Source organism: Trifolium pratense, linkage group LG3 (assembly GCF_020283565.1).
Source record: "Trifolium pratense cultivar HEN17-A07 linkage group LG3, ARS_RC_1.1, whole genome shotgun sequence".
In the NCBI taxonomy this organism is placed as follows: Eukaryota; Viridiplantae; Streptophyta; class Magnoliopsida; order Fabales; family Fabaceae; genus Trifolium; species Trifolium pratense.
Genome location: NC_060061.1, coordinates 36589242 through 36730884, shown reverse-complemented (window position 1 = coordinate 36730884; position 141643 = coordinate 36589242). Strand labels below are relative to the sequence as shown.

General features: G+C 32.9%; 17 protein-coding genes, 1 long non-coding RNA gene and 2 other non-coding genes across 28 annotated transcripts in view; 6 read left to right on the top strand and 14 right to left on the bottom strand.

Annotated features, from left to right (window-relative positions):
- Positions 1-604, bottom strand: part of LOC123918033 — a 3344-nt gene extending 2740 nt beyond the window's left edge. The window contains exon 1 of the mRNA XM_045969966.1: positions 271-604. Coding sequence (XP_045825922.1) covers positions 271-507 — 237 coding nt within the window. The 5' untranslated portion in view covers positions 508-604. The remainder of the gene's footprint in view (positions 1-270) is intronic.
- Positions 605-9760: 9156 nt separating this feature from the next.
- Positions 9761-11449, bottom strand: LOC123918032 (F-box protein At5g50450-like). The gene is made up of 3 exons (XM_045969965.1): positions 11037-11449; positions 10787-10949; positions 9761-10667 (listed from the first exon to the last, which is right to left on the bottom strand). The coding sequence occupies exons 1-3, from the start codon at positions 11171-11173 to the stop codon at positions 9924-9926; spliced, it is 1044 nt and encodes a 347-aa protein (XP_045825921.1). The 5' UTR covers positions 11174-11449; the 3' UTR covers positions 9761-9923.
- Positions 11450-31451: 20002 nt separating this feature from the next.
- Positions 31452-36974, top strand: LOC123918031 (ubiquitin-like modifier-activating enzyme 5). The gene is made up of 14 exons (XM_045969964.1): positions 31452-31705; positions 31843-31911; positions 32036-32149; positions 33026-33154; positions 33660-33728; positions 33862-34014; positions 34112-34148; positions 34613-34695; positions 34927-35001; positions 35173-35247; positions 35387-35473; positions 35570-35685; positions 35867-35913; positions 36539-36974. The coding sequence occupies exons 1-14, from the start codon at positions 31616-31618 to the stop codon at positions 36676-36678; spliced, it is 1284 nt and encodes a 427-aa protein (XP_045825920.1). The 5' UTR covers positions 31452-31615; the 3' UTR covers positions 36679-36974.
- A 1584-nt stretch (positions 36975-38558) lies between these two features.
- LOC123918030 (TITAN-like protein) lies at positions 38559-42853 on the top strand. Of its 4 annotated transcripts, none has more exons than XM_045969960.1 (8): positions 38559-38819; positions 39523-39860; positions 39959-40085; positions 40220-40547; positions 40640-40713; positions 41058-41106; positions 41363-41784; positions 42441-42853. In XM_045969960.1, exons 2-8 carry the CDS (start codon positions 39550-39552, stop codon positions 42474-42476), a joined length of 1347 nt encoding a protein of 448 aa, XP_045825916.1. In that variant the 5' UTR covers positions 38559-38819; positions 39523-39549; the 3' UTR covers positions 42477-42853. The 4 variants fall into 4 exon arrangements, with proteins under 4 accessions (XP_045825916.1, XP_045825917.1, XP_045825919.1 ...); XM_045969961.1 differs by having other exon boundaries at positions 38559-38820; positions 41061-41106; XM_045969963.1 differs by having other exon boundaries at positions 38559-38820; positions 39955-40085; positions 41061-41106.
- An 870-nt stretch (positions 42854-43723) lies between these two features.
- On the top strand, positions 43724-45867 carry LOC123918029. Its single transcript, XM_045969959.1, has 3 exons — positions 43724-44319; positions 44442-44546; positions 44654-45867. Exons 1-3 carry the CDS (start codon positions 44272-44274, stop codon positions 45590-45592), a joined length of 1092 nt encoding a protein of 363 aa, XP_045825915.1. The 5' UTR covers positions 43724-44271; the 3' UTR covers positions 45593-45867.
- Positions 45868-46237: 370 nt separating this feature from the next.
- LOC123918028 (acetolactate synthase 3, chloroplastic-like) lies at positions 46238-48824 on the bottom strand. Its single transcript, XM_045969958.1, has one exon. It carries the CDS (start codon positions 48619-48621, stop codon positions 46519-46521), a length of 2103 nt encoding a protein of 700 aa, XP_045825914.1. The 5' UTR covers positions 48622-48824; the 3' UTR covers positions 46238-46518.
- Positions 48825-55433: 6609 nt separating this feature from the next.
- On the bottom strand, positions 55434-58374 carry LOC123918027 (nuclear transcription factor Y subunit C-1-like). 3 transcript variants are annotated; one of them, XM_045969956.1, is made up of 2 exons: positions 57628-58374; positions 55434-55712 (listed from the first exon to the last, which is right to left on the bottom strand). In XM_045969956.1, exons 1-2 carry the CDS (start codon positions 58275-58277, stop codon positions 55706-55708), a joined length of 657 nt encoding a protein of 218 aa, XP_045825912.1. In that variant the 5' UTR covers positions 58278-58374; the 3' UTR covers positions 55434-55705. The 3 variants fall into 3 exon arrangements, with proteins under 3 accessions (XP_045825912.1, XP_045825911.1, XP_045825913.1); XM_045969955.1 differs by having other exon boundaries at positions 55434-55769; positions 57628-58364; XM_045969957.1 differs by having other exon boundaries at positions 55434-55709; positions 57628-58363.
- A 2501-nt stretch (positions 58375-60875) lies between these two features.
- On the bottom strand, positions 60876-64790 carry LOC123918026. Its single transcript, XM_045969954.1, has 2 exons — positions 64618-64790; positions 60876-63664 (listed from the first exon to the last, which is right to left on the bottom strand). The coding sequence occupies exons 1-2, from the start codon at positions 64778-64780 to the stop codon at positions 61071-61073; spliced, it is 2757 nt and encodes a 918-aa protein (XP_045825910.1). The 5' UTR covers positions 64781-64790; the 3' UTR covers positions 60876-61070.
- Positions 64791-67803: 3013 nt separating this feature from the next.
- LOC123918025 (protein NUCLEAR FUSION DEFECTIVE 4-like) lies at positions 67804-71524 on the bottom strand. Its single transcript, XM_045969953.1, has 3 exons — positions 71037-71524; positions 68771-69684; positions 67804-68500 (listed from the first exon to the last, which is right to left on the bottom strand). Exons 1-3 carry the CDS (start codon positions 71370-71372, stop codon positions 68035-68037), a joined length of 1716 nt encoding a protein of 571 aa, XP_045825909.1. The 5' UTR covers positions 71373-71524; the 3' UTR covers positions 67804-68034.
- Positions 71525-76703: 5179 nt separating this feature from the next.
- On the bottom strand, positions 76704-78392 carry LOC123918024. The gene is made up of 4 exons (XR_006812673.1): positions 78170-78392; positions 77986-78021; positions 77600-77642; positions 76704-77315 (listed from the first exon to the last, which is right to left on the bottom strand). It is a non-coding gene; the product is annotated as an uncharacterized LOC123918024 (long non-coding RNA).
- Positions 78393-80914: 2522 nt separating this feature from the next.
- LOC123918023 (protein NUCLEAR FUSION DEFECTIVE 4-like) lies at positions 80915-83961 on the bottom strand. Its single transcript, XM_045969952.1, has 3 exons — positions 83436-83961; positions 81723-82630; positions 80915-81632 (listed from the first exon to the last, which is right to left on the bottom strand). Exons 1-3 carry the CDS (start codon positions 83769-83771, stop codon positions 81173-81175), a joined length of 1704 nt encoding a protein of 567 aa, XP_045825908.1. The 5' UTR covers positions 83772-83961; the 3' UTR covers positions 80915-81172.
- A 5645-nt stretch (positions 83962-89606) lies between these two features.
- Positions 89607-91538, bottom strand: LOC123918022 (thylakoid lumenal 17.9 kDa protein, chloroplastic). The gene is made up of 4 exons (XM_045969951.1): positions 91150-91538; positions 90951-91065; positions 90797-90866; positions 89607-90030 (listed from the first exon to the last, which is right to left on the bottom strand). The coding sequence occupies exons 1-4, from the start codon at positions 91407-91409 to the stop codon at positions 89810-89812; spliced, it is 666 nt and encodes a 221-aa protein (XP_045825907.1). The 5' UTR covers positions 91410-91538; the 3' UTR covers positions 89607-89809.
- A 1247-nt stretch (positions 91539-92785) lies between these two features.
- On the top strand, positions 92786-92866 carry TRNAS-UGA. Its single transcript has one exon. It is a non-coding gene; the product is annotated as a tRNA-Ser (tRNA).
- A 55-nt stretch (positions 92867-92921) lies between these two features.
- Positions 92922-96158, top strand: LOC123918021 (mediator of RNA polymerase II transcription subunit 30). The gene is made up of 3 exons (XM_045969950.1): positions 92922-93371; positions 95402-95491; positions 95777-96158. Exons 1-3 carry the CDS (start codon positions 93006-93008, stop codon positions 95873-95875), a joined length of 555 nt encoding a protein of 184 aa, XP_045825906.1. The 5' UTR covers positions 92922-93005; the 3' UTR covers positions 95876-96158.
- A 1166-nt stretch (positions 96159-97324) lies between these two features.
- LOC123918020 (non-specific phospholipase C6) lies at positions 97325-100135 on the bottom strand. Its single transcript, XM_045969949.1, has 3 exons — positions 98658-100135; positions 98206-98382; positions 97325-98074 (listed from the first exon to the last, which is right to left on the bottom strand). The coding sequence occupies exons 1-3, from the start codon at positions 99727-99729 to the stop codon at positions 97776-97778; spliced, it is 1548 nt and encodes a 515-aa protein (XP_045825905.1). The 5' UTR covers positions 99730-100135; the 3' UTR covers positions 97325-97775.
- Positions 100136-102286: 2151 nt separating this feature from the next.
- LOC123918019 (CBS domain-containing protein CBSCBSPB1) lies at positions 102287-109008 on the bottom strand. Its single transcript, XM_045969948.1, has 14 exons — positions 108516-109008; positions 107582-107750; positions 107335-107467; positions 107075-107245; positions 106858-106939; positions 106630-106743; positions 106421-106487; positions 105846-105951; positions 105689-105756; positions 104506-104600; positions 104297-104430; positions 103196-103281; positions 103011-103100; positions 102287-102765 (listed from the first exon to the last, which is right to left on the bottom strand). The coding sequence occupies exons 1-14, from the start codon at positions 108611-108613 to the stop codon at positions 102592-102594; spliced, it is 1587 nt and encodes a 528-aa protein (XP_045825904.1). The 5' UTR covers positions 108614-109008; the 3' UTR covers positions 102287-102591.
- Positions 109009-110157: 1149 nt separating this feature from the next.
- On the bottom strand, positions 110158-116876 carry LOC123918017 (F-box/LRR-repeat protein At5g63520). The gene is made up of 10 exons (XM_045969943.1): positions 116585-116876; positions 116309-116416; positions 116128-116220; positions 115911-116045; positions 115304-115405; positions 115162-115201; positions 114658-114810; positions 113958-114133; positions 112621-112739; positions 110158-110866 (listed from the first exon to the last, which is right to left on the bottom strand). The coding sequence occupies exons 1-10, from the start codon at positions 116822-116824 to the stop codon at positions 110425-110427; spliced, it is 1608 nt and encodes a 535-aa protein (XP_045825899.1). The 5' UTR covers positions 116825-116876; the 3' UTR covers positions 110158-110424.
- Positions 116877-118019: 1143 nt separating this feature from the next.
- Positions 118020-122373, bottom strand: LOC123918018 (squamosa promoter-binding-like protein 13A). Of its 4 annotated transcripts, XM_045969946.1 has the most exons (5): positions 122136-122373; positions 121831-121894; positions 121027-121551; positions 120165-120301; positions 118020-118717 (listed from the first exon to the last, which is right to left on the bottom strand). In XM_045969946.1, the coding sequence occupies exons 3-5, from the start codon at positions 121455-121457 to the stop codon at positions 118140-118142; spliced, it is 1146 nt and encodes a 381-aa protein (XP_045825902.1). In that variant the 5' UTR covers positions 121458-121551; positions 121831-121894; positions 122136-122373; the 3' UTR covers positions 118020-118139. The 4 variants fall into 4 exon arrangements, with proteins under 4 accessions (XP_045825902.1, XP_045825900.1, XP_045825901.1 ...); XM_045969944.1 differs by having other exon boundaries at positions 121027-121894; XM_045969945.1 differs by lacking the exon at positions 122136-122373 and having other exon boundaries at positions 121831-121916.
- Positions 122374-123982: 1609 nt separating this feature from the next.
- On the top strand, positions 123983-124932 carry LOC123915032 (protein MAIN-LIKE 1-like). The gene is made up of 2 exons (XM_045966190.1): positions 123983-124090; positions 124312-124932. Exons 1-2 carry the CDS (start codon positions 123983-123985, stop codon positions 124930-124932), a joined length of 729 nt encoding a protein of 242 aa, XP_045822146.1.
- A 7010-nt stretch (positions 124933-131942) lies between these two features.
- On the bottom strand, positions 131943-132045 carry LOC123919175. The gene has a single exon (XR_006813088.1). It is a non-coding gene; the product is annotated as a U6 spliceosomal RNA (small nuclear RNA).
- Between the last annotated feature and the right edge of the window lie 9598 nt (positions 132046-141643).

The window sequence follows — 141643 nt, the reverse complement described above, 5'->3', positions numbered from 1 at the left end:
ACTATCAATTAAGTCATAAGTTTATCCGCTTATTCTCAATTTAGTCCCTGACATATTCTTTGAATGACTAATCTGAGTAAAATTCAACAGAGTCGGAGACCTTTTTGAAATACTCAATGAAGTCTAATTTATTTATTTTTCTGGTTTTTCACTACCGGTTTAATCTGGTTTGGGAGTTAATTATGGCATCAAGTGGTTAAGGTCTCTCCGATTGCAGTTGTGAGGATTAATCTATTTGAATCAATTAGAATGAAACAGAAAAACTACTACCTGATTGGGGAGTCTCATGCAATTTTGAATGGAAATGAGTCTAAGGCAAAGATCGGAGCGAGGCATGGATTGGATGCCTTCGGGGAGAGAAGAGAGGTTAGAGTCGATCCAAGCTTCAACTTCCGCCATGCTTACTTCCTTGGGCTCGGGGAAGGATATAAGCCATGCTTGAGCCATTGTTGCCCATTCTTGCTCTTGTTCTTGTGATGTTGCATTTGCGTCACCGGAGTTTGACATGTTGGTGTGTTGCAGACGGCGTTTCCGTTAAGCAGTCAGGGTGGAGGAGGGTTTAGTTAAGTGTTCGGCAATATAAAAAATAAAATAAACAAAACAAAATTAGTTTGTGCCAGGTTTTTATTTATTTTAAATTGGTTTTTTATGACAAATTTATTTTAAATTGGTTGTTTATTTTATTTTTAGACTGATATTTTTTATTGAATTCCTTAACATGTGCTATAAATGACATTTTTTTTTTATGTCCTTACACGACACATATTAGCTTCCTCCTATTTTATTTATATCTTTTTAAAACAAATTATAAAGTTTTTTTTTGGTCTAAGACTCCCCGCTTGTCTGTGGAATTTGAAAAGCAAGCTCAAATCCCGTCGAATCTTTCCTTTGGTTGCTTGTCGACCTATTGCATTAAATATCGACAATTGAACATTTGCTTAGCTTGACGATCCTTTTCGAATCAGTTGAAAGTCTGACCTCTTCCCAATGTTTTCAAATTGAAAGGTAAAATCTCAGTCGGATAGTTGGTTCATGCATTAGGTCAATCATTCTCTAACATTCTGAAGTGAGAAGTCAAGTGAACGAGCCCTGTTTTTCGATAATGCAAGTTTCATTTGCAAAGTCCAAGTCAAAATCGATTTGTGTTACACCATGTTTGTATGATTAGTCTTTTTTAACAAATTTTATTTTACACAATCAACCGATCACAACTATATTTTCTGACCCGTTACCCCACTTAATTTCATTTTGTTGATATGACATGAAAATTAAGAAAATTTGCATATGCACCATTTTTATTTCTCACTTTACATAAGATTAATTTAGGCCGGGTTTGTTAACGGGCAATCCATTCTCGTTAAAAAGGCTCGGGATGGATTTAGAAGTCTTTGTGCGAGTCATATGCGGCCCTTGTAGGTTTATGTTTAGATAGAGTTTAGGTTTTTCCCCCATATATTTGGGTATTATAGTCCTTTCTGCACCCCGATTTATAAAAAGCAATAATAAATCTTAAATACATAAACAATGGTACTTAATTTTTTGTAGCATTGTCTTTATTCATGAGCAATGATTCAAATTTAGAAACGCTCCTGATATATACTCCCCCTGTCCAAATTATAAGAGAAAATAAAAATAAAAATATAATAATTTGGAGTATGTGTTTTTGTATTTAAATTGAAATAAGTTTCATGGGAAAGATGTATAAATAATTTTCATTGGTTATTGCTTGTTGATAAGTTGGTTCAATGGTTATTGTTTTTTCTCTTATAGTAGTTTGAAACAAATAAATTGAGTTTTTTCCCCTTATGATGTGGGACAGAGAGAGTATATTGGTATATGGAAAATAATCTAATAAACTTTTAAATGAAATTTTAAAAATTTCATTTAAAAGTTTATTTTAAATGATATTAGATTATTTTAAAAATAATCTAATATCTTTTAAAAATAACAAACTAATCCTAAAAATTTTTAAAAAAACTATCATGAAATTTTAAAACATAAATTCTAACATTACCTTATTTTAATTATAAACTAATGTATATCTAAATCTAAATTCTTCAAAAGATATTTAGGTATTATTTATTTATTTTTTACATTTTTTGTCTATAATTATGCAATAAAAATTGTCATCCGCATAGGCAAAAAATGTAAAAAAACAATAAAAATAAAAAATCGTTATTTACTCTTCCACTTCATCACGAGTCTTGAACAACTGGTCATGCCTTGATTCTAACGATTGTTTGTTTTTTTATTTGAAACGTTGGTCTCATTTTTATGCGCTTTTTTCCTTGTCACACATCAAAAAAATTTAAACCAATTTGACCAAAGTTTTAAGATCACATCAATGACATATACATGAAAAAAATCATGTCATTTACTCATAAAAAAATCTCACAGAACAGTGCAAACAAACTTAAATAAAAAACACGGCCTCCAAAAATATCAGTATTTATGTGGGATATGAATATTTCATAAGGTAAATTATAAAAAACATTTGATATTTAAATAATTGAACAAAATATGAAAGGCACATCAAAATACATATCTAACAACAAAGTTACACCATTTAACCATTCAAAAATCACAAAGAACAGTATAGAAAATTTTCATTAATTACATAAATAAACTATTGAAATGATGGTTCCAAAAACCAAGATCTCAACAACAATAGCATTTACTTTAGCAAATCAAGATCAATTCCTAAATATTATAAATGCATATTTCTTAGGCTCATATAAACATATTTGAACTGTCAAGAAACTCAAGACTACATATGTATGAACAATTTTGGCTCAGTATCTCGTGTTAAAAAGTCTGACAGAACAGAAGTACCAGTTGCAATTAATTCATGAAACTTCCATAATTAGTAACAGAAAATTATTTACATAATTCTAACATGTAATGAACTTCTACAAACTGCCAAAAATAGAAACCAATAAGCATGAAGTGTGTGTATAACAAGAAACAGTATGTTATCAGAAACTATACGGCCGAGAAACCATACATAAGGTTTCTGATAACACACTGTTTCTTCTTATACATACCATACCATTTTTACTAAAATTGTCTTGTTAATTTTCACGGTATTGCAGGATCCGAAATGTTTCGTTACACTCACTTGTCAGTGATTTTTAGATCTGATGGAGATATAGTAGCTAGATATAAAAAAAGGAACATACGATCGAATAGAAACAAATCAAGTAATCGTCTAATCGAAGTAGCTACTATATTTGCAGCGGATCCTGTTAATAAGGCAATTTAGGTAAAACATATTGAATATCAAATGTTATATGATTTTTTTTTGTGTTTTTCTCTTTCTCATTAATATTTATAGCTATATCATATATGATTATATATATAGAGTTACATGAAAATAAATCATATCTCTTTGACCAAAAAGAAATAGATCATATCTTTAAATAACAAACTAATCCTAAAAATTCTAAACAAATTCTAAATATTCCAAACTAAAATATAAATCTTAAATTCTAATATCATGTTATTTTAAATATAAAACTAAAATATATTTAAATATAAAATTTACAAAAAATACTTATGCATTATTCTCGATCTTGGTAAAAAATATACCTAACTTCTAATAAATATCATATTTGAAAGCAGTTACTACATGCCATCTTTATACTAAAAAAAATAAAATCACTAAACAATTACTTGCTCCGTACCAAATTATATGTAATTTTGAAGAAAAAAATTGTACTAAATTATAAGTCATTTTACATCACCAATGAATCATTTAATGCTATTTTTTCAATTATACCCTTAACTATTTATTACTCTATCTTCTTTCAATTTTTCAATTTATTTTTTCATACCCATAAATAAAGGACAATTTTGTAAATTAACTCATAATTTCTCTTTTCCATACAATATTAATTATTTCTTAATATGCGTAAAAGTGTCAAAGTGATATAGTATATTGTGGTATGGAGAAAGTACTCCCTCCGTTCCTTTTTAAGTGTCCAAAAACGTCGGATTTAGCGTTCTTATTTAACTGTCAATTTGGTGTTTTAAGGGTACGATTTGTCAATTATACTATTTGTCAATTACTCTTAATTAACGTTATATATTTGGAAAACTAGAGTTTTTTATTTGTACATACTATATTAAAAATTTCAAATGGGCCCGTATTTGTAAATATACTAAAGAACTACTCTATGTCTGTTTTTCCCAACAACCACACACAAAGAATTCTCTAACTCAACAGCTAAACACTAACATAAAGAGTGTTGCTAAATGGTACGAAGGAAAGTGGCAACGAAAGGCAAGAAATGTACATGTGGAGCATTGTAAAAGACTCAAAACTACAATCTCCTTGATTCATGGAAATCATGCGGTGGGTGGATTTGAAATCAACACACCAGAATCATTCTTGTCTTTCGTTACTTGCTAATTCGTTTCATCCAGCATTATTCCTAACATAAATCTAACAAATTAGGCGTAATAAATAAATAAATAAGATTAAACTTTGTTTTGATATTTAACATGATATTTTAGAGAATTTGACTATATATGACGTTATATTTCAATTGTAATTTTTTTTTTGACTGAATTTCAATTGTAGTTTATAATAATACATTGAGACATTGCAAACAGATCATTTTTGTCATTCTTTTTCAATTGTTGGAATCTCTGACAACTCATTCCTTCATGCCGTGGAACTTTGCACTGTGCACAAAAGTCTCTGTAACAAGAAGGACACTTAGACTGGTTGACAAATTCTCCTTTAAGGTCATTATCTTCCCTCAACAAAACAGAACAATTCTGAAAAGGGCAGTAAGTCTTTGGCTTGGAGGGTATAGAAAACTCAGAAATTAAATACTTCCATTTAGTAACAAGTTGTTTAGGCAAAATGTGTTGCAAATGTTTTGGCTTAAATTTCACACAACAACTTGGACTTGGACACATCAACTTATAACCATTATCGTTTATTTGAATGGCTACATACTTGCATATGCAGTCAATGCAAAAGATGTGCTTACATTTTCTTCTTTTGAAGACCTTGGATCTTAGTTCAAATATATCTGAATCTGTTTTGAGCTCAAAGCATATGCCACATGTTTTGTTTGCTGCATGAGTATGGGATGAGGGAAGTTCTTTTTTTCCAAAGAGTGAGAGCTTCATGATTCAATTCAATCCACTTTCAGTTTCTTTTGATCTGGTGGTTCTCTCTGCTATGACAGAGATTTTTGTTCATTGTAAGTATTAGTATTACTAGTATAGAATTTTAGCTAGATTGGTTTAGTTCTTAGTTTTTTTGGATGGGAGCAGGCATCTTATTTGATGCTTCTTTGTTACAGACCTGCTTATATTTGGCCTTAGCACATCTTGTGCTCTTTACCCCTTTAATATTGTTTTGCTTTTCCAAAAAAAAAATACTTATATGGGCAAGTCCAAATACCACACTCACAACATGTAAAAAATATTAAAGAAAATGGTTCGCTAACCAGTACTCCTTAGAATTAAAAAAAGTAATTAAAGAAAAGTTGTGCGTTACAAACACCAAAATTTAGACTTACTACGTTGTTTAGACACCATTTTCAAGAAAAAATTTCTAAATTTGAATATTATATAGATATGTACCGATACATTCGTTGAGGTTGATGATCCTGATTAATTTATAAATAGTATTTATTAATTTTTTTATATTAAATATTATTTATGAACCAATCACAATTATTCACCTAAGCCGTGTACTGGTAAATATCCACATACTATGTGTACCGGAGTGTTCACCTTAACAAATGCTCCTGGGACTAAAGAAATAAAGTAGTATTAATTGATGTGGCAATTTTTTTTTTTATTTAATATTTTTGATTTTTATGTGTGTTGATTTTTATGTGTGTTTAAATTGTGTGGCCAAATGTTTGTGCCTATGTGAGATCTCCTCTTATCCACAAGCCCAAATAAATTAGGCACACTTACATAAACAAAAAAAAAAAATTAAACAAAAAATGAACAAAATTATATCAATTGAGGTAACTATTTTATTTTTTATTTTTTTTAATTGATGTGTGTAACTAAATCTTGTGCCTATATACAAGAATGTAACCAAAAAAAAAAATCTTATGCCTATATTATTGTACCTTGTAAAAATCATATAGTAATATACAATAATTCAAGTAATTAAATAGATATATTTAATAGAAAATTGTTATTCCAACCCCCTTTTTATTTTCCACCTTTCCACTCACCTCCTCAATGTTAATGTTAATAAAATCTTGTTTGGTTGTTTCCAAGGAAAGAATGGAATATTTTTTCTTTTTTCTCCAAACAAGGAGAGTATAGTAGTTTTGAAATGCAAAGTGAATAGGAAAGGCTCCTTCTGCAGTGTGGTTGGTGACAATAACAATGACGTGACTTAGATGGAAGCTGCCTATCTGCACACACACTGCACTTGTGAGTTTTGATGATCTATTATAGAAAGAGATTTACTTTCGCTATCCTATCTATTTTTTCACGCCATATAAAAGTATAAAATTACTCCTGTCCGAGTAGCGGAACACTTAAATAGCGTTCAATATAAAAAAATTTGTTAAAAATATCGTTCATTACTTAAATAGCGGAAAAATAAAATAAGAAAGTCGTAGAGCGCGAGAAACTAAACTAAAGTAAATCTCTCTTGAAAGTGCATGCTATACTATACTGGGCTTTTCAACAAACAACACTGATAATTGTCCAAAGCCCGTTTCTGAAAAGTGTCATCAGCGTGATATACCCACGTCACCCACTAGTCGGCAGTCTGTAAGGTACTACTACTGCTGGTACTTACTTGTTAGAACCCTAGTTGGCACTATCTTATAGGACGCCACTCATCACCACATGCATTACATGATGCACCACACCAAATCCAAACCCACGCAATCTCCATGAGATGTTGAGAAAGATAACTTAAAAATTATTTAATTTAATGTTTAGTTGATTCCACTTTTAACCGAATTTTATTTTACGGTGAGTTTTACTCTATCTTTTGATGATTTAGGAGTTTTCATCCAATAATTTATGAGAACAGTTGAACAAGTTATATAAGTAAATTTACATGTGATACCTACAACTAATTTGTAATTAATTTTTATTTCACATGTATATGACTTATTTTTATTGGTTAATGAGTAAATACCCAGAAATTATCAATGAATAAATTAAAAAAAAAAAAGCATAATTATATGTTATCGATTGCTAAAAATAGAAAAAAATAGCTAAGTTATCGACTTATCTTTTTCTATAATAATATGTAATAAAAACTCTAAAAAAAATATTAACTAATTATTTCTTTTCAATGATAAACTTGTAAAACGAATTTCCAAAATAAAAAAATGATAAACTTGTAAAACAATAATATTAATTGTCAACTAATTTAATGTAAAACAAATTTTTAAATTTTTGTGTTTCATGCAATTGTCCTATGTTTAAGGACATACACGCCGTTGATTGTGAATTGCATGTAGCCAAGTATTATACATTGATGGTTGTTCAATAAAGATTGAATAGTTCAAATTTTAAATTTAATATTTTGGAGTTAAAAATAATCAAAATTTGTTTACTTTTGACACCTTTTAATTTGAATTCAACGACCATCAATATACTGACTATGTCGATGCATACAATTATGAAAACAAACCATCAAAATCTGATTAGTCATTTGTGATTAGACGACATATCACTCAAATCATTCGTGGTTAATTCACCCCTAACTATGCATAGATTGTTTTTCAAAAGAAAAAACTGGGCATAGTTTTCCTTTTAATAGAGCACAACTTTAACCAAAATAGTTCATGGATGTACTCATACTCCACTTAATAGATACCCAACAAAATAAGATCACACAAGAGTCAAAGACACAAGCACCATTTACCAATATGCTTTTGGATTTCCCACTTTATGCCGTTCCCTTCACTTCAATTCAATCCCTTGTGAATCTTTTTCCATCGCTACAAAACTATACACTATACATTTACCTTCCTTTTTCTTTTTCTCGAATACTCCTATTTTATTCTTCATGATAACGACACCAAAGTTCTGTTTAAATATTGCTTGCTTCGTCATAAGTACGACTATTTCCATGTCTTTCTTTAAGCTCGTTTAATATTACAAAGCCAATTGTGTAACTTTCAATTTTTAGCAAAAAGTTATAGTTAATCACCTCATGTAATAGTTATAAAAGTAAAATAAAATAGGAGAGACTAGTGTCTTTCACTCTCAAAAGATTTTAAAGAAAACTAAATGGTCAATTAATATATTTACGTTTAATAAAATAAAAAATTCAACTATTCAAATTGAGACTTAAACGGAACACCTTTATGTTAAGATGTTAATATATAAAAAAAACTTAAAACCAATTACCAGTGTAGGAAAACTTGATGTTACTGTAGAAAAAACAGAAAAAATTATGTTAAACGTTATTCCAAGATTCTATAAACCATGAATTCATAAAGACACCACCAACATATGTTTGGATATTAAGTGTGAATTACGTCTCACATTAGTTGTAAAAATTAATGTCGACCAACTTACAAGTGAGATGACTCAAACTCTATTAATAACTTATGGTTTTGGGTAGATAAGTGACATATTGGGTTGATCAAAACCAATAAGACTCCCTTTCTTGGCAGGGGAGCAATAAGAGTGAGATGTTGGTAAGTTAAGTCTCATATTAGTTGGAAGAATCAATGAAGAACAACATATAAGTGAAATGATCCATAAATATAATAACTTGAAATTTTGGGTAAAGATGCAACGTTTCTCTTTTATGGTCCCTGGAGCATTGATCAGTTGTTTGACTTGGTGAGAGGAACATGAGTGAATCGTATTGCTAGAAGAACGGAAGTGGATCTTGACATTGGATCAAGTATAGAATGTGAAAAGCCACACTTGTGAGAGGGGGGGGGGGGGGGTTCAACATTTCTTGGCCAATATTTATCATGTTTAATGATTTGAAGTCCATGCATTTGGAGATCAAAACTTTACCTCAAGCCATTTAATCAAAGATAGTGTTTTTTTTTTTTAATTTTTTTTTTCCTCATCGATATATATCAATACAAAAATAGACAATTTCTAATTTTTTTTCTATAAAAAAGTGCAACTATTTTCAATTAAAAATATACCATGTAATATAATAAAATATAATTTTTTTAATGATCAATTTTGTGCAAGTATTAGTTTAAACTTTAAAGTAAATAATTTACAATTTTAAGTTACTTGACACATGTCGTATATTATTTAGGTCATGACATTAATTTCTTATGATCAAATTTGTGTTTATTATAACTTAAATTTTTGTATGAAATATAATTTTTATATTTAATTTATATATTATATTTTTTTAGCGGCCCACCCGGATTTGATTTCCTGATTCCACGCATATGCATTAGGAATAGATTAGGAATAGATCGTCTTGTTGGGAGAGTAATCCTAAATCAACTATAAAATGAGTTTTGAATCAACTATATAACATGAGAATTCACAATTCTTGGAGAAGAATGTTGTGGAGAAGTTTTAGTGTGGTTGCCTCCATATGTTGATTCAACTCATAAATGTATCTTATCTTATATTAATAATTTTATGAATTAAACTACCAATGAAGACACATTTTTAGATCTGCCTGACAAAAAACTTATTGAGGATCAAATTCAATAAAAAGACCCATTAAAAAATTAAATTGATTGTTTTTATGCCTTATTTTAGTTCTAATTCTAAAACAGTTTTATAGCATAAAACAGAAATAATTTTGTTAGGTGCCAACTAACAAGTTTTGAATAGAGAACTCTGATTTTACTTGCATCTAACAAGTAACAACAATTTTCAAACTGCAAAACAAACAAAAAAATTTGCACCAGCACTACATACAAAAAGTTATATCACTAACATGTCAGTTTTTTCTAACACCTTTTTTTGTTTGTTTTACCTTAAACAGCTGCGTTATGGGCCACGACCATGTCATTTTCCATATTAACATCACCACCACCACCATTATTCTCATTAAACCACAATTCCGGTGAACACTCGGTCTTATGCCGCAATTTCCAATCGAGCGATTGACATCCCCTCGAACAATAATTCACCTTACCACACACGGAACACCGTCGAAACTCATGTGGCCGCGTCTCTGCCCGTCCGCATCCAATATGTGCACACAACCTTAACCCATCATCCAATGTGCCCCGACCCGATTCAAACCACTCTCTCAAAAACCCGTTCGCCGGATGCACATCCGGCACGGTCAAGTTCATGTTATACACATTAGCACTTATCAACGGTGGCACGGTAATGTTTCTGAGGCTAGTCAACCTCCCTTGACAGGAACTGGCGGCGCGTGAAGGTGAATCTAACATAAGAGCGCGTAAGACAAATACTAGCTCACGCATGTTAGCCTGTACCAACAACCGTCGTCCCTGCGTGACGTTCTGCTCGATTCCATAACCGTCTTGAAGACAATGACCCAACTCACGAAGCGCGTCGATATGACCGAGAAGTGACGCGCGTAAAGAAAGTGCCACTCCAGCGCGTAGATCTTTGTCTTGCTTAGTGCCACCGCTTCCGTTGAACTGAATCACAGCGAGTGAGTATAACGCCGGCGCGTGCATCTTCATTGCCGCCTTCGCTATCAGAGATAGTCCACTCCTTCGATTTTGAAGACAGTAAAATAGGATCTATTGCAACAACAAAATAAAATAAAAAATCAATAAATAAATAAAAAAAGTATTTTTATTTTCATTTGTGAATGTAAAACAAATATATACACAGAAAAGAGAAAAAAAAAGTGACGGACCATTCCAAGAGTGTAGTAGGCATCAACGTTACCGGCGTTAACACAGCGTTTGAGAAAACGGTGAGAGGTATCAGACCAATTTTGAGGCTTAACGGAGAGGACTTTGGGTCCAGCTTTTGATAAAACTATTGGATGAAGAGATAAGCGGTTCAATCTTTTGCATCTGTGTGTATTATTTAATTTATGGGTTAGAAAAAATGAATGAAAATATATATAATATATGAATGAAAGGGGAGAAGATGAAACTTACGTTAAGAGGATGTTGAGGAAATGGGAAGGAGAAGAAGAAGTTGAGCTGAGCTTGGTGAGAATGAGGAGGACGACATCATCGGGTAATTGTTGGAAAGGGTCTTGATTCTTGTTGTGGTGTTTCAATGGCCTTTTCATGTTGTTGTTAGCATTTGAGAGATATTGTTCCTTTCTCCTATGTTGTTGTGTTTGTGTATGTGTATTGTTGTAAAGAGATAGAGATGGTAGAAATATTATAGTATTGATGAGTGTGAAATTGAAAAATATGATGAAATGAAACGAAACTGTAAAGAGATGAAACGGAGGCGACAGGTGAGGTGAGAAACGTTTGATGTTCTTTATATTTGTATTTCAACACCGGCAAGCAAAAATTTATGGACCCACGTTTCCTAGGCGTCAGTTTTATCGTAGTATTCTTTTTATATTATTATCAATTTAATTTATATAGACAGTCGGCTTAAAGCTATATTGTTCATGTGTCCAATAACATACCGGTACATTGTATATGATAATTAAAAACACATGATGTGGAAATGCGTTATTGGATGTATGTGTAAAAAAAAATTGCACCGACGGGGCACAACAATTAAACTCTATTATTATTATTATTAAATTAACATTTTGCAATTCCGGTAAATTCTAAGGATTTAATTGATATGCGCTGACGGTGTAAAATAATTTTACAGTATCATCCAACATCAACAATGTTTTTCGCCACATCACCACACTTCACCCCACTTTCTTGATATGACATGACAAAATGATGGTTGTTTATTGAACGATCGTGTAAAACTATTTTACACTATCAATGCATATCAATTAAACTCAAATTCTAAATAGTAGATCACTTTTAATTTTTTATTTATTTTATGAAGTAACGTGATAGCTAAAAAATTCACTTTAAAGTGAATTAGTGCACAGTTCCGAGTTCAATGTCTCTATCAATTGAACTAAACTCATGAGGTTAATCACTTTTAATCTCTTACAAATCAATGATGATGTATATACAATTATGATGATTCCTAAATATATGTAATTTTGAACCCCGACTCCGTGCATTTAACGAGTTGACATCTTCTAATAAATATTTCTCCATACGCACTAAACGGGAATCGAATCTAAAACCAAATAGTTAAGGATATCTACCACTTGTTTCATGGAAAATTATAAGACTATTTTACATATAAAAAAAGTTTATTCTTAAATACTATCTTCTATAAATTTTTAAATGCATATAAAAAATCTCTTATTAATACTATTAATTTATCTTGAAATTTGAAAAATAATCAATAATAATTAATAAATATATTTATACACAAATGATAATTCGGTAATAATCTCACACTTTTAAGATAAATTTATTACTTTAACTACTTTTTTAAATATTTATGATTTTGGTCAAATGTTCCTATAATAAAATAGAGGAAGGGAGTAATAAATATTCCCTCCTTTAGCATTCTCCTTTTAAACAAAAAAAAAATTACTGTAAAATTAATTAATATATTTAGCAAAAACTAACATTTGTTCTTTTACTCACTTAGCATTCTCCTCTTGTTAATACATTAATTTTCTTTGACTCACTTTATTTTTAAGCAAAAACTAACATTTGCTCTAAAAAACACTTATTAATGTATTAAAGATAGCAATTTTATATTGGAAATTATACATTTTCTTTACTTAAAAGTTAAATATTATTTTTTTCAAAATATTTTTTTTTGAAGAAGATTTTTATTTTTTTTTTTTTTTACTATTGACCCTTAATTTTTTTTCAGACACTTAATTTTAATTTTTAATGTAATACTTCATCCGTCCCAAAATAATTGTCACATTTCACTATTGCATACTTGTCGATACACAATTTTGATCATTAATATTTTTAGTTGTGTATTATTAAAAATTATGAAAAATTGATATTTTGATAGTACTCATCAAGACAAATTTAACAAGATTTCATATGTTAATATTTATCTTTATACATTAGTAAAAAAATATGATCAAAGTAGCTTGTACGAATAGTGTACACGGTCAAATTGTGACAATAATTTTGAGACGAAAAGAGTAGATATTCGTCTAAATTGTGAGTCTTAGACCATCTCCAATGGTGGTACTTATATTTTTAAGTACTAGTACCTAATAGGTACTCCCATTGGAGCAAAAACAAAATTGTACTTAATAGGTACTAGTTCTACAATAAGACATAGTACCTAAATAATTTTTGTGGGACCCATTTAAAATGATGTTGAGTTATTGGATAGATATGCTACTAGTGAGACCAATTTAGAACTTTTGAAGAAGTTTTGGGTTGGAGGAAATGAGTACTTATTATGCACTATTATTAAAAAAATTATAAATTAATGATGTGTACATGTGGGGCCACTTAAGTACTCAAAAATGAGTAACTCCATTGTGAATGCTCTTAAAGCTTTCTTGAAGTTGTACCAAAAAAAATAATTCTTGAACTACAATAACGAGCTTCACCTATTACTAGTACTTTTTCTAAAAAAGTTTGTAATCAAGGGTAATGATGGCTCGATAAGGTTCAAATTCTGAACAGTAAATTCAATTTTGGGTCAAACGTGGGAGTGGAAATGTGGTAACGTTCCACATAGTGCGATGTTAATGGGACTGGGGAGGTCTGCTCACCACTACGTTTCGATTTAGGAAACTCTTCGATTTATTACTTCATTTTAAAATAAATTTAAATAAAATTTATTCAAATAGTACTCCTTATTCCTTTTGTTTTTGTTGGTACGAAGGACTTTAATTACTTTTTCAATTAATCTAAAAACTTTAATTATAAATTTAATATTTTTTGTCAGTTGAGTTAGGATTTACGGATTTCCTCATTCTTATTTTAAATAGATTTTAATGAAAAAAACACATACCGTGTAAAATAGTTTTACACGATCACTTAATAAAATAATACTATCATTTTGTCGCGTGATATAAAGAAAGTTAGGTGAAGTAGGATAATATGATGAAAACATAGTTGTTTTTTATTGATAGTGTACAATTGTACCGTGCATATTTCTTTTTTCTTTTAAATATAAACAAAAAAACAATTTTTCAAATTCATTAAGTAGTTAATGAATCTGATCTCCATGCAAATATTGTTTTTCGCTTATATTTATAATCGATAGACTATTGTATTATTCTTTGTGTCATAAAATAAATGACTCAATTGACTATTTTACGTATGTCAGTGTATAATTTTGACCAATAATATTTTAAATTTTTTATTAGTAAAAATTATAAATAGTTGATATTTTAAATATATTCATCAAAACGAATCCAATAACATTTTATATGCTAATATTTGTTGTTATATATTATTAGTAAAAAAATACGGTCAAAATAAAATATACGAATAGTGCACATTGTAGTAAAAATGTGTGACTTAAAATGAGCCGGATGGAATATTGAGCTAAAAGTCAACTCTCTAAAACGATGAATTAGTTTAATTGATAAAAAATTTGGACTTTATATAAATTGTTAAAAAAATTGAATTTTTATTTTTACTATGACAAAAATATCATTTACAAAAAATAGAATCACATTACATGTTCCACAAATATTTTAATTGAGATTAATCATTCTTAAACAACGGTTAAACTTTAACCCATAAATGTCCCCGTAAATTTATAATTGGCTCGGTTGGTTGATATATTGTATTATATATACAGTGGTTGAAATTCAAATTTTAACCACTAGACAACTTATTATTTATCATTGGGTTGTAATTTTTTTTGTTTTTTTATCTTTCTACAATATATAACTAAAAATGTTATTAATAAAACAATAATTAATATTGCATTAAACTTTGACACGACATGTACATACTTAGAATCCTTCGTAGAAAATCAAGATATTGAACTTAATGGTTAATAAGCTTCCCTAAAGATGAATCTTTTAAGAGAACCAGAGTTCAATTTTTGGTGGAACAATTTCTAATTAGACTTTACTTATTTTACGGTCGAACTCTAAATTATCGGAACCATTTCCTCTGAGAATCAGAGGGTTAAAAAATTATGCCAACGTGACAAGTAAAAAGGGAGGTAATAATAATTGTCAAAATTAGAATAAACTTTATGGTTCTTTTTAGCTTTTTATTTAATCACGTAAAATATTCGAATCCAAAAATATCCAAATTTTGTGTACGTGGTTGATATTTTATAATTTTCAATATTAATTTTATTATTTTAAACTATTTTTAATAATTTTTAGTTTTTAAAAATAATATATGTTTATGAAATTGCCCTAGTAAAAAAAATTACAAATATTTTTAGTACTTAAATTAACTCATGTGCTTTTAATATTTTTTTTCCAATTTTTTTTTTGAATATTTTTTAAGTATTTTTTTGTTAAAAAAAATTATTATTTTTAATTTTATTTTTAAACCATGTAAAATCATTAAATTAAAAATTACAAATAATTTAAGAAAAAATAATACTTGATATTTTTATAACTTTATTTTTTAATTTTGGGGGTTAGTGATGCTGTCTGTGTAAAGCTATTTATGCAACTACTATTGAGATGGTTGATAGGAGAGGTTGGAATCAACTTTGTCTCGAATAAAAAGTATGAATTTTGTTGTATCTCATATCTATAAGACTATAAGAAAGATAATCATGTTGCAGACAAACTTGTTAGTTCAAGTGTATGTTTGGTTTCAATTCTGGAGCATCCAGAATTGATTCTGGACGTGTAGAATTGATTCTGACTTGTTTGGTTTCTCAAAAGTAGAATTGATTCTGCCTCCAGAATTGATTCTACTTGAAGCTAGAAATCGTAGCTTCTGATTCTAGAATTGATTTTTACACTCAAATTTTTTGTTCAACTCAATTTTTCATGAATATATCCAAACATAAACCACTTCAGCTTAAAATCAATTTTGGCCAGAATCAATTTTACAGAATCAATTCTGCCAAAATCAATTCTCTCCGCCGCAGAACCAAACACACGCCAAGTCTTGTCATTAATGATAGTTTATAGTTGTCCTATTATATTTAAAAATGACTTGGTTAAATACATGTTTGATTTGCCTAATTTTCGTTTATGTTATTAGCTTTGGGGAATAGTTTGTTTGTTTCTCCCTCTTTACAAGTCCTTTTCATTTTATAATATGTTTATAGAGGTCTGCCACATTGGCTTTCCTCTTTTATTTTAAAAATATAAATTTGTGTTTTTGTTTTAAATAAAAATGTTTTATATTTTATTTCATTTTAAATTATTTTGTATCATGCATGGTGAATGCCAAAAGCCCCCCCAAAAAAAAAAACTTTTTAAGTGTATTCAACAAACCAAGTAAAATGGTGGACTGGTTGGCGAACTTAATTAAAGCAAAATACACATGATCTAATTAACTTTCACAGCTAAGAAAACAAAATTAATGGATTTAACATGGTAGGTGATCCATGACATGAAGATATATATGACTATGAGTATGAGACGAACAACCGTTGCCCCAAGTTAATTAATCTCTTTATAGTATTTGTTTATATATATGAACTTTCATATATCTCTAAGCATAATGCAAGTTGATGATGGAACAAAGCACAAGTTGGGATAAGGAAAGAATTTTGGAGATTTAAGTTAAAGTTACTATATAGATATTTTTATGTACATGAGTGGGGACATGACCAATAAAAGAATCGAAGTAAAGTAAATTAGTGATTCTCTTTTATTTTTTTGAACAATGATTCCTCTTCTATTTGTGATCTGGATAAGTTCTAAAGGTGTGAAGTTGGTGAAACACAAATCCTTAATTCCTATCCTACACATTCCCACTAGAAAAACATGAAAATGTTCGACCTACGGTTTGGTGGAAAACACGACTAGTACTTTGTTTGCTTCGCCCTTCATCTAAGTTTTCGACTCAACCAATCGTTAGTTGGTTCAGTGGTAATTGACACTGAATTTGGTAGGGAGGATCACGGTTCGATCCACGCAACTACGATCAGGAGGAGGCTGGAACCACTTGATGCCAGAACCGATCCCCGAACCAGATTAAACTGGTGGTGAAAGACGAAAAAAATAATTCCACTCAATATTATTATGTGATCCATGAATTAAATTCTAGCACATAGTATATCATTGATTATTAACCAATGAAAGAAAGGTTAGATCAATAAGCCAATGCCACCTAACCAAAGGAAAAATTGCATTGCTGCGTGATTGGTGCATGGGTTAGAAGGGAGTGATTGCACGTATATATATTTGTTTAAACAATATATATATATATATATATATATATATATATATATATATATATATATATATATATATATATATATATATATATATATATATATATATATATATATATGGGATTTGCTATAACACACCCACTCATTTTCATTCATATTAATATTATAAATACATGTTGGAATATCGATAAAATTATGGAAACTAACTAAAGATGTAGTCACCCGAGCAAGACTATAGGCAACTTCATTTGCTTAACTTCTAATGAACTTAACATTTGAATTTACAAGATTTAAGTGGTCACATGTCGATTCGATTAATCTGTGTATAGAGAAAATTTGATAAAAAAAAATAAAAAAATCAACTCACTTTATATCCAACATATTTTCTGATGAAAATTAATATCTAGTGAAAATTTTACACACCAAGATACTTTCTGCCAAAAAATTGACCATCCAAGAAACTATTGGTTGATGCATTATAGACCTCTAAACATATTGCTTGATGTTCACGGGAGTAATAGGAAATCGTTATTTGTGATTGATTTTGAATGCGATGCATTTGTACAAGAAATTAAAGAAGAGAATGATAATGATACTCATCTATATATAATAATTAATTAAGGGTCCACGTCTGACTTTGTGTTGCTAACTGAAAATTCTAGCACTTGGAACACGTAATGAAAAATAATTAAGGTTCAATGTTGTTTTCTTGGTCAGCCAAAACGAAGGTGCAAGACTGAGCAAAAGTTTGATCTGATGTACCCCTAATTAACTTCAAAAGTTTAGTCAAATGATACAATGACATATTTTAAATTTGAAAATTGTTATTGGAACACATAATGTTACACCTAATTAATACTACTTACATTTGAATAGTGTTTTCTTTTTTTCCAACAATTGAGTTGTGTCAATTAAATAATTTCACTACTTTCTTAATCACAAAAATAAATCACCTTTACCTATATTACGTGAAAATAATTTTTTTACTCTTCTTTTGATAAATTTATGTATATTTATTTTAGACAGAAAATTTTATGGATGTTGTATAACATGAACCCTCTCACGCTATCATTGTCGTCTTGCGTGTTACTTATTCATTCCTTCCAATTATTTTATAAATATTTTAATTGTGTCGTCGTCTTCAGCAGCAAGTTATGTGAACAAGCGTTGTATCGTAAGCATAGTAGCATACAACGTGAAGAACTTATGGGATTCCATATTCGGGGTATAAGACAATGCACATAAAAAAAATAATTAATTATTTTATATAAAAATAGTCAATACTTTATATAATAAGTATGTTGTGTCTTCCTACCAAAAAAAAAATGTTGTGTTAAGTGTTAACAAATATAAGCAAGTATGTATGTGCTTCCATATATACTACAAAATTGAATTGTCTGCTGGCTGCTGCTGTTGACCTTTACAAGGATTCAAAATATTTGTGACCATCTAATTTTTATTTTTGGTACATTGTGACCATCTGATTTTAATAACAGTATAGAGAAAAGCATAAATATTTTTAATTTTAAATTTGAATTTATCGTAATTTCGACGATGATGTATGAATACGTGAATGCATAGCATAATCGCTAAATGATGGGAATCATGATCCATGAGTTGTGATTTTTAAGAAGAGACTTATAGTATATTTGGTCGCGAAGGATCAAAGAGAGGATGCGTTGTTGCTGCTACTAGGTCAAGTTAATTTTGGTTTAAACTTGTTGGCGGCCCAGTCCGCCAACAAGTGTTCCGTATTTTTTAATTTTTTTTTAAATCATTTAACTTGTTCGCGCCCCAAGCTGTCAAGAAGTTTTGGTCGCTTGTTTTTTTCAAACGGGTACTATTTTTTGGAAGCCCCTAGCCACCAAGAAGTGTTTTTTAATTTAATTTTAGTTGTAATATATTTGTTGAGGGCTTTTGACTCCCAATAAATTTTATTAACAAATTGAGATTTTCTTGTAGTGTCATAACACAGATTTGTTGTTTTAATCAGGTGTGTACAACCATATGGGAAAAATGAAAATTCTTGTTGGGTTTTGGGCTCCCTTCCTATGTGGAGAAAAGTCCAATTTTATTAGCCCATTATGTGTCACTTATATAAGTGGAGAGTGGTCATACTAGGGTTATGATGTGAGTAAATTTTGTGAGAGAACAACCTTCAAAAAGAGAGAAAAGAAGAGAGAAAACAATTCCCGTTTTTCTCAAACCAGTCCCACTAAAACTTCGATTCCCGATTCGTTAACCGTTGGATATCTCTCAAATTTGGAGGGCAGGTTCGCAACTCCAGAGGCTATCTTTTGACCGTTCGGATCGTCGAAACAAGGTCTGGTTCGTGAGATATTCAGTCCGCAATACAGCAGGTGTTTTGGGTATTTTCATCTTCTTGTTCTTGTTTTGTAAGCTTTAGTGCTTTGTTGTGTAATCGGTTGTTAGCACTTATTTGTGCCTCACTTGGAGACTCTTTTGTACCCTTATTTGATTATAGTGGAGCTATTTCTTTGGTCTGGACGACCCGTGGTTTTTTACTCTCACATCGAGGGTTTTCCACGTTAAAATTCCGGTGTCTTTATTTTGCTTTATTGTCTGCCATATTATTTGTTGTTGATCCTCAAGGTTCTTACAAGTTTGGGGAATTTTATTTCCGCTGCGTATTGCTCGTTATTATTATTATTATTGTGCTAATTCCCCATCAGAGTGGTACCAGAGCTCTTGGTTAAGGGCAATTTTACTTGTTTGAAAGATGGAGTCAAATACAAATATGAAGATGGTATTGTTGAATGGGTCTAATTACCATTTGTGGAAGGGAAGATGAAAGACTTGTTATTTGTGAAGAAATTGCACTTACCGGTATTTAGTTCCGCAAAGCCGAATTCTAAGTCTGGTGAAGAATGGGAGTTTGAACATCAACATGTATGTGGTTTTATTCGGCAATATGTTGAAGATAATATTTATAATCATATTGCTAATGAGACACATGCAAAAACTTTGTGGGAGAAGTTAGAGTCCTTGTATGCCTCTAAATCAGGGAATAATAAATTGTTCTTGTTGAATAGCTTCATAAGTTTGAAGTATAAGGAGGGGACTTCTATTTCAGATCACTTGAGTGAATTTCAGGGGCTCCTTGATCAGATGTCAGGAATGGGTATTAAATTTGAAGATGAACTTTTGGGACTATTTCTATTGCTATCTTTACCAGAGTCTTGGGAGACGTTTCGGGTTTCTATTACAAGTTCTGCTCCTAAAGGTGTTGTTTCTTTGGAAACGGCTAAGGGTGGTATTCTTAATGAGGAGATGAGAAGGAAGGCACAAGGTACTTCATCTCAATCCGAGGTACTTGTCACTGAAAATAGGGGGAGAAGTCAGAAGAAAGAACCGAAGGGTGGTAGAGAGAATAGCAGAAGCAAGTCCAAAGGGCGATACAAGAATATGGAGTGTAATTATTGTCATAAATCAGGGCACATACAAAAGTATTGTTATCAGTGGAGAAAAGACAACAAAGGCAAGAAGGGTAAGCAGAAACAAAGAGATCATGAAAATCATGATGATGATCGTGTTACTACTGCTATCAATGATGATCTTGTTATTCTCCGTGATCATGAGTCCATTAATCTTGTATCAGATGAGAGCATGTGGATTGTTGACAGTGGTGCTACATTGCATGTTACACCGAGGAAGGAGTTCTTCACATCTTATACTTCCGGTGACTTTGGAGGGTTGAAGATGGGTAATGATGGTGTAGCTAAGGTAATTGGTGTTGGTGATATTTGCTTGCAAACCAACATGGGAATGCAATTGTTGCTTAGAGATGTCAAACATGCTCCGGATGTTCGTTTTAATTTGATCTCTGTGCATATGCTTGATGATTGTGGTTATGATAATCATTTTGGTTCTGGAAAGTGGAAACTCAGTAAAGGTAACTTGGTTGTGGCTAGAGGGGAGAAAACTTCTAAACTGTATTGGACAAAAGCTTTGGTTGCTAGAGACAGTGTGAATGTTATCGACATGAAAGCATCTTTGTGGCACCGAAGGCTTAGTCATATTAGTGAAAAGGGGCTGAATGTTTTAGCCAAAAAGGATGTGCTTCCAGGATTAAAGAATGCAGATTTGGAGAAGTGTTCTCATTGCATGACTGGTAAACAGACTAGAGTATCCTTCAAGAAGCATCCTCCCTCAAGAAAGTCAGAGTTGCTTCAATTGGTGCATTCTGATGTTTGTGGTCCATTAAAGGTAAAATCTTTTAGTGGTGCACTTTATTTTGTTACTTTTATTGATGACTGTTCCAGGAAACTATGGGTATATGCTATAAAGACAAAAGACCAAGTGTTGGAGAAATTCAAAGAATTTCATGCTTTGGTTGAGAGGCAATCAGGTAAGAAGCTGAAATGTGTTCGTTCTGATAATGGTGGTGAGTATTGTGGTCCCTTTGATGTCTATTGTAAGCAGCAGGGTATTGCACATGAAAAGACTCCTCCTAAAACTCCTCAGTTGAATGGTTTAGCAGAGAGGATGAATCGAACACTTGTTGAGAGAGTTAGATGTATGCTCTCTGAAGCTAAGTTGCCTCAACATTATTGGGGTGAAGCACTGTACACAGCGGTGCATGTTATTAATCTCACTCCTACTGTTGTTTTGAACAGTGAAGTTCCAGACAAAATTTGGTTTGGTAAGAATGTCAAATATGATCATTTGAGAGTCTTTGGTTGTAAGGCTTTTGTGCATGTTCCAAAGGATGAAAGATCCAAGTTGGATGCAAAGTCAAAACAATGTATCTTCATCGGCTATGGGCAGGATGAGTTTGGTTACAAGCTTTATGATCCTATAGGGAATAAACTTATCAGAAGCCGCGATGTTGTGTTCATGGAAGACCAAACTATTGAAGACATTGATAAGGTGGAGAAAACTACACCCGAGAAAGATGTTAGTGTGTCTAATATTGATCCAGTTCGGTTGCCTGTTCATAATCTGGATACTATTGGTGGTGATGTTCAAAATGGTGAGCCACATGATTATGTTGATGATCAACAACTTGGAGAAGAGGTATATATTCCAGCTGATAATGATGAGGAGAATGATATGTCACAGGATGAGAATCTTGGTGAAGCTCCAGAATCATCTCAAGTTCAACTTAGGAGGTCCAACAGACAGAGACAACCTTCTACAAGGTATAATTCTGACGAGTATGTGACTTTGACTGATGAGGGTGAACCTGAGTATTTTCAAGAAGCCATGGAAAGTGATGAAAATCAAAAGTGGTTGGATGCAATGAATGATGAGATGAAATCCTTGCATGATAATCACACTTATGATTTAGTGAAGTTGCCTAAAGGCAAAAGGGCTTTGGAAAATAGGTGGATATATAGAGTCAAACATGAGAGTAACTCTGAGTCTCCAAGGTATAAAGCCAGATTGGTAGTGAAAGGTTTTCGTCAAAGAAAGGGTGTTGATTTTAATGAGATTTTCTCACCTGTTGTGAAGATGTCATCAATTAGAACCGTGTTGGGTTTGGCTGCTACTCTTGATCTAGAGGTTGAGCAAATGGATGTGAAAACGGCTTTCCTTCATGGTGATTTGGAGGAAGAGATCTACATGAAGCAACCCGATGGTTTTCAAGTTAAAGGCAAAGAAGACTATGTGTGTAGATTGAGAAAGAGCCTATATGGGTTGAAGCAAGCTCCAAGGCAGTGGTACAAGAAGTTTGAGTCTGTTATGTCTGAACAAGGATACAAGAAGACTACTTCAGATCATTGCGTCTTTGTTAGAAAATTTTCTAACGATGACTTCATTATCCTGTTGTTATATGTTGATGATATGCTTATTGTAGGGAAAAATATTTCTAACATTGACAGGTTAAAGAAGCAGTTGGGCGAGTCATTTGCCATGAAAGACATGGGAGAAGCTAAACAGATTCTTGGCATAAGAATCACGCGTGACAGAAAGGAGAAGAAACTTTGGATGTCACAAGAACACTATATCAAAAGAGTGCTGCAGAGATTCCAGATGGAAAATTCTAAGGCGGTAAGCACTCCTCTTGCTACTCATTTCAAGCTGAGTTCGAAACAAAGTCCTTCAAATGAAGATGAAACATTTGATATGAAACGTGTTCCTTATGCGTCTGCTGTGGGTAGTTTGATGTATGCAATGGTGTGTACAAGACCAGATATAGCACATGCTGTTGGTACAGTCAGTAGATTTTTGTCAAATCCAGGTAGAGAGCATTGGAATGCTGTAAAATGGGTTTTAAGGTATCTTCGTGGTACTACTTGTATGAGACTTTGCTTTGGGGGAGATAAGCCTACTTTGGAAGGGTACTCTGACTCAGATATGGCTGGCGACATTGATTCTAGGAAGTCTACTTCGGGCTACATGATTAAGTTTGCAGGGGGAGCTGTAGCTTGGCAGTCCAGATTGCAAAAGTGTGTAGCATTGTCTACTACAGAGGCAGAGTTCATTGCCATTACCGAAGCATGCAAAGAGTTGCTATGGTTGAAGAAATTCTTGCAGGAGCTTGGTTTTGTTCAAGACAAATATGTGTTATTTGTTGATAGCCAAAGTGCTATTCATCTTGGTAAGAATCCGACTTTTCATAATAGGTCCAAACATATTGATGTAAGGTATCACTGGATACGTGATGTTTTGGATGCTAAGCTGTTGGAACTAGTTAAGGTTCATACGGATGATAATGGTTCAGATATGATGACCAAGACGTTACCAAGGGGAAAATTTGAAGCATGTTGTGATATCGCCGGTTTGGCGATTTCCTCCACATAGTTGTGAGGGGGAGATTTGTTGGGTTTTGGGCTCCCTTCCTATGTGGAGAAAAGTCCAATTTTATTAGCCCATTATGTGTCACTTATATAAGTGGAGAGTGGTCATACTAGGGTTATGATGTGAGTAAATTTTGTGAGAGAACAACCTTCAAAAAGAGAGAAAAGAAGAGAGAAAACAATTCCCGTTTTTCTCAAACCAGTCCCACTAAAACTTCGATTCCCGATTCGTTAACCGTTGGATATCTCTCAAATTTGGAGGGCAGGTTCGCAACTCCAGAGGCTATCTTTTGACCGTTCGGATCGTCGAAACAAGGTCTGGTTCGTGAGATATTCAGTCCGCAATACAGCAGGTGTTTTGGGTATTTTCATCTTCTTGTTCTTGTTTTGTAAGCTTTAGTGCTTTGTTGTGTAATCGGTTGTTAGCACTTATTTGTGCCTCACTTGGAGACTCTTTTGTACCCTTATTTGATTATAGTGGAGCTATTTCTTTGGTCTGGACGACCCGTGGTTTTTTACTCTCACATCGAGGGTTTTCCACGTTAAAATTCCGGTGTCTTTATTTTGCTTTATTGTCTGCCATATTATTTGTTGTTGATCCTCAAGGTTCTTACAAGTTTGGGGAATTTTATTTCCGCTGCGTATTGCTCGTTATTATTATTATTATTGTGCTAATTCCCCATCAATTCTAACAATTTTTTTAGTTGTGAATTTTTTTTGGGGGAATTTGGCCTGCAAATTTTAAGTGGTAGGTGGTTTTTTGTGTTTTGCCCAATAATATACTCTTCAATTTTGTGACTCTCATTTATTCGAAAAAGAGTTTCGATAGATTCCATTTAGTTTAAGTGACTAATGAGTTTAGGTGGTCTCATGTAATTAACTCTTGCTTGTGTGCTCTGATTTGTTTTTGATATATTTTAGTTTAATTAATAATGAATTGATCTAAATGGTGAAAGTAATTTAGTCTCTTTAAACAAGTGGTTAGAGATTAGGCACCATTATGACCAATAGCAAATAATTCGTATAAATACATGGTAGTAAAAAATAAAATAAAAAATATATTTTGGTCTTATTCAGAAAAACTATCTTGATATGATTTTTTCCCAATTCCTTCCATTATAGATTTAAATTGTGTATGGCTAAGGGCTAAGACAAAATCAATAATGAACATACATATGAGATAACAATTAGTTGGGGTTGTGCTAAAAATAGACTGATTAACAAACCCCACAGTTGTGTGCTTCCAGCACGCTTGAGACAAGGAGAGAAGGAACTTTGCCACCTTCCAAATGATGCCATAAAATATAAGTAAGATAAAATACTTGGAAGCATAATTACACCACTAATTGCTTCCACATGCATGCTTTGATGTGTGAGCTTCAAAAGAAGCAAAAGCAACTAAGAATGGTCTACTAAAGTAACTAAACCTATCCATCCTCTCAAATCATATTTTGGGAATTAATTTCATTTTTTTCACACTTAATAAACTGTTTTTTCTTATATATGTATGGTATGTATGGATATGGGTATACTCTTTTTCTTTTAATTAAAAAAAGCTTAATATGAAGATTAGTTAACAAAAGTAAAATATTTTAGTGTTTTGCATTATCATCCAATAAAAAGATATTGTATTATTAGACGTAAGTGTAAAATTATTTTACATGCACATATTGAAATTTATCAAATGTGAGTTAAATCTTCAGACCCCTTCATGATCGAACTGTGGTATCAGAGCTCTGTTAGGGGAGCAATATGTGAGTACGGTGATGGTCCGTGACAAGGAGAGATTCACACTTGAGATGAGATGTTGAAATATATCAAGTGTGAGTTAAGTGTCACATTGGTTAGTAGAGTTGATGTTGAATACTTTACAAGTGAGATGACTCATTAACCTAATTCCTTAATGTTTTGGGTGAAAATATAACATCAAAGTCCCTTGTAAAATTGCTCAATTCCAATGTGTCGATTCAATCTAGTGAGGCCCCCGCACGACCCAACAACGCATGTCTTATTTTCTATAAAAAGAATCATATACATTGATATCGAATATCAATATATACATATAAGAACAAACATAAAAAATATGGGAAAAAATGAAATTAACTCCCAAAATAATTTGAGAGGAAGCCTTCTTTCTAAGTATTTCCACCTTGAGCCAATCGACTTTTTTGTTATTAATGTTCATGATAGTAAAATAAACAAGGCAAGAAAACTATTCACACGCATGGGATACTTTAATTTTAGATTCCATTAGTACTAGTCCTTTAGCAGAGGGATCTATATCCTCTATAAAAAGGCATGAGATCATATAAAAGAATGGTCACTTAATTTGCTCCATACCCAAATAGTAACAAAATGGGTGTGACTGTGCCAAATGTTTCTCATATTGAAGCATTCAGCAAAGGTGTATTTGGTACTATATTTCAAAAGTAATATTGGATATGATCGATATACAGCTAGCTAAATTAGTGGTTATGGCACGGCAAGAAACTTTGTAGGAGTAGTTTGCAATTACCTTGGTTTCCACGCTAAACAAAGTTAAGAGAATTGTGAACAAACTTGATTGCTCATTCATGGTCAAGTCTACAAATGTGCCTTATAAAGACCATATAAATATGTAACCAAAAAAAAAAAAACCATATAAATATTGACGGTATTGGTCACCATGTACTCGTATGCTTGGATGTATCGTAATTCAAATAATTATTAATCAGATTTTATTTCATTTTTAGATCGAACTTTAAATTATTAAGAATCTATTTCCATAAAATGGTAGATATGTTACTTTAACCCATTCAAGAAGTAAGAAATATGAGATTCAAACTTTTTTCCGACAAACTTTAACCCCAGTGGCAGATACACATATATGCCTATGGGGGCTCAAGCCCCCACCAAATTATTTTTTTTCCTTTGATAGTAGTAGTCCCATTAAAACCGTCTCATGACTAATATATTTTATTTTTTTCCTTTGATAGTAGTAGTCCCATTAAAACCGTCTCATGACTAATATATTTTATTTAAGCCCCATGACTAGTCCCATTAACCACTCACCAAAAATTTATCTTTGGTTTATATTAATAGGGTGTTCAAAAATTTATTTTTGTATATCCAATGATATATTTACTTCTGAAGTTAGTTTTGATTTTGCCTATGGCTGTTGAAAGATTTTTCTCTGCCGTGAAATAGGTGAAGAATGGATTGCGCAATCGTATGAGAGATGAGTGATTGAATGATAGCCGCTTAGTTACATATATAGAGAATGACATATTTGATAATGTTGATATTGAAAAAATCATCGAACATTTTCAAAATATGAAGTCACGTAAAGGACAATTGTAATTTATTTAAGCTTTTATGTATTTTGAGTTTTTTTATCACTATAATTGTGTAGTTTTTTTTTGTCACTATACTTGTGAACGAGTTAAGATAGGTTCAAACATGACAAGTTGTTGGATGGAATGGTATTGAGTTTCATATTGATGATGTATAATACAAATTGTTTGTTATCGAAAAAAATATAGATACGATTTTCTAGCCCTCACCACCTAAAATTTCTAGATCCGCCACCGTTTAACCCATTCAAAAAGTGAGAAATATGAGATTCAAACTTTAATCATTCAATATCTCTAATAACTACCCTTATAAGATGTTTTTACTAATAATTTACAAGATATCATTACTTTAAAATGGTACGAATAACCTTTTCCATAAAACAATGAAGGGCGATAGTTGAAATTGTGCAAGTAATATATATATCTATAATAGGAGTTGTGCTTGCGTAAATATCACTTCCAATTTTATTCACAGAATCACAATCATCCGTAGCTCCAAATCCAAAAATCCAGAAATTTTCCAAAAATCCAATCCTTAACCTGATCGTTGTTCAATATCCCACTCATCCAATGTGGCCATATGCATGTTTCCAATATTAGATATGGCCAAAATAAATTAGTGTCCATCATCATAAATTTGAAAGTGATATACAAACATTCTTAATTTTACACTACGCTTCCTTAAAAGAAGTTTAGAGTACATACCTCTATTAATAATAGAGTAAAATAGTTTTTTTTAATCAGCATTAATAATTTTTCTAAGAATTTATAAGATAGAGAAAATAACTAAAAATTTCTTACATTTTATAAGACTGAAGTTTGGAAAATGTTTAAAACAATTTCAACATACAGTCACGGAGTCAAAAAAATTATAGAGCTTAAACAAAATTTCACATGTAACATAATATATAAATAGTAAAAAAAAGAAAACTCAATTTTTCCCCCTAAACTAACCTTTAAAATATAAGTTTAAAACAAAAATCTCATTTTACCCTAAACTAACTCCTTAAAATATAAGTTTTTTGACAAGAGTCCGGAGGTATTCTAAATATATTGTTGTTATAATCTAATCTAAACACACTCTTATTACAATTTTGTGCACGGTTTAAATGAAATTTCAACATCTTCATAATGAATACTACGAAAATTATAGTATTCAAGTGCCTAATTAACATAAAGAAATGGATAAATATTTCAGCGGGTGATGCAAGCCCCCACTAAAAATATGTGGTTATTGTGCAGATTGAATTGAATATAATACTATAATAATATAATAATAAAGATAAAGATACATAAACTTCTGAGATACTATTATAAGTAGAGTTGAATTTTAATACAAAAATTGACAAGAAAGAAAATGGAGGGAGATGGGTTGGGTAGCGTATGAATGATCAATTATTTTCTTTCCCTTGAAAATTGCTTCGTGGACCATATTCATGGTACAAATAATATTATTGATTGACACTTATTTTAGCCATCTTCCTGATTTCTCATGCGTTCCACGTATTTTCAATTTTACTTCTTTGTTATTTAATTAGCGGATGTTATAAAATTGTCGTTCATGTTTATTGGCGGTGTCCACCACCTAAATATCGGATGAAAATATTTTGATAAATTTGTAAGACACAAGAGATAATGAGTAACTAAGTCGTGTTCTTCTCTAGCAATTGGAATTCAACTTTTGAATCTTATAATAGAGCAAATTAATTAACCATCATTGATGTGGACTGCAATATATGTATGGGGGATAAGATTGAAAGTTGTCGAGTACATATCTATTTTTTTCTAAGAGGAAATTAAGATGGGGAAAAAGATATTATGTCATACCAACCAAATAAAAATGGTCGATACTTGTTCTTGTAAGATTTGGGTACGTTACATAAGATGGGGTATGGCTGGCTCCAATTCCTCACTTTGCTGTGCCCACCACCTACTCCTCATTCTGCGGTTCATTTCTGCTGTATTTTTATCTACACAGCCTATTGCATTTGTATGTACATTTACAATTATATATGTACCATACTATCATATGGAAGTACACACCCTTTTTTTTAATGTGATGGACTGATAGATTGACACCATAAATAAAAATTGTAAAATTTACTCTAAAGTTTGTTCTAGTAGTAAAACTACAACCTTGAATTAAGATATTTTGAGTTGAAGTTCCGTCGTTAATCTTGAAAGAAGATAATATAAAAATTGATTGTGATAAAAACTTCATTGTTGAATAATTTGGGGAATGGATCACCTCAAGTAGAATTTTCACGGAATACCCTCATGTTTTAATCTGAGCCATCAACCATCATCTCTTTCTTCAACTTTTTTCCCTCTCTATTTTTTTGTAGGGCTGTGATTAAACTGGATGGTAATGTCACTGCAGGTAATCCACTCCCAATAATTTGTAAGTATATTCGTTAATGTTCGCCTAAATTTTAATATAATTTTTCTTCTTTGTAAAAGTTGCACCCATTTTTTATGGGGTAATATGGGTTGGGTTCTAAATGGGTTAATCAATATAATATACATGGTATTAAGTGATATAGTTATTTTTTTCTTTATAAATACCCAAAAATTGTCAAAGAATAGTGTAAAAAAGCCTATTATTTTTATCTATCCTGTCAACTAAATAATACATTCATTAATAATATATTATAGCTCTTCTAAGGGAGTGATCCATTTTTCAAATGGACTTAAATTGTCCTGATAAGTAGTTGATGGTTGCTCTTCATCCCCCTAAATTGATCAGAATCTCCCATGTCACCATATCTATTGGGAGATATCTTCCGATAGTGCAAATCTTACCAGATGATATCTTTCAATAGTATGTTTTCTAGTGCGGGCAATTTAGAGGAGACGAAGAGCAACTATCTTGGTAGTTGCGCACAACAAAAAGGGCCCATGTCAAATGAAGATTGCTTTTTTGGCCCCTATAGTTTCCTCTAAGCCCCTCAACGTGACCATTTTAGCCCTTTAAATGCATTCGGATTCTAGAATCCGAAACTTGTTTGTTATGGACCATACAATTCGAAACCAGTTTAAACAAGCAATTGACTGGCTTGTACGTGATGTTTTGCCCAAGAAAACATGGGTTTGGACTGTACAATCCGAAATGCCTTGCTTTCTTAATTTTTGCATTGTTTCGGATTGTGCCAACCGGAAATGCTGACATTCGGTTCGTAGGATCCGAATACAGTCTATATAGCCTATGTGACAGAGGTTGTACTTTCAGAACCACTTGGACACTCAATCGAGAGCGTCAGAACTAGGGCGATTTTTTTGGCGTATCAGAGGCTTGAAAGCAACATTTATTCACTCAAAGAGGGTCGCAATACTCAGCCGGAGTCATACAAGAGGTAATATGCGCTTTAAACTGTTATTTTTTTTCAATTTTCATGGTTTAATGATCTAGTCGCCTTTGGATCACACAATCCGAAACCATTTCGGATCCTACATGCCAAACTGGGCAATTTTTTTTAAAATTTTGTAATTTGTTGTTATAGGTAGGGTTTGGGATGGTCGAACCTCCGTTTGAAATGAAACCGCACATCGATGAACCCGACATTGCACAACCTAATGTAGTTGAACCCGTCATAAGTTGTAATTTTCTTATAGGTTCGCTTGTATTGTTTTTAAGTTTGAAGTTGTAATTTATTTGATTATGTTTGAAGTTATCGTATGTAAGGATAATGGATATTTTTAACTTTTAATTTAGTGCAAAAGAGCAAATTCCGAACCTGCATAATGTTGGCCTTTAACCTGTAAATATTTCCTGCAGAAAACATGATTTTGGACTACACAATCCAAACCTGTAATTTGCTTGTCCATTTCGGTTCGCAGGATCCAAACCTAATTTGTTTCGGATGGTAGGATCCAAACCAACGTCCGAACACAATTTTTCCTTGCAAAAACCATATATTTGGCTTGTTTCGGATCCCACGACCCACATCTAATGTATTTTGGATTCTAGAATCCAAATCATCCAGAACCCCCCAAATTCAAGGTTATTTTGGAATTTTTGAGGGTTTAAGAGGAACACGGGGGGCGCAAAAAGCAATCTAGATGTCAAATAGTCCAAAGTGGCCCATTAAGAATCGGCCCGGCCCGTAATCGAATTAACGTAATTTGCCGTTTAGTAACGCGAGGGAAAAAGATACACTACACAGAAACACAGTGCAACCATTTCCCAGTTCAGTTTTCAACTACAGTTTCAATTCAGCATTTCGTCTTGCTCAAATTCCACATTCAAGTTATCTGAGATTCCAAAGAAGATTCTGAGAGATGGAGATCGAGCTCAATAACTTGATCGCCGATCTTCAATCTCTCAATCAATCCCTTCCAGATCCATCTCTTCGTGATGCATTCCATAAGGTAATTCTCATGTATCTTGTTTTTCTCAATTATCATTTTATCGAATTCTCCATGCAATTTTTTGAATGATTCAATAAAAATTGATCAATTATGATAATGACATTAATCTGATTTGATTTATATGTTTTGGTTTGAAGATTCAATCACGCGTTGAGCATATTGCTGATCTTGTTAGGGCTGAACCTGTTCGCCGGACGAAAGTTAAGGTAATTGCTTTGTGCTTGTGCTTGTGCTTGTGGTTGAGCATTTGTGTGTTGGCAATTATTTGATTTGATGCATTTCTAGTGTTGGAGTTTTACTGAATTGAACAATTGTTATTGTGTTGAGTAGGATATGAGTGCTGAGGTTGTTGACAGCAATCCGTACAGTCGGCTTATGGCGCTTCAGAGAATGGGAATTGTGGAGAATTATGAGCGGATACGGAATTTCTCCATTGCCATAGTTGTCTGTACTAATCTCCTCTCGTACCTTTACTTGCTTCCGTATAGTATAATAATATATGTGATATGATGTGCATGTTAATAGACGGCTGACTCACACTGATGCAAGCATAATATCTAATTACTCATTTCTTTTAAAGTTTAATCTTGGAAAGAAAATTCTATGATTGAAGAAATTGAATTTCGAGTCTGTGAGACAACTTGTCATGAGCAACATTAGTCTTAATCTTGTTTTTTTATGATGATTTTTATTGAAATGAAATTAGAATTATACGCTATTGGAGCTGTGGACATGTAAATTTGTTTGTTACTTTGTATTTGTTAATCATCGATGCGATATCATATTTCCATTATGATATAATGGACGGAGAAGACTTTGTTGGCATTGGCAATGACAAGAACCGAATCCCAGTTTGGTATCCGAGGGTACCCCGTATAAATACAGTATCCTTAGTCAAACTTGTGTTTGTATGGTTGGTGGATGTTCTAGTCATATTTATACTTATATAGGTTTGACTATTCATTTCCCACATTTGATGAAAGAGATATAATCATATCAAGCTGTGCATGGATTTATAGTCCTTAAACCACTTCATGCCCACTTCAACTGAGATTTAATACTCAGAGCAAGGAGTGCAATACGCAAAATATCAAGATAATTTGTACGAAGAGTTTAAGGCCTCAATAGTAGTTTATGAAATATCTAAAATTCTTCATTTATCCTTTTGGTCATAAACATAGAAAATGGATCAGTGTTTTTTAAAAAACTAGTAGAATATGCAGTTCTGACTATTTTATAATTTTCTGCAAATTCTTTAGGTTTTTGTTCCATATTTTGGTAATAAGTTCTCACGGTCTGGCAATTCTTATGTAATCACAGGGAATAGGTGGTGTAGGAAGTGTAGCTGCTGAGATGCTGACAAGATGTGGTATTGGGCGGCTTTTGTTGTATGATTATGACAAAGTGGAACTTGCAAACATGAATAGGCTCTTCTTTCGTCCTGATCAAGTGAGTACCCAAATCTTCACTTTATTGTCTTCAAGATATGAACGGATATGATTGTGTCGTTTGATTTATGTAACCGATCTCACTTAATGGGTGGGCAAAGACTTGTGTGTGGTTGTGGCTTACATTTTTTTTTCTTTGCAAAAGCAAAAAGTTGTTTGCGTTTTTTATTTCCAAACAATCGCAAAAAGTTGTTTGCGTTTTTTATTTCCAAACAATCAAAACTTGACCGGATATTATGACGTTGTTTGATCTATGTAACAAATCTCCCCTAATAGGCAAAGACTTTGGTGGTGTTTGTTGTATATATTTATTATTTCCAAACACGATGTCTTTTGAATTCATTCAAGAAGTCCTATAAGTAATTATTCACATAAATTTTCTATCCATTGTTTGCACACAGAATTACGATTTTAAATTTTGATATAGACTTATGTGCTGACCACATTATTTTATATATTCTACATATAAAAGCTTCCGGAAGTAAAGTGTTTTTTTGGCTTTTCAGGTTGGTATGACAAAGACAGATGCAGCTGTACAAACACTTTCAGATATAAACCCTGATGTTGTGCTTGAGGTAAGTATTTTTTAATATGTGTGCCCTCTGTGACTCATTCCATATGCCTATCATGTTACAAAGATGAATCTAGTATTTTTTCCTCCTTGCTGATACATTCCCCCTCTTTTTTTTTCTTTTTTTTTTCATTTAGAGCTATACACTGAATATCACAACAGTTGATGGTTTTGAAACCTTTATGTCATCTTTGAAAAATAAGTCATTTTGTCCTGATAAACAAGGTAGCGGTATAGATCTTGTCTTAAGCTGTGTAGATAATTATGAAGCAAGAATGGCTGTTAACCAGGTATTTATTATTTAACATAATATAAGTTTTCAATTCTCTTCTTTTGAGTTCTGCTAAGAGATTGCTGTGTGTAACCGACTTCCCACACACACTGCAGGCTTGTAATGAACTGAGCCAGACATGGTTGGAGTCGGGTAAGCATTCTTATCTTGAAAGTGATGATAAAACTCTTGGATTTTTGTATCTTAGTAGAGATAAAATGCTTAAAATTGGCTCTTAACCATCTATATTCACGTGTGCAGAAAAGTAATGTGAAAATAATTTGTGATATAATTTACTCTTTATACTAGAATAGACTTAATTCTTTTAAGACATTTTACAATGTAAATGAAGTTGTAATTTGACAGATGGTCTTCGTCCTCTTTGAAAGTATCTAGACATTGACAAGTCGATACATTTGTGTAAATTTCGCTGGCATATACATTTATTTTTTTTAAAAAATTGAGTATTAGGTACTGTGTCAAGATGCGTTACTTACCAAATACAAAGACTTGTGCATTCTGCTAGCATTATGCATTGCCAATTCTTCATGGTTGTTATACACGTCTCTATAAAAATATGCTTATGAAGAAACTCATGTGGATAAAAATTCAAACAGGTGTTTCCGAGGATGCCGTTTCTGGTCATATTCAGCTACTTATTCCTGGCGAAACTGCCTGTTTTGCATGCGCTCCTCCTCTTGTAAGTCTGTTTTTCATTCGAAATTGGGTATTATTCGCAATTTAAGGTGGAATGCCTCAAAGGATTGGATTGAATTAACCTAGTGATATGTTGTCAAGTTTCAGAATGTCATCCATATGTGGACTATATTATTTTAATTTTTTATTAGTGAACTATGTAACTGAATATGTTCTTGCATACTACTACATCCCACTTACGGACAACGGGCGACGATTATGTTTTTCCTCTTAGGTTGTAGCATCGGGGATTGATGAGCGTACACTCAAGCGTGAAGGGGTTTGTGCTGCATCTTTACCAACCACCATGGTAAAGTATAATACTATATCGTTTATGATTAAAATTTAACATTGTTCTGAAGCTATTAATCTTACTATTTTTGAACTGTTTAAATAAACACTTGCATGACATGGTATTTATTATTTTTAGTGGCTTATTTAACGTCTCTTTAACTTTGGAAAATTTTGTTTGACTTTCCAGGGGGTTGTTGCTGGGCTTCTTGTCCAGAACACACTAAAATTCTTGTTAGGTTTTGGTCAAGTCTCTCCTTATTTGGTAAGTATTGCACTGGTGTTTAAACACCATTTACTCTCTTTTTCGTTGAGCGTTGCAAATTATTCCTTCATTTTTTGTTTAAAGATTGAGTATAGAATAGCCTTATGATGATATCCCATTTCTGTTTTCTCTTATGCAGGGATATAACTCTCTTAAGGATTTTTTCCCAACTATGCAAATGAAGCCAAACCCTCAATGTTCAAATGCAGCTTGTTTAAAAAGACAGGTAAGAATTTAGCCAAGCCCACGTTGCACACATTTGATTTTATGATTAAAGTCACGTATTATCCTGTGTGATTATTGAACTATAAATGTTATGTAGGGAGAGTACATTCTTGCAAAGCCAGAAAGAGATGCTGCAGCAAAAGCAAAAAAGGAGGCTGAAGGACCATCAGTTGAAGAAGGTCCACTGCACGATGATAACGAATGGAATATAAGGTGCTTAATGATTTTTTATGCTGTTCATATACTTCGTTTTCTTTGCGTAAGAGCTGTGTGATATTCTACGCAGATGTGATGAATATGATCATTAATCTGATGAACATCTAATATCAAATAGTTTTGTTGTCTTGCAATTTTTAGCCTTCATATTTACTGGTGACTATGTTATAATTTTCAGTGTCGTTGATGACTGTGAGCCTGATGGTACCAATACCAAAAGTTCAGGTATTTACTATATTCTCAAGTCTCCCAGTGATAAGCTCATTGGGTTTGCCCTGTACAACAAGTAAACTGAAATGGTGGAGTTCGTCAATGTTTTTTTTATTAGTGATACTGACTGTAAAGCTCCTGTTGTTGGGTTATTTTTTTCTTTTGAGCTACATGGGTTTGGTCAGGGGACTTTTCTTTCACCTAGCTCCTTCATGGAAATTTTCAGGCAATACGATCTCTTTGTTTTTGGGTGTTAACCATCCGGTTCCCATGGGAGGGGGCCTTGGTAATCCGGAAAATAAGTAAAGCCTGACAAAATTGTTCCACCTAGAAATTGAGCTCCGGTTCTCCTGAACGATTCGTTCTTTGGTGGAGCTCATTAACCACTTGAGTCAAATTACTTGGTTGACAATATGATCCTTTTGTATTGCACCTTCATTGCAAAAGCAAACATTTCTAGCAGTCATTCATTTTGCCAGTTCATGCTTCTTTTGTGTGTGTGAGTGTTTTTTTTCTTAACAATACCATGTGGAGAGACATTTACCTTTATTGTTGAAGGGTTCTACATTTGTTTTAATTCTATTGTTCATTTGCAATTAGTATTTAAACTACTAACCTCTTGTCCCCAAATCTATTACAGATGCCCTTCCTGAAGGTCTCACTCATGAACTTCCTACTGCGGATGAATTTCAGAACCTAGTTACTCCCGAAGCTCCAACCAATGACAATGATGACCTTGATGAACTACGAAGGCAACTTGAAGCCATTAATTCTGCATAGTGTCGCCGATTATAGTTTTTTCAAATTACTTGCAGAAAAACTTTTGGATTTTAATACTTCAGGCAATCAGGATTAACTTAAATATTTTGGATTCATCTCTTTTATTTGGCAGTTTTGCTTTGTTTAGTTAATTGACCTCTTTGAAGTGATATACTAGTTCAGTTCACATTTTAAAACTATTTGGCCATATTATTGATAACTACTAGGAAACATGCAATCTTCACCAAAGAAACTAGGAAGCATGCAATTTGGCATTTAAACTTTTTCATTGAAGCTTATTGAATATTTCTATGCAACTTTGATTTTTGCACATTGAGGATTGCAGCCACATCACATAAGCTGCGGTCCGTGACATCTTTATCTTTATTAACGATAGAGTTTGTTTATTCCCTATATTGCAGCACGAACAGTAGAATTTAGAGAGATCACTAAGTGAAGTGAAAAAAGTGGAGTATATGTTTATAACATCCGTTTTTGCTACCACATTGATTGTGACCACAATTGCAAGTATATACTCCCTTCCCTCGCATTTTATAAGACCCCATTTGACTAAATGCACTATTCACATGTCTTGTTTTGACCGTATTTTTTTAAAAGTATATAAATGTAAATATTATCATATAAGATCTTGTTTGATTTGTTTTGATGAGTATTTTCAAAATATCAAATTTCTATAAATTTGACTAATGGACAATTAAAGATATTCGTAATCAAAATTATGCATTTGTACGTGCAGTGGTCAACTAGTTCTTATATTTTGGGACGGAGGGAGTATGTTGTATTTGTTCACAATTTTTTTTTACGGTATCGAAGATTGTAACTGGAATTTAAAACCGAAATTTGAAAACAAATAGGGTTTCTAAAAGAAATTTCGGTTTCTAAAAACCGAAATTTACTCTGAATTTGCACTAGTAAAAATTCAATTTTTGCGAACCGAATTTTTCTGCAAGGGCAAAATTGGAATATTGGGGTATAAAAAATTCACAGGAGTGGGGAGAGAAAATATCTTAAAAGTATGCAGAAAATTGATAACTCACCTCCTGAAAATAGGGGTTAACTTGTAAGAGCAGGGACGGATTCAAAGGGGGCAGACAGTGGCCAAGGCCCCCCCTCCCCCTCATATATGTATATAATATATATATTATTATGTCTCAATTATCTATATATAACACTTTTGTTTACTATTATAAATTATATTATGGTAAAAATAAATGACTAACATAAAATATACCGGTCTTTAAATATATGAAATATTAATTGTCAAATAAAGTTATTGAAATTACAAAATATTCTCAAATATGTCTATTATTAGTAATTTTTGAACAAACTGACTAACATAAAACATATTTGAGGACCAAACTAACAAAGGAAAGATAAATTTAAAAATCAAAATGACTAACAAAAAATATATTTAAGGCTCAAAATAATTGTTCTTATTTTCGACCCCCCGTGCAATAAGTTTCTGGATCCGTCCCTCTGTAAGAGTCAGACATTTACACCTTAAAAGTTGCTTCAAGTGAGATATGATATGAAGTAGCCAAATTCAAAAATACTTGTTAGTCAAAAAATTTACATCTTAAAAGTTTTTTATTTGCATAAGCTCAAAGTATCCTTAGTCAAAAAATAATTGTTATAATTAAACAATGATAAATTAGTACAAAAAACTAATAGTGGAAACATTATTGGTGATGAATAAGAAATTTATATTTTTTTTTTTGACAAAAGAAATTTACAATATTTGATTTCATAAGAAAAAATAAATAACTTTATTTTTTTTTTCATTTTATTAATTAATATTTTATGATAATTAAAAACAAACTTTTTCTTATCATAAAAAAAAAAAAACTCCATGCCACTTTTATTTTAATTTTAATAACGAATTAAAACCTCCAAAACTCTCCATGCCACTTCGGCTTCGTCCTTTCATCGGAACCAAATTGGAGTCGCACTCAACTCAACTGGCCGGAAAACGCATCGGAGTTTCCGTCAGCCGTCAGAAACTGTTTTAAAATCCGTCGGAGTTTTCCTATTTTACGAATTTTCCTTCCCCTCTTCTGTTGCCACACTCCAGACTCTGCACCGTGATTCCACAATTGCGCCCTAAAGCAGCGCGATTGACAATATAACTAGGATTCAAGAAAAGTGAGTAACTATTGTTATTAGACTTTGAGGTTGAAAAGGGATACATCGTGAAAGTTTGTTTCTTATTCATGCTTGTATAATGATCCATTCGGTGATTTTCTCCTATAAATGTGTTGGCATGTTTCTCTGTATTTCAATTTTAGATCATTTGAGGCTTTGAAAAAGAATAGTTGCATTCAAGTTAGAATTTAAATCCATGGTAAATTAGGTGCTGAAGCTTGTAATAGTTGCATCCATAGCTCAATATTTGAATGTTTTCTATTGTGTTAATAAAATTTATAGTTGCCTTTTGGAATGGTAATCTTTTGGGCTTTGTGAGCACTTCAACTGTGGCTAACGTGGGGTACGGTTAACCAAGACATTGGGCTCAAGTTGTTAATGAGCTCCCACCAGGACGAATCGTTCAGGAGAACCCGAGTTCGATTCCTGGTGGGAACAATTCTTGGCCAAAATTTACTTACCACGTGGCCGAACTCTGAATTACCAAGGCCTCGTTTTCTTGGGAACCAGAGGGTTAATACAAAAAATAAAATAAAAAAATGTGGGGTACAGTTGAGTAGTGTGGGCTTGGTAATTTTAGACTCTACCATTTCGGATTTTGTTGTCATTGTAACTTTACCATTCATATACGTGAAATGGCATTCTTGTCTACATGAAAAAGTCACTGATAAAATAAATTCACTGAGATGTTTTTGTTCATAGGGAAAGCCAAACGAGAGTCTATTGATAATGAGGGAGCAATCTGAAAGCGGGAGCAGGAGTGCCAAGCCTAAAACAAGCACAAGGGAGAAGAAGAAAAATGAGTTTGAGTTCTGTAAGGTCTGCAAAATAAATCACGACCAAGGTCTCAAACACAAGTACTTCCCTAAGCACAAACAATCCCTTTCCACATTCCTCTCTCGCTTCCAAAACAAACTCTCTGATGTTCGCATCTTCCTCAAAACACCTTCCCCTCTTAGTCCCCAACTTGCTTCTCGTAATCGCTTATGGTGTGTTTTCTGTGACCAAGATATCGACGAGCTCTCTAGTTCCTTTGCCTGGTATCTAATTTCTGTTTTCAATTTTATGAACTATTAATCCAGCGTTTCTTTAGCTAAATTATAATTTGAAATGGATGCTGTCTTTGTTCTTGAGGCAGTGAAAATGCAATTCGTCACCTAGCAAGCGTCGAACATGTGAAGAATTTGAAGCACTTCTTTTGGAAATATGGTGGCAACACGGATCAGCTGGATTTGTTTACAGTTTCCGATAATGACGTTGTGAAGGTACCATATAAATCTTATAAGTATTTGTTTGTTTTTTAGGGGAATTAAAAAAGCTCATGATATAAAATGCATTTGCTCATCAAGTTATAAAATGAAACATTTGTTCATCAATTGTCATTTCTTTGCGAGTGCAGTGGGAAAAGAGGTGCAAGGCCCTTAATAAAGAAGCTTCGTTGCAAAGTGAGGGGAGTGCTGGAGCAGTTTTTGGACCTTCAAGTGATATCCACAATCAATTGAACAATGAAAATATTGATAGTTTTGAAAATATTTATTCCCATTCTGTGAAATCATATCCTTCAAATGTTGTTTTGCCTTTACACTGCTACACAAAAAATGAGTATCAGGTATCCTCTTCAGAACACTCTGGAGTTGGAAATACTGGCCTATTAGATATCAATAACACTTCTTTACCTTCAAAGGCGTGCTCTAGTGCAAATCCTCCTGCTTTGCAGGATTTTGCAGGTATGCATACCATTCTTTTTAGAAATGTCATTTCACCTGTTGGTTTTGTTAAAGTTGAGACTTATCTTCTGCGTGCTTATGTTGTGCCACAGTGGAAAGGAGAAGCCATTCTCTCTCTTCTAATGGTAGACAATTGTCAAGTGATGATTACTCCTCTAATAAAACTGTAAGTTTCTGTGTTGAGGGAGAGGGTGTCTTGGGTTTTGGCTCTTCTGCACGAGAATCTCACTATTTGAATTTTAGCCTTTCAGCAGTTATTGGTTGGTGATGATTTCATTGGTTTACAAGATCAATGTATCTGAAGTTTTGAATTACGTTACCTAAAATTTTCATGACTTGATGATCAAGGAACAAGGATTTTGATTTGCTTATCACAATGCATGCTTGTACATTTTAAAGTTTCTAATTTCTTTTTTCACATTATTCTGATAGTTGCTCCCTTCATGTTTTGTAGCTTTCTAATGTATAATTTCAACACTGACAATGCTAGTGCATTTTTTATGTATGTAGCAGCTTCTTGATAATGGTAAAGTGGTCAACGGAGAGCTCATTCAGCAAGGTGTTCATTTTGAATTAAATATTTGTTGTTTTCTTTATCTCAGCTCAGTTCTTATAATTGTATAAAGTTGGGAAGCATGTATGTGCCAATTGAATATGTAAATCTTTTGTGTTGTCAAAAATATGAATGCAGAAAAAAAGGTTTTTATGTGTCATTATGAGTCACTTGCAGATAGGTAGCATAGACGAGGCCGTGAGTGTGGTGGTGAACTATTGTGCATGATGCATTTTCTACTAATGATTTTCTGCATTTTCAGGTATACAGATGCTCACCCGAATCTCGTTTGTGCTTGCTGAAAATAATGGTGGAAATGTTCATTCTGGAGCACCTCCACCTTGGTTTGAATCAACTGAGGGAGTTCAGATACCTTTTAAGCCTGTTTTAGGAGACAGCGTCTCCCATTCAAACAAGTCAGGGAAGCACAAAAAGCTGAATCCTAAACGCGTTGGAGCTGCTTGGGCAGAAAAGAGAAAGATTGAAATGGAGATGGAAAAGAGGGGGGAGATTGTGGGGAACGAATGTGATGCCAACTGGCTTCCTAATTTTGGTAGAGTTTGGCAATCTGGTAGCAGAAGAGAATCCAAAAAAGAATTTGAAAAGGAGAAACATGAGTTGTTAAATGTTGAAACTCAATCTGAGATGCCAATCAAGATACAACCTTATGTTAGCAAAAGAATGGTGCGTTTTACATTCTAAAGATTATCGTTCTGGTTTCTTTTACCTTCTGCTTTAGGCCCGGCTTAAACTTCCAAACTCAAGGCTGGCGGCATGTTTGGTAAATTGATTGGAAAATGGGATATGCCCCTCAAACTGATCTGGCCAACATGTCTAAAATTGCGGTATCAATTGTTTAGAATAAAAATAAAATTTGAAAGGGGTTTCTGGCTAATTAACCAATGGTCCAACTTACAGAGTCAATAAAATGAACTAGATTTTCTGTATGAAACAACTGATATTTTAATTAGTTTCTGTGTTTGTTCAATGAGTAATTTAGTGATTTCTACGGCTTTTCATTTTTTTTCTCTCTAAATGGAGCTTAAAAATGTCTAAATAGAAACAGTGTTTATGACTCAATTTCTCAGTTTGTTGCTCATCTCTAGAGTGGCTCCATGGCAAAATGTGTCCTAGCCTTGTTGAGGATGAAATTTTAAAGAGAATCTGCAAATGAACATATGAATTTGTAGCTGTACCTTTACCTTCAACCCAATTTTTTTTTTGTTGAAGCAAACCCAAGTTGTTATAATCTATTATCTAGGCTGCTGCTATGGACTTTAAAATTATTTTCACACACACCAGCCATAAATTAACACGTTTCTTTTGTTTGTTCTTTGCAGCGGATGGATAATGGCAGTGATCATACAAGTGGGTGAAATTTCTGGTGGCAAACATGTTGGGGGAATCATCTTAAATGTATATACGCATTTCAGCTTCTTTTACATTGGTGACTTGTGATGGAATTAACGCGATGAAACATGGTGCGTTCATGTCAATGCGGTCTTTGTTAGCATTGACAACAACCATAACAATGGTTCAGTAATACATGTAATGCATTAAGCAATGAGTGAAGGCTGTTGCTCTATGATTGTGATCATAGGGAATCCATTGTACATTTCATGTCACATCATTTTTATGCGTAATCAGCTTGTTGCAAATGCTGATTAAAAAAATGACTAGCATGCAAGTCATTTTTTAATAGGGAACTTCAACAATTCACATTAATATATAATATCATTCAACTGTGCAGTTACACCTTTCATATTATGTTAATGTTTGTTTAATTGTACTCAACTTTATTGTGATCGTCTTGTCCTTGTCCACATCTACTACTTTTTTTGAAGGCATCTCTATATGGCATAATTCTCTCTAGAAGATTGTTTTGGATTGTATTGGTTGATTTAGTTGTTAAACAGAAATTGTCATGAATGACTCGGTAGTGTTTTCTACTAAGGAAAAGTGGGAAACTAAATACCATGATCTTCATTTTTTTATTGCCAAAGGTTTTTTTTGGGGCTAAATTAGGCTTTATCTCTAATATGCAGTAATAGTTCTTGAATTTTACAGAGAATTTCATATTATTTTTAAAATAAATATATAAAATTTTCCTATTTTACTTATAAAAGGTTTTTTTTGTTTGTGTTCCGATACATCCTAAAGTCCCACATCACATGAAAATCGAGACTAAGGGTAGTTTATACATAACATCTACACTCCTCAATCCAACGACACACATTTTATAAATGACAAAATCGTGTGAGGGTTTACACGCGGGCGCAAAACAGTACCTTGAATGTGTGTGATGTCTTTGAGGTGGAACGGAATAAATCTACAAAAGGTTATTAAACATTCTTATTATTGTTTTACTGTGAATTTTTAATCAACTATATATACCCATCCATACAAAAATGTACACAGTTAGTATAGATGTTTTACTAGATGATGGTTGTTAGAATTTTTTTTCCTCTTAAACCTAAATTAGTTGATAGTTATTAAAAACACTTAACTCAAAGAATCTCACGAATATATGCTTAGAAAATACGATAAAAATGAGGCCAAGCCTATGTTGACATTTCATCAAAGATTCTATAATGGTCATTTTCCATCAAGAATATATAATTCACAGAGGGACATTACATAGCCAATAAACAAATACGGTGATGCTGTTGCCATTCGATAGCTGCACCTCTAATAATCTTCTCATATCATAATTAAGACTAATAGGTTCAAATATTAAATTAAGCTTTTAGTTTTTGAGTGTTGAAATTGAATAAACCAATAATTATAATAATAATAACTCCAAACGAATAATCTGGAGAATATTGTGCAAACCATGGTTAAAGCAATATCAAGATACCACCATTTCATCACCAACTCCAATTCAAAACCATTTGTATTATCTTTGTGTATGTAATAAAACTCACATCTTCACTAAGTAGTTTTTGAAGTGAGTTTGATTAGGATATTGTATTTGTTTGATTCAATTTTGTGATCATCACATGATTGTTTCAATCTTTCAAAACCCACTTCTGATTTCAACAGGGCTTGTAAAAAATTAGACCTTTTTTTTGTGGGTCATCTTTCTGCCTTTTACCCTAAATTTTATCAGGTATTAGGCACTGAAAAAAGATATATTTTTTGTTTTTGTAAGTGGTGAAGATAAATATTAGTATGGGAACAAATAATCAGGAACATGAAATTTTAGATGCAGGATCTGAGGTAAAGTTGTCACAATTCAAAGCTATATTCAGTTCAATTTTGTCCTTATATATGACTTTTATTTCAATTTTTAACCTCTAATTCTTCAATAATTCTGAAGTCTAAACCTTAATCTATGTCAGGTAACATATCAGGAGATGGTAGAGAATGAAGTCAAGGACACAAGGAAAGGTGCGACACACAAAATAATTGCAGAAAGTTGCAAATCAAACAGCATGGTCATAAAGGTAACTATGATATTTCAACTTTTACTTTGTTTTATAGAGTAGAGATTGTGCTGTTGTGTTCTATTGAATTGAAGCTGAAGATTTGGTGTGAATTGGTACTAAAACAGAAAGGACATGCAATGATTCCGGCTCACATCATAGCTGAAGCGATATCGAGTATCCGCGAAATTGATCTAAGATGGTCAGGTCCAATTACACCAAAAGAAATGGAATATGTTGAACAGTATGTTCTAGCAAAGTATCCAGAATATTCAAGGTTGATTGAAGGAGATGGAAATGGGATAGATATGTCAACCTTTATCATCAATGAGGAGCCTTTAGATGAAAAGGGAAAGTCACCAAGAGGGACTCCTAGTCCTAGAGATTCTGTTGCATATTCATTTGGCAGTAGTTTACCTGATTCTGATAGAGCCAAGATTCAGTTAGAACCATCAAGGTTACTTGATATTCTCAACAAGAAATCTTCGTTTACTGGAAGTTTCATCTCGATCCCGGAAATCCAAGCTCAAAATAAGGTTTTGAAACATTATGGCTTGGCAGATGATGAGTACCTTGTTCTTTTCACTCCAAGCTACAAGGATGCTATGATGTTGGTAGGTGAAAGTTACCCTTTTGTTAAGGGAAACTACTACATGACCATTCTTGATCAAGAAGAAGATTATATAAAGGAATTTGCTTTTTTTAAGGAGTCAAAGGTGATACCAGCACCAAAGACTTGGTTAGACTTGAGGATTAAAGGGTCTCAGTTGAGTCAAAACTTTAGGAGGAGGTGTAAGATCAGTCCAAAAGGCTTATTCACTTATCCAGCAGATGCTAGTGGAACAATGCATTGGATCTCAGAGGCTCATAGGAACCATTGGCATGTGCTACTTGATGCCTCTGCATATGTTGTTGGAAAGGATCGGCTACATCTCGCGCTTCACCGCCCTGATTTTGTGATCTGTAGTCTTGACAACAACACTAATTCCAGTCCTTCAAGAATCACTTGCCTCTTAGTCAGAAAGGAATCCTTTGACACCTCCGCTGCTTCGTCTCAAGCTGAATGAATGTTATTTGGATGGCATGTGAGATTAAACTGCAAAACAATTAATGTTTGTAGAATGAATAAATTAGCACATACACATAGAATACCACTTGTTAGTTACTGGACATGTATTTCTAAATCATCTGGGTTGTTTGTATTTTTATGTTTAGTTAATTGGGGTCCTAGTTTGTGTATTTCAACCAAACCCCATTTTTTCTTACCAGTTAAATGGTTTTCAAGACTTTTTATGTCTTATTATTACTATAAACAGCTAGCACAATTTGGAAGGTACCAAAATGCATTTCCCCTTTAACCTCGACCACAAAAATAAAATCAAACTCTTAGATTCTAATAACTATAAGCTGTCTCTTTTGCATACACTAGCCACTCAAGATTTATCAGCAAGATACAAAAATACAAATCCAAGTGGCCAAGTATATACAAATCTTAGTTAACTGAGTGGTCGCCGCGTTATTCTGTCCTGGCATATTGTCCATGACAAGACAACAATATTGTCCATGAAGGTGTTGAAGCCAAACATGTCCAATTATGTTTAGCTAAATTGTTGAAGCGAATGCTAAAAAACTTCTGAAGCAAAAAGTTAATCCAAATGCTAAAAAAGAAATAAAACAAGAATCAATATCTTTCTAATAGTATCTTCATCTCATTTTCGAAATGAAATCAGATTTTATTCGAATTCTAAGACTAGAAATGTTATTACTATCTATCACTTCAACCTCGATATCACTAACAGCAAATAAAACGGTACAACAAGTGGTGTGGCACTCTACAAAGACACATGCCACCAAAGTTACTACAACACAACAACTAAACTACAATGCATAGCTTACACAGATGTCAAATCCTGCAACTATGATAGCAATACTTTTATAATATTGTACAAAACAAACATGAAGGAACATATCATATCTCGTTTTGCCAAAGAAATCAGTAACTCCTTCTGCCATCACCTTCAGTGATCACATCCTTGAAAGATCCATTACTTGGAATCATTGGCAAGACATGTTCTTGATGAGGTACAATGACATCAAGAAGATAAGGACCAGGAGTGTCCAACATTTTCTGAATAGCTTCTCTTAGCTCTTCCTTCTTTGTCACACGAGCAGCCGGTATTCCACAAGCATCTGCAAATCCAAGCATGTTAGGGAAAATCTCTTCCTCCCTAGAAGGGTTACCAAGATAAGTATGAGCTCTATTTGACTTGTAAAATCTATCCTCCCACTGAACAACCATACCCAAATGTTGATTATTCAACAACAAAATCTTAATTGGAAGATTCTCCACTCTTATAGTAGCCAACTCTTGAACATTCATCATAAAACTACCATCACCATCAATATCAACAACGATCGCATCAGGGTTAGCAACAGCAGCACCAATAGCAGCAGGCAATCCAAAACCCATCGCACCGAGTCCAGCAGAAGTTAACCACTGCCTAGGTCTCTTATACTTATAAAACTGAGCAGCCCACATTTGATGTTGTCCAACACCAGTACTAACAATAGCCTCACCATTAGTCAACTCATCAAGCACCTTAATAGCATACTGCGGGGAAATCGCATCCTCAAACGTCTTAAAACCAAGAGGAAACTTCAACTTCTGAGCATTCAACTCATTCCTCCATGACTCAAAATCAAGTTTACCCTTAATTCCTTTACTCTCCAAAACCCTATTAAGACCTTCCAATGCCACCTTCATATCCGCACAAATCGACAAATGTGGAATCTTATTCTTACCAATCTCAGCTGAATCAATATCTATATGAACAATCTTAGCCCTACTAGCAAAAGCCTCTAACTTCCCAGTAACACGATCATCGAACCTAACCCCGAAAGCAAGCAACAAATCACTATTGTCAACAGCATAATTAGCATAAACAGTCCCATGCATACCCAACATTGAAAGGGAATGTTCACCATCAATAGGGTAACTACCTAGTCCCATTAAAGTACTAGCAACAGGAATACCAGTTAATTCAACAAACCGGTTTAATTCCTGACTCGAATTCAAACAACCACCACCAACATATAAAACCGGTTTTTTAGATTCTAACAACAACCTCAAAACCTGTTCTAATTGAGCCTCATTAGGAATCTTAGGTAACCTAGAAAGATACCCAGTCAGCTTAATGGGCTCACCCCAATTAGGAACAGCTAACTGTTGTTGAACATCTTTAGGTACATCGATGAGAACCGGGCCAGGCCGGCCCGAAGTTGCAATAAAAAAGGCCTCTTGCACAACCCTAGGAATATCATCAACATCAAGAATGAGGTAGTTATGCTTTGTGATAGATCTCGTTACTTCAACAATTGGGGTTTCTTGAAAAGCATCAGTTCCGATCATTCTCCGGGGAACTTGACCAGTGATGGCGATGAGAGGGACGCTATCCATTAAAGCATCGGCAAGGCCGCTGACTAAGTTGGTGGCTCCGGGACCGGACGTGGCTATGCAGACACCAGGGAGACCGGAGGAACGAGCATAACCTTCAGCGGCGAAAACTCCACCTTGTTCGTGACGGGGAAGTATGTTACGGATTGTTTTGGAGCGGGTTAGAGCTTGGTGGATCTCCATGGAAGCTCCACCGGGGTAAGCAAAGACGTTCGTTACGCCTTGACGTTCTAAGGCTTCGACGAGAATGTCGGAGCCTTTTCTGGGTTCAGTTGGGGAGAAACGAGAGATGTGAGGCTCGGTCGAGGTGGTGGTTGTGGTGGTGGTGGAAGGTGGTGCGGCGGAGCATGAGGTAGGGATGGTGAAGGGACGAGAGTGAATAGGTTTGATGTAAATGGGAGAAAGAGGGAATGTGAGGGTTGTGTTTCGTTTTGGGAAAGTTGAATGAGAAGAAGATGAAGAGTGAAGCGGAGATCTGGAAGGAGTGGTGGTGGTGGTGGTGGCGGCGGCGGCAGCCATAGTTGAGTGGACGCAGAGAGTGCGAGTGAGTTTGAAAGTGTAATAATAAATGTGAATATTCAGAGGTCTTGTCTTTAAGATTAGTATTGGATTGGGATTGACTGCATTCATTTTCCTATGCATTCATGCATTCAACTTAATATCAACCACACATAATCAATATTCATAAATAATTGAAAATACAAGCCACATAAAGTTGAATGCATGAAAATTGAATGTACTCAATCCAAATCCATTATTATTAGAGATATTCTTTCATCGACCCAAAAATTTGGACCACATTCTTGGTCACACACATAAGAAAAATAAATGTAGAAAAAATAATAATAAAATAATATATAATTTTTTAAATGATTAAATTATTTGTTGTGTTTGAGTGTGTGATCAAATTTAATTTATTGGTCTCATGACCACATAAGAATAACTCTTATTATTATGTGACTGAGAAATGTTTATGTTCTTTACTTTATTGCCCTTGTCATTTTGTATGTTAAATGGTTGTTGTGTGGGTATAATAGTAATCGTAGTAGCTGGGGAATCACTTGTCATTTTCCTTTTTTTTTTATGGTTTACATAGATTAAATAATAGAGTTTCACACTATTTTAAATCTCAACCATTAGTTTTAAAGGGTCTTGTTAACATGTGCATATAAAGCACATGATAAGGTATCTTAATATAGAAATTTAACATTTAATGATACAAGACATTTAATGCTTGGAAAGTTAAAATGCACAAATTTTAAAACATAATTTTTATTTTGATTACCTTAACATGTGTCATATATGCACATGTTAACATTCTCCAATTTTAAATTATATGATTTAGGTTAAATACTAAGATTAACATCACATGATTTAAAATAAGCTTAACAATGAACAATTTTGGTTGTTGATTCTTGATCAAACAGTTTTGATAATTGCATGACATAGTAACTACGTTAAGTTTAAAAGCTTTTTTCTTGTCAAAAGGAAAACAACAAAAAGTTGTACTATACTACCATGTTTTAGTTTTTTTTTTCTTCAAATAGTTTAGTTGCTAAAAAATCATCTTTTTAAGGTGAACAAATGGTGCACTCTATGTATGTGTTTGGATTGACGTTTGCAGTCCTCACACGCACGTTTGCAGCCTTGAAACGTGATTTCTCTCCAAAGTGTGTTGTTTGGGTTTAAAAAGGTAAAAGTGCTTTTAGGCTTTAAACGTGCGTTCACTTGAAGCTCCAATTCCTAGCTTCTGCGTTGAGCTAAAATCGATTTTCAATTTCATGCCAGAAGATTTATATGTTGGACGGAAATAGCATGGAGTGTGCGACCCATTTTTCCATCCAAAATACCCTGCGTTTTTTCTATTCTGGTTTTGAACAGGAAGGCACTAGGTTAGGGATGAAGAGATATTGGGCTAATGGGCTCAAAGGCCCTATTTGTTCCAATTAAAATACCCATCAGGATTTTTAACTATAAAATAGGTTTAATTTTTAGTCAAAAAAATGCACATAAAAAAATATTACGTGTTCAATAACAATAAATATTTATATATAATACATTTAAAATAATAAATATCATTTAGCAAAAAAAAAGAAAAGAAATATCAGATTTTTTTTGGGTACACTATCAGATTTTATTGAATTTTTTTTTTACTAATCTTTGATTTATTTTATTAAATTAAATTTGAATAACTATCTAGTATAATATAAATGAATTATATAGTTTTAATTTATTTTTTTTGACAAAAATATATTTTTAACTTTTAATAACAATTAAAACTCATTTTGGTCATTACACATCTAAAAGTAATTCTGATCCAAACTATCCAAACAACATAAATTGATAAAAATCATTTTTACATAAAGTTATCCAAACATAAATCCATTCTACCCAACTCACTTTTAACCAAAATCAATTCTGTCAAACTCAATTCTACCAAACTCAATTCTAACCAACACTAAACCAAACACACACTATATATATATATTACATGTGTGTGCATTTGATCTGCTAAAAAAAATAATAATTGAACGAGACAATTTCAACTGTAGTGTCATTTTAAATCTGTCCATGAAAATGGAACTAAACAAACACGAGGCCAAGGAACTAGACAAATATTGAAATTCTTGTCCTTCATTGAACCACGAGACAATTTTGTGTCATCTGCATGAGTTGTCTAAAATACCAAAATAATTTTTTGTCCTCAAACATCGTACAAGACTAACTTTTTCATGTATTGTTTTGTCACGTATTATTCTATCTAGCACTTACATTTCAGAGATCAAATATTGAAATAACGCATATAAAATCACCATATGCAAATGAAAACTCCGGCCACTAACACCAATTGAAAATCATGCAAGCATTAATATTGTGTGTGTTACTCCTATTGCCTCTTGCCCCAGGTTCTTGATGTTACTCTCCCCAGTGCTGGCTAGATTAATTATCTCAAATCGAGATTTAGGGCTCTGTTATAACAACACCTAATTCTTAAGAACAATTCATAAATACGTTTATTTACAAATATATAGAATAAAGCACAGAAGATAATTAAAAACAATTCATAAGTATGTCTGCTTAGGAATATAAAATATGTTACTTTCACATATTTGACTTAACAATTTCGATATACATCCATGTACAATGGTCACAAACTTTCAACACCACTTTTTCACTTCCCAACACTCTACATCATTTTCTCTTTCTTCTACCTAATCATTCAACACACATTCAACTTTTATCATCTCCAATAGTTTTTTCATTCAACACTCTACCCCACCACTTTCTCTACCACACCACTTTTTATTTCATATTCTTATTTATATTTATATTTTTTTATGATTAAATAAAATTACAATCATCGATTAAAATTAAATTAAAATAATTAACACTTAACGATTTATATTTTAGTTTTTTGTAATAAAAACAAAATTTATTTAAATAATTCATACGATACAAATCATCTTAACTTAATTTAAAATACAACACACAAGTAACGTAATTTGTACGATACAAATAATTTAAAATGCAATGCAACACACAAGCAACGTAATTAGTACGATACAAATAATTTAAAATGAGGGTGTTTGAGATGAATTTCTCAGCATAGATCCGTAATATGGATGAAAGTTTGGAACAAATGATGATTGGTTGAAATTTGGTGTTAAACCAAAATTAGGTATGTTTTGAGGATGTTGGTTGAAAAATTGATTTGGATTTTGATAATTGTTGGGATGATTAGAAGAATTTTGGGTGTTGTTGAAGTGATTATTGAGATCCATTTCACTAAAAAAGACTAATACATCAAGATTAACACTAATAGGAAGATAATAATAAGATTATTATAGTGAAAAAATATGTTTTTTTTCTGTGTCCAAATCAAATGAACCAAGTCTCTATTTATAGACAAAAAAAAATTATGAATTTTGTTGAAAAAATAAAAAAATAAAAAATTAATTTGCTATGAAATAATTGAGTTCAAAGTATTAATTGGATAAAAATCCGGAGAACCAATCGAATGCAGCCATGTGTCACGGCTTTTTTCTCTCTCCGGGTTTCCTGAACGCCACTCCCTCCTGTCTGCGCGTGGCATGCACGCGCCCCTCTGGACCAAGAAAAATTCGCCAAGTGTCCCCTCCATCAGTGTTCAACAGAGTTGAAAGTTTTCAACTCTTCTATCCTCCATGTCATTTTCAACACCATATTCAACATCCCATTGGCCAATTTTTTGCGGTTGAAACTCATTTCAACACCACCATTGCACTTGGTCTTACGATCATGAGCACACATCACTCGTTTATAATATTTTAATAATATATTATTGTACTCTTTTTTTGTTTACATTATTTTATTGTACTTTTTTAACAAAAATATATTACTGTATTATATTATACTTAATAATCACTCCAACATAGTAGTACATCCAAAAAGATTACTAAATCGGTCCTACCAATAACTCTAGATCACCTGCAGACAGAGTACAGTATTGGCGAGAGGGTACTTATTAAAATTGTAATACTCCATAGACACCTTCTCATTTTTCTTCCTTAATGGACCAGAATGGCCTCTTGATATTTTAGACAAAAAAAGGTTACTTGCAGTAATAGAAACAGTTTTATGAGCTTGAATCTTCCCAAAGGCTTTTTATAAGAAGATTTATGGTTAAAGTGGATTATGTAAATATAGTACATGATCAAACTGCAAGAACTCTTCTCTCCCGACCGCCCTCATTTTTTTTCTACCCCCTGAATTTCCGTTTCTGCCCTTGGGGGTACTGCGGTTTATACGAACCGAATTTTTTTGTCATGCTAAAAAATTTCGGTTTATATAAACCGAAATATTACGTTCCAAATTTTTTTTCAGCTTTCTTGCATAAATTCTGCATGAGACCCTCAACTTCCACAATTTATTTGAAATACTAAATGATGTCTGATTTGAGTAAACGACCACTCGTTGGAAAGCTTAGGGTGTCAAGAATACAAATATAATTTTTTTTTTTAGGGTTAACTATCCAATTGGTTCAGTTTAACCAAATAATGGGTACTGGTACAGAAACATAGCATAAACTTTTCTCAAACTTGCAGGTAGATTTTCTCATACTATACTTAATGAAATTTAACAATCCCGGTGTCAATCGTGTAGTAAATTTTGTCTTCTTTACACTGGATTAAAAATCATTAGCATACGACTTATATTCAGAGAGCTATGATAAATTTACCACAAGTATCTCTACAACATTTTGCAGAAACTTTTCTCAAACTGATACATTTTCTCATACTATACTTAATGAAATTTAACAATTCCGGTGTCAATATTATAGTAAATTTTATCTTTTTTACACTAGATTAAAAATCATTAGCATACGACTTATATTCAGAGAGATATGCTAAATTTACCACAGGTAGGTCTACACGAATTTTCACATAAATTTTTCTTCTTTTTTGGGTATATGTTATTTCGGTTTATATAAACCGAATTTTTTTTCCATGTTTAAAAACTTCGGTTCATAAAAACCGAAGTTTGTTGGCAAAATTTTTTCAAACCGTAAGGAGCAAAATGAGATTTTTGGGGGTAGAAAAGAAATGAGGGGAGTCGGGAGAGAAAAGTTCAAACTGCAATACTTAGGAACTTAAAAAGGAATGAAGAGAATAAAAAGAAGGAAATTTATTTTTTTTACCCCAACATTTAGCCCTTTACCCCTACAAACAAACCAATATTCCCACTTTACCCTTCTGAAAAACTTAAAAAATGAGTTTTGAACATTTAGCCACGGTTAAACCGTGGGTAAACGGAACATTTTTCGGAACACTTTCCTCAAGTTCTTTGATAGAGTTTAGGGAAGCATTAGCCACGGTTTAACCGTGGCAAAAATTAAAATCTGGATAAATTAGAAACAGTAGAAAAAGCTATGCTCCGAAACTTTATAATTACCCAAATGCATAGAATCCAAAGAATTGTTGTCCCCATATGAAAGATTGGATAAATCACGGTTTAACAATGATTTTCTCATTGTATACATGTGGAGTTTTGGTTTGGATTCTTTAGCGGATTTTGGTTTTAAAATCATTGTCCGGTTCTTTTGGAGATGGTTGGCTAGTGATGTCTTGGTTGCATCTCAAAATTCTAATTTTACAATGAACCTATCAGTTTCAATTTAATTGTTATTTCTTTTTCCTCAAATGACTTTCGTGTTCAGAATTCAGGACCAAAAATTTATTTTTTCACTCCGAGGTGTGAGATCTCTGCATACAGATATTTGAGATCCAAGTTGTTGGAAACCATGGACAGATCTAGCAAATGTGCTAGATTATTATTGGAAATGGTGCTGAAAAGAGGATTTGAATTTCAAAAACAAAAATCAAAATGAAAGTTTGAGTTGAGGAATAAAAGAAACTCATTGGATTATGGTTGTATTACCATGTGGCAGTAGCTCTCGTCAGAGAACAAAGAGGAATGTGTTCTACACTAGATTGAAAACTTTTCCAGATTTTAATTTTTGCCACGGTTAAACCGTGGCTAATGCTTCCCAGAACTATTTTTTTCAACTGTACCGGTCACAATTGCTACCGGAAAACTTGACAAAAGTGTTCTGAGAAATGACTGTTTACCCACGGTTTAACCGTGACTAAATGTTCAAAACTCATTTTTTAAGTATTTCAGAAGGGTAAAGTGGGAATGTTGGTTTGTTTGTAGGGGTAAAGGGCTAAATGTTGGGGTAGAAAAAAAAAATTTCAAAAAGAAGCGGCTTAGAGGCCCTCTTTTATACCAAACAAAAAAGAGGTCCAATTTTCGGGAATGTAACCTCTCATGTGTAATTTTTGCATGATGGTAAAGTGCAATATTTCATAATTATAATTCATCTGCCATTCAAACTCATCTCATATAAAATCCACAATTGTTTCTCTCTTTTGGAACAACCATATATCACACTTTACCCTCATAGAAAAATTACACGAGAGAGAATTCATTCTCCTCATTTGCAAGTTGAGATTATTCTAGTGGAAAATTCTTCAATAGGCACAAATACAAATGATATGTGTTAGGCACACTCACAAAATCAAAAAAAGAGTTACTAAAAGAAAAGAATTAAAATAATGTTAATTGATAGCACTCCTCTGTGAGTATATTATTTTCATTTAAACTTTTTGGTTTATGTGTGTGTCCCCAAATATATATTTTTTGGGTTTGTGCCTAAGCAAGAATTGCTCTATTCTAGTAGTCCAAGACATTTTAAAAATCAAGATTCAATCATCTGCAAGCAAATAGTTTCAAGGCATTTTCGGGTATGGAGGTTCAGAAGTCGATTCGTCTCCAACTTCCTTTTACAAGATATACAGAATTGAAATTCAGAAATTCACTCCCTTTGTCATAACCCAACCCACTAAAACAGAAAAATCTTTCAACATCAAACAACTCAACAAGACCAGTCAATAAGGTATCATAGGAAACACTTGTGAAGAAATACAGGCTTCACTCCATTAGCAGATGATCAAACATGATGTTTCATGCATTGCACAGAAGGATCATTGTTAGATTTTAATTTTTTGTACATAGGTAGTTAAATCATGATGTTTATCACCAAGTTAACATGTTCTTGATGTCATCCCATACAAATTAAGTTAACAAAATCATTTCTAAATTGCAAGAAATAAAAAATTCCAAGCAACTTTGCAGAAGTCCAGCATCTTTATAAGTCTTGACAGTCCGTCATCAGCAGCATTGCCACTCAGCTGCTGAGCAAAAAGGAAACCACAAGAAACATCGGAACCATTTCCAGACATTAGCATGAACTAAAAAACAAGAAAAAAAGGCCAAATGTGGAAAAAATCATTATGGAAAAACATAAGTAGACTGACTCTCATGCAATGCAACAGATCATAGTGTGAAAAGTTGCGTTTAAATTTTCAAATGTGCTAATGAGTAATCAAATCAAGCTAGTTAAAGCAATAATGGCTCAAATTTCACAAAGAACATAAACTAGTGTTACATCAGATAAATAAATGCTATTAAAGGAATGTAACTAAAGACACAGCAGTATAGAAAATTGATGTAAATTGGAGCCGCATTTACAAGATTATGCAGGTGAAAATGTTAACTGATATGTTTGATACAATGATCTGCAAACAAATCCATCATTCAGTTAAGCCCTAGGGAATTTGAATAATCAAAGCAAATTGCCATTGTTTGCAGATTATTCACCACTCCCTCCCAGAAGATAAGTTTGATCTAATCAATGAAATGGGTCAGGATGGGGATATAATTGAAAGCGTGATTGAATAGGTGTAATTGTCGTAATCTAACAGTTCTGAATCTAGATATTATATCCAAATGAAATTGCTACTTAGTAATGGCACAAAACTTTAATGCTAATAAAATTTTAAGAGACGACGTCTTTTGAGCGTCTTTTGTTATGTGACTTATGTCAGTAGTTTGTGCATGAGACAGACATTTCCAGCGCCTTCCCATATATGAAGCCCTGACTAAGTGAATAATAATCCATAAAAGGCCATCAAAGTCTTTTGCCATAAATCAATGACCTGTGATAAATTTTATCACGCTAAATCTTCAATTAAAATATCATCATCACTATGTTAACTCGGCTTCACCTATCAGTAAATATAATATAAACAAAACAATGTGGCTTTTGTCAACCATACTTCTAATGCAAAACAAATATAATTAAACATGTCGGCGAATTCTGTACAAGCTTTTCACAGCAAAAGAATAATAACTTTGGTGCAAAGGTAAAACTAAGGCCTTTAATGTTTTTTTCATCTAAAATAACTGCAATCTAAAAACAGCAGAACCAACCAGCACCCAGAAAAATGGAAAATGAAAAATACAGCATCAAAATCAGCGATCGTTTTTTGATAAGGTGCTATACAATCACAAAGAAACAAAAAGAGATGCACATTTATTTATGAAGTAATTACCAGAGATATACACTAAAACTGAATACATGCAACTTAAAACCAAGAAATGATATGTAAGGTAATCAAAACTTATGAATAAGCCCTGCACATTTATTTATACAGTATCTAGTTTGCTCATGTTCCAACCAAACAATGAATCCTCTATCTATCTAGATAAGTACTAAATAGAATATCTATACCTTCATAATGGCATAATGCTTATTGATACCATATAAATAAACTGAAACTCCGACTCTCCAAGCCTCGCCAACACGAAATAGACCTCCTATATACCTATATTGTAGTAGTGACACTTCAAATTGAAGATGTGTTCAGTGTCCGTCACATTGCATGTGGATTATATATTCAATCACTTCTATTTTCTCAAATTTTCACTACAGTATCAGTGTCACATCCGATGTCAGTGTCAGTCCTCGCGTTAGTATTAGTGTAAAAATTACCATATAAATAAACTACAACTACCGACACTTCAGATTGAAGGTGTGTTCAATGTCTGACACATTGCATGCAATTATATTGATTATACTCAATCACTTCTATTTTCTCAAATTATTGTCGCTTCTAATGTATGTGTCACTATCGGTGTCCTCGTGCCAGTGTCTAATTTACGTACTTCAAAGCTAAATACTACTAAAGAAAGTAAAATTTCTCATCCCTAAATATCCAAAACAAAAATTCATCTCCTTCTAAACACATTAGTAAAATAAAACAATACCTCTGGCCATCAACATTGTGCTGACCGCCGCTACCACCGGCATATGAACCATCATCAGCACCAGTCTGCCAAACAGACTGCCAAGCCTGAGAAGGAGGCTGAACATAAACACCGGTAGCCGGATCAACAGCCGGACGACCAATCATCATTCCACCAGCAGGTTGACCAATAGGAGGATAATAATAAGGAACACCACTAGCAGTAGCACCAACACCAACAATATTACCTTCTTCTTTAATCTCATCTCTCGGAACAATATCAACCAAAAAATCAAAAATATCAGTACGAGTAATAGCAGCAGCAATGTCATTTTTCTGTAATGTTCTTCGTTTATTTTCTTCAGCATGAAGCCATGAACGAATGGTGAGTTCAAGAATGAAAAGTTCACATGCTTTGGCGAAAAGGATTGGTGCTTCAGCAGAGATCATACGAACATCTTCATCGGCTTTCATGATTTTCTTAATGCGTGCTAATGGTAGTTGGTGGTTTTTGAAGTCGTTAACGTGTTCGATTTCTTGTCTTTGGTATGACCAGAACATTTGAAGCTGTTGTTGTTGTTGTTGGAGGAGGTGTTGGAATGGTGCTGCAGATGTAACCGCCGTGGGTTGTGGCGTTGGATATTGTTGTTGGTTGTTGTGGTTGTTCTCCATGATTGATGTGGAAAGAAGAAATTGGTGGCTGTTGATTTTTTGATGGAATTGGGAATTCAATGGAAGGAAATTGTTTTTGGATGATTGGATAAGGTAGGGCCTAGGGCACGGGATTAAGCTTCTTTTACTTTTATTTTGGTTTGTTTTTTTTTTATCGAGATACTTATCTCTCCGATCGATCCATTTAAAAAGTTGACATTTTATAACAAATATTTTTATTAGGGTTAAGAAGAAATTCAAAATCGACTTAACCAACAACACATTCAAGCATATGAACGGATGTGTGGTTAGGTAAAGATGTCAATTGTATCTATAAGTGAGAACTCAAGAAGATTGTTTTCTTTGGGGCTTGAAGGCGGAGAATTTTTTTTCCGTGGGGATGAGAGATAAAGTCTCTGAGGGAGGTCGAAAGTTTTGGGGTATAGGAACGAGATTTTATCACCGTTCTGCGGAGACTCCACCTTCGAACATTTTGTTAGAAATATTTATACTGTGTATATTCAAGTACTTTAATTTATTTATTTTTTCAAATAATATGTGTATAGTTTTTTTTTTGTTGCTTTCACTACGGTTTAATGTGGTTCGAGGGTCAGTTCTGACATCAAGCGGTTACAGCCTCTTCCCGATCGCGGTTGTGAGGGATTGAACTGTGGTCCTCCCTACCAAATTCAGCGCCAATCATCATTGAACCAACTAACGATTGGTTTTGTATAGTTTTTGTTTATATGTGATGTTTCACAATAATGTTTTAATTTGTATACAACTAATTTGGTTGAAAATAATAGAAATTCGATATTCATTTTAATGTTGATGGATCCTCGTGAGAACTGTGGCGATGTGGAGATGAAGATGTGGATGACGCTAAGCGGAGAAGAGAATGCATGAGAATGGAGATAGAGAATATTTTAGAAGGGAGTGAAAAGTAGTCTCCGCTTAATCCTCACCCCCTAGACATTCCTAGAAGACGTGAAAGATACTCTAACATTCTATATCTATTTTAATTTCTACTTCTTATTATATACTAGATCTAGATCAATAGAGTTTTGGATGTAGTAACAAGATTTCGACCTAACCCATAATAATCGACCGGTTTTGTCTGTCAAGTACTTGTATGGGCTGACACCCCGAACAAACTAAAGACGCAAGCGGGCCAGGATTAAGTGGTTGTGATTTTCACTTGACTGTTTTCAGCCTAAAATCAACTGATGCTCAACCCTAATTTTTGCTAATTACTCCTATACTTACTGAATTACTGAATTGCTTAGAATCTCTCAATCCCATTAAAAAATATATTTCATTAACTAGTGTACCCTTTTACAGAAAAATATCTTCCGCTAACATATGTTGCATACTTGAGCAACACTAGGAGAGAAGAACAATCACCAACATTTTTTGTTACAAATGGATTGAACCTGGACCAAATAATTAAGGACTATGTATCCTTTAAAAACAACAAGAATAGAATGATCACTCAATTTATTTTATCTTAACCTTTCACTTCTCAAGAGAGAAGACTGATCTGTTAACTCAAAATTTGGCAGCAATGAGACAATAAAAAGTTAATAACCAAAAAAAATTTATCTAAAAGATTTTGATTATATAAAAAACTCAATTATAATTTTTTTACGATAATTATGAATTTTGATTTAGCTATAGAGACTTAAAAATTATTTAAACCAAGTGTCGATGAATAATTTTAAAATAATAAAGTAAATGACCACTTTATTAATTTACAGATGTGATTTTTTTTGAAAAAATTAAATTAAAATAACACATTTTATATTTCAAAACTCAAATTGTTTTAAATTTTACATAAGATTTTGGAAGTATATTACAAGCACGATAAAACAACACAAAAAAAAAAAAAGAGAAATTTTATTTTATCAATAGGGAAAAAAGAAAATAAGAAATCTTTGAACTATAAAACTACACAACATCATTGAAACAAAGCAAAAATAAGAAATTGTAGTTGAGAAGGGAATTGGAAGCACTCTTCTCAACTCCTAAAATGTTGTATCTTCCAATAAAACATAAACAAAACATAAGAGCTAAAAAGAGGGAATCAAGTAGAAGATATAGAGTGTAAGAATTTTCATTTGAAGTTGTGACTAAAATTGCTCCTATCGTGACACACTTTCTTGGACTGAGACATTCTTTCATTAGTTGTATGAGTAATGGGCAGATGCATGGCAATGATGAAGAGGTACGTTGTATGAGTGGATACATGCAATGATCAAGAGGTACAATAATGAAAACACAGATATATTTTTATAGGATTATGCATGATATAAATCTTAAGTTATAAATTTGAAGATATTTTCATAAGAATCTACCAAGTTTGTATTATCTTCTTTTTTATTTTAAATGATTATAAGGGCCATGAAAGTTTGGCAAGTGACAAATTAAAAAGGTTGAAAATTAAGATGAAAAGCTTAAATTATTATTGGGGCCATGTAGTTGGCAAGTGACATTAAAAAAGTTTACAACATAGTCATTGTAATTGGTAGTATCGTTCAAAAAAAATTAATTTAACAGATACTAAAGGAAGATTTTTCAAAAAGTTACACTAAAACACATAAAACAAACACAAAAGAAAAATTAACAAATAATCGAATAATAAACAAAATCATTGAGCATATGAGTGTTGGAGTTAGTGCAGCCATATAGAAGATGAATAAAAAAATGCTGAGCATTCATTGGCATTTCAAAGAGCCCTACAGATGTAAGCACCTAAACCAAAATTGTATGATTGCAAATTTACAGCAAAAACAACAAAAGTTATGTTTTTGTTGACTATTTGCTCTTTCCCCCAAAACGCATCCGCTTATATACATGCAAATTCTCAGGCCATACCTTCCCTTCCTGTGCTTCAGCCACCTCCTGTCTCGGAACATCTTCAGCAGAATCTTCTTGCTTTGGAGCATCATCGGTGATCAACTGAAGAAGTTCCATAGGTGTAGAAGCAGGATCCAGCTCCAAGCAACCTTTAGGAACATTGTCACCTTCTTGTCCAGTAAGCAAGTATGAAGGTACTTTGTGTGAAAAACGAAACATTTCTGCCCTCGGAATGTTTCTGATTTTTCTCGGATCAGCATTCTTGCGGAATACTGTCCTGAAACCTGCAACCTTGAAAAGTGGAGCAACATTCACACCGTGCTCTTCATTGTAGTCTCCAAGCACTTCCACCATGTCATACTGATGTATGATTTGGTCTTTAGTGAGTTCATCCCAATCCAGGGACCAGTTCCGATATAGAGCCCAAACTTCACCTTTCTTTGGATATATATGGATAAGTCCCCTTGAACCTTTTGTCCACTCAACCTTGTGCGAGAAAGAATTGAGAGTGCTAGAGATTGCACGCTTGCCTAGTCGGAGATCCCCCGTGGTCTTTGGAAAGCCAGCTGCAATCCACCTTATCGGTGCCAATTCATCATTGGTTTTGGAACTCAGCCAGCTTATTTTCATTTGGAATGGCTTCTTCGAGACCACACTGTGGATAAATGCGTAGTAGCGCGGCATGCCATCCTCATCATCATAAGCAGCCCACACCTGATTCTCACCAAAAGTGTCCTCAACCCGGTCCCCATCAAAATCATGGAAATCTGGGTCTGGAACATCCATGGAGACTCCAAGCACCTCTGAATCAGCAGAGATAGAGTTGTTGTTGGTCTCAGAATCAACAATTGCTTTTGGACCAGGCTTCACACCATTAATAGCCTTAACTGTGTCCTTCACTCTGACTTCTGAATCAGTATTCTTTAGTATAGAAGACGGATGCCGTTCATCAACCTTTTTACGAATCGCCTTCCACTCATCGAGCTTTCTACGACTCTCCTTCAACTCATCAAGCTTCTTAAGAATCACATTTCGGGCCTTTCCCGCCAAGATGTTCTTCATTTGCTGCTGAGATATGTCCCTAATACCATTTCGTCTGAAATTTCCGGCAGCACTAACCTTTCCAGCATCAAAACTATTCTTCAGAGACCCAAACCCATTGGTCGAATTTATTCCTTTTTTTGATGTCATCTCAGTTTCCATGTCTCTTCTATCACTATCAACTTTATGTTCACCTGTGCACCTTTTTTTCTGACAAGACTGAAAATCTGAACCAGCAGCAGTTCTCTCAACAGCATGAGTTTTCCCAAAATGCACCTCCTCCCTCATGACAGGTGCCGAATCTTCATACTTTCTCTTCAAATTCACAGATGGCCTCGTAAAAGAACCAAGAGCTCCACCAGAAATGCCACCAGGCATTGAACCAACCAATGAGTTGACAGCAGACATCTGTGTCATACTTGAAACATGACAGTTTCTATCCACTCCAGTTGAGTTGAAATTGTGTTGCATCATCTGAGAAGGTCTTGAAGCGGATGAAGCATTTGTGTATACAGATGGGGGTGGTACCTCAGAAGCTAAAAATGGCTTTTTGCAGGTGGTGCAGGAAAGATTGCAGTCTTTATAGACAGCAGGGTACTCGTAATGTGTCCTGCATAAACTGCACAAGGTCCAAAATGTCGGTGTTTTTAAGGGGGGTCTTGAAGTAGGATTGGTATGAGCAGCACTCATATGATCTCTGTCCTTCTGGTTTGCAGCATTAAAGAAACCATTCTGACTAGCAGGTACAGGAGGTCTCCCAGCAGGGTTAGTGGTATTAGACAAACCGTTCTGATTAGCGGGTACAGGAGGTCTCCCAGCAGGGTTAGCTGCATTAGACAAACCGTTCTGATTAGCGGGTATAGGAGGTATCCCAGCAGGGTTAGCGTTATTAGAAAAACCGTTCTGACTAGCAGGTACAGGAGGTCTCCTAGCAGGGTTAGCGGCATTCGACAAACCGTATCGACTAGCAAGTATAGGAGGTACCCCACCAGGGATATCGTTAAACAAATCCCACAACCGATACTTTTTATCAAAGGTGGCTCTCTTAGCTTTATCAGATAATATAGTCCAAGCCTGTGAGACAAGATTAAATGCGCCCTCCGCACCTACTGACTTGTTTTTATCAGGGTGCAGAGTAAGAGCCATGTTCTTATAACATTTCCGAATCTTTTCATCATCATCCACGCGTTGTGCACCGAGGATCGCATACCAATCTAATTCTTCGCCTACTGTTGTTAGAGAAGCGACATACACCTTAATGGTTGCTATCAATTGAGGGAGGCCATCAATGTTGGGATACAAGGTTTGAGCCTTCTCTGCAAGTTTACTTGCAGCAACAAACTTCTTTTCTAAAATCTTCTTCTCTGCGATCTCTTTAGCCCTTAAGGCAGCATCTTTGTTGCATTCCATGACTAGCTGCTTTGTTTTCTCCGGTCCTTCCTTATACGCATAACACCAGAGCGATGTCAACAAGGAGTGAGTATTTGACAATAAATACTCACACCAAGAATCTGACAAGAAATCCAAAAAAAAATGTTACCAACAAAGGAAATAAAACAAAATTAAAACCATACAACAAAATAAGAGACAATGGTTAACAGATAACACCAAACAGATTTATATCCAGTGTTTATTTCAATCCATTAATTCCCAATCTTTCGCCTAAATAATCAAGCAACTACAAATCAATGCACACATTCAATTCAAGTACCGAAATTCCAAAACAAACATAACGATACCATGAAGTTAGGTTTCGATTCCAACACAATATCACATTCTCAATGCCTTACCACAATCCAGAGAACAATCAAACCCTTTCTGATTAACATATAATTACAAAATAAAACAGTAACCATCACATAATTTCAAAACATACACCATCAAACATTAGCTTCAATCACTTCTTTCAAAATTAAGCCAACATTAACAAAGCAAAACATGCTTCTCCTTATCTATTACAACTAAATGCTTGCTTATACAACTCTTCAATTGAACAAATTTCATAAACATCCATAAACAACAATACAATAGATGAAACAATCAAACGAAAATCGAACCATGAAACTTGAAAACAACATGAGATATCCCTCATGCAACCCTACAAATAAATAAACAACAATCACAAAGAAATAACAATAAAAAAAACATTTTTCAGAGACTTTTAATCATGTAGAACTTAAGGGTTCAGATTTTCACAAACCCCATTGATGGTTCGGTTACAATAACAACAATACCAAAAAAAATATCAAAAAATCGTTCAAAACGAAACAAAAACCCCATAATTTTTTTTCTTCATTTTCAAACAGAATCAACAAACAAATGAATAAACTGCAACTAGAGATTATAATAAGAACTGAAAACCAAAAAAAAAAAAAAAAAATCAGAAAATACAAACGTACATTGATTGAAATAAAAATATAATAACAATAACAAAATGGTGAATAAGATAAAGAACGAACCTTACCAGAGATGAATGAAGAGGATTGAGAAATTTTGGTTTTATGAAATGGTGTGAATTCCGGTGAGTCGGAAAGTGGTTGTGCTCCGATCAGAGAGAGTCTCAAGCTTACTCTGTGCGGTGCATGTTTTTGCCAAAATGTTTGAGAGGTTTTTATAGTGTTTCTCATTCACCACTTTAATCATTTTTTAATCAAAACTATAATTCTTTTATTTATTTTCTTTTGACCTATTTAATGTACCAATGTGAAAACATTTTACCTTTTTTTTTTTTTTTTTTTTTTTTACAATGAGTCGATGATCGAACCCATGACCTCTAACATACTACCCAAATCTCTCACAACTAGACCAAACCTAGTGGCTTAAACATTTTACATATTAGTTTACTAGATGTATGAAATAATATGTCTCGCAGGAACATAACTCAATTGTGAAATAATAATGTAAAAACATTTAAAGATGAAATTCTAGCCACTATGTCAAAGTTGTAAAAGTTTTGGTCCCTTTAAGCATGTGATCACGAGTTTGATTACCAAGAAAATTCAGTTGAGAGGAAAGAACCCACGAACCCACCTTTTGTGCCCCACAAGTTCTCGACAGAGATTAATCACCGCTAATAACAGTAAAAACTTCGTACCAACATCTTAATAACAAAAATAAATAAATTAAAAAACAAATATATTAAATGCATTCAACTATATATCTAGTCAAAATATTTTTTTATGAGATATCTAGTCACGTTTAATTAGTATTAATATTGAATATTTTTTTTATTTGGTTGAGAGAAGAAAATTCATCTTGTGTATTTTACAAATTTTTCAACAGAGATTAGTAATCGCTAACGAACTTATACATATATTTCTCATTTCACACATTATTTTAGAGAATCCAAATTAAAATTCATTAAATTTGATAGAGTGATTAGAATTTGAGTAACATGGTCTTATGTTCGATTTTATTGGCTTCATTGTGAACAAAAAAAAAATAAAAATAAAAATCTAAATTGATATCATTAAAAAAACAAAATTAATACCATTTTTTGGTAAAACTTTTTTTTTTTACCGAAAATAAAATTAATTAAAAATGTGTTTGTACCAAAAAATAATTAAAAATGTGTGAATGAAGGATTTTTTTTCTTTTTGGTGTCAAGTGAATGAAGTTATTAATTGACTATATTGAATACATGTATTTTATCAAAATTCTATCTGCGTTTAAGGAATAATGTTCAAACAAAATGATCTATGTTAGCATCTATGCATAGACCAGCTGTGTTTGTGAAACGAAATGTTGCATTGGTTCAATGAATTAAGTAAATAGACAATTTAGTTACAGTAATTGTTTTAGAAGATTTTTTTGTATGTTTAAGGATATATTTTTATTTTAAGGATATGTTTTTTATTTTTTCGAAAAGGTGTATACAGTACATAATGTAAATACCAAGATACAGATTCAACGAGAATAAATAGTAATTAATTTTACTAAGAAAAATAATAAAGTAATTTTATTTATTTTTGGTAAAAAAAGAAGAAAGTAGTTAAAAATAAAGTTTTGCCAAATGTGAGAAAATAAATTAGAGACTGATTAATTCACTTGAGTTGGTCTAGTGGTGTTGGCTTGAGACTTTGGAGTGTGTTTCTCTCAAGATTTCAGGTTCGATTATCTCTAGTGTCAATTTGATGGGCTAGTCTATACGGAGGAAAAAAAAATTTTGACTTTAAATGACCCCCACAAGTGGCCGGTACGATTGGTCATTAGATTAGCCGGTCCATTGGCCGGATACCAAGTTTTCAAAAAATAAATAAATTACGGGCACATTACCTTTTTAGAACATTTTCTATTTTTTTTTTATTTGAAAAAACATGTATTCATTTTAATCTGCCAACAAATGGACAATAGACTCTTAAAATGAACAATTTTATGTATCTTCGAAAATAATTAAAATATCAAAAACTTGTTTTTGTAAAAAAAAAAAATATATCGAAAACTTGTTTTTTTTATTATTTCTATAAATGATATTACATTTCATACATTTTTTTCTTCACAACAATCACTATTCGGTTTACTAGACTGTTTAATTTAGTTTGGTGGTCAATTCTGATATCAAGTGGTTCGAGGGTTGGTCTTACATATATTTTTTTTTTTTGAGTCAAGTAGCATAGTGGCTAGAAATTCCACCCTTAAAGTGGATAAGTGGGATGACCGGGGTTCGAACCCCGGTCCCCTGCATATATAATGCAATGTCCAACCAATTGAGCCAAGCTCACGGGACCGGTCTTACATATTCTTATTAACAAGTTAAAATGAACACATAATTTAAAAAATAAAAAAAAAAAAATTTCAAGGTAAACAAATACCGTAATATTTCACCATGTGTCATAGTACTCTCAATCACATGTGTTAATTATAATGGAGATTCTCCGTGCAACACATGTCTCAATGCACCTCAATCACACGTATTAATTACAATATAAATTATCAATGCAACGCCTCAAATCTCAATGCACATTTGTCACACATATTGATTACAAGAATGTAGGTTCTTGATGCAACACATGTCTTAACACATCTTAATTTATCGCACATATTAATTACAATTGAGGTTTTCAATACAATACATGTCTCAATGCCTCTCGGTCACACCTATTAATTACAATAGAGATTTCCAATACAACACACGTCACAATACATCTCAAACACACATTAATTACAAGATAGTTTCACATGCAACACATATCTCATTGCACCTCAGTCACACATATTAATTACAAAGTCGGTTCAAAGTAAAATTGAACGACTCATGCGTGTTTTGAACAAACTATCCATGCCTAAAGTTTTGGCTCAAAGTGCAAATTGTTCATGTGTTTGAAAAGTTTTGGCTTTGTGATTTGACACTTATCGGGGCCACTAATTAGCAAGTGACAACTACTATGAGTAGGTTTTTCATGTGTTTTTTTTGGTCAAACAGTCTAGTGGTTAGAATTTCACATTTTTAAAGGTGAATAAGTGGAAGTAACACCGGTCCCTCCATCTAAAATGCAATGTCCTTACAGATACAGTTTTTCATGTGGTTTTTATACTAGGGTTCTGTGATCCATATGCTATTTGTATAATTGTATCTTTGATCATTTTGATTTTTACACTTTGCTTCTCTATGTGAAGGTGTGTACTACCCTTGGAAATGAAATACATAACCTGACATGAAAGGATTATAATACATAATCAGTTGTATAATGAAAGAATATCAAACAATGTTTGCTAGTTTTTACAAGGTTTTGTGACTATATGTGCTAGTTCTCAATTCAATAACTCTCCAAAACTATTATTGAATAATGGAACACTTAATTAACCTGACATGAAATTTTTACATAATATTCAAACCTTGTTGGTGAAGCTTTTTACACCCCCCCAATAATAGCAAATTGAATTATGATGAAGCTAGAGACTTTCCATAAAGTTGGGAATAAAACCTCTTAGTCCTTTGAACTATAATCAAGCTCAAACCAGCTTCAAACAAGCAAACTACTGCTAAAATTCCACATGTTATGGAATAGCAAATGTTTCCTTCACAAAGAAGCAATTCATTATCATTTCTATGCTTTGCTTGCTGCTCTGCGTAATAGTCGTATAACGTGCTCGCTAAACCAGATACAAGCAGAGATCCAATTGGGCTAGCAGTTGTAAGAAAATTGTACATAGTCCCAAAATTCTTTAAGCCAAATATTTCTGAAGTTGCTGCTAATACAATTGACCAATGTGCACCATACCCAAAACCCATTGTTATTGCTATCACATAAATTTGTCCAACCAAGCCTATGGTATAGTAGGAAAGTCCCAAAGCCATCACTGCCTGAATAATTGCCAATGCCACAAGTCGAGGGTATCCAAAATTTCTGTTAAGAAATCAAACACATGTTGTAATGGAACATCTTATGACATAGTGGATTTTTTGCTCACATTGTTACCAAGAAAAAAGACTTGTCTAGTACTAGTACTTGAGAATGAAAATATTAACTTGATTCTCGACAATCATAAATGTAGGTCAAATTAATCGATCTGTGTGACTAATATTTTGAAGAAATTATAACCAAATTGACATTTATCATTTTTAGTGATTAAATTAGCGATAGCCAATTTGAAATGAAAGGCGATATACATTGTACCTTACTATAACCTCAGAGAAGTAGCCGCCACCAACACGACCGAGGAAATTGGATATGCTGATAACTGATACGTAAACATTAACATTGTTGTCTCCTAAAGATTGACAAATTTGACCCATGTTGTTTATCATTGTCAACCCCGATCCACAGCCCAAGATGATAGACAAGAGCATGAGAAGAAAATCAGCCTTTACAAGTGCTTGTGTTAAGGTGAAATCCTCTCCTCTATGAGGCCCATTTTTTTGCTTGATTTTCTTCACAACTGAAGTTACTGTTTGGAGAACTCTAGCTTGGAACTGAATCATATCCCTTGGAGGCACCTCTAGATTGGAAGACTTGTCCTCATCTTCAAAAACATGTTTAGAAATGGATTTATCACTACTAGTTTCATTCTGCATAACCATTGAAGGTTGAAGAAGTTGTTCCTCATCGATACTTTTCGGTTCAGAAAAGAAAACCAATAGAATAGGAACTATAATTGGAAGCAATATAAGAACAATCAAAATGATAGCAAATAAATTGATAACGTTTTGATCCAAATCAAACACGTTCTCTAGCAACAAAACTCCTATAAGGTAAGCGGCTAAGAGAAGACAAATGCTATAGATAAATATGAATCCTGATTCATCAGAGGGTCTAGATTTATTCAAAGTATGAACTGGTCTTATGATGAACATGAAGGTTAAGGAAACCATTGCGGGTCCAATGGCTATGATGAAAATCAAAGAAGCTTGATCAGGGAGATTGATCATGGCAATAATTTGAGTCCATATTGCGGCGCTTAAGCCAACGAATCCCTTCAATATTCCTACCACAGGGCCTCGGTTTTCTGGGAAACTTCGCAAGCTTGAAACCAATGCTGCTGTGTTGAAGTATGTTGTTCCATTTGCTCCCATAAGGATGAAAAAACATAGCTGCAAGTTATCAATGCCTTGGTTAACAAATTTGGTTCATATAGTATTTTTATTTTGTTGTCCAACAACAATTGTTATATATGAAATGAAAATAACAAATATGGTGAATGGATCAAATTGAAATTTTTTGTTTATAGAGTGATCTGAATTAAAATGTATAAGCACAAAAAAATTGTTGATCATATAAAACATACTTTAAAACCTTACTACTGCCAACCAAATGGTCAAGTAGTTAATGAACTTAGCTAGTTAAAATCTAATTGATCTGGAAAATCTAAGTTCAATCCCTAACTGAAATAATTTTTATTTAGACTTTACTTGCCCTTTGTTCCTGGTGGGATTTGAGGGGGTATGCACTTAGCTAGATAGTGTTCTAAGTCTAAGTCTGAGAGTAAGTGGATATGTAGAATGTGATCATCGTAAAGAGGAACAAAGGGGCCTATATATAGGACTTGGCGTAACGGCCTAGTGCGAGAAGCCCTCGCCCCAGGCTTTATAGATAGTGGCCCCGCCTTATGGGGGATGTATATCCCATGTGGCTATCTTTTCGACCCTTAATCCCTTAGGGTTAGGGGGCATGGCTGCTTTCCGGGTGAATCGCTTGACTGCTCTAATGGGCCTTGCCCGTCTTAGGCGAGTGGCCCATTTAGGCGGTATTGGGCCTGGGCGAATGGTACCCTGGTATCTCGCCCAGTACACCCTTCAACTTAAATTTCAGCTATTAAGTCCGACTATTAAGACATCCTTCTGCTAAAAACTGAAGAGCGTAGACTTTAGACAAAAACAAACCTTGCCCATACTACAGGTCTACAACCACATTATAAGTGTTTTTACTATTCCGTGACTTTACAGCATCCTAGACTATTTGTTAGTATTCCTAGTCATTACAACTTTATAGACATTGAATGCAATTATTGCAGCATCAATAAAAAGTGTGTGATCTTCTTTTAGTAACACATAAATTACATAATTTTGCAGAGTTTCTTTGGAAATTAAGGGCCACTTATATTTTAGGAGTAAGTAGTGTATTGAGAAAAATGTGTTGAGATATTGCATATAAGTGTTTGAATACAATCCTATCAACAATCAAACCATATCCAAAAATGTGTTGAGATATTGCATATAATGTAACAATTTTTTTTTTCTTTCTTTCAGACTTGAGTAGAAGCAATAATAAATCTAAAACTGAATCCAACAAACTCATAAGAGGGAAAGAAATCTAAAACCACAAATCATAAGCAAATAATAAATCTAACAAACTCATTTGAAAAACTGAATCCAATTCCAAACAACAACAACAACACCTAAAACTAAAACCACAACTGATTAAAAAATATATGACACATACATACCATCCATAAAGGCAAAGAAGGAATCCTATGAGTAACAACAAGCCAAATAAAACCATAACCAACAACATTCTGAACAACACCAACAAGCATAACTCCCCAAACAGGCCAAACTTTGCTGATAAAACCAGCTACAAGTCCAACGTTACTACCCAAATCCTTAGCAACACTTAAGAAAGCAATTTGTTTCTGATTATAACCCATGTTGCTCTTTATGACTGGTGATATACTTCCAAACATGTATGATGTACCTGTAAATGACAGATCCCACATTGAACACACAAACACCACCCATCTATGTTCCACAAATTTCTTCAATTTCTCTTTTATTGAAACCATATTGCTTATCAAATCAACTTTCTCTTCACACTTCAGTGTGATGATATCATCATCATATTTCTAACAGCAAAGTCAATTATGTTTGCTGTCAAAAAAACAGCAAAGTCAATTATAGCTATTGTGTACTTTTGAGTACATTAATTTTCAAGCTCATTTATCTTGATACAGTATTTATTTTATATGACATGTGTTCAAATTTTTATTTTAAAATAATTATTGTATTTATGAAATTACCGAGTAATTCACTACCGTGTATTCACGTAGAATTTAAAAATAAACGACCTTCGTAAAAAATGTCGGTATTCTAACTCTCTAACGGTTTTGGAATTATGTAATAAATAAACTATCAAATTAATCTACGCTTCATTTGTAATTGTATATCGTAATTCACACTTAAATAAATTTCTTACTCTTTCAATATTTTTTATCATGTAGTTTAGTAATCAGAAATTTCACTTTTAAGGTGGATAAGTAGGGTTCAAATCCGACTTTATATATAACTAGAACTTTGCCCCATGCGGTACATGGGTCTAATTAGGTGTAATATGTAAAAATAAAAAATAAAATATAAAAATTTTAAGAGCGTTTTCAATAAGAGTAATATAGGGAATTTCATGGACTAATTATTCTATATTTGTTTATGTGCTTATTTTATATTTTATATATTTTTTAAATAATTCTGGAACCCCATCGTTTTGTTTACTTATTAAAAAAAATTGCTGATAACTAAAGGTTAAAAAATTGATGATAATTAAAGGTTAAAAAAAAATTAAAGACATAATCAAGAACATAAACTTAAGTAGACATTCATAAATAAATAAAAATTGTGATTAATTCCGCCGTTCAAATTTATTGAAAATAGGGTTAACATATTTGGATTCCTAAATTCTTTCATAATTGAAGCACATGTTTTAGCGGTTGAAAGGTTTTATTGTAAGTAAGGGATGCATGTTCGATGACAAATCTGTATTTTTTTTAAAATAAAGCTGCAATAAAAAGAAAGAGAAAATGAGAGGGCGAAAATTTGGTTTAGGGTTAGCTTATGTTAGCAAGCTTATATTATAAGAGATTATTTGTTTTTAATTGTTTAAATTGTGCAATGAAAATTGATGGTGCTTAATTGTTGTATGAAATCTTTCCTATGAAATTTGATGGAGCTTAACACTTTGTGGACATAATTTAAATCACAATTGGTCTGCTAGTGCATATTGTATCAATTGATCATCTGTTAATATTAAATCTGCAATGTTAAAATCAAAATAATGAATGTGATTAGTGAAATGACTATGGTTGTGTTTGGTTGTATTGCAAAAAAAAAATTGATTTAGCAGAATTGAGTTTGATAATAAATTTCCAAATTACACGTGATAATAACTTTCCAAATCTCACATGATAATTATTCTCTAAATTTATGATCCGGTAGAAAAAAAATATTTATCAGGAAAGACATAAAAATATTTCGTGATGAATAATATAGTCAACAATAATTTTGATATGATATACTTTTAAAATTGATGGTGCTTATCAATTATTGCACATAATTTTAATCACGATTGGTATACATGTCATATTGGTTGGAAATATTGCCTTGCACTGAAGGGTTGCGGGTTCGAATCCTAGTCAAGACAAAATTGTATTATTTTTTAGTAAAAATTGCAAGATAAAATGGAGGGAAAACAGGGAAAACAAATTAGGGTTTAGAGTTTGCTTGTGTATACAAGCTTATAATATAAAAGATATGCGATGTTCCTTAACAACTGAACTAAATTTATGGAGACGCTCTTTCAATATTTTAAATTAACCTTTATTTTTATCTTTACTAAACCTATTTTCTAACAGCAAACCATAACACAGAATCAACTGCCAATTTAAAATAACTACTATTTGATAAATAGTAGATAAAAACATGGGCAAATTTGAAATATAAAAAAATTGAAAATCTATTTAAGAGTAAGTAAGTTCTTCAGGACCAATGGGGTGGTTTAGAATTAGGGGTGGCAAAGCGGGCAAGTCCGCCTCGTTTAGGCTTGACCCACTTAAGCCCGCCTAAAAGCGGGATGAGACGAGCCGAACCAACTTAGGTGGCCAAGTCTAAAATCACAGTCCGTCCCGTTTAATGGCGGACAAGTGAGTTGGCGGGTCGACCCGTCAAACAAAAAGTTTTTTTTTTGTTTTATTTATTTATTTTGATTTTGACACTTGTGGTGCTACAAAAAACATGTATGTAGCTTATTAGACAAAATCATCAATGAAGTATATCATAAGTCCATTGATTATATACTTATAAACATGTATGTAGTCACTCTAATTATCAAGAAAATATTTGACTATGTGTTTAGGGTAATGAATCGGAAAAAAAATGTGAATCACACCGTATATGATGTTGATTCAAGTAATAGAATAAAAAAGAGTAAGTTACACTAGCTAGAAATCTGGTGAAGAAGAAGAACGAATATGAAGACTAAAAAGACAAAAAGAAGTAAGAACAATATTAAGAGAGTAAAATGGTAACAAGTAATCATAAATTTGACACCGGTTGTATGAATGAATAGAAAAAAAAACTAAATTTACTTTAAATAAGTCTTGTATTTTATTTGGTTGAACCATCTTATACTATTCGTTACTAAAAAAAATAGATTTTATATTTTTGTGTAACTCGCGAGTCGGCCCGGCCCGCCCCGCCCCGTGCTTGCCCCGCTTTTTAAGCGAATTCGGCTGGACGGACTAACTAAAGAGGTCGAGCTCAAAACTTAAGCTCAGCCCGCCCGCCAAAAATGACGGGGTAAACGGGCCGGCCCGACGAATGTTTGTGTGTGTGTGTGGTGATGATAAGAAAAGTGGACGTGGACACCCTCTTTACTTACTTTTTTGGGCTTCAAAATATCTTGCTTTGTTGATGATGATTGATGAGCCAACCGCATCAGTCTATTTTTTAATTTGCATATTTAAGAACAAGTCGACAAAAAAAGGCTCAATTACTTAAATGGTCCCTTAAAGATACTAGGAACTTACCCGTGCATCCGCACGGGACGCGCGTTCCGCGCGTTCAAATCGAGTGATTTGTTTATTTTTATATATTTAATAAAGATACAAAAATATCGTTGTTTAATTTAATGAAATTATAAAAAATTTAATTATTGCTTAATTTAAGAAATTGATATTAAAATATAAAAAAGTAGTTAAATATAAAGGCAGATATTATGAAATAAACACACTTATACAATATATTTAATAAGTTATAACTTGTGCACATGTACTGGATGTGTGTACCGGGTGTTTCGTCGCGTTGATTGTGTATGTTATAAAATTTTAGTATTGAGATATTTGTGTTCTCTCATGGGTTGCACGTGTCGTGCAATGTATCTAAAAAGACAATTTATCTAAATAACAGTCTTATTTTTTTATAGTATTAATATTAATTAGAAAAGTGAAATATCTTTTAAGTAGTAAATGAAATGAGAAGTGTGTTGGGATTATATAGTAATAATAAAATTTAAATAACACTCTATGTTGCAATTATTAAGTTAAAAAATGCTCTGTAAAAAAAAAAGTTAAAAAATGCTCAAATATTTTTTTATTGAAGTATAATAATTTGAAAGTAGCAAAATAATAATAATAAAAAAAAAAACAAAAACTTGATTAAGAAATATTTATGTTTATAATTAAAAAAATTATATAATAGTTATTTAAATTTTTTATCGGCAACAACATGTTCCTCGTGTATAATAGTAAATTTAAAATTTTCATCAGCAACAACTTGTGTCCCATGTATAATAGTTAATTAACTATTTTTCATAAGCAAAAATTTAGTCCGCGTGTATAATAATTAATTAAAAGTTTTCACCGACAACAACTTGTTCTTTGTGTCTTCAAAAAAACATGTTCTCCGTGTATTGTTGTTATTTAAATTTTTTATCAGCAACAACTTGTTTCTCAATTATAGTTAATTTAAACCTTTTCACCAGCAACAATGTGTTCACCGTGCATAGTAGTTATTTAAATATTTTCATTAACAACAATGTGTTTCCTATGTATAATAGTTGATAATTTGTACCCAAAATAAATAGTTGATAACTTGTTCTCTATGTATAATAATTATTTAAATTTTCATCAGCAACATTTTATTCATCGTGTATAATAGTTAATTTTAATAATTTTTTATAGTTATTTTAAATTTTTCATCAGCAACAACTTGTTCCCCGTGTATAATATTTAATTTAAAATTTTCAGTAACAATAACTTGTTTCCTGTGCATAGTAGTTATTTAAATTTTTTCATCAGCATCAACTTGTTTATGGTGTATAATAGTTAATAATTTTTTTTTTTGTTGAAGGAATAGTTAATAACTTGATCCCCGTGTATATATAGTAATATTTCAATTTTCATCTGCAGCAACTTGTTTCCTGTGTATAATAGTTAATTTAGAATTTTCACCAACAACAATTTGTTTTTCATGTATAATAGTTAAAATTGAAAACTGGAAATTTAGAAGGATCAAAGTTAGAAATAATAACTTTAAAATTAAAATTAAATTTGTTTGGTAAATCTTACTTTTTTTATAAAAAAATGTTAAAAGTTATTTTTATCTTTTTATAATAAGGTTAAAAGATATGTTTGATCATATATTATATTTTTTCTTAAAATATAGAAGCTATTTTTTTCTTAGTAGAGCTTTTAAAAATTGGTTGTTTGGCCTAGCTTCTTACTTTTAAGAAAAAAGAAGAGAAAAAAAGCTAGGTAAAACGGTACCTAAAAGTGTAATTTTGCCTAATTTTTTTATTAACAACTTGTTTTGTGTACAATATTTATTTTTGATTTTTTATGAGTAGTCAAGTGTATAATAGTTATTTCAAAATATTAATTAATTTTTAATTTTTTATTAACGACAATTGTCCCGTGTATAGTAGTGACTTTAGAATATTTATCAAAGTCAACTTTTGTTTTTATCGAAGACAAAGACAACTTGTCATGTGTATAATAATTAATTTAAATTTTGATCGGCATAAGTTATCCTGTGTATATATATCCCGTATTTTTTTGACAATAATAAATATTTGTTTTGTATTTTTGCAATTTGTTCGTACTATTGACGTATATAAATTAAATTCTTTTTGATGTTACATGAGAAATTGATAATATTTTATTGAATGATCGTGTAAAATTATTTTACACTGTCAATGTATCTCCATTAAACTCTATAATATTTTTTTGTGGAAGTTTTTCTCTCACCATAATATTCTTATATTATATATTAAATTAATTGTATTTAAAATTGAAAATTAACTTAACTTAATTGAATTAAAAATTAACTTTTGTTTTGAAGTCCATAGCTCAATTGAAGTTTATTTGAAGTCCATATCATTGATTTTTTTTTTGTCTACATTCTAGTATTTTATTTCACGTGAACTCCAACATAAGAGTTTAATTTACAATCTACTTTTTTTTTTATAAGCTTACAATCTACTCATTTGCTAATTTCTTTCTCTCTCTTCAACTAAGAAATTTTGTAAAGCTCTCTCCTACAAACAAACCCTAGCCGCCGGCAACCCTTAAATCCCTCCAACTTGGTTTTGTTACCCTCAAATCTCATCTTTATCACCCTGTTAAACGTTATTCTTCATAATCTTTCTCTTATGTTTTTTTTTTCTAAGAGTGGTGGTTATCATTTTTTTAGATCTAGAGATCGATCATCAAACACCACTTTTTGAAAAATCATCACCATAAAAAAACTCTCCTCCTTCTCCTCTACAAAACCCACAAAGAATAATTAAGATCGGAATATTTTGCAAATAACCACCGCGCCGGAAATTGTATCCACCGTGCCGGAAATTGTCACCGCCCCACCGGAAAAAATAAATAATTGTTTCTGTTATTGCTACATCTCATGCTATTTACTTTGTTCTTTCATCTTTATATCTGAGGATGTCTTCTTTGTCTGAGTTCCTGCAACAATTTTCATTTTTAGTTTTTTGGAAAAAAAGTGTAAGTCTATATTTGGATTGAACAAAAGTAATAATAACTATGCTGAAGTTACAAACTCAACTTGTCTAAATCTATTCTTCTATTTCTTTCTAGATCTATTCTTCTTTTTTTTTTTTCTGCAACATATTTTTTTTTTGTTTTCTTTCAAGCTAAAAATGTTAGTGGTTGTTTTTATTCTTTAGAAAATTGAAAAATAATAGTGAAAAACAATACAGTATTGAATGTTAGTAATATTTTTTTTTTACCTGAATCAAATATTAGTTCTTGTTTTCTCCTCGTAGTTGTAGTCTTTATGTTTCCCAGAAACAAAAAAGAAATTATTGCATTGATTAGTGAAATATCTTAATAAGAAAAATAAATAGATATGGTTTGATCTGTTTTTTTTTTTTTTGCGTATAAGAAAAAGTTTATATTTTGCCTATTTTTTATTTATTTTTGCATATAAGAAAAAGTTCATATTTGGCCTATTTTTGTCTTTCATATCTCTAAACTTTTCTATTCTTTTACAACAAACAGTATCAAAGCTATATTTTTTTTTTCATCTTAAATTTATTTTGTTCCAAATCTACAAATACCTTTATGTAAATCTACCATAAATCTAAGAAAGTTTGTGTTGTAGAGAATATCATACCTTTATGTATAATCTGTTGTGGTAATGAAAATGAACCTAAAGAGAAAAACGGTAGTGTTAAACATGATACGAAGAATATAAGCTATATATCTTTATTTATTATTAACTTACATACATGTGTATGTATAGTAAGGTTAGAGAATAAATGTATAATAAGGTTAGATAAATGAATAAATTTATTTACCCATGTACTTCTTCTTCAATAACAACTATAGATGTTCCTGCAAAATAAAATTTATGTTAGTTAGTAAAATAGAGTTGAAGATAAAAATATAAAGAGAGAAGAGAAGAAGATGGAAAATAAAACCAGAGAAAGGTGAGATAATGAAATTGAAATGAGATAGTGTGAGGATAATGAAGCATTTGAAATTCAAATACAGTACAAAAAAGAGTGGGAATTAAAAAGAGTATTTTGTGAAGGACACAGTCCCATTCAAATACAGTACTAAAAGAGTCCTGTTGTTTGTTTTCAATGAAGTAACACAGTTTGTATATAGAAAATGTATTGGAAAGTTAATGTGAGTCCCATCAGTTCAGGCAAGGCTAATAAAAAATATTTAACTTCGGTACTCTTTGAGTAAAAAACTAAGTTGGATAAAATTTTGAAGTCCTTGTGATTAGTCTGAATGGTCCTCAATAAGGCTTACGTGGAAGTCTAAATTGAAAGGCTAGTAATGTAAAATCCTCAGTATCTTATTTTCTCAAGTTATATCTGGATTTTAGGTTTTATAATGGTCCCTTAAAGAAAAAAATGTCTGTTTTGGTCCCTTAAAGATATCTCCTTTAGTCAAAATAGTCCTCTCCGTTAATTTCTTTCTATATGAACCGTTTGATCATTTTGTTAAAAATGCAACGGTGGGATTTGCATGTCTACTGAATGTAATGGTGAACCATCATCAAATAAATATTTCTCTTGTTCTTCATCTTCTTCCCTCTTTTGTTCTTCATCTTCATCACCAAATTCATCAAACAAACCAAAAACTAAATCCCCAAATTAAAAACCGAAATCCCTAAATCTCAACTAAGAGAAACAGGTCGCCAATTGCTGGATCTCGTTTTTAGTTTGGGACCTAACTGCGATTATGTTTTTAGGAGTTTTCAAGACTGTGATGTCTTCATTTTATTTGGTCTCTGGTTTGCTGTCGTGTTTCTAAGGTTTAGTGTTTTTTGGTTGAGGGATAGTTATTTTCCTTCTAGGTGGAGCAGTACTTGTGTGTAAAAGATGAATCAGGCAGCAATGAGAAGCACAGAGTGAGCATGTCATTTGAATTATGCAGTTCAAATTGGTTGGGACTCATCATCGTTACTAGTAGTGGGGCGATGCTTTTTGTTAGTGGCCTTGAGTTTCTCTCATATGAGATCTATATTTTTGCTGTTTCCAAAAAAAAAAAAAAAGTAAGAAAAAAAAAATCCAGATCTGATTTGGTTTCAAACTTGAATTTTGTTGTAAATCTGAAAATATTGAAGTTGCAAATCTTAATTTTTCTGGGTTTATTTGATGAATTTTTTGAACATGATGATGAAGATGAAGAACACAGTGAAGAAGAAGATGAAGAATAGAGAAAAATTAGTTGATAATGGTGTATGGGTGGATATAGTGTACATTCAAAATTCAATGGTTATTTTTATTTCAACAAGATCGAACGGTTTAAATTAAAGATTTATTGAGACTTATGGTGGACCACATGTAATGTTAGTCCATATAATATATTTGGTGTTAAAAATTAACGGAGAGGACTATTGTGACAAACAGAGATATCTTTAAGGGACCAAAACGGATCTTTTTTTCTTTAAGGGACCATTGTGAAACCTAAAATATCTTTAAGGGACCATTTAAGTAATTAAGCCACAAAAAAAATTAAGAATTCCACAACATTGAATATTTATTTATCGGTTAAATGTCATGATCAGAGATGGTGTAGTACGAGTATAACTTTAGAAAAATCTTTGGTAGGAAGCAGTAATACATTTCCAACTTTCTATCATGGGACAGATAATTTTCAAATGAATAAATATGGAAGCTATTAATGCAAGTGTTCCTAATTTTGGAATTATTTTGGTAAAGAGATATCTACCCTTTTTACATTCACTTGTTACTTTAAAAAAAAAAAACATGTATAATGTTAGTTTGTAACAAAAGAATAAAACAGATAATGTTAGTTTTAATTTTATTTTTTCAAAACAATGGTACTTTCTTAAGAGATGTTTAAATTATAATACGCTCTTCTCTTATGTTAAGATATACACTTGTCTCATCTTGATTTTCAATGTAACTCATGTCTCAATGTACTTCAGTCACACATATTAATTATAATGTAAGTTACCAATGCAACATCTCAGTGCACCTTTATCGCATAACAATGCAGATTCCTAATGCAACACGTCTTAACACCCCTATGTTCCACGTATTAATTACAATTGAGGTTTTCAATGCAATACATGTCTCAATGCCTCTAAGTCGCACCTATTAATTACAATGATGACCACATTAACAAAAATTGAGGCAAAATTCAATGGGGGACCAAATGTGTTAGATTTTAAAAATAAAGGGACTGAAATTGCAGAAAATAATATAGAGGGACCAAAACTACATTTAAATCTAAAAACTTTGTTATGTAGTTTGTCTTCTTAAAACCTGATAATTTTTATGCTAATTTAATTATTACCTAATTTAACATTTTTCAATCTCCAAACTGTGATCCATATGCTATTTGTATCTTTGATTATTTTGATTTTTAAACTTAGCTTTTCTATGTGAATGTGTACCCTTGGAAGTGAAATACATAGCCTGATATGTAATGGATTATAATATTTAATCATTTGTATATTGATAGAATATCAACAAGGTTTGCTAGTTTTTAGAAGGTTTTGTGACTATTTGCTTAGTTCTCAATTCAATGACTCTTCAAAACTATTAACAATAGAACACTTAAGCAAATTGTCGCATGTGACTATAACTCAATAGGTAGGGACATTGCAATAAACAGGGGCTGAGGTTCAAACCTGGAATTTCTCACTATTCACCTTAAGGGAGTGATATTCTGGCCACTAGACTACTTAACAAAAAAAACAATTGGGAATTTCATTATGTTCCACTTAATTAACCTGACATGAAATTTTTACATAATATCCAAACCTTGTTGGTGAAGCTTTTTCCACTCCCAAATAGAAGCAAATTGAATTATGATCAAGCTAGAGACTTTCCATAAAGTTGGGAATAAAACCTCTTAGTCCTTTGAACAACGACCAAGCTCAAACCAGCTGCTAGCAAGCAAACTACTGCTAAAATTCCACATGTTAAGGAATAGCAAATGTTTCCCTCACAAAGAAGCAAATCATTATCATTTCTATGCTTTGCTTGCTGCTCTGCGTAATAATCGTATATCGTGCTCGCTAATCCAGATACCAGCAGAGATCCAACTGGGCTAGCAATTGTAAGAAAATTGTAGAGTGTACCAAAGTTCTTTAACCCAAATACTTCTGAAGTTGCTGCTAATGCAATTGACCAATGAGCACCATATCCAAAACCCATAGTTATTGCTATCACATAAACTTGTCCAACCAAGCCTATGGTATAGTAGGAAAGTCCCAAAGACATCCCTGCCTGAATAATCGCCAATGCCACAAGTCGAGGGTATCCAAAATTTCTGTTAAAAAGGCGATATTGACATTTATTATTTTTACTGATTAAATTAGCGATAACCAAAGTGAAACAAAAAAGGCGATATATATTATACCTTACTATAACCTCGGAGAAGTAGCCGCCACCAACACGACCGAGGAAATTGGATATGCTGATAACCGAAACATAAACATTAACATTGTTGTCTCCCAAAGATTGACAAATCTGACCCATGTTGTTTATCATTGTCAAACCTGATCCACAGCCCAAGATGATAGACAAGAACATGAGACAAAAATCAGCCTTTACAAGTGCTTGTGTTAAGGTGAAATCCTCTCCTCTATGAGGCCCATTTTTTTGCTTGATTTTCTTCACAGCTGAAGTTATTGCTTGGAAAACTCTAGCATGAAACTGAACCATATCCTTTGGAGGAACTTCTAGATTTGAAGACTTGCTCTCGTCTTCAAAAACATGTCTAGAAATGGCATTATCAGTTTCATTCTGCATAACCATTGAAGGTTGAAGAAGTTGTTCCTCATCGATACTTTTCGGGTCAGAAAAGAAAACCAGTAGAATAGGAACTATAATTGGAAGCAATATAAAAACAATCAAAATGACAGCAAATAAAGTGATAACATTTTGATCCAAATCAAACATGTTCTCTAGCAACAAAACTCCCATAAGATAAGCAGCTAAGAGAAGACAAATGCTATAGATAAACATGAATCCAGATTCATCAGAGGGTTTAGACTTATTCAAACTATGAACTGGTCTTATGATGAACATGAAGGTTAAAGAAACCATTGCGGGTCCAACGGCTATGATGAAAATCAAAGAAGCTTGATCGGGGAGATTGATCATGGCTAGAATTTGAGTCCATATTGCGCCGCTTAAGCCAACAAATCCCTTCAATATTCCTACCACTGGGCCTCGGTTTTCTGGGAAACTTTGCACACTTGAAACCAATGCTGCTGTGTTGTAGTATGTTGATCCATTTTGTCCCACAAGGATGAAAAAACATAGCTGCAAGTTTTCAATGGTTTGGTTAACAATTTTAGTTCATATATTTTTATTTTGTTGTTCAACAACAATTGTTATATATGAAATGAAAATAACAAATATGTTTGATTGATCAAACATGAAAAAAAAATTTAAGCACATTTTTTTGTTGATCATATAAATCCCTAACTAAAATAATGTTTTAGTCAGAATTTACTTACCCCTCAATTTGTATTTCAATTATTAAGTCTGATTATTAAGGCATCCTTCGGCTAAAAACTGAAGATCAGTCAAGACTTAAGACAAAAAGAAACCTTACCCTTTTACTACAGCCACATTATAAGTTCACTTGGTGGTAATATTAAGGATTCACTTTATAGCATACTTTTAGTATTTTTTGTTTTTTACTAAATCTAGCAATTTTTGTGCGCAACCGCAAAAATTAATCTATCGAGGCTTGTGGGACCTAAATGAATGGAAAACTCTTTTTAAGAGTTTTAACGGTGCTGCATGCCCAAACCAGATATAGAAGCGGACACTTTGGTTAAGCTAGAAAAGACTCACGTCATCTCATTTAAGCGCTCTTCAGCATATTTTTAGTATCTTTAATACACTTTTTTCAGTAGATTTGTTTACCATGTGGTAGTAGATACAAGGTTGTTAGCAATTCATGGTGAGGAAAAGGGGGAAAGAAAATCTAAAAGCACAAATTATAAGCAATAATCTATCTATCTAACTAACTAATTTGAAAAGCTGAATCCAATTCCAAACAACAAGAGCATCTAAAACCACAATTGATTCAATTGGAGTTAGTTAGACACATACATACCATCCATAAAGGCAAAGAAGGAATCCTGTGAGTAACAACAAGCCAAACAAGACCATAACCAACAACATTCTGAACAACACCAACAAGTATAACTCCCCAAACAGGCCAAACCTTGCTGATAAAACCAGCAAGAAGTCCAACGTTGTCACCTAAATCCTTAGCCACACTTAAGAAAGCAACTTGTTTCTGATTGTAACCCATGCTGCTTTTTATGACAGGTGATATGCTTCCAAACATGTATGCTGTACCTGCAAATGACATATCCCACATTGAACACACAAACACCACCCATCTGTGTCCCACAAATTTCTTCAATTTCTCTTTTATTGAAACCATTTAGCTTAGCTTATATTTGCACACTCAATAAGCTACTTCTACCAGATTGGTTGCTTATCAAATCAACTTTCTCTTGTGATGATATGATATGATATGATAATTATAAAAAGCAAAGTCAATTATAGCTATTGTGTGCTTTTGAGTACATTAATTTTCAAGCTCATTTAGAAAATGACATATGTATTATTGTGTGTCAATGAAATTTCACTTATGCTGATATTTTATATGACATACGTATTCAAATTTTTATTTAAAATAATTATTCTATTCATTATTTATGTCGTCATGAATCCATCATCATTGATCAGGTAAAATTGAAAAATAAACGTCCTTCATAAAAAAAATGTCATTATTCTAAGTTTCTAACGTTTTGTGGAATTATTGTGTTCATATGTGAGTATGGTGTCAAATAACCGATTATCTCAAAAGCTTAAACTGTTAAGATAGAGTCATATCAATGGTTTTATATTATTTCTAACACATGACTCAATATTTGGTAGAGAAGAAATTCTTACATAGACACAAAATTTAATTATACACAAATAAAAAAATTAAAAGAAAAATAAATTGAAATTGTGTGGTGATGATAAGATAAGTAGAAGTAGAAGTGGACAGGACACCCTCGTCTTGTAGTGCCCTGTTTACTTTTTGGGCTTCAAAATATCTTGCTTCATTGATAAGGTATCATAAATAGATTTCATTGGAAATCTGATAAATTCTATGCCACTCTTTGATAATTGAGATTATTTATCCAATAATCAATTAAAATAACATAAATAGATTTTGTAAGTGGTATACACAATTAACTTTAAACTAATTTTTACTTTAGATATACTTGTTCGTATTGATTGTTGGATAATATAGGATATTTGTGTCATGATTAGAGATGTGTAGATTTATAATTTTAGAAAAGATCGTTGGTAATATACTTTTCCAACTTTCTAGCACGAGACAAATATTTTTCTGATGAATAATTTTGAAAGATATTTGACTTTTTGTTTTCAGATAATTTAGTGTTATAATTTTAAGGAAACTGTTGTGTGCATGCTTGTTGGAGTCCTTATATATTTAGTGGAAGAGAGTCTGGTTTTGTTAGTAAGTGGTCGGTTACTCAGGGATCAATGAAGACTTTCAAGGGGACTAGGTTGAGACTTGAGAGTACCATGGAATGATTTGGTTTTGGCCTGTTCTGAAAACAAGGCTTGGCTTAGTTGTTAATTTAGTTAGTGTCCGCGGATTTTGATTGTTGCACGTTATGATGCTGTCTTTTTAGTTGATTTGAGAACAGAAGAATGCAATGTGACTTGCCTAATGAAGATTGAGACATTGCGGATGTACGTTCCTGATAAAAACGAGCAGTTTCTGGCCTTGTCAAGGGTTGGTACCGAATCTCCCGATAACTTTTACTTCACTGTGATTTCTAGCAGTCTTTTAGTTCTATGCGATGTAAGGAAGGCTTTGATGCCAATAACTAGTATGCATATATTAATTTTAAATTGAAATTAATAATTTATCATCACAAATGCATGAGAAATGTAAACAGTAAAGAAAGGAGAAAATGCCTTACCTGGTGTTCATGATGAGTTTGATCATCATCCAATATGATAAAAGAATAATCATTTGATCAGCAGAGAAGAACAACATCAGCTGTTGTTAGATGCCTAATCCGGTAATTAATCGAATTGAATGAATGAAGGTTGATAAGAAAAAAGCAATTGAGAAATTAGAATGAAACAGAGTTAAGAGTAAAAAATAATTACTTTATGCTCGTCTCGCGTCAAATTCTTCTATATATAATATATCTCTACCGAGTCTAGTTTCTTCTCCTTCTTTCACTTCTATTCTCTTCGATCAAAGCTTCTACTAGCAATTGCTAAGCACAAATGAGGGGAATCGCACACATGCAGTGAGTTATTTGTGCATGCATGCAAGTGAGCATATTTGCATGCGTGCGTGCGAGTTTGTATGGAATTATTAATATAAGCAATGATAGTCTACCAAAGAGAGTATAGGTAGTCTCCAAAAAGTCGTCTTTTTCACCAATGAGAGGAAGATAATTCCTACCAAGCTAGAAACTATGAAAAACTAAGCTAAACTTAAGAAAACATAAAAGAAAGCAACTAAAATAAAAGATAAATTCATTTCATTTGATTCATTTATTATAAAATTTGCCAACACACTACATATATAATAACCTTAATGGATAATAATCAAACCTTCAGCCTAGAAATTTTTGGGATAGACATGAGACCCAAATTTCGCCTTTTGGTCACTTTTCCATGCTATGTTTGTACGTTTCGTTGAACAAGCTCCATGAAATAAGGCCACATGGAACGATTGGTTGATGATTTGTTGTGGCCTTGAAGAGAAATGTAGGTATGTTGCGATATGCCACAAACACGTAATTGTTCATCCCGTTGTTCATTGCCAGCTTTGTTAAGAAGTTCATGATTGCAAATAGGAATTGCAATAGTATGACGATTGCATATGGTTTGGTTCTTTGCCTCCAATTTTGAGGTTGGAGTTGTTGATTTTGCATCAAATTTTGAGGTTGAAGCTGTTGCGGGTTCAAAATCCTGCATTGGACATATCCGCAAAATAATATACCATCCAAAATCCTGCACATTTAATAATCAGAAAGTAATTAACACAACTGTTTTTGGTAGTGCTTGAGTTTCTTATGTAGGATCCTAATAGTTTTTTCTTTTAATTATTCGTATGAGCAATAATTTTGGTGAAAGTAAGTTGGTAATACACACAAATTGCGGCTTTCATTTTCGATATCATATTGTGTGGGTGAACTTTTTGTGTTCAATATTGTTCTATAAACCAAATATGAGTGTATATATAATATTTTAAGTATTATCCTTGGGCATTAACTACAAAAATAATAGTTATTTGTGCAGCATGCGAGTGAGCATATTTGCGTGCGTGCGTGCGTGCGTGCGTGTACGTACCTAATAATTGCATCTAGTTGCATACACAATTATTAATATATGCAATTAAAGTCTACCAATGAGAATACAAGCAGTCTTCAGGAAATGGCTCCAACTAAAAGCAGAGGAACTATTAGCCAAACAATTTAAATTCACAGCCTGTTTCGGAATCTTAGCAGCAAACCTAGTGAATTATTTTAGTGAATTATTTCACTGTCAATCTCCATCCCAATTGTTGGAGAGTATCAATAGGTTTTGCAAGTGTTCCAGCCATTCTAATGCTTTTGGGATGTGTTTATTTGTTCTGAGACACCTACCAGCCTTGTTGAACAAGGAAAATTTGAGGAGGCGAGAAGAGTATTGGTAAATATTAGAGGTAAACAGAACGTTGATGCTGAATCCGAAGATATAACAGAAGCCGATGAAATTGCTGAAACATTATTTCGCTATGTGTTTGTGTTACAGACCAAAATTACATAACAAAAAACAATATTTTGCTATGATTGCGTTTTTCGGCTCTTGTACAGCTTATAATGTGTTTTTGATATACATTATACAGTTGTTTCGACAAGTGTGAGGAACACAAGAACATCGTGTGTGAAGCATGCTTACTGGAAACGATTTATGAAACGAAGAAAGTACCTATTTCATATATTTCCTTCTGCCAGAAACGAAGAAAGTACCAATTGAAGAGATTCCTAGCTTGTTTGAGAAGCATGCTTACTGGAAACGATTTATGAAGTCTTAGTAATTTCTATGTACTGTATTGTATTTTGTACTATCTATAAATGCCTAAATTATTGATCTTATTTCCTGTGTTTTGGTTTATATTCAAAGAATTGGTTTGAATAAAAAATATAGATATGATAAACTATTGTCCCTTTTAAAGTTATAATTACAGAAAGTAATTACCAAATTCATACTTTTGTGTTACTATTTCAGTTGTGGATAAAGATGAATGTAGGACTTGTTAGATTTTTAGAAGACTGATTCAGTGAGAGAAAAATTAAAACACTGATTCAGTCATGTTGGATAGCTTTTTAATTCATGTTTTCAATCTCCTAAATAAACATACTGAACAAAATCAAGAATAAGACAAAGTTTGTTCCAACAAGAAGAGCTTTGATCAGCATGATTGATATAATAAGACTGCTTATCCTTCTTGGAACTTGTTTGATACAGTGGCTTAATGGAAAAGCATGGAAGATACTAAATGAAATTAAGAACTGAATGCAGTTTATACCAAAAAATGAAATGATGAAATATGTCAATGTCTGTTGGCATTTAATTTTAGAAAATGAATTGTAAACAAAAATGTTAGAAAAAATAACAATAACATTTATTACTATTACTATTACTATTACTATTACAGGCAGGCTCTCTCTTGAATGGTTAGCTTCAAGGTTTTACTTTCTTTAATTGTGCATATATTTATCTGAAAAATGTTCTGATCTGGTTAATTGGTTAGTCCTAGGACATGACTATGATTGACACTTTTTTTCTTGATAAGCACTATGATTGACTCTATGATGAAAGATTTCTATATATATATTTCATTTTCAATTCTGAAGAGTAAGAGTAAATAATGTTAATTTCTATCATTGTGCAATTTTCTGTATAGTGTCCGAGTCTTTCTGCCTCCACTGTCTTTTTTTTCTGTTTAACTTAATAACAGTGATATAACCTAGTATTTGTAGATGGCTCCTCCTAAATATGAAAAAAATGAAATAAAAAATCACAGTTTTGCAAAAATAAAAAAATGTCACGGTGAGCTGTCACGATTTTGCAAAAGCTACACTTTGTAGCTTCAACAAAATCACAGTTACACCGAGCACACATTTAAACTTTTGTCGAGAGGGCTTATCTGGGCTCTCTCTTCCAGTGCTCATAGTTTAGCTTTTACAGTATCAAAGGCAATTTATAATGGTCTACCAGAGTTTAGCATTTTCATTTTTTTTCCTTTTTCATCTTAGTTTATTGATCACGAACTACCAGAGTTTTCACAAATTCACTGTCATGAAATTAAGACTGGATTCACTTGCTTAGGACCATGTCTAGACAAACTCAATTTGAACTCAGACTTGTTTTTGACACTAATATTCATGCAAATTATCTTGTTTGCAGGTTTCTACCAACTGAGGAAAGCTATGCTAATCATATATGCAGAAGAAAGTTAGTTGAACTCCGAAACTGAGTACAGCAGACAGACATATGGCAGGGCAAGATGGCCCGGAGCACCTCATCATGTCCAGCACGCACCCTTCCAAGTTCCAACCCATTAAAGTGAAGGCAACCAGGCAGTCATTGGCCATTCAACGATTCATGACGTGGTACAGTTTCAGTTTGCATTAGGGGAACTGTGGAAGCCTCTTTGTAGTCTACTGTACTACACTCTTTTGTATTTGATAAGGCTTTGTCATCGACTAGGAGAATATGATACGACGCTTTGCTGGTACAGTCTCCCAATTAACATGACAACTACAGGAGATCTTGAGAGCATGATGATGGATGTTGGACAAGGTGTTAGTTTCATCAAGGATTTTGTCTGCTGGTGAAGTGACAAAGAGGCTAGTTGAAAGGGCTCAACTTATAATACAGAAAAACTTCAAGTCCTATTAGGCTCACATTTCAAGTAGCTTGGTCAAATCCTTATATGCAAAATAATTTTGCTGGATATTTGTATTCACCTTCAAATGCAGTCATCCATGTTATTACTATGTTAAGGGGGGAGAAAAAGTTTACAGTTATTTTTTTTTTAAATCTCTCAAAGTTGAAACCCTTTTTAGTCCTAAAATATTTTGAGCCAACCCTTATTTGTTCAAAACTGGAACTAAAAGCTTATCATAGGTGAAATCCTTGTCTGGTATATCAATATGAAATGCAGCAAAAGCTAACACAATTACACAAAACAGACTCATTTATCAAACAGAATATCTATAAAATTGTTTCTGCCGTGGTGAATCTGACACTCTTAAGCATTTTTATAATAATAAGCATTAAGCTGCAAAATGGCAAAAGTCGTGAAATTGCAATAATAATGCAGAAAATAATATTAAACTCAGGCATTCAGCTATACACAAACCAAAGAACTTAAGCATTTAACTACTCCATGGAATCAAAACTTGGAGCAAACCAGCCCAATTGGTCATTAATTTGCTTGAGCTTTTCTTCTTGACCCTTTGAATCTCCAAATGCAGTAGTGAAAGGGTATACATAAGTTACTTTTGCTGCCATACACCTATAAGCAACCACATCACCTTTCACCAGAAACTCAAGTATGTCTCTGTCAAATTTTCCATCAACTTCAGCTTGCAGATATTTGCCTGCACATTTATTTTAGCTGGCATAAGTCAAGTTATGCCCAACGGCTAGTAAAACCAATGTTTTCAAAATTGAACATGACATTGAACATGGTGACCTCCGGCCGGGTCATGGTTCCAACTACTTTAAATCATTCTAACAATAAACCACGATTGAACCACTCAAATAAACAATCAGTCGAGAGTACTGGTTAGTGATTCAATTGGTTGAATTGAACAATTCAAGTCAATTTTTAAAACATTGTATAAATCAGTTTAACCATTCCTTCCTGTCTCTGGACCGACCTATACACAATCACTTAAAATCCAATACATAAAATATATTACAACTTCCCTCATTCAATAATATACTACGACTACAGTCTAACAATAAACGATCAGTTTAGTTTCCAAAGTATTGCTCACTCTCTCTAGTCTCATATATAAAAATAATGTCTCTAAAGTATATAAAATCACTCATTTTAGTCCTTCAATTGATGAAAAGACTTCTTTTCCGTATGTATTACTCCCCCCCCCGGTCCTTTTTATAAGAGAATGTCACATTTCTAGATTCATTGAATAAATAATGTATCTGGTCTACATAATTTATTCAATGAATCTCGAAATGTGGATTGTCTCTTATAAAAATGATCAGAGGGAGTACTATTTAATTCGTAACGTGTATATTTCTATATTTCATTGCTAATTTGCTACACATTCTTGCAAAAAACAATATTAGTAAATTGTTCTAAAACTGAAAGTATAGCAGGTTGCAGTGTGTTTGAATTACCATCTGGGGTATCTTCCACAGGCTGAAATTTCACATTTTTCTGAGTCTCTAGGATTGCTTCGCGTAGTTTCTGGAAAAGAAAAACCATAACATGAGATAATATAAAAGCAGGAAACTTTTTGAATTCTAAGTAATAGCTTAGAAACTAACTAACCTGAATAGCATTATCTAGTGAATTTTCAGGAATAGTCCAAGGAAAATTAAAAGATGATGACTTTGGATTTGTTGATACACAACCCGGATTAATCGATGGGCAAGGTCTAATTTTTCTACAAGAGAATAAATACATTAGCAAGTTAATTGTTGATACAAAATCCATTAAGCAAGCAAGCATATAGTAGGAATTTAATTACCCATTTTGATCTAGTCCAAGTTGCAAGTTCTTTGATTGAGAAAATGGGGTGGTGAGAGAGGTTGGAGGGGGTTGAGTATTGAGGGAAGGGATTGCATTGGAAGGTAGAGGAGAGGTTAGTGTTACTGCAATGGCTGCTAGAGAGAATAGATTTGGTAGAAACTTGGTGGGACTAATAAGGTTTGCTTTGTGAGATATGAGGAGTTTGGGAATTGTGTTAGTGTGAGTTTGAGAAGAAGCAAGAGGAAGAATCAAACTCATTATGGAGTCTTCTCCTATCCACTCACTGCTTCACTTTTTTTTGCTCCATTGGTATTTTGCAGCCACAGGTGATGGTTGGTTGTTTGTTGTCCTGTTAAGGCTGTAATTCTCCATCACATAAACAAAAAGCAGATGACCTCTGATGTTATTTTGTTCTTCCAGATATAATCTTATTGGAGCTACTGATCCTAGTCACTAGTTAGATAATCTAGTTAATTAAGCTTATAGTTAATTGTTGGCTAAATTGCCTTTTAACTCTTTAACTTTCACAAATTTGCAATTTTGATTTCTTAATTTTCAAAATGGCACTTTTGACTACTAACTTTCACAAACTTGTGAATGTGTCAAGTGTGACTCACATGTAGAGCTGTCAAAATGGGCGGCCCTATTTTTACTCATCCGCTAGTTACAAGTTTCTCGCGCGCTCTATTTTTAGTCATCTGATACCTACGAGTTTCTCACGCGTCTTATTTTTACTCATCCGCTACTTACGAGTTTCTCGTGCTCCCTATTATTATTCATCCGCTACCTACAATTTTTTCGCGGCCCTATTTTTACTCATCTACTACTTAGATGACAAGCCTACATGTCTTGCTACGTGAACAATGATTCACATGTCACGTAAGTCTATGAAGCAAGTCATGTTGATGTACCCCATGTGTATCTGTGATGTACCCATACCTCGTATAAAAAAAAATTGGTACGATTTTAGGGCGTACCATATGTGTACCGGATACGCACCGGTGCTACTCACCATCAAATGAAGTACCGATACTTCATATGATTAACCTTGAAATTAATTAGATTTTTTTTTATACTGAACCTTTTATTTCTGGCATAACAGCGGTGGAACATAGGTGCCGTTCACATGACTAATTAGAGCATCCACAATGGAGCTACTCATTTTTGAGTACTTAAGTGGGCCCCACATGTACACATCACTTATTTATAATTTTTAATAATAGTACACAATAAGTACTAAATCCCTCCAATCCAAAACCTCTTCAAAAGTTCTAAATTGGTCCCACTAGTAACACATTTATCCAATAACTTAACATCATTTTAAATGGGTCCCACAAAAATTATTTAGGTACTATGTCTTATTGTAGAACTAATACCTATTAGGTACAATTTTGTTTTTGCTCCAATAAAAGTACCTATTAGGTACTAGTACTTAAAAATATAAGTACCACCATCGGAAGTGGTCTTAGATTTTTTAAAATGTGGTTATGGTTACATAGTCTTTTTACCACTAATTTACAATTATATAAGAAAAAATATTACAATTCATCTCATTAGAAAAAAAAAAAAATTAAACTCTTTTTCATTTAGGTATTTAATTAATTATGTTTATTTTATTCCATAAAAAGTAAACCGTCGATATGTCCGAGTGGTTAAGGAGGCAGACTTGAAATCTGCTGGGTTTACCCGCGCAGGTTCGAATCCTGCTGTCGACGTTTTAGTTTTTTTCATTTCATTTTTCTTTTTATTTTAAATTTTCTTTCGCTTTTTTCTATTCTATTTCTATAATAATAACGATCAATTTTAGGGTTTTCTAATTCCCAAATCTCGAAACATAGATTCACCATTGCAGCAATGGAAGAACAATCCGTAAACGGCACAATTTCAACTTCAATCACAACCAAAACGACACAAGATTTAGCCATTGAAGGTCTCAAATACTTAGAAGAAACCATACAACACGCTTTCAAAATACTTTCTTCAATGAACGACGAACTTTGCAATCCCGTTTTATGGTCAACTTCTCCTTCCAATGTTACATCTCCCAATGCTCCTTCTTCAAACGGTGACGCCACTTCCGATAGCTCCAGTCAACATGCTGACGGTGGCGCTTCCAGTGGTGGTGGTGCTGGTGGAGCTCTTGAAGAAGCTCGGTTACGGTATAAGAATGCTGTCACTGGACTTAGGACTGTTCTTACTGCAATCCCTAATTCACAAAAGGTATAATTTTGAACCCTAGTTTTGTAATTTTGGGTTTTATTGTTTTTTGGTTTAGCAATTGTTGTTTTTGTTAATGGGGTTTTACTGGATCTTGGATTATGTGAAACTTTGAACTTTAGGTAGATGATAATACTATCTCCCATTGGATAGAAATAAGAAAAATACTTCAAAAATCAAATCCTATAAAGGTGAGAATTAAGAAGTGCTATATATTTTAAAAAATCCCATTTGAAGGAATAGCGGTTAGCTCGGGGGGGTTGGGTAGCTCAACTGGCTTGAGCTAAGGGTGAAAGGAGTTAAAGGTCCCGGGTTCAAGTCTTAACGTTGATAGGTGATGGATGGATGTAGGCAATGTCACGCATGAGAGACCGTCGATTAGAGCACACAATATTGTGTTCACACGACAGAGAGTAGAGAGTAATGTTCAGGTTAATGAACGAAGGGGGAGATTGAAGATCACATGACTTTTTAGTAGATTTTTTAAATCCAAACCGTTAATTTTGAATCTTTGATTGAATGATGATTATTGATGGTTTGTGTTTCTCAAAATAAACGAGTTATCACTTAATATGCTCCCTATATATACTTGTTCCTATTTTGTTTTTTATTTTCAAATATTTATATAGGAAACTGTCAAAACTACTCCATGTTGTTTTCAATTTTTTTACAAATATTTCAAAATTGGAAAGAAAATGAAAATGATGTGACACTTTTTGTAAATATTGGTAAAAAATTGGAAATTCTTAAATCAAATAGGTCCTTTATTGCTCACTGTGACTAGGCCTGGGAGTGGCATAATCTTTGCTATTGATTTTCTGAGACAGTTTCATGAGTTCGTAACGCTCGATGTGGTGACATTTGGGATGCAATTATGTGAATTTTGTGATATTTTAAGCTCTCTCCCACAAAGGGTATAGTAATAGTATATACAGGCAACGTTCATACAATTGTAGTTGCTTATACTTATGTTGACTGGGATGGACCTCCTAGGCAAATAGAACATAGTTGCCAAGTCATGTGCTGAACTGGACCAGAACTTCTACGAATAAATAAAAAACTCCAAAAAGAAATGTGGTTTTGTGAGATATGATTTATAATGTTAATCTGTGATGATCTACCAGTACTTCGTATTGCTTCCAATCTGGTTTTCCATACAATAACCACTGTTACCAGAGTTTAACAAGTTCAATAAACAAATTATATTCCTAGTTAATTATCAAAACGAACCTTGCTGACCCCAGGGGTTCTAATAGAAAAGGACAATGGCCGGTAGTATTAGGATAAGTTCATTTCCTGGAATGAGAATCTGAAAATACTTTAGTTTCAGAGACATAATCATAGATATGAAGTGACCCTCTCACCCTCCATGCTGGTGGGTTTTCTACACATGTACAAGGGGATTAAATTCATACCACAGATAAGTTTAATACATGATATTCCAGTAACATGATGAAAAGTTTGAAAGCTCCTATTCATCAGACCTTACAATGTTGCAGAACGGACTGGAGGGTTTAGTGGCCTAACAAACAAATGAATTTTGAGTTTTGACTTATAATCTGACTATGTTTTATTACTTAAACCCCTTAAATAAATAATTTGAATAAGAAATCAGCTATCCATTTGTTCTCTGAATTTTTAGTCAATGAAAATGAATTGTGAAGTTCAATTTCAGTTCCTGTATATATCTTACTGACTTGGTAAGACACGATGAAAATCTCTCTGCACCGAGGTTTTGTTTGATGTCCTTCCGAAATGGGGTTGAAAACCTTAATAGTGACTATATGAAAACATCACGGCAGACTGGTAAATCACTTGCTAAATAAATTCAGAACCCACTATTTCTATGCTGCATTAAAAGAAAATTATATTCAGAAACCAGTGTCTTCCTTACATAGACTTAGACTCCATATCCTGTTAAATGATTGAGTATATTGACTCACAAATGTGCATCTTATTGTGAGCTTGGTGATCATTATTTTAGCTACGAAAGCTTTTGTTTTGCTGTTAAACTAACTTGGTTAGTATTATAGGCAAACACGTTTGACAGTGGTTCAGCTGCTAGCCCTGCGGATGAAGCTGAAATCGAGAAGTTGGAAGAGCAAGCCTCTTCTTTAAAAAAGGTTGGTTGTGATAAGGGTTTTATGTCTTAACCTCTGTCTCTATCCTTGATCACACACTTTACAAACCCCAAACATCAAAGTTATTGTTTTGGGCTCAGGTTTTAGCTTATTGGAAAACACTTTTCAATCAAACTATGTCGGCTGCAGTTAACTGTGACATTTTAATGCCGAGTTCTATATTTAGTCTATTTAGGTTCTGGACTGAAGTTGTTAAGAACCTGTCTTGTTTTAGTAATTATAATTATAATATTGTGTTTAACATTGGATTTCTATCCAAATATGTAGGAACTTGCCGACAAGAACTTGCACATAAAGATACTCATAGATCAACTGCGAGAACTTATCACTGACATATCAACATGGCAAAGTCCTTTTTCGACCTGAAGTTGGTAGTGCTTGCATTTGTAGAGTGATATAAAAAATTTTAACGCGATCCAGATTACAGTAAATGGTAATGATGCTTCTTTACATTTTACCAATTGAAGTTGAATCAATTGTCCTCAAGCTACAATTTCAGAGTAGTAGAATGATAAGAGGTGGTCTGAAATCTGAACATTTTTATTGGTAGAATATTTGACAAATTTTGCAAAATAGCAACCTGCCAATGATTGATGTAATCCTTTATTTTATTGTTGCCATAAGTTGTACCTAAATATGATTTTATTCACCAATATGTGCAATTCATAGCTTTTTTCCTTAGATGGATATACTGCATTTTATATTTCAAGTCTGTTTATTTGATTATGTGCAATTCATAGCTTCCTCTTCTTTCTTTCTTTTTTATCAGTAAATCATCCTCTTCTGTAGTTAGGAGTGAAAGATTGAACGGCGAGAATACAGAGCAGTATCTTGTTCAAAATTTTCCTTGTAAAAGTTTATTACTACTACTTACCAATTGAATGGATAAACAAATATCGTACTCAGGATGACTGGTCCCTCAAGTCTACATCCCCTTTCAATTTATAAAAGAAAAAGATAATGTTCCTAATCATTTTCTTTACTTTTCCAAACAAATGTTGTGACAATGTTCGGTGAAACTCCATCAAGAAATATCTCATGTCATTCTTTAGTGGAATTCTGCATGATGGGATTGCTGTTTATTATGCTTCCAAAACTCTGTTCTTACTATATCCTCTCTACTTAGGAAGTTGGGATTGTAAAGTGTAAAGACATACTGCTCTTTATAACTTCTGATTTTTGACCATTTCCCCCTTTTTTAAGCAAGTATTTATTTTCCAATGGTATCCACTATTCGTTTCAGGGGATGTAGACAGATTGTAGTTTCAGCTTTTGTATCTAACGAGTCTATGTGGTATCACCTAAATTTGTGATTTTTTTATTGCTCCTTCATATATTCACTTAAGATCCTGACAAAAGAAGTTAAAATCCTCAGAACAAAATAAAGAAATTTAAAAAGGGAAATGCTAATAATATATTTATACCATACTTTTTAGTCCCCAGTCTAGTAGTTTAGTCTCTTGTTATAATAGAACTCGTCTATTTGGGAGTCAATTAATCGTGTTGGTGAGGGATTTGGGTGGTATGCATGAGGTCCTATGTTTGATCTTCATTGGCAATATCGTAAAAAAAAAAAAAAAAAATCGTGTTGGTATTTCACTCGCTTTATTTTTTTCCTTCCCTTGGCTATGATTATGTCTTCTGTCAGCAATGTAGTGTCTGCTCTGCTCTCTACACCAGTTCTGGTTCATCCAGAATTTATTACACCAGATCAAGTGAATTTTAAGACAACACATGATTTCAGTCAAGATGTATGCTTATCATTTGTCTACCCTTCCGGCATAGCTGACTTGCTTCAAAGATTGAAAATTGAAATGCTATACCAGAAAATACTGTATCAATTAAATATTATGTAGCTAGCTCATCACAATCAAGAAATTCAAATGATAATACAAACAAATCAAAAGGAAACTATGACACTACATTTGTAGTAGTTTGTACAAAAGGATCAAACTTTTCTAATTCAAAATCACTCACCAACCAAACCATAACTCTCCAGTCTCCAAGTTGGTTTATTTCCTTTTCTGAGTTTTCGCAAACATAGAGACTTATGAGAGACATTCTATATTTGCATTGACTTACCAACCGATAACATTCTAGCGAGAAAACACACACACAGAGACTTCGCCTCCTATGGCATTCCACTTTTCACAATCCTAAGAATATCTAACCTAATACTAATCAAATGACTCACACTAGACTAGATACAAGTTTCCCACACAACTCTTTTTTTCTTCGTTTTCTTTTTTTCGAGTATTTCTTTATATTAATTATGAATAGAAGATCTGGTAGTGAGTGAGGATCTCATATCTACAATAGCAGACTCATCTGCCCCTAACTTGATAGCCTCTTTGCTAGCTCTTATGAATCTTGAAACAGCTCCCTTCACATAATCATGAGCTTCTTTCACACTCATCTTCTTGCTCATTTCATCCGGGAAACTGCTCAAGAAGTGATCTCCATTCAGAACAGCTGCCAACTGAACTACTTCACTTTGAAACTCAGAGAGACCATCATTTTCTTTTGCTTCAGTTCTCCTTAGAGGTGTTACGTCCGGCAAAGTCACTGGAATACACACATTAAGCCGTCTTAATATTTTCTTCACATAATAAGGCCAATCAATGCCAGTGAAATTGCATAATAAAAAATGATAACTGTTGATAAGTTAAAGTATATGATTATTAAGGAATTCATACTTGGACAATCCGTTCTAGGTGAACTTAACTCGCCAACAACATCCTCAAATGTTCCAGCCCATGCATCTCTGTGAGTCAAAAAGTTAGAGGAAAGGTTGAACATCTTCTTTATGGTGGCAGGAATTGACGAGTGCTCAAACTCGGAGTTTGGAGCTGGTCCTTTGGGGCTTCTCATCACTGAAAAACCAGAACAATCAGAAAAATAGACACATTCAACCAAATCAAAAACATTTTGAAGCTTAAGAAGAATCTTATCTATGCAACCAAGAGACATTAGGTAACATTACTCATACCAGTGTCAATTTTCTTCACTTAATTTGACTAGAAAACAACAGATTTTAATCCTTAATCAACTCAAAACACAAATGAAAGGACAATGGTTCCAAAAAAACAAATATAATATCCAATAGAATAAACAAAATGTAAATAAACTTGGAGGATTTTGAGCTTACCAATCCCTTTCTTGATCCAAGGAGAGACCATAATAGTTGGCACCCGAACGCCTAACCTATCAAACTTGAAGAAATAAGGAGCAGGTCCTGTATTTCCATCTGGACTAGGAATGTTAACAAAAGGAGTCTTCACATGATCAAAAAATCCACCATGCTCATCATATGTAATAACCAAAAGAGTTTCATTCCACTGTGGACTTGCTCTTAGACTCTCATAAACTTCTTTAACAAGCATTTGTCCATTTGCAACATCATGAGATGGATGGTCATCATTCGCCGGCAAACCGACCAAGTCAAAGTACCTAGGCTCAATCACTGTCAAAGGTGGAAGCTTCCCATCTCTAGCATCTTTCTTGAACTTCAAATCATACTGATGAAATTTAGATATGTATTTCAATTTCCTTAGATTCCTATAGAAAAGAGTTGTTGGTATGTTTTGAAAATAAATTCCAAAGTCCAGACCATTCTGATGCATAGAATCAAAGATTGTTTTTTGAGGATACCCTTTTGCTAACTGTCTCTTAACATGACTTGTTGAACCATGAGAAGTTGCAGAATACACAAAAAGCCTATTAGGTTGTGTTGGACCAGGAATTGAAGAAAACCATCTATCAAAAACAGCAAATTCCTTAACCAAAGCAGCATAAACAGGAACAGATTGTGGTTTAAACCCTTTCATTACAGTCTCAGAAAGATTCTGAGACACAGACAATGCTTGTTCCACAAAACCATTCATTGAAGGAATTGAACCATTACCAAATACCTGTTGCAAAACATCTTCAAATGAATGACCTGGATCCGGATCCACAAACTCAGCATCATCACTGAAACAAATTGTATCTTTTCTTGGACTTTCAGTAGAAACTGGATTGCATTCATCTCCATTAACACCATCAATTAAAGGGTTGATAGCTTTCTTCATCCACCCCAACATATGATCAAAAGAACGGTTCTCCATAACCAAAACAACAACAGTTTTAATAGGTTGTTGGTTTTGTCCAGTTGCAAAAAAACAACTTGATAAAGTGAGAAGAAGCATGAAAATGAAGGATCTAACTTTGCTAACTTCCATTGTTTCACTCAAAGATTGAAACTTTTTGCAAATGGGTGTCTAATTCTGTTATCTAAATGTGAAATGAAGATATTTTACATACCTTGTTGGAAGTTAGTTAATATGTAGATAGCAAGTAGCAGTGACAAAGGTAAGAGAAGATTCTGGTTTTTTGTTTTGTTCTTGTTTTGTGCTTTACCTGGTTCACACTCTCACTTTACTTTCCTTTAGTTGAATTGAGCACATAGAAAATGTAACGCAATTAAAGGAATGTGAATGTTATGTGTCGTTTTGTGAATATGGGAAAGAGAGGGTTGTTACTTACGTGCTTCTTTTTCCTCCACCACCGTCGTGTTAGTGGGATCACTCTCTCAGTCTCATTCATAATAACATGTCCACTTTTTTAGTCTCTTTATTATTGCACGTTAGAGGCTTTATTATGTGTTTGTTACTTTACAAATAGTTATCATTAAGCAATCAAGACACCTCATTCAAAAATAAGCTTATGGAGCGGTGATTATAGAGTGGTGATTGACGTTGGATTGAGTAGGAAATTCACATCATCCGCGAGTCATTCATGAGAAAATTTTCACTATAATAAGCATTTTTCTTCAAAATAATATTTTGACAATTAAAAATTTGAATGCGCATTTTTTAAGAAAAATATTTCTATATTTAATTCTTTATCATGTGTCTTTAGAGCACATATTAGCATTTATCTAAATATAAAATATAGTATTAAATTGAAAGTGATAAAAGTAAAATATTAGTTAGAGAGTAAAATTAAAAAAATAAAATAAGGTGAGACATACATTACCCATGTTATTTTACTATATAATTTTGTCACTAGTTACTATTTCATGTTTTTTTTTAATCATATTTCATGGTCTTTAATGAATTAGATTAGAATCCTGGATGAATTAGGAGGAATTTAAAAGATCAGTTTGATGTATTTTAATGTTAACAACTCTAATATTTTATGCCCAACTAATTGATTTTTTTTTTAGCTTTATAAAACACATTTTTATATCTAAGAGAGTGGAGTGCAATAAATTATAGAAATAATTTAGTGATTAGAGAAGTACCAGTAGAATTTAAATTTCATGCGTATTACATGAAATTGAGTTATGTTCACGGAGGCAATTATAATATGAACTAAAATAATTAGTTAAGTATTTAATATAAATAAAATAATAAAAGTTGTGCGAATAAAATGTAAACATACTCCAATAATATGTGTCTCAATAATAATCTTCTCGTGAATAAGGAAGACAATATTTGCTTAGCTGGCAATGCAGAATCAATCTGAAACTTCTTCTTTGAGTTCTTTCCATCCAATGATATCACAAGTTTATGAAAAATAATTTTATCTTAATAAAAATATTATTAAAATGACTTGTAAGCTGAATTGACATTTGATATGTTGGTATATAATTTTGAACATGTGATTTCCCACATTTTAATACACAGTATATGTGTGATTTTTTATTTTTTTTACTTAGTATATGTGTGAAATTTGTTGTTAAACTCTTTAAAATTAAAACAAAAATGATGCTATAAAATTATAAATGAAATTGAGATTTTTTTAAATAAAACATAGGTGCATTTCCGTATGCACTTTAACTTAAAATATATTTTTTTTAGTTATAACAAACTTTGAAAGAATTATGAATTTAAAGGAGTTCTAAAAATAGTCAAAATATGCAGAAAGCACATTGAAATATAATACTACTCTTTCTAATTCTTTTTATATGAGACATGAATTAAATATCAACTTTTATTTATTTGTATATCTCTTATAAAAATAAAAAGTTTTGTCTTTTAAAAAAATAATACAGGGTCTGTGTAAGTAATTGTAATTCCAACGTAGAAATTAGCAACTTCATCCACGCATGCATTTGAGGGCACAGTGGAAGATTATATTATATTATATGATTAGATTCCATGGACCCCATGCATCACGCATTTTATTTATATTATTTTCAGACACAAAAAAGACTGGTTACATGATGCGAAGACAAACACTAAATAATTTAAGGCAAAAGCTAAAATATACCATAAGGAACTTAATATAGAAAATTCTTTTCAAAAATTGTGTATTTCAATTTTCAAAAGTCAAAATGTTGTATTTTCCAATATAATAATTCTACTTTTGGGTTTCTTTTAAATTGGTATTTTGCAAGGAAGTGTAGGTTTTGGCATCAGTTGGATTTCCTTTTGTAGACATAAACCATGCATCCACAACACATTATATATACTAACAAGTAATTCCAAATGGTGATTATAATTGTCTTTTTGACTTGAAAGTCCGTGACCGTGAGATGAGAAAACAAACAAAGAAAAAAATGTCATTTTACACTTAAATACTTAACGCCAAAAACTGTGTGATCAAAGATAGATAGCACACTGCACACCAAACATAACAATGTGTTGTGACTTGTGTGTCATTTTACTTCTCCCAAGTGTCCAGCCCCTTCCTTCCAAAACAAAAAAAAAACTTCAGTTTTATGAATACATGAGTTGAGTAATTATGAATACATGAGTTGATTAGCAACTTAATGTAGAAATATTCTTATAATGTCAGAAAAAATGGACATAAACTTCGTTAATGTCGTTTATTCTTGTACACAACCTCAACAAATAAATAGTGAGGCTACAAATCCTAAAATTACAAGTATACAAGCAGCAAAGGGAAGACACATCCCAATTTTCGTAAAGTACAATGACCAACAAGAAAAAATGCTTTAACCTTTTTCTTGTATAAAAAAGAATGTAGTTGTACAAAATTCCATAATATGGTTATGCAGCGTGAACGCTCCAAAGTTTCAGTTTGCTTTAGCTTGGCCTTTATATACCAACAAAAAAACTTGTTTCATCCTCCCATCAAACTCGTTTCAAGTATGTTAATAGGCCTAATCCAGCAACAAGAGCAGCTCCGGCAGCAACACCACTGTATGCTGAGGCCCATGCATCTGAATACGCATGGTCTAAATTTCCCGAACGCGAACCTTTCCTGCGACCTTGTGTTCCCTCGTAGTCTAAATACAATTTCAATCCCTACAAAATTATTATCAACCCAAATTCAAACTCCCTTTGTGTATATATAGATATAAAAAACACCTTTATTCCTTAGCTTGCTCTAAATTAATAATTCAAACACCTTAATTAATAATAATATAAAACCCATCATCCTTAGCTTGCTCTAAATTAATAATTCCCACGGAATTACAGATTTTAAACCTTTTCCATGGACAAAATATCACATTTAGGACTCGAGAACCAGCAAAAAATATCTATTATACCTTCAAACCAGCAGTCCTTGCATGGTCCACAGCTGCGGCAAGATCACTGTCTGAAGTCAATACAACTTTATCGTGATCTTCATCTTCATACTAAACAAAAAACTGGTCAGCTTAGGAAAAGCGGGGGCTGTGGTTACAAATCAATTAAACCTTAAGAACATAAAATATTATGTTTTGAGAAGTACCAGAATTTGAGGCAGATTGTCAGGGTCAATATCAGTACCAACTCTTTGAATGATTGCAGTTATAACCTCCGTCATGTTCCGGGTATCTAAACTCATTCGCAACATCACAAAACATTCGAATTTTAGTTTCCTAATAGAGATAATAGGAGTCCTTTATATTTATACTTCTTTATGATTGAGAATAAATAAAAAGAAAAATAAGAAACCCATATAAATAAGAAAACCAGCAATCAAATGAAAAAGCTGAAACAATTATGGACCTTGTCCAAGAGAAAATAATATATCATTGCTTACTCAACAAAAAACCCAAGCAAACACACGTTCTTTCCCACTAGGTAGTAGGATTAGCCACATAAATCAAATATTCAAATATTGCAACAATGATGCATTATAAATCGTCCAGTGACGACCAACAAACCATCAAAACCTAAAGCATACTTCAATGGTGTATGACATATAATTTTTGTTTCCCCAACCTCTAACTACTGAGCTACAACACTACATTTGACATACTATCTTGACAAGGGGTCTGTTTGGATAAATAGCTTAATTAAACACTTATATTATAACCATTTATGTATAAAGCTATTTCTATAAGAAAAGATAAAATAAAGTCAAATTGTTTTCTTACAAGTTGTAAGTTGTTTTCATAAGTCATACTACAGAGCTTATGGAACTAAGCTGAAAACAGCCAAGGAATATGTCATAAGTTGTTTCCATAAGCTCTCCCAAACAACTCACAAGTGATTATGTCAGTAGATAAACTCAAATAAGTCAATCCACACAAGCTCTTGTTGGACATTCATTAATCTTATCTATTCATGATCAAACTACCTATGGCGATATTTTATCATCTTTTCCACCTTAGGAGCAACCTCAACTTTCTATTAAATGGATTTGTTCTTAATCCCATATTGTCTTGTACTTTTATAATCACACAAGTTTGCCTTTTAGTTTTTAATATGGCCCTACTACATGCTAACAAGTCATAATTGAGACTTGTTAAAGGACTAGAAGCATATGCCCAAACCCTTACTTATAGCTGCTGGTGTACACACAAATAGATGAAAAACAATCTAACAGATAACATAGTTTGCTTACCACATGTGAATCTATGCATTCTGCCCTTCTTATCTTGTACTTTGAAGGAAAATGTATTGGGCATGCTTGCAGAAGTAAAAGGCATGGATCTCCCTGTTTCTCCTCCATCAGAACCTATTCTGAAGGAAGCCTCACTGGAATATAATAAATAATGTGTAAGTACATTATGAAGTTGGAAACATTATCCAAGCAACTTCAATGCATATAACCTTCGTGTTTCGTCATCATCGTCAATTGGAGGTAAGGCCATGGCTGAATCCCAAAATCTTTGCATCATGGAGTTGGCAGCTTCATTGTTTCCGACCTAATTAGTGGGAGAAAATGACACCACCATTACAAATATTAACGGAAAATATCCATATAAATCTTTTATTAAAAAAGAACCCTGGCATCTTAGTATTTTCCATTTGATAATTCTCAGCACTATGCTCTAGCCTCAGTTATTAAAAGATCAGCTACAGAATGACATATGTTTTAGGAAAAATAATCAAATCTTTAATTTTGGTCTTTGGTTGTGAAGCATAAATGCATGCATCATACAGACATAATGATTAGAAGCTTGCAATTTGTGAATTTATCCATCAATTTTGAAGCTACGTTTGACTGGTAGAATATTTAAACTTTGTATCTGTTTTTTGCTATATTACTATGGTAGAATGTTGAATATTTACAATGCATATTGTGATCAATATTTTGAACATTGCTATTTTTTGTATTATGCAGAAGAGTTTTCAAATCAATTCTACCAAATAGACCTTGGGGATAATTGTATCTAATATGAATTCCATAAAATAGACCGTGGGGATTTATGCATTGCTAGCTGTAGAGGGAAAAATCAAACCTACAGTCCTTAACTTTGGTGGCAACTTACACAGAACCATGATTGCAGGTATAATTTATAAAGATAAAACAACAGCAGTATAGAAAATTAATAATTGAACAAGTTTCCTATTCTCTATCCTGGAAATTTTACAATGTATAAAAACTATGCAAATTAATATTACTTTAGATTAATTATTTGTATTTGCAGCAAACATTCAATCTTTCAAGGTCTAAAATTCCTAAGAAGCTAAAATAAATGAGTGGTAACAAAATGCATATCTTTCGCTAGAACAGAAAGTCAGGTTAAAATGGAGATATTAGAAATACTAATCATTATTGCTAAGATATCGATACTTAATAGCTCCTAAACAGTACTTTAAAAGATAAATTACATATAAAATATATAAAAAAATTAAATCAAGTGCATGAAATGTTACAAAGTTTTGCACACAAGAGTCAAGCTAAAATGAAGTAATTTCCTCCATTTTCATGCAAAAAAGGATTAAATAGAGGGTAAAATCAACAGTAGCAGTACATCACACTCACAGTCTAAGATACGTAACAACCCACCTGACTAACAGTAGCCACAGCAGCATGAGTCACATGAATCACATCGACCACAGCAACTACAATGCCATCTGTTTTCAACCACCCACACACACCCAAATCAGAAAAGATATTAGTGCACAAATAAACCTCTTCCCCATCCCATATATATTTACTTTACCTCTATCAACGACCGGAAGGTGTAAAAATTTTCCATCATGCATAGTATGAAGCGCGTCGACAATTGGTGTATCAATTACTGCACATTCTGGATTTGGAGTCATGATCTGCATATTTGGTTGCATAGATATCAAGTGGCGGATAAAAAAAATAATGAACACCCAAAATGACCACTTTTTCTTCTAATACACATTATTCCTTATATTCCTTCTTAAGCATTGCTTATGCTAACGACACATGGATTACAAATACAATTAATGCTCTTGCTTAATTATTTTAAACATTCCTTAATATATTCATTTGTCTCTTTATCTGTTATCCCTTCAAATTATCACTCTGATAAATTAGGTGAATATATGATGTAACTAAAAAAAATGATGGTATCTTGGACTTCTACAACTACTGATAGATATGAAAAAATATATTCTTTTCAAACATCAATTAAAAGGAACAAAGAGGGTAACAAAAACATGCTCCTAAATATTACTAGATCTAGATTTCACAAAATCTAAGAATGGAAAAGGTGGACAAGTGTAAATGTTTTCTTCTAAATACCATACAAATAAAACAAAGTACCTTCTCAACAGGAGTTGATGCTGGTGGAAGATTTTGGGCAATTACCCGCATCAAGATATCCTTTGAACTGAAATTGGTATGCAGATTATAGTTGGTCAAAATTAATGTAAGCATACACACGCATAATGATATTGTGAGGATGGCAAAATGAACTTTTCAGAAAAGGAGGACTGCTGAGCTGCAGTAAATTTCAATGCCTACAAACTTACGTAACGATGCCTCGAGCTTTGCCATCAACAGTCACAACAGCACAACTTGCATGAAGTTCAACCATCGTTTTTGTTGTTTTCAGAACCGAGTCTGTTGGTGAAACTGTCACCATCCTAAAAAATACCATTTTCTGTTAAAGAAAATCGGTTGACAGCCAAACATGCAGGGAAAAAAAATTACATTTAATGTAAATTTTTCTTGAACTCGAACAAGAAGGTATTACCTACTTTGAATTCTCAGGAATGATTGTGGACAGTGATGGTTTGAATATCTTTTCCCGAAGGGCCTCAATAAATGATGAATTAGAGTCTGCACAAAGACCAAATTAGCATGAAATAATACTCAGCTATTAGAAACTGTGGACTTCACAACAGTGCAATATTTTAGGGATGCCATCATTAGAAATCGAAGAGCTAGGCATGAAAATGGAAATACTCTGCATACCAGAATTAGTTGATCCCCAATGTTTTTCAACCCCTTCAACAGCTGCTGCAATTGCTTTTCCTTTCTCTGCAGCCCTTTCCATACGTGCAGTGGCATCATGCAAACACTTTGCTATGTCGAGTAAAGCCAAAACTTCCCCATTCTCCACCACAGGTAGATGCCTAAATTTCCCTGTGGACGTATATCAACCATGTATTAAAAGGGCAAGATACACTGCAGAAATTAGAGAAGTTGAGTGCATCTCTATATACACTACCAACCTTGCACCATCTTTTGGAGAGCTTCCACAGCAAGAGTTTCGGAAAGGACAAATACCGGATTTCTTGTCATAACCTTGGAAGCAGGTGTGTCTTCAGGATTAATCTCTTGGGCAACAACTTTTCTTGCTATATCCTGTAAGCCAAAAAATAAATTAGCGAGATAATAAGCATATGAAAATTCAAGAAATCCAGGTGAAGTCATCTTTTCTTTCTTGTTAACTGGCTAGAAAAGACATCTTAGTCACACCTTGTCTGTGAGGATTCCACAAAGCAAACCATTAGAATCAGTTAGTAACAGCGCATCCACCCTACGGGCAGCCATCCGTCGACAAGCTTCATATACAGTTGTTGTTTCGGGCACTGTCAAGGCCTTTGAAAGACGCAACGATTTCACTGTCCGCTCTCCTGTTAATCCCCTGTCCAATTCCATGTAGATTCAAGGTCTTATTCCGTTATTTTAATTGATAAAACCCTCACTCACTTATCTTCTTCAATACTAAAGCAAGATCTATCATAGTTATGCGAACAAAATGAACTTAACTGAATGCAATTAACAACTTATGAAAAACATTCAAGTTGTTATAACTTATAGTCCTTTGTGAATGAAGAATACAGTCTCTTATATAATCTATAGACAGCCAAATTAGTCCGTATTCATTTTGATCCACAAGTACAAAATAAATATGGACCGAGTTCCTGAAAATTTACGAGTGCACGTTGTCTACATATTTTCTGATTGGTTAGAGTACTAGAAAATTTTATTTAAAGAAGTGTCTCAATTGTCGAAACTGACCCCAAACCAATACACCATCAAAGTCAGAGTTCTTCATAAATACTAAGCTGACACACCAACCAATTAAGCTGACACTTTAGAAAGCCACGTTTGCTTGACATTAACACTTGAAAAATACTGAGTTCTACAGTTAATGGTACCAAACAACCTATAATAATAAATTTCTAATCCAATATTTCAAAATAATGATTACAAGATAACTTATGCCACTTAACACATAAACCAGATTAAATCAACAATAATTATGCTATGCAAGATATTTGATTTCAAAAGATTAAGGAATCAAATTAACCATATAATTAATAAACAAGGGAATCAACAAGACAAAGCAGAAACAAAAATGAAAGCAGAAGCAATAAAAATAGAGAAATGAATAAAAAGAATATACATATGGCGCGAAATCGAAAGAGATTTTCGAACTGCTCCTGCTCCTACTGCAGACTCAGAGGCTCTTCTAGAAGATGAAATACTCCTTCGACTAGTCATATTCAATTCGACTATGTCACTACTCTACTCAAAAAATCGAATAGAGAGGACAAAAAATGATTATACTAAGGGTGAATCAAAACCGTAGAAGATAGCTACGAGTTTGAAATTGAAATTGAATATGATCGGAAAATAGGATAAACGGAGAGAGAAGGAACCCTAGCCAGAGCAGAAAGGTTGGCGGTGGCGTGCGTGCGTGCGGAAATGAAGATGAGAATTTCAACGCTTTTGCGGTTGGACCAATAGCAAGTGCGCACGTAAGAAATTCCTTCTTTGTTGGAATTGGAGTTTATTTTTGCTTGTGTTTACTTTACTGTCAATTTGTCAAATGGGAGAAGATACTTCTCGTCCAACTCCAAACTTGTAAAATTCGTTTTTTTTTTTCTCTTTATTACAGAAAACTTCATTTGACCAAAGCTTTTTAAGTTTTTTTGGTCAGACATTTGACCAAGCTTTTATTAATCTTTAAAGCTCAAAATAAAAAGTTTTTTTTTTTACTAAAATAAGGGTCATGCTATCTCTAACACACTAGTTAGGAAAACAATAATAAAAATTATTGAAAATAGTAATTAGCATTTTTTCTAAAATAGTAAAAAGATTCATTTATTCAAATTAATAAAATATTTTAAATATAAACAAAAATATTCATTTATAAAAGTTTTAAATTAAAATCAACACATGTAATAAATACCAAAAATATTAATTTATAAAAGTTTTAAATTAAAATCAACACATGTAAATTAAAAGTTTTAAATTAAGAAATACCATTTTTTTCTTTACCAAAATATGTTTCTTCGAAAGAAAAAATTATTTGAAAGGGATGATTCTATGCCTAAATTGACCCTAAATCACCCTTCAAGAAGAAGAGAAAATGTGGTGATATCCATTTTAAAATAGTCTTGCCATAAAATACATATAATATCGTAAGTAGCATCTATCATGCTGTCCATTGTTTATTTGGTTTTCAACAAAAGATTTCGCCATCTATGTATGTTAAATTGGGTTCGTGTATAATATATTTTGTTTTCAGTGTCCAGATGTAATCTAAATAATCACAAGAGATAATGAAAAGTTTTGCATAATTTGTTTTATAATAATGACAAAGAGGGAGACAAAATAAGAAAAATAAGAGGAAGAAATTAGGGATGAGAGGAATAGGAAGAGATTTTGAAAAGGAATTGAGGGCAATTTTGTCAATTTGGGGTGTAACTAAAAAAAAAATCCTAGTATTAGTGAGTTCTGAATGTTTTCATCTCAAGATTACTCAATATTGTTGAACAGACAGGCAAAATAGCTCCCAAGACTACCTTCAACACAAATTGGTCAAGAATGCTTTGAAGGAGCAAATTATGAAGGATGATGGGTTCTAACTACTTCCAACCAATATCTGTATATTCATAAATCTTGTGAGAATATTCCAGGTTGAAACAGCAAAATCAAGGTTCAATATATTAACTCAGTTTAGTAGCCAAATCATACCGTTTACCTAAAGCACTATATAAGCAACAAAGCAAGTACAGCAACAAAAATGCGGAAACACCTTCTAAATTAAATCCCCTCAAGCTTTTCATTTGTAGAAGAACTTTAGTTACCAAAGATGTGAAATCAGTTCCATAATAATGAAACTGTGATGATTAACATACAAATAAATACTTATTAAGATGACATAAGTACATACCCATGTGATACAATATTGTCATCTGAGGTGACAGCAAGATAGTCAAGTACATGTTCATGGCAAATGGAAAAACAGCATCCCCTCAAACTAGCAAATGTACATCTTGATGAGAAAATTATGAGTAGCATCTAATCTAATATTCCACAGAGGGAGGATCATATGACATCACTAAATAGACAGTGCTATAAACATGCAAAAAGCAACTGATGGGCTTTGCATCTGAACATAGACCAATCAAATTGGTAGAAGGACGCACCATTTCACCACCACAAAATACTCCACCCAATGGCACTCCTGGAAAAGTCTCCAAGAAGGGGGAGCTATCAGCATTAGGACGTCCAAAAAATGATTCGCCACGGCCATAGCAAGCAAAAATAATACCACCGAAAACATTGGTAGCATTGTCTCCATCACCTTCAAAACTCCTAGAATTCCTCTCCAGCTTAACTTTGTTAAGGGCATCACGAACGTCAGTTAATGAAGCTAATGCAACATTAGGATCTGAATAGTAGAACTGAAAGATATCTCCTGTTTTGATGCCCATTCCATCAACATATAGATACTCTTCATCACCTCTGCCAAAAATATGAAAACTTAGCTTTTTCTTTTTAAGAGCAGGATTGTTTACAATAGAAGTTAATAGACTAAGGAAGGATGGGGAAACAGGAATTAAAATATCACGGTCCCGAGCCTCATGGCACCATGGTACAAATTTGAATAAATGCCATGGTCGGCCTTAGATACGTTTGTAAAGCCCAACAATTGCAAGTAGACTATTAAATTTATGGAAAATGGAAGGGGAAAAATGGATTATCTAATGGAGCATATCAAAGCAGCAGGAATAAAAATAAATATAAATCTCCAAATAGCTGGCTATCACAAAATTTATCTTTCAAACTAAAACTACTAATTGCATTGCAAATGTCAACATCAGCATCTTTTTCTTTTCATCTATCATAAGTAAAAAAGTTACCATCAACCATAAGTAATACAAAAAGAAATAGAAAGACCGTGTATAATTTTTCTAGTTTATAGAATTTGAATTCAAAATAACAACTACAGTTGTACAAACATCAATTACCACATTAGCAGAATGCTTTTACTTTCTAGTTCCAAATATGATATAATAATGCACTTTGCCAATCATGCAATTGTTTATCAATATAGCACATGATACCCCCCAAAAGGTAAAGTTTTTGCATGGGTGACATTAAAAATTTCAATATTTCACCAAATTTATAATTTTAGACAACTTGAATTCTCACTTGATTGATCAGCTTATAAGCAACTAGAATTCATCACATATAACCTAATTTAGCCAAGAGAAAATTGAAACTAACTGTTAAAAATGGCAAAAAGGATGAAATATTTTGGTTTAAAAACCTGTTCCCACTAGGTGGGATCCGCCACATGAAGCACATAACTCATTAATATTCTTTCACGTACTTCATCTCAAGATAGATCATTAAAATCTCTCTTAGGCTCTATTTGGATTGATGGAGTATAATGGAATGTAGCCTTCCCTACCTAAAATTCCATCTCATTCCATCAATCCAAACATAGCCTTAAGGGTTTGTTCTTCCGTTTCACTGGCCTTCCCTACCTCTAGCTATTAGACTAACCCAACCCCGTCTACCCACCTTATCAATTCTTCATTGGGTATTTTCCACATGCGTCTCCAAACCACCTAAAATTATATTTTATTTTTCTACAATAGGAGCTAGCCAACTATTTCTCTAATGATTTCTTTTAGAATCCTATCACGTCTTGTTTAATCTCTCATCCATTGCCGTGTTGTCCTCTTTAAAATACCAGTTTATTCAGTACCATGCAGCATTGAAGGTCTTACAGTTATACGGTAAAAAAAATTCCTAGAGCATGGGTTGTATTTTTTATCACAAATTATAACTGAAAAATTCCTCTATTAAATCCATCCCTACTTCGATTCAATGGTTGGCACCTCACTATATCTTCCTGTCATTTCATATACAATATAGTAGTCTTTAGTCCTATACATTAGGTTATTAGCAGTTAGCTTCAATTATTATCAGTTATTTTCTGTTCTGCTTAGTCAGTGATTTAGTTAGAAGAGAATTTTCATCCTATGAGCATTACACTCATAGAGTACTCAGTAATCAATTCAATTGACTTCTCTCTCCTAGTTTTAGTTTGTGTCACAATTTTGAACTACCTCAAATTCTATCACTAACTTCCATTCCATATGCTATGTGTTACGTCATGACAACATCTTTCAATATCTCCGTAGACTAATTATTGACAAGGCATCAGAAGATATAGAATCTACAAAAGAGAAGAGTTTATATCATACCCCACAACTCCATGATATGCAATACAAGTTTTTGGCATTGGCCTCTCTGCTCCAATGGAAACTTTCCTGTGTTTAGTTACTCCGACGTACAACTCAGGAGGCTCAATATGATTTTCCAGCTGCCAAATTTTGGAAAGTTAGTGAAAAAAAAGGAATGAATAGTAATAAAAGGAAAAGAAAATAATAACCACAAACAAAAAATTTATATCAAATTAGATATATAAAACATTGAGATGATATTTACAATTAAAGAAAATTAACAGATAGCATCAGCTTATATCATCTTCATCTTTTCCACAAAATTTTAGCAAAAATCAATACCCAAAAAGTAACCAGATTACAGCTTCGGCGAGTTAAGGAGCTCAATTAGGCCATTAGGGTATTGCCTCCGAACAATTTTCAAAACCATGTTGAACCATTCCATTATCATCTCCATACAAGCTGGAATTAAAAAACTGGTTTTAAGATATCAAGCAATACAATGTTGATTTCCACTTGTTTTGAATCGGTAATCAGTAGCGGGCCTAGTGTTATTAAAAACTGGCTGGATTAGCCAGTTCAACTGGTAAACCAAGCTGTAACTAGGTTGAGTGACTCATTGGATCGACTATGCATGCACCCCAATGCAACCTGTTTCTACTCGATTAATTGTAGCAAAAACCATTGACATGATCAGTTCATACTGAATTTTGCCTCGGTCCTTCTCTATTTTAAATCCCCAGAGAGGGAGAGAATCAATTTATAATTATACACTAAATCTTAGCCCCCATCCCTGTCTTCTTTTCTTTGTTCCTTGTCCTAACTCCTATTTGCTTTCTACTCCTTTTTTTACAATTATTAACAAATATAATATAGAGGAAGACATTAATTGTACAATAACTACAAAATAAATATCTGAATCATTACTTGAATTTTAGCAACATTGTTACACAAGCTAGTTAATTCTGTTATTATATTTTATCTTAGAAACATTACTTGTTTTTGTATTTATAAATGCTATTGGGATTTACGTTTATCTGTATATTGTTTTCTAGTCTCGCAATAGCGCCATAGCGGCCTTTGCAATGCTGTATCTCACGTATTACCAATTCCTCCTCATATTCCATTTTTTACTAACTTATCAATATCCAATACATCTGTATTATCCCCACACAAGTATTTTTGTCTATTAGGTGAAATCTAATGTCCTCCTCTGATAAATTTTGAATAGTTCTTTTAATAGCTTAAACTTTTTATATTCCTCAATATTACATATTCCTTCATAGTAGTCCCGAACATTATTTTTTCTTAATAGAAGTAATTTGTAGGTAGTTCAAAATACGGAAATAAATGCGCACCAAAGTGGTAATATCATGCAGAATAGTCTGACCATCAAGAAGTTCTTGATGCCCTTCCCTTTTGGCAGTTAGCCATGTTGAACAATCGGTGCTGTTTGTTCTAACTGAAGCTGCCTTGTATCTGCCACCCACAGGTGAAACACCATTTGAGAATGCAACATGAAATCTAATATTTCCTGCAGTAAAATTCAATTTGTAACAAAGATGAGTGACTTACCAAAATAATGGCTAAAAAGTAAGAATGCCTTGTAACACTGAAACAATCATGGCAGTAAAAAGACGCACAAGACAGACTCTATTATTCAACATATGCGCACATATAAAGGCAGGACCGAGAAGAATAGGAAGCAAGATAAAAAAAAAATCAATAGGTAGCTTTGTAGACTAGAGGAATTTTCCCTATAATGCATCAATTTTGTATGATATCCGTATCCAATATTGTAGACATGTCTAACAATTTTTAAGAAATTCTCATTCATTTTTTCTTAAAACCTGATTAACTACACAATTTTCTCAAGCATAAAATTTGATATTTTATAGCTAGGTTATACATGACTTGTCAATCCTGATATCCTTTGAGGATATTAAAAATTGCATTTTCTATTATTGACATACAACGACATGCACGATAGCAGTTGCATGAATTACACTGTGCATCATGAAGCCAGACAGAGGTAAGAAAAAAGACATCGAGAGGTACCAGAAGACCTGTTTCGGTCCTGAGCAAATACAAGAGCAACAGCTTCTATGTACCCTCTACTACCACAGACATTTCTAGAATCATTTCCATATCCGAATAAAGAACAGCCTCTCTCATCACCCACAATGAATGTGTCTCTAGGCATGGCATAATCTGTAATGAAACAAAATGTCGTCAATGAAGAAATGTATAAATTGAAGTCATGTTCTTTCCAATTAGAGAACTAACATAGAATGAACAGTTGCACCGTCTAAGTTTAAGTATCAAATTGCCATTATATATCCCATAGACATTTTGCAACAAAATATCATAGGAAAAACAGTCAATTATATGTTCAAACTAAACAGAGCATTGTGTACATAAACTCTTAGAAACATTTGTTTCCTTTGCCTTAACACATTAAAATTGAAGAGATAAACCTCAAATATTCTACCAAGCATAACATTTAATTTCCAAATTTTTCCTGAAGTGAAGAGTAAATAAATATATACAAGTATCACTAACCCAACTTCTCCACAACCAGTTTCATGTCACTGCTTGCGTCCTGCAAAGCCAAATCAAAGTGTTAGAAGCATAAACAAGAATGATAAATTAACTATAAAAGTAAAACCATTAATGGTAAATAAGTGTGTGATTGTTAACTCACTCCAAATAATATAACCCCAACAGGGAATTGGCGACCAGAGACAGAGGCCGAGTATTCCTTGATAGCCATTACAAAATGATCAACGCATGGTTCTTGAGGTGTCTGGTGTCAGAAATACTTTTAATCAATAGCTTTATGAAATTAAAAAAGAATAAAGCATCACATTATCTAAATCTGACGTGAGAGAAGAGTAATGGCTCTAGCTAGTTGCAAAGTTGTAAAAATTGAGATCCTTCTTTGGATCAAAAGAGATGAAAATCATATCATAACACCAGAAAATTCTACCAGAAATTTAAATAAACATTTTAAAACAGTTTCATTTTTCTGCATTTCCAATTCCCTTTACGTAGAACACATTTTCGCATCCATTCATTCTTGCACATTTCGCATCTTTCTGATTTTTTAATCTCCATCCACACATAGACTTCCTTAGACTACCGTAGTTCAGTAAGCCTTCTCTTGCCTTAACATATTACTAAAGCCAATTGGCAGCTACCTTTTGGTTGAAAGGTAGTATTAGTTAATTAGTATTCAAAATTTTATATTCTTACAATCTTACATATTCATTTTCATAGCATGCAAAGTCTAAACTCTCATATTTATTTACCTTTGGCAGTCGCAGTAACGGTAGAGCTTCAACTTTTAATCCTGGCAAGTAGCCAACTGTCAAAACTATCCCTTCATTTATATTTGTTGCATATTCTTCGTCACCAATGCCACTAAAAAGAGCACCCCATTTTACCTACACAGATTATCCCAAGATTAACACATGACATAGTCAAATCTGTAACACAACCGGAAAAAATTTTAAAAAAAAAATCAACCTCTTTAAATTCATTAGTAAGAGCATCCCTTCCAATAACCCCATTATTCATCGTGACAACAACCGGAATTTTGAACCCCAATCTCCGTCTAATCTGCACCACACCAAACCATCAAATCAGTTTCATAACACAAAAAATGCTTACTAGACACAAAATAGATAAACATTTATTAATTCCTTACAAGACGGAGAATCTTGTTCGAATCGAATCCTCTTCCAATACTGACAATAGCAAAATGAGGTCGAATTGGCTCAGATAGAACCTTGTTAACAACCTCATTCACAGCGTCCTGTTCCAATGAAAATCAGCTAATCAAACAGTAACAAACCAATATGCAAATTCTGAGATATCTTAAGCACACATAAACAGAAATTCAGTATAATTGAAGGTAAATTTGTTTGATCGGAAACCTAAAAAACGAAATCAAAAGTATTAAGCTCCGCAGAAGGGAACTTACGCGGAGCGAAGGGTTGAGAGAAAGTGCAGAAGAGAGCTTAGGACGAGAAATGATGTGATTGCAAACGGAATTCCATGATTTGTTAACGCAAGATGCAGAAGCAAACGATAGTGCAGGAAGTCTGGTGAGAATGTTTTGGAGAATATCATCGTTCAGTAAGTTGATACCGATGATCGGACCGATTGAGAGTTTTCCTTTGGTGCTCGATCTCGCCGATGACGAACACGGTGGTTCCTCCATTGTTGTGGTGGTTCAAGCTTAACTCCGTTAATGCAAAATGGTGGAATATAGTCGCAGTGTTTTCGATTTTTGTTTTCGTTTTGGGCTTTAGGCTTTGGCCCATCCAGGATTTAGTTTAGAAACTACCATTTACAGCACCTTGTTATTGTAGTTACACCCATGGCACTATTTAATTAACAAAATATTCCAAAGTACCTATGGCCATAGGTCATATACTCAAATTGTATGTAACATTTCCACTCTTTTTTTGCATCTGAGTATTATACATAACTAAGATAACATACGTAACCTCCGAACCAGATTAAACTGGTGGTGAAAAAAAAAAACCGTAAAAATATGAATTGATTTTACATAGGAAGTGGGTGAAGCATGTGTAAACTGAGTTCATGTGAAAATATGAATTGAGTTCATGTACATCAATTTCAAACAAGAAAAGAAAAATGCAAGATGAAAATTCATACGAATTTCAAATGAAAACGAATGGGATGAAGGATAATAAAGTATGTGTGAGAGCAAAATTTTGAAATTTTGATATAGGGTTAGAGATAATTTGGTCAATTTGAATTTTTAAAATATTAGATTAGATAGTGTACTTGAAATTACGAAAGTTGAAACCAAAAGATTGTTTACTTTTGATCGAATGTTGTTTAGGATTGGACCAAGGACTCATGATCCGTGTACTGGACCAAGTTACCCGACTCACCAAGTAACAATGCAGACCATACGATGAACACACCCTGATTACATGTGATAACGGCTTCATAGGGACACGTGGACCATCCGCCATTGTTTTGGTTTTTTTTCCTTTCTTTGGTCCAATACTGTTTTGGCATTTTTAGTGCCATTTTTTGTATGAATAGTGTAAGTATTTATTTTTAGTCATTACGTTTTTTTTGAAGAAGATAAATTAGTGGTAACTAATATTCGTCAAAAACTTACGTTATAGTTACGAAGTTTTCAATGTAATTTAGTGGTGACTAATATTCGTCAATGAAGCGTGGTTTCTCCATAAGTAAGTTTTTACTCTTTAGGATAATACTGTAATATAATTGAATTATATCTCATCATCATGATTATAAACCAGGTAATATTAGGAACAACATAACATTTCTAAATGCACAAAACATTTGGGTTTGATTACCTTGCTAAAAATATTAATAAAGAATATCCTACGTTTGTTTTCTTTTCCTTAAGATAAAGATCATAAACTCCATGCATTACTTTTATGAATCAATAAATAATCAAAGGAAAATCATAACTTAGTCCATGGGATGAGAATTCATTCAAACTGAACTAACAAAGGATGAGTTCTTATCTATTCCCATTGATAGGGATATAGTTGAGGTGCATCATTGCTTTGAGATCCATCAGAACCAATGTTATACAATGAGGAACAATGATCACTCTCATTCCCATTAGGAACCAAAACTCTATCCATTGACTCAAAGCTGTTGTTGTTGTTGTTGTTACCATGCAGACTCAGTCCTAAGGGTGGCTGCATGAGAGACATTGAATGAGGCTGCTGCGCCATTGAATGAGATGTGTGTGTCTGTGATGATGACAGAAGAGAGAGAGCACGAGGAGATTCATGTACTGAAGAAGTTGTTAAGCTATCACAAAACATTTTGCTACTTGTCCTGAGAAAAGGTGTGTTGTTGTTGTTGTTGTTGTTGGTGTTGTCGTTGTGTAAAAATTGAAGTTGTTTTCCTTCTCCATAGGTTGTTGCAGTAGAACCAAGAAAATGGTCTTGTTTATCAACCACATGTAGTTGTTGGTTTTGTTGGTTGTTGTGGATGTGAAGTCTACCACTTTCACAGGAAGTAATGAGTCCGCTACTACTCCAAGCTGAATTCACCATGGTAGTAGAACTTGAAAAAGGTAGCAATTGGGTGCCTGAAAAAAGTACAAGCAAAATTTTTCACATTTCAGTTCCTTAATATTTTTGGATGATAAGATATATGTAGAGCGTGATTCGAGTGACTAAATAGTGGGAGCCTAATAGATCTTACATAGACTCTCATACTATATGAGTGATCGGATAGTGGATGGTCTAACAGATCATAGATAAGATCGCATACGATATTAAAATTTGAGTTAATCCTAACTCAATCATGCAAAACTCGTAAGGTGGGCGTAGGCACTCCTCACCGTACAAGCCGGTTTTGTAAGGATGAGTTAGGCCTCAATATTCGTGACAAGATGGACACCACACTTTTACCCAAAACCTTAAGGTATTAGGTTTATGGGTCCTCTCACTTATAAAGTATTCAACATCCACTTTTTCATCTGATGTGGGACTCGACTCACACTTGAAATACCAACATGACTTTCAACTATTTCCTCAAGAAAACATGAACTAGATATTTGGAAGACATTTATGCAAGTTTGTTGAGAATGTTAAGAATTAAGCTCATTGTAAGAGTCCATCTCAAAAAATTTGTCCATTAGGTGCGGGAAAGCCTCATCACTTAAATATCACATTGAACATTTTTTAACTACTAAATGTGAGACTCCTAACACTATAACCTCTTTAAGATTTGTCGTCCACGATGGTTTTTACTAATTGACACTGATTTGATGGTAGTCTTTTTTTTTCAGCGGTTTCATTCACCTATCAATATTTGGTGGAGTATTTTAATCCAAACTATAGGTAGTCATTTCCGTGGTCAACTCTTAACAAAAATACAAATTCTTAAAACTTAAACACATGTAGAGAGTCAAACCAAAAAGACTAATATATTTTATAAATGAGTCTAGTAGTTTTCATGTGGACTCCTAACATAAAATTGTGTCACTGGTATTTTTGACAGTCATAACAAATTTTTCAAGCCAAGATACTACTTGAAGCATCAAATATACGGTATTAATTAATTGCATAAATGGAATTTCTTTTTAAAAAATAACAGTCATGATCAAACTCTTTTTATTTAGTATATGTACCCTAGTAACCCTACCATATCAACAATATTATATTAGTGGCCATTAGATTTCCATGAGCGCGACCGGGGACATAAATGGAACAAATCAGGCGCACTCATCTATACAAGTGCATACATTGCGTTATCACATGAAGCTTTTTACTCATCTGATATATCTCTATCTTTGTGGGGATCTTTAGATATAACTAATGCCTGCATAAAATCTAGGAATATATGCAAAAGGGTCCACTCAGGATAATAATGTTGTGGAAACTATAACAAGTTGAGTTGGCCTTTTCTCATCCATACAAAATCCGTCGTTTGTAAGGTGAAAGGTATCACTCTGAATAAACTATCTTATCTTTATTTTACGTGGGACTTTTTTTTCGATGGAAACTGAATTAAACTCGAAGCTAGCTAACCTTGGTAATTGGACAAAAAACTACCAGCAGGTCGCATGATAGGTTCGGGTTGAGGTTTTCTTCTCCTTCGGTTGTGTCCATCTAAACGTTTTCTACAGCTTCTTTTTCTTTCATCAAATTGGTCCAGTGAATGGAACCTACATAAAGGAAACCAAGATTCAGGGTTTAAGGAACTTTAAGCACTTTAACATGATATCACATACTCTATTTGAAACATGATGTAAGAAAGTGACATAACCATATAGTGAAACTAATGCTTTTTGGCATAAAATTTGCATGCTATGAAACATGGACATAGATAGACACTAAAGTGACCAAACACAAACTGATACCGATAATAATTTGAGAAAATGATATAACTAAATGTTAAGCAGACGTGTCAGTGTCGTGTTGTGGTGTCAAACACTGGTTACGTCTTCAATATGAAATGTGATAGAATAAAATTTTAAAGTGGAACCTGCAGGTTTCTTATGTGTTGAGATTCTTTTTGGTTTAAGAATAAAGAAAGCCAATTAAGATGCTAAAGGTGTAGGAAACAATAGTACTTGTGAAGCTAACATGAACAATGGATAGGGTTTCAAATGCATAAAGGCATAAATAAACTAATAGGAGAGATTACAAGCAATCTAGAATTATTTGATGAATAAACCGTCAATTTAGTCTCTAAACTATTATCCTCTATTCAATTTAGTCTCTAAATTATATAAATAATAAGTAGTCATCGAAGTATATAAAATCTGTCAATTTAGCCTTTTTATGGACTAAATTGACGTATTTCAAATAGTTTAAGTACTTTTATAGTTTAAGGACTAAATTAACGGTTTATTCGGAATATAAATATAGGATATGAATCATGATATACCTGCTACACTGTTGGCAGAACCTTTGCTTAAGGCCACCAATTGTAACCTCAGGAGTCTTAGAATGAAGTTCACAAACCTTATGACGCCTATGATAATCTCTACAATTACTAAGATCAGAATTACAACCATCAACAAGACAAGAAACTGACAATGTTGTATTATTAATAGCTCTAGCTCTCTTAGAAGATCCAGAAGAAGAAGGTGATGCCATTTTGGAAACAACAATAGCATCTTTGCACAAAGGAAGTGGTGAAGATGATGATTGATCAGTTACAGAATTCTCAACTTGACCAAGCTTTAAATCAACAGAAAATTTCCCAAATCTGTTTGATTCTTCTTCTTGTTCTTCTATTGTTGTTTCTATGTTGGGTAGTGTTGCTTCTTCTATACCCCCCAAATCCCAAGAAGATGCTTTCAAATTCCAATCCATAATAACACCACCAACAACAAAAAACTGAAAAATTATAAATTTGAAATCACTTTTTTTAGCTCTGCTTCTTCAATGTCCCTCTTTGTTTGGTTACCTATAATATAGCATTCATAATTGCATGAAAAACAAAAAAGAAATAAAAAATAAGTTAACCATAATTACCAATATCATAAATATTGAACTGAACTAAATTTAAGAATCTAACTATGCAAGTAAAAAATTTAAAGTAACAAGTTCCAAACAAACTGGAACCTTAAATTTGTTGTTACCTAACAAAAAATACAATGAAGCAACGACAAAGATACATAAATAAAATAGAACATAAATAGAGAGACAGAGAGAGAGAGAAAAGGAGAGAGAGAGAGAGTTGTACTAGTAGCTAGCAGACAGTTGCAGCAGAAGGATGCTTACTTCTTCCTTCATCCACCACTCGTTGCCTGACATGGATGGATTCCTTGGATGAATAATAAAATAAAAAAATTTTATAAAAAAATAAATTATTTTTATCATATATTAGATTAAATACATCAGTTATTCAATAAATAAATTAAAAAAAAATGAATTTTGCTGATAATAATAGAAAGTAGTATTTATTTAAAATAAAAAAAAAATGAGAAGGAAGGTAATGTGTTATGTATGGTTAGGTGAGGGTGAAAGGGGTGCCCTTAAAAACTATACCTGTTAGCCTGTTAAAGAATGGTGGTATCAAATTGTGGATCACAGAATAATGGATAATGTGTTGGAAGTTGATACTAGCTAGCTAGAGAGAGAATAGTGTTGAAAGTAAGGCAAAAAGGGGGGTCTGGATGATATGCTTGTTGTAACAAGTTCAAGTAAATAAAATAAATAAATGATATTTTATTTTTGCTAAATATAGGGATACTTGCTATTCAAAGTATGTATGGGAGAGAGAGAGAGAGAGAGAGAGAGGGGAAAGGAAAGGAAGATGCATATATAATATGATGGCAAATTCTTAACTACCCATTGCAATGAATTGGGTAGAGCAGCCCATCTGACTTGTCAAAACTATAATGGTTAAACTCTATCCCACTTTAAAAAATGTGTAATTCTTAATATTAGTAACATACTTTTATGTAATTGTATTTTAACCCCTCTTACATTAATGCTCAATTTTTTGATTAACAAAAAATTTCATATTTCCAAAGTACTTAATCTCCCAACGTTATTTTTGCATAGCACAATTTTTTTTTATAAGCTTTTTTTTTATAAGTTTTAGCACAGCATGAGCAGATCATCAGTCCCCTACAGTACTCTTCACCTCTCATTATTATTTTATTTTTTTACGGATCCTCTCATTTTTTTACTAAATTATTATTTTTTTTTTAATCTTTATCACTAGTATTCGGTCCACTGACCCATCTAATTTGGTTTGGGATCAGTTTTGTCATCAGGAGGTTCTAGCCCCTCCCGATCACAGCTGCGGGGGATCGAAACGTGATCCTCTCTACCAAGTTCATGTCAATCACCGTTGAACCAACTAACTATTGGTTAAATTATTATTTGTTCCTATTTTTAAGCGTATCATTTTTTTTTTGGTACATCAGCATATCATCTTTCTATATTATATATATAAGTAAAATTACGATAAATGATATAAAACTTGCAAAGTGGTTAAAAGCAATAACGATAAATTAGTAACTTTAGCGGTAAATAGATACTATAATTAATATTATTTATTTATAAAAAAATATTATCTTTAAATTCATTAAATCCATGTATAATCCTTCGGTTACTATTATAAGTAAAAAAAATTATTTTTTAGATTTATTAAATAATTTAAAATTATCAAATTGAGTTATTCAGGTCCCCACAACTGCGATCAGGATGGAACTGAAACTATTTGATGCTCAAATTACTATTTAAAAGTTTTTTTATTGTGCGTGTAAAATATTAGTATTGGGAGATTAATCTTAAGCAGAGGTGTATGCAGTTCGGTTGAACTAATTTTAGTCAAATCTGTTATCGGGTCCGACCAAAATTAAGTGGGTTGGGCTGAATGTAAAAACTCTTTTTTTTTTTGAATTTTTTTTTCTACCCCAACAATCTTCATTCTACCCCAACAACCAAATTTGAAATTATAAATATGCCCTAATATATAATGTAAAATTGAAAAAAAAAAAATCATTCTCTACCCTGATCAAACAAAGTGTTCCGGTGTGAGTTTGACGTTTTAGGAAAAGTAAGTGTAATTTTACATACCGGTACACTTTTTTGAAGTGTGCCGGTTCGATTTGTTCACCGATACACTTAAAAAAAGTGTTCCGGTATGAATATTCATACCGGTACACTTGCTTTCAAGTGTACCGGTATGCTTTCGACGGTTTTGATTAAATTTACATATTGGTACACTTTTTTCAAAGTGTACCGGTTCACAGTGATTTTTTTTAATTTTTTTTCCAGTGGTGCGCACCAAAGGATCAGACGGTAGAATTAGGCATAACAGAGGATGTGGAGAGTCTCGACAACATCAGGGGGAGCCGGAACACGATGAGCCTTTGCCGGCAATGCTTGAGCAGCAGGCTGTGCAGCAGGGTTGGCCTGGAGGGCCGATCGATACGAGTCTTTTGACTCGATACGAGCAGCATGTTGCTCGTTATGTATGGTTTGGTCAGGTAATACTTTGTTTGTATTGTTATTATTTGTTAAGTTATATTGATCAATTTTTTTTTTTAATTTGTTTTGTTTATACTCTCGTTACAACTGTTAAATCCTTATTTTGAATACAAATTTAGTGTTGAAATATTATTATAGTTCATTTTCAATGTCTTATGGTATGCATCCAATTATCCGGTCTAATTTATTATTCACAATGTATTTTTTTAATTATATGTAGGAACGTGTCGTAGGTGACAAAATTGAGCTACGAATAGCATCTTTAGGAAAAAATGTAGCTGACAGGGTTCCTGATCACCATCCTGAAATTATTCAAGGGTGGTTGAATATTTCGGGGTTGTGCTGGCTTGAGCGGACTAGCTTGAAACTTACTGATCCACAACTTTTATCCGCATTTGTTGAGAGGAGGCATCCTGAGACATCGTCATTTCACATGTCGTTCGGCGAGATGACTATTACTTTGGACGATGTGACATGTCTTTTGCATCTGCCTGTTAGGGGTCACTTTTATACTCTTCTATCAGTTACTCAGGAACAAGTTGCGGCACTTGCAGTTGAGTTGTTAGGGGAGGAGTATCAGTTTGCATTGCGAGAGACTGCAACGCAGAGGGGTGGTTATTTTTCACAGCAGTGGCTATATGAGAGTTATATGAGGAATGCCAATTTGTACAGGAGATATGACAGCGCAACCAGGGCATGGATGTTGATGTTGGTTGGATGTACCATTCTGACTGACAAGAGTTACACACGTGTGGATGCCAAATGGCTTGTTATGTTTAGAGATTTGTCTGCATGTCATACATTTTCTTGGCCCAGTGCTGCATTGGTTTGTTTACGATAACTTGAACGATGCATCCATGTTTACTACAAAGGCCCTTGCAGGGTATGCGACACTCACTACAAAGACATAATTTAAATGTTGCGTAATTAAACTTTTTTTCTCTTTGAAATTTTAAGTCCTTATCAATTTAATTTGTCCTTATCAATTTTAATAATATTTCAAATTTTATGTCTTTCATTGTGATTTTACTCCATTAATAATATATGTATAAAAATATGAGCAAAATAATAATCTATGCATAAAAATAAAATAAAAAATTATACAAAATATAGTAAAAAAAAATCATAGAAAATAATCGGCCGGTCTGGTTTGAATTTTATTACATTGGTGTTAATAAATATATATAAAAAAAACCATGGAATTAATGTTTGTCATTGAAATGAAACATCTAATATTAAAATTTACTATAATTGTAGGGATAAAAAACTGATTTAAATTTTTTTATAAAAATAAAAGTCATTATATTAGTTATTTTGGAGTTTTTTTTCTTTTTTAAAGAATTTGGAGGAGATTTATGAAAATTAAAAAATAGCAAAGATAAATAAATTTATATACAAATCAACCATGCTCCAAAAAAAAAAACCATTAGTTTTCGACCCTCTAAAAAAACCATTAGTTTTTTTTTTTTTTTTTTTTTTACGGAAAACCCATTAGTTTTTGAAAGCAAGGTTATTAAAATAGTGAAGATATTTTTTTTTAAGAAAACCCTTACAAATAACAATTGCATTGCTGGTTGTGATTGGAATTTGGAACATTGGGGAACTAAGTCTGTCATACAAAAAACAAAAAACAAAAGAAAGGGAATTAAGTGCATCGGGAACCTTCGTTTCTTAATTACATATGGGGTGAATCTATAATTATGGAAAATTATATTACCACAATTAAAAACTAACAGTATTTTAAATGACATTTTGATCAACCACTATATTTAAAACACTTAGGATGGGTTGTCCAGCCCAATTTCATGAAATGGGTAGGCAAGTTGTCACCTAATATGATATACTAAAATACTATCATAGTCGTATGTATTTGATGATATAAAAACGACAGGCTGTTAGTTGCTTTCAACTTTTGTAAGTCAGGAAAAAGAAGTACATAGAATGGATGCTCTAGACAAGGCATGTGGCAATATGTTTCACATTTCATGGCATGTCTTTTCCTTGCCCTTTCTTATTTATTAGGAGAGTTTACTTTTTAGATTCATTGAAAATCTAATGTATTTGGTCCATATTATAGACTAAATATATTGGATTTTTAATGAATCTATAAAGTAAAATCTCTCTTATATTAAGGACCGGAGAGAGTATTTATACACTTACTATTAATATGGTTGTTCTTGTTTTTTTAACTCGGTATCTCGATTTAACGATCGATTAATCCGAAGACAATAATTTCACTACTCGCTTGTGGGGGTATTTATTTAGAACTAGAGATTTTTTGCTGAGCACAAAAAAATGTATCGGAAAAATTTGCATATAAAATCTTGAAAGGAACAAACTCTAAAGATCCAAATCTTCGCATCAAGAACAACTCATGTGAGTTTATAGTTGTTCTTGTTCATGTGAGTTTAAGTTGTTAGTCAAGAATACTAAGTAGTTGAATTTAGGGTTAGTCGTGTTAAAAGATATATATAGTTGAGAGATTATTTAAAAATATAGTTATTAATAGGGGTAATTTTTATCTTAAAACTCGGTTGTTAAGGTTGAATTAGGTTTGATCTAAAATTTTAAGAAGTCAGATTCAATTTAGTCGATTGAAGGTTAGTCGAGTAAAAATCAGTCGAAAATGTGGCAATCGGGTCTTTCTCGAGTACATAGAGATTCACAAAGATCGTGAGAGTGTTAGAATCAATCAAAGCTAAATGAAAAGTGACAACTTTGACGTTTTACTTGTGTTCCGTGTGTTTTTAGTGTCAATAATCGAAGAGGAAGTCACGTTCCAAAAGAAGAACGTATGTGTGGATAGAAAAAACGGAATATTCCGCGAAAGATAGGGTAATATGGCAAATGTGGGGGGCCACTTACTCTAAGCAATGAGAAAAATCACACACTATCTGCAAAAATATTCGAGCAAAATACTTGATTCTCTAGGCTACAATATTTTTGCCAATATTAATGCATTCAGTAAAAAAAAAAAAAAAAACACTCAGTTTGCAAATTTATGGTTTTTATTTATATTTTATGTTCTTATCTATGCATTTATTAGTTAACAGCCGACAACAAAATTCAATCTCGTATTTAACATTTTTAAGAGTTAAAGAACATGTAATAGAGATAAAGTTCCTACTAATTGTTAGTTGATTTAATGATGATTGACACTGGACTCGATAAGGATGATCACTTATGTCAGAACTAACCCTCGAACTAGATTAGGCGTTTTAGTAGGCTAGTGTGATGAAGAACAAAACAAACAAAGTTCCTTCTTAAACACAAAGTAAATTCCAGCTGAAATTTATCAACTTCAGCTACTTTCAGAATCAAAGACAATAACATGGTTGGATTTTAATCACTTCCTTACGAAAAAATATATATCTCATTTGATTGAATATAATTTGGATTGAATATATTCTTTCTGTTGGATTGGAACCAGTATCAAACGCATGTCAAAGTGAAAGTCTTGTAGCTAAGTAGCTTCCAATTGCTTCAATATTCAATAAATCAGGTGATCACGTGTCTTAATTAACATGTGATTTAAGTTTTCGAAAAGTTAAAATAAACATATGTTAATTAACATCGATATATATATATATATATATATATATATATACTAGTATGTTAGTCATTGTCATACACGAACTTATTTTCTTTTTTAATATTATTTATGTGTTTATTTTGTTATATTATTTGAGTAATTTGGTTTAAAATTCTACGATAAAATTAAGATAGATTTTGGATGATATAGGTTTAACTATGTTACAGGATAGAGCGAGATGAAAACTATTATTTCGCTTCTCGTTCTACACCATTAAGAGATAAATTATTTCTCTTATCTTCATCCTCGGGACTATATAGTGACCCTATAAATATAAAATAATTATAAGCTCGATTCTCAAATGAAAATTTAATTAGTTAAGGATCATTTTTAATAGTGGGGTAGAAAGTGTTATACATTTATCATTCTACACCCGTCAGAGATTTTCTCTCTCTTTCTCTCTCTCATTCTCTATTTCTATATCTGTCCCACAAGATAATTTTCATTTTTTTAATAATATTTATTTTCTTATGTTTTTTCTTTTGAATGTTGTCTATTTCATTTTTCATTTTATATTATTTTGAATGTTGTATATATTTTTCTTTCAATTGTTTATGAGATTGGTTTTATTTAATTTACTTGAGTATGAAAATACTATATATGTTTAAGGATGTTACAGAGACATGGTGGGGTGGGAAGTACTCCCCCATTTCTTGTTCCTCGTTCAACAAAACTAAGAGATTCTCTCTACCTCTCTCTCTCTCTCTCTCTCTCTCTCTCTCTCTCTCTCTCTCTCACACACACACACACACACACACACACACACATCTCTATCTCCTAGGACTCTTTAGGAACTCCATCAATAAAAAATAATTGTAAATTTTATACTATTCTTCAAATGAATATTAACATACTTTGATCATTGTACCACAAAGAAACAATCTTCACGTGTGAACGTCAAATGAAAAAAATTTATGTATGGATTTACACTCACATTGATAAATTAATATTTCTAAAATGGTTTGAGTGAAGGTTTATGGAAAGCTTAAAATTGGAATTATAAAAAAATTCCATAGATTATAAAAAATTAAAACTATATTAATTTATTTTAGGTTTCCAAAATATTTCATCAGCCGGATGTAATCTAGTGAAAATGTGATGAACATAAAATATGGAAAATTTCACTTAGTCAATGTGTATTTATTGTAACACCCAAACCCATTATTGTAGTGATTCTACGTTTAGTAAATCTTTTTATAAATACGCGGCGGAAAATCAAAGTTTGTTATTATAAAAGTCACGGTTCGAGCATTACACTCTTCAACCAAAATAATACTAATGTAGTTAATTAGTAAAAATACTTGTTTATACAAATCTTAAATCAAATAATGTATTTATTAACTATACAAAACAACCTAGATAAGGAGACTCTATATACATATAAAACCCTTTTTTCCCGTGTCACAATCAGAGCGGAGCTTCACCGACGACTCAACCTTGATAACCACAAAACCTGTGAATCTGGACCCCCAGCACATAACACAAAGCATGAGAGTTAGATCACATAATCAAAATATAAGTGTAAGTAAAACGGTACTTAAACACTCCTTCATAAAACATGCATAATCATACATTATACATATACATCATCATCTATCATTCAATTATAAGTTCTAGGTCATTATAATCAAACATCACTTCATCGAAGAGCAATAAGTACACTTAGTAAAATATGTGTCACATAACAATCATAACATAAATGCAAACATATGTGTCACATATCAAATATCAAATAATGTACACATATCCTAATGCAATCTAATGCCACAATCTTCATGCTATGTCCCCTAGACATATCTAATGCATGTGGTACCATCGTCTTTATTAGAGTATGTCACCTCTAATATCCTTCTTTATCGGATAAATATAATCTGATATCCTTCTTTATTGGAATATCCAATATCCCTAATATAATTCATGAATGCATATGTTTTCATGAATATTCTCACATCAACAATCACATTTAGCATTAAGCTCGTCATTTATAAATGTGGAACACTATCCAACATTTCGTCTTTATTAAGATAACTTTATACCTTAATATACGTCTTTATCAAATAACATAATTCGATATCCTTCTTTATTAGAATAACATAATCCTAATATCATTCTTTATTAAGTTGATTAACACCTTAATATACTTCTTTGATATTTAAACAAACATCATCAACAATCATCAACACATACAATGCATTTACTCACATTTTTAACACAATACTAATAATATAAGTAAAGTGTATTAAGCATGCATTTTATCATAAAACAAACTCCGGAATCGGAATCTACGCGAAAAACTGGGTAAAATACATAATATAACATGTTAGAACCCTCAAAGTCATTCAAATTTCAAAACAGCAAAGTGTTGTGCTGTCACGGTGGCTTAGCGAGCCGTAGCGAGCCTTAGCGAACGTGTTTGCTGCGCGAAGGCCTGGCAAGCCGTAGCGAACCACACCAGTGGGACACTGGCTCCTAGCGAGCCGTAGCGAACGGTTCCTGTCAGGAATGTTCAAAACTCACGTTTTTCACTCCAAATCACCCAAAAATCCCATTTTTCATGTTATAAACCCCAAATAAGTTTGTATTCAAGTGTAACAAACCTATCTAAACACAAAAGGACGGTTCATTTCACCGATCTACCATTTTTACTACGAAAAAGTAGAGATTTAACACTTTTACTCAAAACACTCAAGAACACAAAGTTCTTGAGTTTAATCATCCATAAAATTCGTTTTTATTCAATAAATTCGTTCATACATCATGTCAAAAGCATATTAAGCATGTTATGAACCTTAGAATCAATTTCCATTAAGAAAATTCATTCAAAACTAAAACGAAAATGGGGTGGAGGAAGTTCGGGTGAGGAGAAATCGACATTCTCCCCTTCCTCGAGTCACCCACGATTATGAAACCTACTCTCATACCTGGATTCGAAGAAAAACTCGAAGATTGCTCTTGATCCCTCTAGCTCAAGCTTGCCCTCGCTCTCCTCTTGCTCTCCCTTCTCTCTTCCTCCTCTTCAAAGTCACAAATGTGACACTTTCTCTCTCCAATAGCTTGGCCCAACTCGCGTTAACTCTCACTAACTCGCGCGTTAACTAAAACTCTCGATAAATAACTTAAAGTTACTATCTTACTTAAAAACCACGTCACCAAATAATTAAACACTTAAATAGTGAATAATAAATTTGGGTCGTTACGTTTATAATAGTGGAGTGAGAAGTGTTTCTCTTTCTTAATATATACCACAGAGAGATTCTCTCTCTCTCTCTCTCTCTATATATATATATATATATATATATATATATATATATATATATATATATATATATATATATATATATATATATATATCTTTTTCCCGTCTTTGTTAAATGACTCTATAGAGACTTCATCAACAGAAAACAATTGTTAATTCTATATTATATTTTTTTTAAAGAATATCAATAAAATTCTCGTGTTCAGTTATCATTATCTTCCACTTACACTTTTTATTATGGGGTCACTTTTCATCTTGCTAAATAAAATATGATTAATGAAATATGAAATATGAAAATGTGGATAACCTCCACGTTCGATATTCAAATTTTAATTAGTCAATGTATATTTTTAATCAAGAGTAGGGTGGGAAAAGCTCATCGTTTTCAATTTTACACCATTGGGACTCTCTATTTCTATCCCTCTTCCATAGGACTTTATAGTTGCTCCATGAACAAAAAATTGTTGTTAATTCTTTATTATTTTTTAATGAATATCAATAAAATTCTCATGTTTAGTTCTCACTCTCATCTACAGACACTTTTCATCATGGGGATTACTTTTCGTAGAACATAGAACATATATCCAACCATGGGGATCGTTTTCTAATGAACATAATCTTTTCTTTAAAATTTAAAATAAAATAAAATGTATTCACGTAGAACATATAAATTTGTATAAGCTTATATATATATATATATATATCCGATTAATTTAGTTTTTTTTTTTTTTTATAGATTAGTAATTTGTATATATCTAACAATCAATCCAACAAATAAGTGAGATACGAAATTTTTTTTTGGATAGGATATTTTTTTTGCTTTTTTTAAAAAAAAATCTTTTTTTGAAAAGATTTTTTTTAAGTAATGGGTTAGAGAAAGATTCAATTAAATGTCACGTAAACAAACTCTCAATTAAATTAGACCTAAGCAATTTTTATGAGAATTGAGAATGCACGAGAAAGCTCCGCGTGAATCTCGCTATATATATAATTTTTTGTACATAAAAAACTTGGACCATTTTGTGATTTGTGTGTTATCCCTGCACAAGGGGAACGCTAATTTTCTGTGTAATATTCTAATTTTATCAAATATTTTTGAAGGACGTCCGGCTCACACCCAAGTGTCGGGTATGCAACAATACCGGGCTTTAAAAAGTCTCGAAATATTAAGATCTTATAATAATAATCATCTATATTTTAATGTTTAAAAAATATTTTATGATTTAGTAAAAAAAAATTATGATTATCAATAGATTAGTGGTAAGCTTTGATTTTTATGGTGTGTAAGGTCCTTGGTTCAATTTTTTTTGAAAAACTTAGAATTGAAAATATTATATATAAAACTTATGCACAAATTCAATCATCAAATCATTTCAATCTTTGCAACAAATTTAATTTTGGATTAAGATGTCTCATTTTAATGTTACATACAATGATAATTGATTTTAATGTTATTTATAATTTAAATGGAAGATAATTCTTTTAAATATTTTGTGTTTTTTTATTTGAGACCCATGTTTAATATTCAAGTAAGGTATTTAAAAAGTCAGGGACAGTGTTACAAAGTAACATAGGAAAAGAAAAAAGAAAATAAATAAGCATAAGCTAAGTTCCAAACTTATCTTTTCATACGAGGGACTCCAAATCAAGCGGGGAAAATTCAATGCGCAAAGCACTTCGAATTTGCTCCCTTCTTTATCATAAAATCCAAGCATATATTTTATTTCTCAAGAACATGCGCTAGTGTAATGCTATCAATCTTATACAGAATATTTATAATGTGAATAATATCCGTAACATGAATGTGTAAAGCATATTATCCCATCCAATATTATCACCTAAAGAGATTCCAAAAATAATACGATGAAAACACTACCTAGTACCTACCATTGCTTAAATTTTATCGAATTTAAAATTGCAAGTGGATCCCACATCACCTGCCTGAACTGCACCTAACCAAACGAAGACACTTCAAATCTGAAATACGAACTTCCCACCACCACCTCAATTCATTTCAATAAAAAGTAAAAATAAAATCATTTGAGAGGTTCTAATTAAAGGCTTTCTTATAATCTCATAAATTATGATGATAGACGTGTTAGACTATAACAATGATAGAAAAAAAAGAGTATACGTGGATGTAAAAATTTCCAAATATGTTTAGTCGTGTCTAATAGTATGATGTTGGCACACTAATGATGAGTGTTGTTGGTGGGGCTTGTAAGTAGACGTTGATATTTAATTTTTGAGGGCTCCATGATTAGATATACTTTGCTTATTTAAGCCACAACAAGCATTGAGACCCTAAGAAATGTTCATATGCCCAAACACCTCCAGCATGTGTTGTTTTTACTCCTTATGTCTTCTATCTTCCATGTTGATGTGAGTTGTAGTGTAGTAATCACCATCTATGATCATTCTTGGAGGATTCATCATGGGACTTCTGTATTGTATGCTCACTAGCTATGACAATTATTTTTTTAAAGTAAAATTTTGAATTCAAGATTTTACATTGTTCTATACTTGAGTTAAGTAGAGAATTGCTTAATAACTAATTCACTAGTTAACATGTTATATAGATAGATTAAGTACTCTATTCATGTGTGTTAGTTAATCTTGCACAATGATAGAGTTAAATTGAAGTTTTGTTGGTCAATAAAAATATGTTTACTCTATGATATCACGATATCATGTGTGACTTGTCTGCTTATACAATTCTTCTATGCATAAAAGATGATCTTTAATAACTATTCGATACAATTGTTGTCCAATGTGTGAATTTGTAAAATGATGATCTTTATGAGTATGCACTTGTTCCGTAATAAATAAACACATGTGATGAACTTTATATGTATATGAAGTGTTACAAGTAGCTAACGCAGTTCTCTACTTAAGTAGAGAACAATGTAAAATTCTGAAAATTTTAATATTTTTACACATCCGCTACTTAAGTAGAGAACTACGAAGAGAGTCAATTTTTATTTTATTTTTATTTTTATAATGTCTGCTGTTTAAGTAGCAGAAGAATAAGAATGAAAATTAATAGGCCGCACGAGGAAAGTCAAGGCACCAAAAGAAAGAAAGTTTCTCTTTAGGCCCCTAAAACACGCGAAAAAATTCGATTTCTATTTACCGAAAAAAAAATTAGTGTGAAAGAATTTTTGTTGGGTGAATTGGGTAGTGTGGTTTAAATATGGGCTCAAATGAAGCCCAAAGTCAGCCCGATTCATGTACAACTTAATATTTGTTAAAATTGCTCTTTAGCTCCCCACCACCCCACCCCACATTGTACTCATGCCCCCAAAATTTCCAAAATATCTCCGGATTTGGTCCGAGTTTGCTTTTGATCCTACGTTTTAAAACAAATATATTTTCGGATCTTACGTTTCAAAATTGCTTAAATTCGAAACCTACATTCTGAAATGGTGAATTGAAGTTGACGACCAAAACAACAATGTTAGAAAACTACAGATTTGCATTTGCACATATCAGTCCAGTTTATAACCTACCTTCCGAAATATGTTTGGAACCTAGGAAATAAACAGATTCTAGAAGAGTTTAATTGTTGTGCACCGTCGGTGTAAATTATTTTTACACATGCATCCAATGACGCGTTGCCACGTCACATAATGAATGTGACACATCATGTGTTTTTAATGACCATACATGATGTGTCGGTTTTTTATTGGATGCATGTGCAAAATAACTTTACACCGACGGTGCATATAAATTAAATTCATTCTAGAATTTAAAATTCAAATAACACACATGCTTAAAAATTTCAAAAAATAAACCCTTTCTTTTGACAAAAAATTAAACTGTTTATTTTTATTGTTTTTTTAAACCAAAAAAATAAACCGTTTAACACACACATTAGATGTTCTTTGTAAAAGATTAAATTAATTTATTTTTTTGGTAAAAAGATTAAATTAGTTTTTAAATAATCTTTTAAGGTAAATCAATTTTATTTTAATAGATTGTATTAGAACTAAAAATAATTTGAAGGAAAAATTTAATTTAATGATTTGACCAAAAAATATACAATTACTCAAACAATATTTCTAAGTAATTAATTTAATTCTTGTAAAAAAGTAATTAATTAATTTTTATATAGAAAAAAGTAATTAATTAAATTATTAAAAAAAAGCGATTAAGTTAATTTTTTGGGGGGGGGGGGGGGAAGATAATCAATTAAATGGGTTAAATAAATAAGACATGTTAATAACATCATTGATATTTGCTTGGTCAAATCTACCTCTCTCTTCCAATAAGGTCAAAGAAAATATGAAAAAAGATTCTCATAATCTAAACTAATTATTACGAAAATCTATCCGATTTATTTGGTCAAAAAACTAAAACAAATCTATTAGATTTATGTTAAAAAGATTCAACTCAATTAATTTTTGTGTCTCACTATAATAATCTCACTTACAAAACAAATTGAGCCCACTAATTTGATTTCATCTATAAAAGAACCCAACACCATTATTAGATTTAGATGAAAGAGTGAATTCAAAACAGAGTATCAGTGATGGAAAACAAGAAACAGAGAGAGAAAAACAGAGCACTTGATTCAAATTCGACCCCACCACATTACACCGAAGAAAGAGGAAAAGAAATAAGAGAACTTCATAAGAAATACAAGAAACTAGAACAAGATTGGAACGCTTTTAAGGAATCAAGATCAACAATTTCACGAAAATATCGTTCACCTATAACCACCTTCACAAATCCTATTTTTCAACAACTAGATTTTAGTAACAATTTTGTTTCTCCTAAAGAACTAATGTCTAGTCTTCAAAAAGATTTTTCATCATCATCATCATCAGAAGAAGATGAACATGAAGAACCATGGAAGAATTACCATGAGTCGGTGAAAGATATTATTCAAGAACGTAGGGAAGCTTTTGAAAGTGGAAGATTAAAGGGTCGAAGACTTTTTGAGTCAACGACAGAGAGTGAGAGTGATCATGACGACGATGACGACGACAACAACGTGGCATCGCAACGTGAAGTGAGGTCGATGTCTTTTTGTTACTCCGGGGATGAAGATGAAGATGAAGATGAGAATGAACATGAGAATGAATTGTTGGGTTCTTCTTTGTCTCCTCCTCCTCCTATTGGTGAATTTGTGGACAAGGATATGGTGGCTAATGCAGATGACATTAAAGTTGGTAGTTATAAATCTAGGTTTGTTAATGGAACAAGGTACGGTGTTTTCTTAGGTGGGTTTGTTGTTTTTGTTTTGATTATTGTTGCAATGTGCATGAGTTTGGGAATAAGCTATGGTAGACCTAATTTTGATGATTTTTTGGTTCCAACTTGAAAACTACTTTCATGTGGGACACACCTTTGTGATGTAGTGACACTGATACAAGACTATTTTTTTTATATTAATATTTTATAACATGATGCAGACTATTGATATTTGCTCTTTTATCATTCAAAAAAAAATTTGCTCTTTTAAATGTTTTTATTTTCTCTATATAATACTTCCTCCGTCTCAATTTATAAGCAAAAGTTGGTCAACAAAAGTTGATGTATTTAGTCCAAATCTTTAACCAAATACATCAAGTTTCTTTGACTCATTTTTGTAATTTGGTGACGGAGGGAGTACTTGATTGCATCTTTTGGTGAGCTTGTCTTGATTAGGAATACATAAATTGGTTGGTCACTGTAACGAAGTGATTATCAGTTTGTTTCTTTGCCGTATTGAGATTGAGATGAAATATAAATACACGTTTGTGTTCCTAGGTTAGGTTTATATCCTGTGTTTGTATTTTCTTGTTTTATTTTATCTACTTTGCTTTTGTTTATAAAACAATATCATTGTTAATTGCAAAGTGGAATCTCTCATTGTATTCATCATAGGCAATGCCTTATATAGGCTTATTTACAACTCAATTGTTTAGACTAGCAATTTGGCCAAGCCAAGCCTAAGCCCAATAGCAGGCCAGGCTGCCTTGCGCGCGCGCCTGCAACATGCTGCTTGCTGCACAAGCCAAGCCATACAACACTAAGCCTAAGCACATAAGCCTATATCTAACATACCCTCCCTTAAATTGAATCCTCAACAGATACAATTTACTTTACAAAATCATTCAGATCACAAATTCCAAGTCCCTCCCTTAATTTGCAAAAACTGTCAAACTTCAAAGGCTTGGTGAGGATGTCTGCCAATTGTTCTTCTGACCTGCAATGCACCAGCTCAATAACATTGTCCTTAGTGAGATCTCTAAGGAAATGATACCTGACATCAATATGTTTACTTCTACCATGCATAATAGGATTCTTAGAAAGCTTAATGGAAGAACTATTATCACAGTAGATCATAGTGCACTCAGGTTGCTTCACTCTCAAGTAACTCAGAATATTCCTAAGCCATATTCCTTGACAAGCACATGATGCTGCTGATACAAACTCTGCTTCAGTTGTGGAAAGAGTCACTATAGGTTGTTTCTTAGAGGACCAGGAGATGGCACCTGAGCCAAGCATAAACACAAACCCACTAGTACTTTTCCTGTCATCTAGATCACCAGCATAGTCTGAATCACTCCAGCCAATGAGCTTCAAATCCTCACTTGAACCAGCTCTATAAAAAATTCCTAATCTCAGTGTTCCTTTTAGATACCTTATGATCCTTTTTACAGCAATCACATGCTTCTCAGTAGGCCTGTCCATGAATCTAGCTACCAAACATACAGAATAAGCAATGTCAGGTCTTGAAGCCAGCAAATACATCAAACACCCTACCATTTGCTTATATGTAGTACCATCAGCTATTCTTTCATTTGCATCTTTGACAAGCTTGCACCCAGGCACTATTGGATTAGTAACTTTGTTGCAGCTCTCCATTCCAAATCTAACCAAAATCTCAGCAATGTATCTATGTTGATGCATAAAAATATCATCACTGCTTTGAATTACTTCAACTCCAAGGAAATATCTCATCTTGCCCAAATCTGTCATAGCAAATCTACCTTTCATGGAGCTTTTGAAGTCTTCTATTAGATTGACATCATTTCCAGTGAAAATTAAGTCATCTACATAGAGACTAACAATGAGTATCTCATCCTTCTTTCCATATTTAACAAACAAAGTGTGCTCATAGGGACATTTCACAAATTTTTCAGAACTGAAATAAGCTTCAATCTTACTGTACCAAGCTCTAGGGGCTTGCTTCAATCCATACAGAGCCTTTTTCAATTTGTACACCATGTTCTTGTTGCCATTACTATACCCTTCAGGCTGAACCACATATATGTCCTCAGTCAAATCTCCATGCAAAAAGGCACTCTTCACATCTAACTGAAACACATTCCATCTGTTGTTAGCTGCAAGAGCCAGTATAGCTCTGATTGTATCCCATCTAGCCACAGGTGCAAACACCTCATTGTAGTCAATGCCTTGTTTCTGAGTGTAGCCTTTAGCCACCAACCTTGCTTTGTACTTTTCAATCTCACCCTTTTCATTAAATTTTGTTTTAAAGATCCATTTCACACCAATGGCATTGCATCCATCTGGTAACAAAGTGAGCTCCCAGGTGTTGTTTCTTTTGATTGAATCCATCTCAGCATCCATAGCAGCCCTCCAAACATCAAGTTTCATTGCTTCATCATAAGTGTTGGGATCTTTACCAGTGCTATAGATGGCTAGATTATGAAGTTCTCTTTCTTCTTCTGCTTCTCTTCCAGTTACATATATGTCAAGACTCCTTGGTGGTTTTCTGATTCTAGGAGGAAGCTGTGTTACTCCATCACTATTGCCTTCACTATCACTGGTGTTATTACTTATAATCATGTCATCATCTTCACTGTTGCCTGCTGCATTTACATCTCCTTCATTGACTGGCTCAATTGGAATATCTTCATGAACTGAATCATCTTCTGCTTCATCATTGGACCAGTCATCATTATCTGTACTTTGTGTCTGTGATAGCTTGTTCCATTCCCATCCTTTTGACTCTTCAAACACAACATCTCTGCTAGTGATTATTTTCTTGTCAATTGGATCATAGAGTTTATAGGCCTTGGATACATCACTTACTCCCAGCAAAACACATTTCTTGCTTTTGCTGTCAAGCTTCTTTCTCTGACTGTCAGGTATGTGAACATGAGCTAGACAACCAAACACTCTAAAGTGATTTACTGATGGTTTTCTACCACTCCAAGCCTCTTCAGGTGTCATGTCTTTAACACTAAAAGTAGGGCTCCTGTTCATAAGATATGTTGCCCAGTTGACTGCTTCAGGCCAAAATGACTTAGGTACCTTTCTAGCACTGATCATACTTCTTACAATATTCAGAATGGTCCTATTCTTTCTTTCAGACACACCATTTTGCTGTGGTGTGTATGCAGCAGTCAATTGCCTCTTTATCCCTTCATTGCTGCAGAAATCATTGAATTCATTAGAGGTGTATTCTCCTCCTCTATCAGATCTAAGGCATAAGATAGGACAACCAGCTTCTTTTTCTACCAATGCTTTAAAACTTTTGAAAACTTCAAATGCAGCAGATTTCTCTTTTAACATGTAACACCAAGTCTTTCTACTAAAGTCATCTGTGAATGTCATAAAATACCTGCATCCACCATTGGATTGAGGTGATATAGGCCCACAGATGTCTGAGTGAATGAGCTCAAGCTTCACACTAGCTCTCCAATTGGCTTGTTTAGGGATGATGTCTCTGTGTTGCTTACCAGTCAAGCAATCACTACAATTCTCATCAGAGTCTTCTAGCTCAGGTAGACCTCTCACCATTTGCTTCTTAGACAAGGTATTGAGCCCTTTAAAACTCAAGTGGCCATATCTATCATGCCATAGCTGGGTGCTTTCTTGTTTGGCAGTTTGCAGACACATAGGCATTATAACAGGTGCAGAGATCACATACATTCTATTCTTAGACATGTGTGAAGTGAACAATAAGCCTCTATCATCATGATACACCTTACATTCATCATTCTTAAACACCACTGAAACTTGTTTTTGCTGTATCTGACCAATACTCAGAAGATTGGTCTTCAAACCAGGCACATAATATACATTGCTAATCACATGAACAATGTTATTAATGCTGAGTTTGATGTTGCCTTTCCCTTTCACAGGCATCTTTGAATCATCCCCCAACTTCACAGAGTCACTATAACTATCATCAAAATTAAACAGCCATTCTTTGTGTCCTATCATATGATTACTACAGCCAGAATCTAGAAACCAATTCTCAGATTTTCCAATTGTATCAGAGAATTGCTGTTCAGTTTTAGCCATAAGCAATAATTCTTCATTACCATCATAAAATTCAGCATAGTTGGCATTACCTTCCCAATCTGGATATTCAGATTGATAGTGACCTAGCTTGTGACAGTTGTAGCATTCAACCATCTCTTTGCTTTGTCTACCTCTTCCTCGACCTCTATTGGAATTTCTTCCTCTCCCTCTACCAGATCCAGATCCTCTTCCTTGTGAAACTTTCAAAGCTTGTTCTTCTGTGTTCACTTGTGATTTTGCTGAAGGTTTCTTCATCCTTCCTTCATGCACAATTAGACTACTCTGCAATTCATCAATTGACATTGTAGTTACATCATTGGATTCCACAATTGAACACACCACATAATCAAACTTTGTCACCATGGATCTCAGGATCTTTTCAACAATTGCAACTTCTTGCAATCTTTCACCTTGTGCAGACATTCTATTTGCAATAGCTAGGGTTCTTGAAAAGTAATCTTCCACAGATTCTCCTTCCCTCATTTCAAGAACCTCAAACTCTCTCTTCAGAGCTTGCAGCTGAGCTCTCTTAACCTTTGTAGACCCTTGATACTTTCTTCTCATCGCATCCCAAATACTTTTGGAGGAACTACGATCAAGAATCGTATCAAGAATGGAACGATCGATCGATTGAAACAAGTAATTCTTCACCTTCAAATCCTTCAGCTTGCTAGCATTAGCAGTTTGAATTTCTTCAGCTGTGGCGTTTGCAGGTGCCACCGTGACTCCTTCTTCAATGGAGGACCAAAGTTCTTTGGAACGAATGAGATTCTCCATGAGCATTGACCAATGGTCATAATGTCCATCAAACTTTGGTACACGAGATTGAGAGTGCTTGGATTCATCCATTAGTGGATCAAGAACGAAGCTTGAAGAAGAAGCTTGAAGATGAAGAAGAAGCTAGCGCAAAAAAAACGGTTATAACGGTTTTGTTTTTGAGAAAACTGCAGTTTTCTCTCTCCTCAGGTTTAGATCTTTAGGCTCTAGATACCACTTGTTAATTGCAAAGTGGAATCTCTCATTGTATTCATCATAGGCAATGCCTTATATAGGCTTATTTACAACTCAATTGTTTAGACTAGCAATTTGGCCAAGCCAAGCCTAAGCCCAATAGCAGGCCAGGCTGCCTTGCGCGCGCGCCTGCAACATGCTGCTTGCTGCACAAGCCAAGCCATACAACACTAAGCCTAAGCACATAAGCCTATATCTAACAATCATATAATCTGCTGCTACTTTCTGTTGCACATAGAGATCAAGTTTTTGTTTCACTCTACATTTATATCTCTACAAGTTTTGGCTATTTTTAAAACAAAGTTTTTTAAGGGAGGACTACGGTTCAATTCCCACAGTTGTAACTGGGAGAGAACTGAAATCATTTTATGTCATAACTAACATCCAAACCAAATTAGACATATCAATGGACTGGATACCCATAGTGAA

Excerpts from the sequence above, each read along its gene's own strand:
- LOC123918032 (XM_045969965.1), bottom strand. The coding sequence starts at position 11,173 with ATGAAAAGGCCATTGAAACACCACAACAAGAATCAAGACCCTTTCCAA. Across the intron at positions 10,950-11,036 it reads TTCCTCAACATCCTCTTAAC|ATGCAAAAGATTGAACCGCT; the intron begins GTAAGTTTCATC and ends TAATACACACAG. Across the intron at positions 10,668-10,786 it reads CCTACTACACTCTTGGAATG|ATCCTATTTTACTGTCTTCA; the intron begins GTCCGTCACTTT and ends TTGTTGCAATAG.
- LOC123918031 (XM_045969964.1), top strand. The coding sequence starts at position 31,616 with ATGGAGATCGAGCTCAATAACTTGATCGCCGATCTTCAATCTCTCAAT. Across the intron at positions 31,912-32,035 it reads TTCGCCGGACGAAAGTTAAG|GATATGAGTGCTGAGGTTGT; the intron begins GTAATTGCTTTG and ends TGTGTTGAGTAG. Across the intron at positions 35,002-35,172 it reads CATCTTTACCAACCACCATG|GGGGTTGTTGCTGGGCTTCT; the intron begins GTAAAGTATAAT and ends TTGACTTTCCAG.
- LOC123918030 (XM_045969960.1), top strand. The coding sequence starts at position 39,550 with ATGAGGGAGCAATCTGAAAGCGGGAGCAGGAGTGCCAAGCCTAAAACA. Across the intron at positions 40,548-40,639 it reads TGCTTTGCAGGATTTTGCAG|TGGAAAGGAGAAGCCATTCT; the intron begins GTATGCATACCA and ends GTTGTGCCACAG. Across the intron at positions 40,714-41,057 it reads ATTACTCCTCTAATAAAACT|CAGCTTCTTGATAATGGTAA; the intron begins GTAAGTTTCTGT and ends TTATGTATGTAG.
- LOC123918029 (XM_045969959.1), top strand. The coding sequence starts at position 44,272 with ATGGGAACAAATAATCAGGAACATGAAATTTTAGATGCAGGATCTGAG. Across the intron at positions 44,320-44,441 it reads TTTTAGATGCAGGATCTGAG|GTAACATATCAGGAGATGGT; the intron begins GTAAAGTTGTCA and ends AATCTATGTCAG. Across the intron at positions 44,547-44,653 it reads CAAACAGCATGGTCATAAAG|AAAGGACATGCAATGATTCC; the intron begins GTAACTATGATA and ends GTACTAAAACAG.
- LOC123918028 (XM_045969958.1), bottom strand. The coding sequence starts at position 48,621 with ATGCATAGGAAAATGAATGCAGTCAATCCCAATCCAATACTAATCTTA.
- LOC123918027 (XM_045969955.1), bottom strand. The coding sequence starts at position 58,277 with ATGGAGAACAACCACAACAACCAACAACAATATCCAACGCCACAACCC.
- LOC123918026 (XM_045969954.1), bottom strand. The coding sequence starts at position 64,780 with ATGAGAAACACTATAAAAACCTCTCAAACATTTTGGCAAAAACATGCA. Across the intron at positions 63,665-64,617 it reads ATCCTCTTCATTCATCTCTG|ATTCTTGGTGTGAGTATTTA; the intron begins GTAAGGTTCGTT and ends ATTTCTTGTCAG.
- LOC123918025 (XM_045969953.1), bottom strand. The coding sequence starts at position 71,372 with ATGGTTTCAATAAAAGAGAAATTGAAGAAATTTGTGGAACATAGATGG. Across the intron at positions 69,685-71,036 it reads CTTCTTTGCCTTTATGGATG|CTATGTTTTTTCATCCTTAT; the intron begins GTATGTATGTGT and ends GATAACTTGCAG. Across the intron at positions 68,501-68,770 it reads TTCTCTGAGGTTATAGTAAG|AAATTTTGGATACCCTCGAC; the intron begins GTACAATGTATA and ends ATTTCTTAACAG.
- LOC123918023 (XM_045969952.1), bottom strand. The coding sequence starts at position 83,771 with ATGGTTTCAATAAAAGAGAAATTGAAGAAATTTGTGGGACACAGATGG. Across the intron at positions 82,631-83,435 it reads CTTCTTTGCCTTTATGGATG|CTATGTTTTTTCATCCTTGT; the intron begins GTATGTATGTGT and ends GAAAACTTGCAG. Across the intron at positions 81,633-81,722 it reads TTCTCCGAGGTTATAGTAAG|AAATTTTGGATACCCTCGAC; the intron begins GTATAATATATA and ends CCTTTTTAACAG.
- LOC123918022 (XM_045969951.1), bottom strand. The coding sequence starts at position 91,409 with ATGAGTTTGATTCTTCCTCTTGCTTCTTCTCAAACTCACACTAACACA. Across the intron at positions 91,066-91,149 it reads CTTGGACTAGATCAAAATGG|AAAAATTAGACCTTGCCCAT; the intron begins GTAATTAAATTC and ends ATTCTCTTGTAG. Across the intron at positions 90,867-90,950 it reads CACTAGATAATGCTATTCAG|AAACTACGCGAAGCAATCCT; the intron begins GTTAGTTAGTTT and ends TTTCTTTTCCAG.
- LOC123918021 (XM_045969950.1), top strand. The coding sequence starts at position 93,006 with ATGGAAGAACAATCCGTAAACGGCACAATTTCAACTTCAATCACAACC. Across the intron at positions 93,372-95,401 it reads CAATCCCTAATTCACAAAAG|GCAAACACGTTTGACAGTGG; the intron begins GTATAATTTTGA and ends TTAGTATTATAG. Across the intron at positions 95,492-95,776 it reads AAGCCTCTTCTTTAAAAAAG|GAACTTGCCGACAAGAACTT; the intron begins GTTGGTTGTGAT and ends CCAAATATGTAG.
- LOC123918020 (XM_045969949.1), bottom strand. The coding sequence starts at position 99,729 with ATGGAAGTTAGCAAAGTTAGATCCTTCATTTTCATGCTTCTTCTCACT. Across the intron at positions 98,383-98,657 it reads TTGGATCAAGAAAGGGATTG|TGATGAGAAGCCCCAAAGGA; the intron begins GTAAGCTCAAAA and ends CTGGTTTTTCAG. Across the intron at positions 98,075-98,205 it reads ACCTAGAACGGATTGTCCAA|TGACTTTGCCGGACGTAACA; the intron begins GTATGAATTCCT and ends TGTGTATTCCAG.
- LOC123918019 (XM_045969948.1), bottom strand. The coding sequence starts at position 108,613 with ATGACTAGTCGAAGGAGTATTTCATCTTCTAGAAGAGCCTCTGAGTCT. Across the intron at positions 107,751-108,515 it reads CTTTCGATTTCGCGCCATAT|GGGATTAACAGGAGAGCGGA; the intron begins GTATATTCTTTT and ends GGAATTGGACAG. Across the intron at positions 107,468-107,581 it reads GTGGAATCCTCACAGACAAG|GATATAGCAAGAAAAGTTGT; the intron begins GTGTGACTAAGA and ends TTTGGCTTACAG.
- LOC123918017 (XM_045969943.1), bottom strand. The coding sequence starts at position 116,824 with ATGGAGGAACCACCGTGTTCGTCATCGGCGAGATCGAGCACCAAAGGA. Across the intron at positions 115,202-115,303 it reads TTGGGGTTATATTATTTGGA|GACGCAAGCAGTGACATGAA; the intron begins GTGAGTTAACAA and ends TTGGCTTTGCAG. Across the intron at positions 114,134-114,657 it reads GGACCGAAACAGGTCTTCTG|GAAATATTAGATTTCATGTT; the intron begins GTACCTCTCGAT and ends ATTTTACTGCAG.
- LOC123918018 (XM_045969944.1), bottom strand. The coding sequence starts at position 121,457 with ATGGATTGGAATTTGAAAGCATCTTCTTGGGATTTGGGGGGTATAGAA. Across the intron at positions 120,302-121,026 it reads TTCTGCCAACAGTGTAGCAG|GTTCCATTCACTGGACCAAT; the intron begins GTATATCATGAT and ends TCCTTTATGTAG. Across the intron at positions 118,718-120,164 it reads TTTTTTGTCCAATTACCAAG|GCACCCAATTGCTACCTTTT; the intron begins GTTAGCTAGCTT and ends TACTTTTTTCAG.
- LOC123915032 (XM_045966190.1), top strand. The coding sequence starts at position 123,983 with ATGCTTGAGCAGCAGGCTGTGCAGCAGGGTTGGCCTGGAGGGCCGATC. Across the intron at positions 124,091-124,311 it reads GTTATGTATGGTTTGGTCAG|GAACGTGTCGTAGGTGACAA; the intron begins GTAATACTTTGT and ends AATTATATGTAG.